This window comes from Hoplias malabaricus, chromosome 16, assembly GCF_029633855.1.
Source record: "Hoplias malabaricus isolate fHopMal1 chromosome 16, fHopMal1.hap1, whole genome shotgun sequence".
NCBI lineage: Eukaryota > Metazoa > Chordata > Actinopteri > Characiformes > Erythrinidae > Hoplias > Hoplias malabaricus.
Window position 1 is genome coordinate 5,466,032 of NC_089815.1, and position 121,896 is coordinate 5,587,927.

At 41.2% G+C, this 121,896-nt stretch overlaps 6 protein-coding genes across 8 annotated transcripts; 3 read left to right on the forward strand and 3 right to left on the reverse strand.

Annotated features, from left to right (window-relative positions):
- Window positions 1-32,308: 32,308 nt before the first annotated feature.
- LOC136672293 (uncharacterized) lies at window positions 32,309-38,500 on the reverse strand. The gene is made up of 19 exons (XM_066648284.1): window positions 38,123-38,500; window positions 37,852-37,955; window positions 36,628-36,678; window positions 36,429-36,542; window positions 36,226-36,324; window positions 36,094-36,138; window positions 35,930-36,010; window positions 35,660-35,809; window positions 35,529-35,572; window positions 35,323-35,392; window positions 35,122-35,208; window positions 34,930-35,028; window positions 34,764-34,847; window positions 34,419-34,523; window positions 33,476-34,229; window positions 33,253-33,370; window positions 33,056-33,103; window positions 32,878-32,945; window positions 32,309-32,778 (listed from the first exon to the last, which is right to left on the reverse strand). Exons 1-15 carry the CDS (start codon window positions 38,289-38,291, stop codon window positions 34,089-34,091), a joined length of 1,443 nt encoding a protein of 480 aa, XP_066504381.1. The 5' UTR covers window positions 38,292-38,500; the 3' UTR covers window positions 32,309-32,778; window positions 32,878-32,945; window positions 33,056-33,103; window positions 33,253-33,370; window positions 33,476-34,088.
- A 745-nt stretch (window positions 38,501-39,245) lies between these two features.
- On the forward strand, window positions 39,246-45,348 carry ist1 (IST1 factor associated with ESCRT-III). Of its 2 annotated transcripts, XM_066648125.1 has the most exons (10): window positions 39,247-39,396; window positions 40,615-40,715; window positions 40,800-40,980; window positions 41,063-41,150; window positions 41,253-41,336; window positions 41,428-41,538; window positions 41,635-41,814; window positions 42,093-42,203; window positions 43,395-43,443; window positions 43,549-45,348. In XM_066648125.1, the coding sequence occupies exons 2-10, from the start codon at window positions 40,628-40,630 to the stop codon at window positions 43,713-43,715; spliced, it is 1,059 nt and encodes a 352-aa protein (XP_066504222.1). In that variant the 5' UTR covers window positions 39,247-39,396; window positions 40,615-40,627; the 3' UTR covers window positions 43,716-45,348. The 2 variants fall into 2 exon arrangements, 1 of the variants encoding a protein (XP_066504222.1); XR_010795772.1 differs by having other exon boundaries at window positions 39,246-39,396; window positions 42,093-43,443; window positions 43,549-43,648.
- Window positions 45,349-48,099: 2,751 nt separating this feature from the next.
- On the reverse strand, window positions 48,100-59,514 carry LOC136672065 (polycystin-1-like protein 2). The gene is made up of 19 exons (XM_066648007.1): window positions 59,476-59,514; window positions 58,941-59,003; window positions 58,459-58,599; window positions 58,079-58,197; window positions 57,695-57,815; window positions 56,274-56,402; window positions 55,931-56,150; window positions 55,453-55,634; window positions 54,654-54,884; window positions 54,446-54,547; window positions 53,992-54,170; window positions 53,388-53,531; window positions 52,209-52,411; window positions 51,506-51,693; window positions 51,169-51,304; window positions 50,654-50,849; window positions 49,129-49,345; window positions 48,952-49,036; window positions 48,100-48,367 (listed from the first exon to the last, which is right to left on the reverse strand). Exons 1-19 carry the CDS (start codon window positions 59,512-59,514, stop codon window positions 48,321-48,323), a joined length of 2,742 nt encoding a protein of 913 aa, XP_066504104.1. The 3' UTR covers window positions 48,100-48,320.
- A 3,098-nt stretch (window positions 59,515-62,612) lies between these two features.
- dhodh (dihydroorotate dehydrogenase) lies at window positions 62,613-72,318 on the forward strand. Its single transcript, XM_066647878.1, has 9 exons — window positions 62,613-62,664; window positions 63,887-64,099; window positions 64,785-64,984; window positions 67,995-68,077; window positions 68,402-68,589; window positions 69,553-69,666; window positions 69,744-69,897; window positions 70,875-71,034; window positions 71,237-72,318. The coding sequence occupies exons 1-9, from the start codon at window positions 62,647-62,649 to the stop codon at window positions 71,343-71,345; spliced, it is 1,239 nt and encodes a 412-aa protein (XP_066503975.1). The 5' UTR covers window positions 62,613-62,646; the 3' UTR covers window positions 71,346-72,318.
- An 18,813-nt stretch (window positions 72,319-91,131) lies between these two features.
- On the reverse strand, window positions 91,132-104,856 carry LOC136672353 (adenosine receptor A3). 2 transcript variants are annotated; one of them, XM_066648364.1, is made up of 3 exons: window positions 104,729-104,856; window positions 92,857-93,206; window positions 91,132-92,680 (listed from the first exon to the last, which is right to left on the reverse strand). In XM_066648364.1, exons 2-3 carry the CDS (start codon window positions 93,110-93,112, stop codon window positions 91,803-91,805), a joined length of 1,134 nt encoding a protein of 377 aa, XP_066504461.1. In that variant the 5' UTR covers window positions 93,113-93,206; window positions 104,729-104,856; the 3' UTR covers window positions 91,132-91,802. The 2 variants fall into 2 exon arrangements, with proteins under 2 accessions (XP_066504461.1, XP_066504460.1); XM_066648363.1 differs by lacking the exon at window positions 104,729-104,856 and adding an exon at window positions 98,902-99,012.
- Window positions 104,857-113,213: 8,357 nt separating this feature from the next.
- Window positions 113,214-117,627, forward strand: hp (haptoglobin). The gene is made up of 4 exons (XM_066647700.1): window positions 113,214-113,289; window positions 113,990-114,075; window positions 115,813-116,084; window positions 117,018-117,627. The coding sequence occupies exons 1-4, from the start codon at window positions 113,282-113,284 to the stop codon at window positions 117,576-117,578; spliced, it is 927 nt and encodes a 308-aa protein (XP_066503797.1). The 5' UTR covers window positions 113,214-113,281; the 3' UTR covers window positions 117,579-117,627.
- Window positions 117,628-121,896: the final 4,269 nt, after the last annotated feature.

Here is a 121,896-nt window from a genome sequence, read left to right on the forward strand (position 1 = left end):
TCCCCTTGCTCTAAAACCAAATAAGATTCAAGATCCAGTGGTGGTCTCCATGAAATCTATAGAACGTTGGAGTAATGACAGATGTCCTCATACAAAGTATGAGAACAAGTGTTTCTTCGTCTCAGCCGTGGACATGCTGGTGCCTGCTGCAGACCAGTCCCCACGCTGGACTCTCCCAGCTCTGAGTCAAAGGCAGACACTTCAAATCATCCCCTTCTTTACTGACTCCTCCTGAGGAAAACAACAAACAGTATGATTAATATTCTTCATATTCTGAATATTATATATCTTCTTACATTTTGTATACAAATGAAAATAGGTTTATCTTACCTTGTCTGTAATGTTGCCAGTTGTAGGCTACTCCTTCAGCTGGTCTTGGTTTTCCAGAGCTTCTGAAGCTGAAGATAGAAAAGTAAAGAATCTGAATACTCAACTGTATCGAGATCCACATAGAGAAAATAAACATGGGGAACATGCAGGCAAAGAGTGTTAAAATACTGCAGGAGTTGTTACCATATCACACAGTGGCGCTCCCTGCTCTCTCTCTTGGTGTGGAGGCTCCTGTCAAACACACATAGAGAAAAATAGGAGGACAATGGTTAACACAGGATCACACATACTTAAAATATCTTTCACATCCATACAAATAACACTATATATAAAACAGCAGTCAACTACAGAAAAGTGATTAACTGGAATGTACGTACGGGGGGGATGTGGTGGGGTGCTGTGGGGCTAGAAGACGGTGGATGACATCATGGGAAAGGTCTCCTCATTTGATCCCCATTTCAGCGACTGGAACCTAAACACAGTGAGCGACATTCCCTGCAGACAGAGAGGAAGAGTCAAAGCCCAGGCTACTCATTAAGACGTGCTATATATTACTGACAATATTTACATCACTAAAACACAATCACATATTCAACCCACCTTGTGTCTCACAGCACGGTCAGGAACAGAGAGAAAAGAGAGAAACGAGGAACTTGGGTTAGCATTAGCATATATTTTAAAACTCATTACAAATACTAAAGCAGTGCGTGAAGAAAGAGAATGAGATTAGTCCTCAAGCCTGTCCAGGAGCTGCTGGGTGTGGTATTCAATATACTCCCACACTGCAGAATGCAGGGTCCCCGGATCCTCATACACACGCTCCTCCAGGGCAAAGACGTCATCCAGGAGCTGCAACAGCGTGCTCTGAGAGACGAAAAGAGAGAGGCCAAGTGAGGAATTATGTACAAACTGAATTTCACTCTGAAATAACAAAGAATTTACTTCATTTGACTGAATCAATGTGTGTGAGTGCAAAACAAGTCACTTAATGTTCATCTAAACTGATTAAAGACAATTCCACTAAAGCTCTCTCATGGTGGATAATGACTGTTACCTGGATGGTAAGCTGGAATTGGTCTGCCCTGGGATATCTCTGCTCAGTTGAGGAAAAGAGAGAGTGCAGCATGGCCATGAGGTAACTGAGAAATCCCCCTGGAGTCTGAAAGAGTTTGAGAGATAATGCAGATCAGAGTAATGTATTTGCTCTTGTAGAATGAATTTCTACAAGTGAAAAGTCCTGATCCTCCATCAGGGCTATAAGATATTCTATGTTGCAGGTTTTACTCAGTTCCAGTGCTGTGTTACTGGTTTAAACCCCCTGTTCTCACTACACGCTGTACAGCCTTTAAGATCTAACTCTATGTAGTCTCTACTGCCATAAGAAATCTCTCTTACTGGACAGTTCTGAGGCCTCATTCTTCCAAGAACTCCAAATAGCACCAATTCAAACACCACATCCATGAGGTTGTAGTGCATAATCTGAGAAAACAAGATAATCCGGTGTCAGAGTAAAATCAGTGTGGTACATTGTATTCTGATTTTGACTATAATCTAAACTCACCCCAATCTGCGCCAGCTCTGCTTCGATAGCTTCACGGTTGGAGGGATACTGAGCTACCGCCAGCAAGCTGTCAAACGCCACTTGGAAGTCAGTCAGATTCTGAAGGAAGGAGACAGATGATCAGAATATTTCAATTAACCCCTCAGTTTATAATGATTCAAGATGCATGTGTTTTAGGTCATGCTTTCTTACCTTGGCATTTAGACTGGCCAGCGCACCAAGGATCATCCTGCCAGCCACAGAGACGTGATTGCAGCAAAACTGGTCACTCATAATGGCCTACAAAGTGAAGGGGAGAAAAGAAGTCACAGATAAGTCAAGCCTGGAGAGACTTTATTACTTAAAAACAGTGAGAATTCATGTAAAAATACTTATCTTCTGAGAAACACTTACAGAAAAAGCATGGCGCAGGGCATCCAGTCTAAGAGGGAAGTTGGTAATACTCTTAGACAACATGTAGGTACTGTGAAAACAAAGGACATTCCATATGTACTCATGACCCAGATGAGAGAAAGGAGAAATGTACTCCACTCTGAGAACACAACTCAATGCTGTGGATGTATAAAGTACTCACAATAAAGCAGGCACTTCACAAGCCTCAGCACAGTCACCCTCAGCCTGCAGAACCAAATATACAGTGTTTGTTACAGCCATGTTGAAATTCTGAAGGTAATTACACCTTATATAGAGACATTTTAAATTTACCTCAGCTGAAGGCCTGGACTGTTCATATGGAGGGGAAGTGCACGTAGGCTGTGGCTCAGGTGGAGCATTTTCTGGCTCAGAGCAACAAGTAACAATCCAGATATCATCGAAGATGTACAGTTCCTGATAGGTCTGGAAAGGCTCTGTGACCTGCAGAACAACAGATATCCAATCTGCAGCACCTCTGGCTAAAATGCAGAACTGGGACCTTGCTTATGAGGGTATATGATACAAGCAGAAATGAGTTAGCATCAACTGGAACCTACTTACCTGCACACCATTCTCAGATGAAGTGCGGAGGTGCTTGGTCAAGCTGTAGGAGCCCACTTTAGCCAGCCGGCCATCAATGTGCTAAAGTACACAACATAAAACTCCTGTTAAGTGACACCTCACACCATTTATCATGTCTATCATACTTTAAGACAAGGTCATACCTCAGCAATGGTGATCCTGTGCACTGAGGCATAGTAACAGGGGCCCTGTGCGAGAAATTAAGAACTTTTGTGAATAATTACTGAAAACAATATAGGAACATTAGCATAACTACAAAAGAAGTGTAATTTCACCTCATCAGTGAACGTATAGAAATCGTTCGTGAGGATCCACCATGAGTGAGACACTGTCCCACGCACCTGCAGCACAAAGTGCCGCCTGATGTAAATGCTATGTAACATAGAAGTATATTAAAAACACTTCTAAATCAGTCACATTGTGCTGTTAAAAGCAACTGCTGTGTAGCTCTGAACAAAGGTGGAGGTGTGTAAGTTACCTGCGACTGTCCACAGAGCCAACGTTCGTGGGAAAGGTGCAGAGTCCTGTAAGATTTCTACATCTCACTGGAGAGAAAAGTAGGGACCAGCCTCTCCAGGAAAAGCTTCAGAAACTGCAAACAGTAAGAACCCTGTTGGACACAGTTCTGGAAGTCACAATCACCACATCACAATCACTACATCAGTGGTCACTGGGCAGATTGCAACCTGCCAATTCTGGTCAGCGATGTCCTGCCATCAGAGGAGAACAGAAAAGACATTCATGACAAAACATTCACAGATAAGGGACTTAAACTAGTGTAAATTAGAGATTATGCCAAACCACAGCAACCACATACCAACATCCTAGCAACCACCTGGAATAATATATGAACTTCTAAACACTACACCTAAACACCACAGCCAACGCAAAGAAACACATAACAATCACTTGAGATAACTGACACACACATCCTAGCAAATACACGAAACACACACAACTATCTAGATTCCATAGCAAGCGCTGAGTAACACACTATCAACTACATAGCAATGGTTTAAAATACTATAAACTGTTTAGATACTATTGCTGAGCTGCATAATTACACTTTACATTTAAAAAAAAAATCTTATATGCAAGCAAGCATCTATAACCACCTACACAGTACATTCAGCAGTGTTAAATCCACACTATTAGTGTTAAATTAAAAGTTAGTGTAATAATTTAACACTCTCAGTGTTAACACCTACAGTGTTGATTTAACACTGTTGAATTTACTGTGTAGCAACACCTTAACAACAACTACATGGGATAACACAGAAACTGCAATTACACACCAGCAACCAATTGAAAAATGAATGCAACTACCTAGTGTCGTGGGAAACAATTTTATTACTTTGTGTTTGTTGACAAATATCCTTAAATGATGATTAGTTAAATTAGCATTTATAACTACATACTCATTGTGTGAAATCCTGTACCTTATATGCATTTTTTTGAATGACTAACCAGCATTTACATTATGTATTACTTACACATGTAGTTAAACATTTTTGCTTGATCCTGCACTACTAACTCATATGATAATTACTCTTAAAGACATATTATAAGCTAACTTCACTATATGGCATGATATTTACACATTCTTAATTCTTAACGTCTAACCTTGAACAGATGTGCACTCCAGGCTTGTAAGACACTGACATCATAGTGTTGGTCACGGAGGCGCTGATCTGTAGCTTCTGTTTGTGGCCTTGAAGTGCATTTCTGACTCCCTAAATTTTAGTTTCTCGGGAAAAGAGGAATAGGAAGAGAGGCCCATTGTCAGCCTGGCCAGATAACGAATGTCTTCAGGGTCACAACAGGCACCTGAATTTTGCACGTGAAGAGCTGAGTACTAACACGTGAAATTATGCATATTAATATACGCTAATCAGCCAGAAAACGCCTCACCACCAGGCTATACGTCATCTGGGGTATAACTGTTGGAGTCAGATGGGGGAGAGGTCAGAGCTTTACTTGGGAGGGGTATCACACTGTTCTCAATGTGTTAGTTCTCCTGGATCCAGTATTGTTAAATAAATACTTTGATTTGCTTTGAACTTCACTCGTCTGGTGTCTGCGACTCTCTCGTAACGGACACGCCTTCCCCGAAGAGGGAGGGTGTATTTTGGACCTTTTTGTTATTTTCTCATAAGTTGGTAAATTTTAAATACTCTGAGAACGGTCCAAAGAGCATTTTTATCTTCAATTTGGTGACCCCAACGTGCGGGAGGTCCAGACGGCGGACGACTTCGGACTCCGTTCCACTCGCGGCCGCAACATACTGAGGTGGGTGCGCAGACCCTGTTTTATTCAAATTCTGCTTATTGAATTGTCTAAATTGGAGTGGTGCGGAGGCCCGACGGCGGTCCGGAGTGGGGTGTAGAGCATATCAATTTATTTTATATATTTTTATAATTTATTATCATCAGTTTATATATTTGGGGCTGCTGGTTTGAAAAAGAAAAAAAAAAAAAAAAAAGGGACTGGGAGCTGGCGTGCCCCCCTCGAACCCGACGAGGTGTCGAGATAATGGCCCGGTTGGAGTGGTCCGTCCGTAGGATTGGTCTCCCTTAAAGTATTATCTAGAAGCGGATTTTGTTCCCGCAATTTGGTGGATGCTGTTCCCACCAGGGGTTTGTTATGTATTTTAATGAAATTTGATTGTGTATTCATGTTTTATGTCTGTTCTGAGAGCCTGTGTTATTCTTAGAGGCTGTTTACATGACTGTTGTGTATGTTTTTGCTCGCTAGAAGGCGATAGAGGATTGCATAAACTGGTTGATTTATTTGAACAAGAGCGCCTGCTCAGACTTAAAAATTCTGTTTCTTTCTTTTTGGGGTTTATTTGCATATATTGGTGATTTAGACTTCTTGTGGATAAAAATAAGAATCTTATTTTTCCGGTTCAGTTTGCATTTTTTTGACTGTGGTAGTTTGTGTTAAAAATTTATTTTCTGCTTCGGTTTCAATTTTTCGTTCATCATAACATATTTTGTAACCTGCTTGCTATTTCAGTAGTTCTCAAAAATTTTGCTTTTACTTGTTATAATATAACTTGTAATTTGATTGCCTTTTTAACGGTGTGCTAATGATGTTCCTTCTGTTTGGCTGGAACTATTTCTCAACATATTAGGCATGTTTGTGGCTTGTTGACTGTTAAGTGTGTCCGGTAACTTGTTTTCGTTCCTAAAATATAGTCTTTGGTTTAATTCTGTGTTGTGAGATACTTGTCCTGCTTTTCTTGCTTTTTCCATTTATTATAAATTGTAGTTCGTATATTGGCGTGTTATTTGCTTCTGACTAATAAGCTTTTTCGGTCTATGGGCCGGTTTGATACTTAATGTAAATTAGGCTTAGCTTGCTTCTAAATTAAATACTGTGTTTGAAGACACGCGCTACGTTTCTTATCAGCCTGTGAAATTCTTCACAGGGCTGAGGTGATACTGCTTTTATTGGCTGAGCTTAAACTTGACTCTAAACTTGGACTTTTTCTTTTTGTTACATACCGCCCGGAGAGCGTTAAGTGCAGTGGCTGTGGGGGGAGACCCTGGGACACTGTTCTGTTCACTCTGAATTGTGGTGAAACCTTGCGGTGTTAACTGATCCGCGTTTGAGAGTGAAGTAGAACGAAGACCCATTCAGGTGAGATCCATATTTAATCAGCACCTTACAGACAACATGGCTAGTAGTAGAGATTTGCATAACGAATTAAACGCCATTTACGGCGTGGGGAATTGGGAATGGAAACCGTTTGTTCAGCAAATTGAAAAGATAGCTGAGGGAGTGAAAGAGGGTGTGGTAAATTAAAAAAAACGGGATATCGTGCACAAAAGTGTGCTTAAGAGATTTGATAAATGGGCTAAAACACACACAGGGGATAGTATATGTCTGATCAACTGCATTAACCAGATGAAGAGAGACCTGGAGGAAATATTAAGTCAGGCTGAAGCAGAGGTTAGTAGGGCTAGCCTTTTCAAAAGAGCTAAGGCAAAGAAAAGCTTGAACACAGCTAAGAAGGACATAGCGGAGCTTACAGCTATCACAACTGCATTTCTGAGTATGACTCCACAGCTTGTTACACTGAAAACACCAGGTCCGTCACAGCCGACGGCAGCTTCACCTACTGATGAGAAGGCGGAAGTGGAAAGTGAGTATACAAAACACAAGGGGGAGGGGCCTACAGCCCCGCCTCCGCCATACAACTTAGGCCACGTCCCACCACCTGACACCATCCTGCCTGTCTTCAGTGTACTGTTTCAAAAAAAAGGGGGAAGGTAGAGCAGTACTAATGTACTTAAGTGTCCCATTGGACCTTATAGAGAGGAGACAACCACAGTGGACAAGACATGTAGCAGGACTGACCAAATTAGTCCAGAAAACAGCACATCTGGTAGCAGGATACCCATTGCGCATTCTAACCACACACGGAGTAGTAACGTACATAAACTCACAGATGTTCACACTCACTCCATTGCGACAGAGACGCATTCACAAAGCATTGACTGCACCCAACATCACTTACACACACGAAGGAGTCAACATGGCAGATGGGATGCTGGAAGGCCCACCACATGAGTGTGAGGAACAGGTAGAAAGGCAAGGAAAAGTAAGACCAGACTTACAAGCCATACCCATTCCAGGGTCATGGAATTTATGGACAGATGGGTGTGGGTACAGGGCAGATACAGGTGAAGTCAGAGCAGGATACGCAGTAGTTCAGGAAGCAAAGGGGGAAACACATGAGTTTCAGACAGTCATAGCAGAGGAAGTGAAACAAAATCCATCAGCACAGAAGGCAGAACTGCTAGCAGTAATTTCAGCACTAGAAGTGGCAGAAGGAAGGAACGTCACTATTTATAGTGACTCAGCGTACGTAGTGACAGCCGCACATGTAGACATTCCACACTGGAAGCAGGCTGGATATGTCACAAGCACAGGGAAACCAGTCAAACACAAGACAGAACTGATGTGATTAGAAGCAGCTATACACAAACCAAACAAGGTAGCAATTGTGAAGTGTAAAGGACACCAAAAGGGAGACACAATAATAAACAGAGGGAATGAAGCTGCAGATGGGGCAGCAAAAAGAGCAGCAGGCTACACGGAACCCAACAACATGCTTGTGTTGGACTCCAGTGTACCCTGGGAACCGATTCCCACAGGACAAGAGCTTAGACACATACAGGATCAGGCAAGTCCAGAAGAAAAGTCAGTATGGCTAGCAAAGGGGGATAGCCCAAACAGTCAGGTGTGGACGTCACAAGAAGGACAAGTAGTTTTACCAATGTCACTAGCAGAAGCAGTTTTAGAAGAAGCACACACATTAGCACACGTAGGAAGACGACAGACACTGGAAAATCTAAAACAATGGTGGCACCCATACATGTCAGCATTTGTGGTTGATTACATCACTAAATTTCAGATTTGTAACACGCAGAACGTAGCAAAAGCATTTAAATTAGCTCCAGGAAGGTTTCCATTGCCAGATTCTCATGGACATGAGATTCAAATGGATTATACAGATATGATTGACCCCATTAGGAGATATAGATATCTCCTTGTCGTTGTAGATCGATTCTCGGGGTGGGTAGAGGCAGTCCCCACTCTGAGGGAAGATGCAAAATCAGTCTGTAAGTTTCTGATTAATTGTTGGATTCCGAACCATGGGTTTCCTAGAAAATTTTTTTCAGATAACGGGAGTCATTTCACGAGCAAAACACTACAGTGGGTGGAGCAGTCGCTGGGGCTGCGCCATAGCTATGATTGTGTGTATCATCCTGCCTCACAAGGTCAGGTGGAGAGGATGAATCAAAATTTGAAATCTAAATTAGCTAAGATTACACTGACCACGGGCATGAATTGGCTAGATGCCCTACCAATTGCCCTGATCAGTATTCGGAGTTCTATTAATAGAAGCACAGGCTTCTCCCAATTGAACTGGTCAGAGGCGTAGCATTCCCAGGCCCAAAAACAAGACTGAGTCCTGATGCGGGCTCGCCTGGGACGAACACAGATGAGTATCGTCAACTGTTTTTGAAACTAAAATCAGTGTGTGAGGAACTATCTGTGCAGGTACGGAGAAACAGAGGAGGAGACGAGGAGCATGAGATACCTCCCGAGGTGGCCGTGGCCCCATGGGTGTATCTGAGAGCCATTAAGCGAAAGTGGTCAGAGCCTCGCTGGACAGGCCCATTCCGGGTGACAGAGAGAACCAGCCACGCGGTACGACTCCAGGGTAAAGGCAGCTCATGGTACCACCTGTCTCAGTGCAAACCAGCATGGCCACCCGAGGAGCACCAGACGCAGAAGCAAGCATCTAATTAGCAACAAGTGCCAGCTGGACACTCTGCGAACGACTGGAGAGTTGTCTGAAGTTGTCTGAAGCTCTTGAAGATCCAGAACAATAAAACATTTTTTTCTTACAGGTTGCCTTGGACTGCATAAAATTGTAAAAAAAAAAACGCACATTGTAATTTTTAACACTTACACATATAGGGCTATAGACTCTTACTTACTAATTAGGGGGAGAACACATTATTATTTTCCTTACAGGTTGTCGTGGACTCTTCTTCTTTACAGGTTGCTTGGACTCTTAATTATTTTTTTTTATTTTTTCCTTCTTCTTTCCTTGCAGGTTGAACTTTCTAAACGAATTTGTAAAAATATATATACACCCTGTAACTTTAACACTTACACATATAGAGTTATAGATAATACTTTACTAAGTAGAAGGAAACTTAGTGGGGAAACACATTGATTGTTTAATGATGGCTGGTATGGTAAAAGGGGGTGTGACAGTACAAAATACAGACAGAATTACTGTTGTAAAACAATTAGTCTGGGAGATAACAAACAGGGAAATAATGTCATTTCCTCCCGTCGACATGGTTACAATTTTGGCCGCCTGGGGGCAGAAGGGGTCGTTAGAGAATTTTTCCTGTCAAAAAATTGGTTGGTTGGCTGCCCGACAGGTTTTCGCTCTCACAGGTTAAACACATGTCAAAAATATGTTTGTAGGATTTAGAGAGTGATGATGTGTCTTGGGGACACTTCATAAGGGGGAACTGTCGTGGGAAACAATTTTATTACTTTGTGTTTGTTGACAAATATCCTTAAATGATGATTAGTTAAATTAGCATACTCATTGTGTGAAATCCTGTACCCTATATGCATTTATATGAATGACTAACCAGCATTTACATTATGAATTACTTACACATGTAGTTAAACATTTTTGCTTGATCCTGCACTACTAATTCATATGATAATTACTCTTAAAGACATATTATAAGCTAACTTCACTATATGGCATGATAACTTGATATTTACACATTCTTAATTCTTAACGTCTAACCTTGAACAGATGTGCACTCCAAGCTTGTAACACACTGACATCATAGTGTTGGTCACGGAGGCGCTGATCTGTAGCTTCTGTTTGTGGCCTTGAAGTGCATTTCTGACTCCCTAAATTTTAGTCTTTTGGGAAAAGAGGACTGGGAAGAGAGGCCCATTGTCAGCCGGGCCAGATAACGAATGTCTTCGAGGTCACAACATGCACCTGAATCTTGCACTTGAAGAGCTGAGTACTAACACGTGAAATTATGCATATTAATATACGCTAATCAGCCAGAAAACGCCTCACCACCAGGCTATACGTCATCTGGGGTATAAGTGTTGGAGTCAGATCATGTGAGGTCGGAGCTTCACTTGGGAGGGGTATCACACTGTTCTCAATGTGTTAGTTCTCCTGGATCCAGTATTGTTAAATAAATACTTTGATTTGCTTTGAACTTCACTCGACTGGTTTCTGCGACTCTCTCGTAACGGACACGCCTCCCCCGAAGAGGGAGGGTGTATTTTGGACCTTTTTGTTATTTTCTCATGAGTTGGTAAATTTTAAATACTTTGAGAACGGTCCAAAGAACATTTTTATCTTCACAGAAGAGGAAGAAAGCCAAGAAATCTCTCCTCAGACAGCTGCAGGAGGAACTGCAAAAAGAGAGGGAGGCCCGGGAACGCCTGGAGGAACTGAAAAAGAAGGAAAAGAAGCGTTGGACCAAACGGTTCAATCAGCTGGAGGAAGCGCGGAAGAAGGAGAATGAGGTACACCAGGCCTCCCTCAAAGAAAACTCTGACCACAACCAGAAGGAAAAAGAGCTCAAGAGAGAGCTCCTGGAAGTGGCCAGAGAGGAAAGGGCCCAGCTGAGAGCTAAAGAGAGCTAAACAGACTAAAATATCAAATATAATAAATTAAAATATCAAAGACCACCTGCTTGGATTTAAGCTCACTGCCCAACCTGCCAGCCCCATTTCTCCACACATTCTACCGGCGCTAGCACCCTTAGCCCCGCCCCCAAGCTGGGGTGGGGGGGGGTGGGGGGGTTGGACTCCTGAATGTTCAGGAATGTTCAGGAGGGGTCAGAGTTCCGAGGTGATGTGATGTCACTGAGGGTATAAAAGAGGGTGCATCGGTGAACTGACTCCAGATTTGCTTTGACCATTGTGTGTACTTGGAGTGTTTGAACTGTATCGTCGGTGTAAGGATGGCGGGAGTGCTAGCCCTCATCTTGAGGTCCTTTTGGCAGAAGAGGAAGAAAGCCAAGAAATCTCTCCTCAAACAGCTGCAGGAGGAACTGCAAAAAGAGAGGGAGGCCCGGGAATGCCTGGAGGAACTGAAAAAGAAGGAAAAGAAGCGTTGGACCAAACGGTTCAATCAGCTGGAGGAAGCGCGGAAGAAGGAGAATGAGGTACACCAGGCCTCCCTCAAAGAAAACTCTGACCACAACCAGAAGGAAAAAGAGCTCCAGAGAGAGCTCCTGGAAGTGGCCAGAGAGGAAAGGGCCCAGCTGCAGGAGAAGGCGGAGAGTGCCGCGCTGGAGCTGGAGAGGGAGCGAGAGCGGTCGGCTGAGGCAGAAAAGGCGTGGGCAAGGACAGCAAAGAACTGGGCTCAGCAGCTCAACAAAGCTAAGAGCATCTTTCAAGCCACAAGGGAAGAGAAGGAGGAGCTGAAGAAGAAGGTGCACCAACTTGAAAAGGAGCTGGAGGCAATGAGGAAGGTGAAGGAAGAGCAGTGCTCTGAAATTGAGGGGCTCAGGGCTGAGGTAAAAAAAACTGAAAACAAGAAGCGAGCAGCTGCGACCTGCTTCAAACACCTACAGAGGAGGCGCAAGCAACTGGATGCTCAGCAGCAGTATCAAAACCAGCAGTTGAATGAAGCCTGGGCCCAGGTGTTTGAGGAGAAAGAGAAGCTGGAGGCAGAGAAGAAGAGGCTCCAGCTCCTGAAGGAGAATTAGAGGAGGGCAGAGATGGAGAGAGGTGCTCCTCATGTGGAAATAAATAAATACGTTGAATTACATTTCTGTCTTTGTTGATTTTATTATGGGATGTTGATTCCTGACACATTAATAAGCAGTTAATAAACTGTCAGAAGACACAAATAAGGTAAGTACTCAATGATATTCTAAATCTTAAAGGAGCTCATAGCTTTGGTTTATAACCAAAATGGAGGCATATTCTTTTCTCCAAGACCCTGAAAACTAGGGGAACTGAATGCGTGCCACGTCCTGATGCGAGGCGACACAGTGAGGCTTTAACCTACTGTCAAATCAAAAGTAGGTGGTGCTTGTTCTACTGAGGATATGCTCATCAAGTGCCACCATCGCTCTCTGAGTTCAGAACTGAAATGATGAAAATCTTCACACACTGAGCTAAAATCTAAGAGAATTAGAAATAAAACACTGAAACAGAGACATAGGAGGGTAACAGAGAGAAGAAGAATACTGATAAAGAGAACTAAAACACCTGAGACACCTGATTAATACTAACAGCAGTGAATAGGAACAGAAAAAGAAGTTTAAAATGGTAAACGAATACTGTCATAAGACACAAGCGAGGGATTACAAAAAAAGGGAAGAGAACACAAATCTTGACATTTATTTGAAGACCTCTGCTCTAGATAATGGACGTTAATGGACGACCTGCTGAGCCCAGAGTAGCACTGACATAGGCTCTGTTCTCTCTGTTACAGCTCAGTGGAGCATCCCAATGGTTTTGAAACTGTAATTTTAAGGTAAAAAGTATTACATAGTCTTTCTTCAAGTACTGTTTATATGACGGTACTCCACCACGTCTTGCACGGTTGTCAGAAGTGAGACTGTGTCAGGACTGAGCGGACTGACGGAGGCGGACGCACTCGCTAAAACACACTGACTTTTATTAAACAAAAGATAACAAAACAGAAAGACGTCAAAAGAAAGACAAGACACCAGGCGCTAACAGAAACATGGACAAAGGGAGCTAAGCAGACTAAACCTAAACACAGAGAGCTAAACAGACTAAGGCTAAACAGAATAAACCTAAACACGGAGAGCTAAACAGACTAAACCTAAACACGGAGTGCTAAACAGACTAAACAAACACAGAGAGCTAAACAGACGAAACTTAAACACGGAGTGCTAAACAGACTAAACCTAAACACGGAGAGCTAAACAGACTAAACCTAAACACGGAGTGCTAAACAAACTAAGGCTAAACAGATTAAACCTAAACACGGAGTGCTAAACAGACTAAGGCTAAACAGACTAAACCTAAACACAGAGTGCTAAACAGACTAAACCTAAACACGGAGAGCTAAACAGACTAAACCTAAACACGGAGAGCTAAACAGACTAGACCTAAACACGGAGTGCTAAACAAACTAAGGCTAAACAGATTAAACCTAAACACGGAGTGCTAAACAGACTAAGGCTAAACAGAATAAACCTAAACACGGAGTGCTAAACAGAGTAAACCTAAACACGAAGTGTTGAACAGACTAAACCTAAACACGGAGAGCTAAACAGACTAAACCTAAACACGGAGTGCTAAACAGACTAAACCTAAACACGGAGTGCTAAACAGACTAAACCTAAACACGGAGTGCTAAACAGACTAAACATAAACACGGAGTGCTAAACAGACTAAACTTAAACACGGAGAGCTAAACAGAATAAACCTAAACACAGAGAGATAAACAGACTAAGGCTAAACAGAATAAACCTAAACACGGAGTGCTAAACAGACTAAACCTAAACACGAGGTGTTGAACAGACTAAACCTAAACACGGAGAGCTAAACAGACTAAACCTAAACACGGAGTGCTAAACAGACTAAACCTAAACACGGAGTGCTAAACAGACTAAACATAAACACGGAGAGCTAAACAGAATAAACCTAAACACAGAGAGATAAACAGACTAAGGCTAAACAGAATAAACCTAAACACGGAGTGCTAAACAGACTAAACCTAAACACGGAGTGCTAAACAGACTAAACCTAAACACGGAGAGCTAAACAGACTAAACCTAAACACGGAGTGCTAAACCGACTAAACCTAAACACGGAGTGCTAAACCGACTAAACCTAAACACAGAGAGCTAAACAGACTAAACCTAAACACAGAGAGCTAAACAGAATAAACCTAAACACAGAGAGCTAAACAGAATAAACCTAAACACGGAGTGCTAAACAGACTAAGGCTAAACAGACTAAACCTAAACACGGAGTGCTAAACCGACTAAACCTAAACACAGAGAGCTAAACCGACTAAACCTAAACACAGAGAGCTAAACCGACTAAACCTAAACACAGAGAGCTAAACAGACTAAACCTAAACACAGAGAGCTAAACAGACTAAACCTAAACACAGAGAGCTAAACAGACTAAACCTAAACACAGAGAGCTAGACAGACTAAGGCTAAACAGACTAAACCTAAACACGGAGTGCTAAACAGACTAAACCTAAACACGGAGTGCTAAACAGAGTAAACCTAAACACGGAGTGTTAAACAGACTAAACCTAAACACGGAGTGTTAAACAGACTAAACCTAAACACGGAGTGCTAAACAGACTAAACCTAAACACGGAGTGCTAAACAGACTAAACCTAAACACGGAGTGCTAAACAGACTAAACCTAAACACGGAGAGCTAAACAGAATAAACCTAAACACGAAGTGCTAAACAGACTAAACATAAACACGGAGAGCTAAACAGAATAAACCTAAACACGGAGTGCTAAACAGACTAAACCTAAACACGGAGTGCTAAACAGAGTAAACCTAAACACGGAGTGCTAAACAGAGTAAACCTAAACACGGAGAGCTAAACAGACTAAACCTAAAAACGGAGAGCTAAACAGACTAAACCTAAACACAGAGAGCTAGACAGACTAAACCTAAACAGAATAAACCTAAACACGGAGTGCTAAACAGACTAAACCTAAACACGGAGAGCTAAACAGACTAAACCTAAACACGGAGTGCTAAACAGACTAAACCTAAACACGGAGTGTTAAACAGACTAAATCTAAACACGGAGTGTTAAACAGACTAAACCTAAACACGGAGAGCTAAACAGACTAAACCTAAACAAGGAGAGCTAAACAGACTAAACTTAAACACGGAGAGCTAAACAGACTAAACCTAGACACGGAGATCTAAACAGACTAAAGCTAAACACGGAGAGCTAAACCGACTAAAGCTAAACACGGAGTGCTAAACAGACTAAAGCTAAACACGGAGAGCTAAACCAACTAAACCTAAACACGGAGAGCTAAACCGACTAAACCTAAACAAGGAGAGCTAAACCGACTAAACCTAAACAAGGAGAGCTACACAGACTAAACCTAAACACGGAGAGCTAAACCGACTAAACCTAAACACGGAGAGCTAAACCGACTAAACCTAAACACGGAGAGCTAAACCGACTAAACCTAAACACGGAGAGGTAAACCGACTAAACCTAAACACAGAGAGCTAAACAAGCTAAACCTAAACACGGAGTGCTAAACCGACTAAACCTAAACACGGAGAGCTAAACCGACTAAACCTAAACACGGAGAGCTAAACCGACTAAACCTAAACACGGAGAGCTAAACCGACTAAACCTAAACACGGAGAGCTAAACAGACTAAAGCTAAACAGACTAAACCTAAACACGGAGAGCTAAACAGACTAAACCTAAACCTGGAGAGCTAAACAGACTAAAGCTAAACAGACTAAACCTAAACACGGAGAAGTAAACAAGCTAAACCTAAACACGGAGTGCTAAACCGACTAAACCTAAACACGGAGAGCTAAACCGACTAAACCTAAACACGGAGAGCTAAACAGACTAAACCTAAACACGGAGAGCTAAACAGACTAAAGCTAAACAGACTAAACCTAAACACGGAGAGCTAAACCGACTAAACCTAAACACGGAGAGCTAAACAGACTAAACCTAAACACGGAGAGCTAAACAGACTAAACCTAAACACGGAGAGCTAAACAGACTAAAGCTAAACAGACTAAACCTAAACACGGAGAGGTAAACCGACTAAACCTAAACACGGAGAGCTAAACAAGCTAAACCTAAACACGGAGTGCTAAACAGACTAAACCTAAACAAGGAGAGCTACACAGACTAAACCTAAACACGGAGAGCTAAATCGACTAAACCTAAACACGGAGAGCTAAATCGACTAAACCTAAACACGGAGAGCTAAATCGACTAAACCTAAACACGGAGAGCTAAACCGACTAAACCTAAACACAGAGAGGTAAACCGACTAAACCTAAACACGGAGAGCTAAACAAGCTAAACCTAAACACGGAGTGCTAAACCGACTAAACCTAAACACGGAGAGCTAAACCGACTAAACCTAAACACGGAGAGCTAAACCGACTAAACCTAAACACGGAGAGCTAAACAGACTAAACCTAAACACGGAGAGCTAAACAGACTAAACCTAAACACGGAGAGCTAAACAGACTAAAGCTAAACAGACTAAACCTAAACACGGAGAGCTAAACCGACTAAACCTAAACACGGAGAGCTAAACAGACTAAAGCTAAACAGACTAAACCTAAACACGGAGAGGTAAACCGACTAAACCTAAACACGGAGAGCTGAAAAAGCTAAACCTAAACACGGAGTGCTAAACAGACTAAACTTAAACACGGACAGCTAGACAGAATAAACCTAAACACGGAGAGGTAAACCGACTAAACCTAAACACGGAGAGCTAAACAAGCTAAACCTAAACACGGAGTGCTAAACAGACTAAACTTAAACACGGAGAGCTAGACAGACTAAACTTAAACACGGACAGCTAGACAGAATAAACCTAAACACGGAGTGCTAAACAGACTAAACCTAAACACGGAGTCCTAAACAGACTAAACCTAAACACGGAGAGCTAAACAGACTAAACCTAAACACGGAGAGCTAAACAGACTAAACTAAATCACAGAGAGCTATACAGGGCTAATGGGACAAACAGACTACAGAGCTAAACAGACTAACACTGGACAGAGAGCTAAACAGACTAAAGAGGGATACAGACAAACTAGAGATATGGAAAGACTGAAGGGAGCAAAACGACAATGACAGTGGAAATGAATGATAGCAGAGACAGACAGACTAGACCAAGCAACACGATGATTGAGAAATGATTATTGAGGCCACTCGCGGCCGCAATAAACTAAAGGTGGGTGCGCAGACCTTGTTTTATTCAAATTCTGCATATTGGATTTTTTTAAATTGGAGTGGTGCGGAGGCCCGATGGTGGTCCGGAGTGGGGTGTAGAGCATATCAATTTATTTTATATATTTTTATCATTTATTATCATCAGTTTATATATTTAGGGCTGCTGGTTTGAAAAAAAAAAAAATTTTTGAGGTGGATGCTGTTCCCACCCAGGGACTAGGAGCTGGCGTGACCCCCTCGGACCTGACGAGGTGTCGAGATAATGGCCCGGTCGGAGTGGTCCGTCCGTGGGATTGGTTCCCCCTAAAGAATAATCTAGAAGCGAATGTTGTTCCCGCAAGCGGATGCTGTTCCCGCCAGGGGTTTGTTATGTATTTTAATGATACTTGATTGTGTATTTTGTGTTTTATCTGTTTTAAGAGGCTGTGCCATTCTTAGAGGCTGTTAGCATGACTGTTGTGTACGTTTTTGCTCGCTAGAGGGCGATAGAGGAGTGTCTTGCTGTGTATGTGTATGTGTCAGCTGAGTGTGTGTGTCTCACCCCCTCACTTTTCCCATCTTATAACTTTGTCCATTAGTCTGTAACTATGTGTGTGTGTCAGCTGAAAGAATTTTTTGGGGAGAAAAAGGAGAAAGTGGGGGACTGATCAACCCCCTTTCTTCTGCGGTTGCCTTTGAGTGTGTGTGGGGAGAACTAATTTCTCCATGTGCTGTAAAGAGCCATGAATTTGTTGTGGGCGAATTTTTTAGAGAAAAGGGGGGAAAGGACACCTCTGCCTAGAGAGTGTCAGAGAGAGAGTGTGTTTAAAGAAAAAGGGGAAATGTGATAAAGAATGAGAGATTTAGAAATTAATAGGGAAAGATATTTGTAATGGTAAAAATTATGAGCTTCGTTCAAGGACAGTTATTTAAAGAATATGAACCTCAATAAAATGAGGGGTTTGTTTATTTATGACAATGAGCCTGAATGGAAGACGTTTTTAAAGTAAAATATATAAAGTAAAAATAAATGAGCTTTCTTGGAGACTATACATTAAGAAAATATAGACAATGAGCTCCAGAAAGACGTTTTTAGATGTTGAGAATAGGAGAAAGGAGAGCAAGGTGTAAAGCTGAGGAAATAATAGGGTACATTGGGGAAACTGTAAGGTTTAATCATGGGAATTAAAGGGAAAATTGTTAATTGAACACTTGCTCTAATTTTGAATCTGGTTTCTTTGTTATTGGGGTTAATTTAGACTTGTGATAGATAAATATATATTTGGTATTTTGTTTACTGCTTATTGTCCTAAGAATCTTATTTTTCCGGTTCAGTTTGCATTTTTTTTTTTGACTGTGGTAGTTTGTGTTAAAAATTTATTTTCTGCCTCGGTTTGAACTTTTCGTTCATCATAACATATTTTGTAACTTGCTTGCTATTTTAGTAGTTCTAAAAATGTTGTTTTCACTTTTTATAACTTATCTTGTAATTTGACTGCTTATCTAAACTATAGTGTTTGGTCTTTTCTGTTTATTACAAATTCTATTTCATATATTGGTGTCTTATTTGCGTCTGACTAAAGAGCTTTTTCGGTTCGTGGGTCGGTTTGATAATTAATGTAAATTAGGCTTGGTTTGATTCTAATTCAATACTGTGTCTGAAGACACGCCTATGTTTTTATATACCTGTGCAATTCTTCACAGGGCTGAGGTGGTTCTTGGCTGAGCTTGAAAACTTGACTTTAAAACTTTTCTTTTCTTTTTTATATAAACTGAGCCGGAAAGCGCCAAGTGTTGCGTGGGCGCTGTGTGGGGGAGACCCTGGGAAACTGTTTTGATTCACTCTGAATTGTGATGAAACCTAGCGGTGTTAATTGATTTGCAATTAAAGAGTGGACTAGAACAAAGACCCATTCAGGTGAGATCCAATTTTTTTTTTTTTGATCAGCTCCTTACAGACAACATGGCTACTACTAGAGATTTGCATAATAAATTAAACGCCATTTACGGCGTGGGGAATTGGGAATGGAAACCGTTTGTTAAACAAATTGAAATAACAACTGAGGGATTGGAACTGGGACTGATAGATTTGAAAAAGCGGGATATTGTGCACAAAAGTGTGCTCAAGAGATTTGATAACTGGGTTAAAACACACACAGGGGACACTATCTTTGATAACCTGCATTAATCAGTTGAAGAGAGAAAAGGAGCAAATATTAAGTCAGGCTGAAGCAGAGGTTAGTAGGGCTAGCCTTTTCAAAAGAGCTAAGGCAAAGAAAAGCTTGAACACAGCTAAGAAGGACATAGCGGAGCTTACAGCTATCACAATTGCATTTCTGAGCATGACTCCACAGCTTGTTACACTGAAAACACCAGGTCCGTCACAGCCGACGGCAGCTTCACCTACTGCCGAGAACGCGGAAGTGGAAAGTGAGTATACAAAACACAAGGGGGAGGGGCCTACTGCCCCACCTCCGCCATACAACTTAGGCCACGTCCCACCAGCTGACACCATCCTGCCTGTCTTCAGTGTAGACTCGGGCACAGTGAGTTTACAGATAGACACAGAAGGGAGGGGCTTTGCTTGTCAGCAGGCAGCACACAGAGACACACACACAAACGCACACACAGAAGATCCATTTGAATTGCGGAGGCCACATGAGTCAATTTACGCACACACAAATATTAACACCGACTGTTCTGACATTATAGATACCACGGGAAATTATATAGAACAGGATAAGCCGCGCCTTCACCATAAACAAACACTGAAAACACCATTTAAGAACCAGATGCCACAAAAAACTAAACAAAACATTAGGATTAAAGCAGATTTAGAGGGCCATGTCACAACTGATGATGACTCTGACCATGATGACGGACACATAGCAGATGATGAGGACAGTGCAAACGGACGACGTAGTGGTAGAAGGATGACTGATTTGAACTGTACATTGCGTACCGTGGAAAACCTTATACTAGAAGAAAAGAGACAATTGGAATTACAACAACAGACTTTAGAATGCGACATGCACACCTTAGACAGAACAGACATTTTGAGAAGAAGCACTAGACACCAACACCCGCCTGAGAGGTTTGGGACTGACACTAACGTCGGCACTATGCTTCCATTAATGGCCACTAGCACAGGAACATATAAATATGTACCATTATCACTGACTGATGCACAGACTTTGGCCGACCAGCTTCCGCCTCTATGTAGTGGAGCAGCTGCTTGGATTAGAAAGCTGGACAGTCTGACAGGTGGCATGACTCTAGCACTAGGGGATTTTAGAAACATTATTAAAAGGTCTACTACCTCAATGGAAGCAGCTGAAATAGAGAGACAGGCTCAGACATCTACTCAACCAAACTATGATCCTTTCCACGCTCACTCGCAGCGCCTCACTGACGCTATGAGAGAGATGTGGCCTACCAGAGCAGCATCCACAATCCCATCATATGCCTGGGATGAAAAAGTCAGCCCAGGGGACTATATGGGTAAAGCAGTTGAGGATTGGACTAACACTACAGGGGTTCACCCTGCTAGGGGGCAGCAGGTGGTTTGGTTTAGAACAGCAGTTTTGAAAGGCTTGCCAGCCCTCATAAAGGACAAATATGAAGTTCCAAGTTCCATAAAGTTCCATATGAACAAATATAAGGAAAAATTAGATAATAAAGACAAGGAGACAGTTAAGTTAGAAAGAGAACTACTAACTGCTCAACTAGCAGAAGCCAGGAAATCCATAAATGATAACAAAAAGCAAACAAAGTCTGACACCATGATGCCTATGACTGCAGTACCACAACCAAACATTCAATCACCTCAAACATACATGAACACACAAACATACATGCCAACCCAACCAGGGCCACCACAAAACCCACCATACAATTATGGACCAAGTCCATATTTCCCACACCAGCCCTACTCAGGGGGCAGGGGGCGGGGCAGTGGTAGGTGGAGGGGCAGGGTCCACCACCGAACCTGGGAATGCCTAAGATGTGGAGCCATGGGCCACTGGGCAGCACAATGTAGGGCACCACTTTTTACCGACACCAGCTATCCACACCAGGCACCACACCCACAGGCGGCACCAAAACCGGAGCCATCACATCTTCCTGCTGGCCAATACAGCATGGAGCCGTGGGGTGGACATTGACGGGGCCCAGAGGAGCACCAGGACAGCAGGGCCAGGGCAGAACCCATGCTGTCATTAACCGTGGGGGCCTCCAAAATCCCTTTTTTGGTAGACACGGGAGCCACATGGTCAGCCATCAACACAGTATTACCCGCACACCTGATGAGCGAACACACTGTGCAGGTAAGGGGCTTCTCGGGGAAACCTACATCACTGCCAAAAACAAGACATTTGCCAGTCAGCACTTGTACACAGACTGTGTCACATTCATTTTTAATTGCACCACAAGCACCCTTGAACATTTGTGGTAGAGACTTGTTGATGAAAATGGGAGTCACTATTTTATGCCAACCAGATGGGATTACACTTACGTGGTTGGACGGACACAAAACTGTGGCGGTGGTGGGGTACACTGATGGTATGTACCTGATGAGACCTCAACAGGATGAGTCGGTAGACATTTACTGGGGTTTAGTGACTGGACAGACGGACCCGTCACCACCACTAATTGACTTGTTCCAACAGTGGTCGCCTTGGATTACAGCCATGGCACCCTATGTCCCTCCGCCCGACCCATTCCATGTCACCCTGTTCTATGATGTAGGGGGAAATTTAACTTACTATGAAGCTTTTCAAACAGAATTAGAGGGCACACAGTGGTCGGTTGATACCACAGGGATTTATGTGGGTCCTGAAGGGGTGGCATCTCCTGTCTCACTAACACCACAACAACGTAATTGGTACAAACTGTCTGACACGGCGGCACCACACATTTCACTAGCTCTCCATCCGGGACACGAGGCCAAGCAGTTGGGCCCTATGGTAAAAAGAGCAAATGAGGTCACGGATTGGGTCCGGACCCAGCTGCCTGGCGTCATGTTTTCACAGTCAACACAGACATACCACATCACTGATAACTCACCCATCCAAGTCACATTACACCATCAATTGCTGCCTAGACACCATGGTTGTGAGGACTCTGATCATCCATAGACGGAGGCATTATTGGCATCACTGCCTGACACATTGTGGTCCACAGGCCCAGATGATGTACGATACACTAATCAGACACCCGTCTCTTTTTGTATGAATATTACACAACCAATTTGGATTCCCCAATATAAACACAAAACCAGAGACTGTGAAAGACATGTTAGCATTTTTAGGACTGACTGGTTACAGCAGACAATAGATTCTTGAGTTTGTCGAACGTACACAACCTCTTAGGGACATGGTGAAAATCTCTAGGGATGAGAAATTTGTCTGGTAAGCTCAATTGGACGGTGGAGTCAGAACAGGCGTTTATAGATGTTAAACAAGCCTTATCTGCTGCAGTTGACTTAGCCAGACCTGACTATTCACTACCTTTTTACATGGATGTTTCTGAAACAGACACTGTGATTAATGGTGTACTGTTTCAGAAAAAGGGGGAAGGTAGAGCAGTACTAATGTATTTAAGTGTCCCATTGGACCTTATAGAGAGGAGACAACCACAGTGCACAAGACATGTAGCAGGACTGACCAAATTAGTCCAGAAAACAGCACATCTGGTAGCAGGATACCCACTGCGCATTCTAACCACACACGGAGTAGTAGCGTACATAAACTCACAGATGTTCACACTCACTCCATTGCGACAGAGACGCATTCACAAAGCATTGACTGCACCCAACATCACTTACACACACGAAGGAGTCAACATGGCAGATGGGATGCTGGAAGGCCCACCACATGAGTGTGAGGAACAGGTAGAAAGGCAAGGAAAAGTAAGACCAGACTTACAAGCCATACCCATTCCAGGGTCATGGAATTTATGGACAGATGGGTGTGGGTACAGGGCAGATACAGGTGAAGTCAGAGCAGGATACGCAGTAGTTCAGGAAGCAAAGGGGGAAACACATGAGTTTCAGACAGTCATAGCAGAGGAAGTAAAACAAAATCCATCAGCACAGAAGGCAGAACTGCTAGCAGTAATTTCAGCACTAGAAGTGGCAGAAGGAAGGGACGTCACTATTTATAGTGACTCAGCGTACGTAGTGACAGCCGCACATGTAGACATTCCACACTGGAAGCAGGCTGGATATGTCACAAGCACAGGGAAACCAGTCAAACACAAGACAGAACTGATGCGATTAGAAGCAGCTATACACAAACCAAACAAGGTAGCAATTGTGAAGTGTAAAGGACACCAAAAGGGAGACACAATAATAAACAGAGGGAATGAAGCTGCGGATGGGGCAGCAAAAAGAGCAGCAGGCTACACGGAACCCAACAACATGCTTGTGTTGGACTCCAGTGTACCCTGGGAACCGATTCCCACAGGACAAGAGCTTAGACACATACAGGATCAGGCAAGTCCAGAAGAAAAGTCAGTATGGCTAGCAAAGAGGGATAGCCCAAACAGTCAGGTGTGGACGTCACAAGAAGGACAAGTAGTTTTACCAATGTCACTAGCAGAAGCAGTTTTAGAAGAAGCACACACATTAGCACACGTAGGAAGACGACAGACACTGGAAAATCTAAAACAATGGTGGCACCCATACATGTCAGCATTTGTGGTTGATTACATCACTAAATGTCAGATTTGTGTAGCGCCCCTATCCCTTTTAATTTATTATTTAAAGTTATTGCAAATAATGTGGATGGGGCCCTGGGTTCTACAAATATATTCTGCCGTCAATAGGATGTACTTGGTGGCAGGATTCAAGGGTTTTGCCCTATAATCAATATGGTGTCTCCAGTTAATAAACACAGCAAGTCAATATCAACAATAACACTTTCAAAAATTATCAAACTTAAAAGTACCTGTATTTAATAAAACAAATATTTATTGATGTAATAATTTTTGAGGTTAACTTGAAAACTCCACTATTCAATTTTCTTAACTGGTTAATTTCAAGTTATCTGTACACATCTCAGAAGTTTTCAATACACCAAGCTTCATGTGATCACCAGCTAATGATACAGCCGAAACCTATCCTTATACATTAAAGTAACTCTAGGTGCCTCCTGAACCTGCCCAACAAATACACTTGAATCAAGCAAAGAAATTATCATCAAATTTCTTTCTCAAAACAAAAAACCAATCTGGCTTGGTGAATTACAGATGTGAATTGAGCATCATAAACAGAGTAAATGATAATAAAAGAACTCAATCTATGCCGACAATAAACCCAATATTCTTAATCTTTGCCCTCGTTGCAGGCCTGTTTCGATGCTTGAGAACGGTGTGGCCAGAAAACAACAACACTCCGTCGAACACGCACGGGTGGCGTTGCGCTCTCTTTCGCCAAACACAGTCAAACTCTCAGGTGCAGTCACGCCGACTAAACCAGTCCACTTTCGGCACGGTAGTAGTCTCCCTCGTTAGCAAACGTTCTCCGTCGCCACGCAGTAGTCTCTCTACATATAAAGTGCTTTAACTCGTCTGACTTCTACAGCCAAAAAGTCTCTCAGGCAACAAACTCTGTTCATTCACTCCGAGCTCACTAACTCTCGAACTGAAAGCTAGGGTATTTACTCAAAGTACACTGCAAAGCTGTTACTACGAGACTTACAAGTCGTTCAACAGACACTTTCTGCAAATATTAAAACCATTTTACTCCAATAACCTTGAAATAAAACCACTGAACTACACCCGTGCTTCCGTCGTCTCTCCTCTCTTCGTGTCTCCCGCGTTCTTTCCCTCTTTCTTTTTTTCTCGTTTTCGTCCCCACCCCTTTCTCTAGGAGCTAATCACAAGAGCCAAGGAAACACAAAATCAAATCTATCCAATAAGGACGAACCCAAAAGAATTATTGATACCCACCTAAAGTTAGATTGCACCAGGCACATGTTGGTTCTGTACATCCCAAACAAACTTCATACTAAGTTTTTCAAAACTATATAATCATTTCAATTAACCCTTTGTTTGCTTCCTTCTGAAAATGCCTATCTTTCCTGTTACTTTATATTTACATTTACAACTAAAACACTTAAACTGTAAAACATAATCTTCCTCTTTTATTTCTTCCAAGGGCTACATTTGTAACACTCAGAACGTAGCAAAAGCATTTAAATTAGCTCCAGGAAGGTTTCCATTGCCAGATTCTCATGGACATGAGATTCAAATGGATTACACAGATATGATTGACCCCATTAGGAGATATAGATATCTCCTTGTCGTTGTAGATCGATTCTCGGGGTGGGTAGAGGCAGTCCCCACTCTGAGGGAAGATGCAAAATCAGTCTGTAAGTTTCTGATTAATTGTTGGATTCCGAACCTTGGGTTTCCTAGGAAAATTTTTTCAGATAACGGGAGTCATTTCACGAGCATAACACTACAGTGGGTGGAGCAGTCGCTGGGGCTGCGCCATAGCTATGGTTGTGTGTATCATCCTGCCTCACAAGGTCAGGTGGAGAGGATGAATCAAAATTTGAAATCTAAATTAGCTAAGATTACACTGACCACGGGCATGAATTGGCTAGATGCCCTACCAATTGCCCTGATCAGTATTCGGAGCTCTATTAATAGAAGCACAGGCTTCTCCCCATTTGAACTGGTCAGAGGCGTAGCATTCCCAGGCCCAAAAACAAGACTGAGTCCTGATGCGGGCTCGCCTGGGACGAACACAGATGAGTATCGTCAACTGTTTTTGAAACTAAAATCAGTGTGTGAGGAACTATCTGTGCAGGTACGAAGAAACAGAGGAGGAGACGAGGAGCATGAGATACCTCCCGAGGTGGCCGTGGCCCCATGGGTGTATCTGAGAGCCATCAAGCGAAAGTGGTCAGAGCCTCGCTGGACAGGCCCATTCCGGGTGACAGAGAGAACCAGCCACGCGGTACGACTCCAGGGTAAAGGCAGCTCATGGTACCACCTGTCTCAGTGCAAACCAGCACTGCCACCAGAGGAGCACCAGACGCAGAAGCAAACATCTAATTAGTAACAAGTGCCAGCTGGACACTCTGCGAACGACAGGCGTCACCGGAGAGCTGTCTGAAGCTCTTGAAGATCCAGAACACATTATTATTTTTTTACAGGTTGCTTGGACTCTTAATTTTTTTCCCCTTTTCCTTCCTTGCAGGTTGAACTTTCTAAACAAATTGTAAAAAAAAAAAAAAAAAAAAAAAAAAAAAAAAACGCACCCTGTAACTTCAACACTTACACATATAAGAGTATAGATAATATTTTATTAAGTATAAGGAAACTTAGTGGGGAAACACATTGATTGTTTAATAATGGCTTGGTATGGAAAAAAGGGGTGGGACAGGACAAAATACAGACACCATTACCAACCAGTACTTCCTCCAGATATTCCGATATGGCTCCAGGTAACCATAACCGTTACTCTATTGGGTATAATGATAATAACACTGGCCATGGTCTTCACACAGTAACAGTTAACAACGGTAGGGGGAACAGTTGTCAATATTTCAGCGATCGTACGCCCGGCAAACGCGACAATTAAAGACCCGACTTCACAGCTAAATAGAACTAAACGATCAACCATCTCTCAGCCTAAATTAAAATGCATCAGACGCTGGGGAGGTATAGAATTAGACTATTATTGGGGTGAGACAACCGCATGGACAGTGAACTTATGTGAAGTGGTTAAATGTGGTACAAATCAGCTGGGGCATAAGGGGGAGCCGGTGTATTTGTGTTGGTCTCGTGACGACAATATTAAATGTAATCAAAACACCGACCAAGCAGCTTATAAGGCTAGACCCTGTAATAAATGGGAAGATGTGATGAGGTCAACACATGTTAATTGGAATCCGACTACACGTTGGGCGACTCGTGAACGGGAGAAATGGGAAAAACTTAACATACAGAGGGATAATGGTCAAATAACCAATTTGATAACTATTGCATTGGAGTGGCAAGCCGACCCTAATGGGGAAAAGTCTTCAGCATTTTTCATAGGGGTCGGGGTAGATGTAAGTGGTAATGACCCTCTGGGATGGATTAAGGTCAGAGTTAGAAATAGACCAACAGCCGACACCGTGGAGGACACAAAAAACATGACAGACAGCAGTGGGGGGAATCAGTCTATATTGGGAACAGATTATTCTACATGGACAACCGAACAAATCGTAAAATTAAGCACAGGGTTTGAAGGGAGTAACTTATGGATTAGATGGATAAATGTGCAAGCCAGAGAAGCTAACATGGACGGGTGTATAGCATGTGATGCAGCCAGACCAACATTGTTTTTAGGTCCAGCCCCATTATTTCCGAGGGAAGACCCAATAGGGTTTAAGTGTATGATTAACTTAACACATATGGCTAATCCCGCTAATTGTACTGCCTTGGTGAACATTTTCCAGTCATAGCAAACAACACCGGCTCAGGGCCATTCAAGATTCCTGAATCAGGTAACTTCACTTGTTTTAACCATACAGCAGGTGACGAGACATGGAGTGCAAAACACTTAGGTAACATAAATCCTAAATGGTGCCACACTATATTCAATCATGACTCCGGTAACTCTATAGGGCCAAAAAAAAAAAGGGACTAAAGCCTTAATAGCCCTAAAATCCCTGTCTAGAGAGATGGCAGAAAACACGGGAGTAGACAATCCAATCACTAAGTGGTTAGAGAAAACTTTTGGACAATGGAAAGGCGTGTTCATATCTATGGCTTCAGCCGTAGCGGTATTCCGCTATTCTAGTCACGTGCGGATGCTGCTGTGTACCCTGTATTAGGTCCCTGATAGAGAGAACAATAACACGTATGATGGAGGGCAAAGATCCTCCACCACCATATATGTTACCCATGTTGGAATGTGCGGAAGAGCGGGAGGAATTACTGTTGTAGAACAAGTAGTATGGGAGATAACAAACAGGGAAATAATGTTACTTCTTCCTGTTGACATGGTTAAAATTTTGGCCGCCTGGGGGCAGAAGGGGCAAGTGAGAGAATTTTTCCTGTCAAAAAATTGGTTGGTTGGCTGCCCGACAGGTTTTCGCTCTCACAGGTTAAACACATGTCAAAAACATGTTTGGAGGACCTAGAGTGTGATGACGTGTCTTGGGACACGTCATAAGGGGGAATTGTTGTAGGAAACAATTTTATTACTTTATGTTTGTGGACAAATATCTTTAAATGATGATTAGAAACTATAACTACATATTCATTGTGTGAAAACTTGTATCTTATATGTACTCATACGAATGATTAACCAGTATTTACCCATGTATTTAAACAGTTTAGATCCTGCACGATTAACTGGCATGATGACTCACGTGATATTTACACCTTTTTAAATTCTTAAACGTCTAACCTTGAACAGATGTGCACTTAGGCTTTTACCAAGCTCACATTAATCACAAGTGTTAGCTTAGGAGGATCTTGGAGTCCATTAGGATTCCCCTAAATTTTGGTGACATGGAAGAGGAGGCATGGGAAAGAAAAGGTATATTGTCAGAAGGGCATGATGAATGTTTTTGGGGTCACGGGTGCGTGTGAAACTTGCACGCGAAAGAGCTGAATAATAACATGTGAAAATATGCATATTAATATATGCTAATCAGCCAGAAACGCCTCACCAGCAGGGGGATACGTCATATGGGGTATAACTGTGGAGTCAGATCTGGGAGAGGTCAGAGCTTTACTTGGAAAGGGCATTAGACTGTTTTCATGTATTGTTCTCCTGGATCCAGTATTGTTAAATAAATACTTTGATTTGCTTTGAACTTCACTCGACTGGTTTCTGCGACTCTTCCGGAACGAACATGTCTCCCCGAAGAGGGAGAGTGTATTTTGGACCTTTTTGATATTTTCTAAATTTTAATTACTTTGGGAACGGTCCAAAAGAACATTTTAATCTTCAGTACACAGACAGTGATGGCTTCTATATAGATTTACATTTTACATTAATCCTTTTTTTTGTTTGTTTTTCATGACAAAGCAGAAAAGAATCAGTCCTATCTTTGCAGACATGTTTAAGCCTGTGGCGGAAGAGCCCCGCACACACAGTTTAGCATTTTCTCAAAACACAGTAACTTATTGCTCATTACAAAAAAAAATGGCTAATCATAGTCGTAATAATATTCATAATATTAACAATAATAGTATCAATAATATCCATGAAATTCTCGCAGGAATTAATAGCATGGTGGTAAATTAAGAGCATAATCATAATATAAAAAGAGGACGTCAATGAAGGTGCTGGGGAAGGGAGTGTGAACTGATACTGTATACTTCCACAACACAAGGCTAGTAGTGGTAGACTACTACTGGTGACCTTTTTTTTATTGTTATTATCTAAAGACAGCGAGTATATACAGCAGGAGTGATAAGGTGTGACGTGAAGGTGGAGAAGAGAAAGGCAGGTGGGAGGGGCCTGAGCCCGGAGAGAGTCAAAGTGATTGGATGGAGTCACACTGGCAATAAACTCTACAGCACTTTCAAATGACAAGATACAATGAGGACCTCCAGGCAGGAGTGGGAATTAGGGTCCATACGCAGCACTTATCCAACGGCAGTCCCACTATAATCACTTTAAATTCAGATGTATCTACCTGAAATATTCATCCTTCTGCAGATATAGTACGGCCAGACTTTGGGGGTATGATGTGGCTTTAGATCTGTGGCCAATAACATTTTGGAATAACACACATTTTTAGAACTTGTTGATGCAGACCATTTTGGAGAGAAACAATGAGGGACACTATGGCCTGTATAATAACTTTCACACAATTAATTGTGAATAACAATGAGCTATTAGACCACAAACTGATTTTTATCATAGTAATTAGCTTTTTTATTATTATTATAAAAATAATTAACATGTAAGTCAATTTTGAAAGCTAGTGTAGTGTAATATGATGAATTTGTATTAATTTCTAATACGAAATGTGACTTTCTGAGATTGATTTTAAATACCCAAACTTTAGCTGGTTTCAGAGACATCTTCAAGCCACACAAGCCCAGATGGGAATTTCAGATAACACAGAGCAGGCTCAAAAACCACTCTCCAGGGACCTTTTTATGACCCAAGGCCCCACAGTGTCAAGATAAGAATCTTTTGGGAGACACTCCTGAGGATCAGTTTATGCTCTGTATAAAATTGCTTAATGAAGAATTTCTCAAACTATAGAATTAAACCTTAAATCCCATTGGTTTAAAACAATTTGAAGTTACATATGTGCACTACTGTTTGAAATTAATTCAATTTGGACAATCAAAATGGGTGGGATTAATTTACATGTGTTTAAAGTAATTTTTTATATGAACTTATGTAGAACCAAGGTAGCCACATACTATGTGTGTAGTTGGTTAATAATTATGTAAAAAATGGTTGTCTTAATGATATAACTTTGTGTTAACATATGATCTTTTATATTGCAAAGTATGATTCAGAATCCTGGGACATTCATTCAAAAAGGGATGGTCTTCAAGCCTTTGTCTGTTCAAGGGTCATAAATTTTATGTGATGTCACTACCAAGGTACAGGAAACAGCCAATCAGGAGCAAGAGAGGCTCCAATCCTCAATCTTTGAGATCCAATAAGATATTCAAGGTGGGTTTTCTAAATTCTGGTTAAAAAGCCCAGTGGCGCCAAATGAGATGACTTTAGGCTTCTTCTTTTCACACACCTTCACTTCACACTTTTTCTCTTTTAGCCTTTTTCAAGGCTAAAGAGGAAAATGACTCAGGTTTGAAATGACTCTGCAGGTGTCAGACTCTCATGGCTTTCTTAAACAGTCTTGGGCCCCTCAAGCATGGTCCAGATAGAACAGAAGTTCGATTTTAATTAAATCTCTTGTAGAAAACTCTTTAGGAAAAGCTATAGTTTAACTCCAGCAAAAATTCAATGCCACCCAGAGCATTAAGGAGACCTCAGACTCTCAAAGTAATAACCACAGCTTCAGGACCAGCGACAGAGAAGACGGCCACACACACCCTCAGAATGATCTTCTGAGATGAGGAGAAACCTGCCCAGGAGAGACCTGTATGGACGTGTCTTTCACAAGGCGACAGATCAGCGATAATGGAGAGTCCCCACAGAGAACTTCAGAATGCCACCAGCTCCGACGGAGGGGTCAGCGTGTCTGAAAAGGGGGAGAACAAGAACACCTGCGGCTGCAGCCTACAAGCCTGCAGTTCTCCAGGAAGCACCGCACGTCAGCGACATGCTCCCAGTCCATCTCCCGGGATGCGTAAGGTCACATGGTTTCATTTCTTTCATTGCTCAGTAGGTTTGTGCTGAATGCTTGCTGGGATAAACAATAGCCTTTCTAGAATTTACGATAATTATCATAGAGAAATTCCCTCATATATTAATCTCCCTGTTCCCTCAATATATATTCATTATTTGATATTACAATTAATAAACCAGTTGTGTGATGAAACCAATCCTTGGTTATTTGTTTGTGTGTGCACTTTTCTTGTATAGAATTATTCCTTCTAGTTCAGATTCAATTTCAGAGCCAAGAACCTACAGCATGAGCATAATTCATTTATAATAATTAATTCTAGCTAATTCTGCTAAATAATATGTAAAGTCATATAATATGATGACCTACTTGTCTAAGCTAAAATTGGACAGGTAAAGACACTACATTTCCACTATTATTTAATGGCTCCCAAACATGGAGTTTAACAAAATGAATTAATTATAGATAGTGCCTGTATCTATTTTTCCTCCACACATTTATGCAGGTTTCTATTCATCTGTAACTCTTCTGTCTATGTGTTCTTGTGGAGCCATCTGGTGGAATTTCTAACAAGAATCTGCACTGAAGGATGTCATTATTTTAGACTCTTTAAATAACAGACATACACAGATGATTAAGTCAGTTTTGTTTTATTGAGGCTTTTCATTTCAAACCCAGATTTTATAAAGAATTATTTATCATTCATTCAAACCTATGTTCCTTATAGATAAGGTATTCTATTTATAGATGATGTTTAATCCTTTTAGCTCCCAAAACATTGATTTTTCAGCTCATTCTGGCTTCAATTCAAGCATATACCACAACAAACGGAAGGCTTTTTTGCTTCTGGTTTTATGGGACAGTCATTACAGTCAGCAACCCTTCCCCTTGCTCTAAAACCAAATAAGATTCAAGATCCAGTGGTGGTCTCCATGAAATCTATAGAACGTGGGAGTAATGACAGATGTCCTCATACAAAGTATGAGAACAAGTGTTTCTTCGTCTCAGCCGTGGACATGCTGGTGCCTGCTGCAGACCAGTCCCCACGCTGGACTCTCCCAGCTCTGAGTCAAAGGCAGACACTTCAAATCATCCCCTTCTTTACTGACTCCTCCTGAGGAAAACAACAAACAGTATGATTAATATTCTTCATATTCTGAATGCTATATATATTCTTACATTTTGTATACAAATGAAAATAGGTTTATCTTACCTTGTCTGTAATGTTGCCAGTTGTAGGCTACTCCTTCAGCTGGTCTTGGTTTTCCAGAGCTTCTGAAGCTGAAGATAGGAAAGTAAAGAATCTGAATACTCAACTGTATCGAGATCCACATAGAGAAAATAAACATGGGGAACATGCAGGCAAAGAGTGTTACTGCAGGAGTTGTTACCATATCACACAGTGGCGCTCCCTGCTCTCTGTCTTGGTGTGGAGGCTCCTGTCAAACACACATAGAGAAAAATAGAAGGAGGACAATGGTTAACACAGGATCACACATACTTCAAATATCTTTCACATCCATACATATAACACTATATATAAAACAGCAGTCAACTACAGAAAAGTGATTAACTGGAATGTACATACGGGGGGGATGTGGTGGGGTGCTGTGGAGCTAGAAGACGGTGGATGACATCACGGGAAAGGTCTCCTCATTTGATCCCCATTTCAGTGACTGGAACCTAAACACAGTGAGCGACATTCCCTGCAGACAGAGAGGAAGAGTCAAAGCCCAGGCTACTCATTAAGACGTGCTATATATTACTGCCAATATTTACATCAATAAAACACAATCTCATATTCAACCCACCTTGCGTCTCACAGCACGCTCAGGAACAGAGAGAAAAGAGAGAAACGAGGAACTTGGGTTAGAATTAGCATTAGCATATATTTTCAAACTCATTACAAATACTAAAGCAGTGGGTGAAGAAAGAGAATGAGATTAAAAACAGCTTTACAGTGAATTCTTAACTTTCTATCAGTAAAAACAAATGCTTAATTATAAACTACATGCACAAACTAACAGATCAATAATAGCACAACTATAACACAGCAATAAAGGCATTAATATGTCATTGATATAGAATGTTTTTTTGTTTTTTTTATAAAAGAAGGTAAGGAAAGGACAGGGGTGGGGTGTAACTCAGTGTGTCTCAGTGCTTGTCCTGGGGTAGCCCTGTCCCACACATTTCTCTGCTCACACACACCAGATTCAAAACATCAGGTCTTTAAGGAGGCCTTCATACACTGAATACGGTGCACTGAGGAGGAGAGAACACCCAGCTGCTCAGAGAAGAGGAACTCTAGAGGAACTTTAGGACCAGGGCTGAGAAACACTGGACACACGGGCATAGGAAAGGATAAGGAAAAGGCAGTGAAGGGATGAGAGGGTGATCAGGTGCTAGATTAGAAATGAGGGTGTTCTAGAAGTCCTCAAGCCTGTCCAGGAGCTGCTGGGTGTGGTATTCAATATACTCCCACACTGCAGAATGCAGGGTCCCCGGATCCTCATACACACGCTCCTCCAGGGCAAAGACGTCATCCAGGAGCTGCAACAGCGTGCTCTGAGAGACGAAAAGAGAGAGGCCAAGTGAGGAATTATGTACAAACTGAATTTCACTCTGAAATAACAAAAATATTTACTTCATTTGACTGAATCAATGTGTGTGAGTGCAAAAAGTCACTTAATGTTCATCTAAACTGATTAAAGACAATTCCACTAAAGCTCTCTCATGGTGGATAATGACTGTTACCTGGATGGTAAGCTGGAATTGGTCTGCCCTGGGATATCTCTGCTCAGTTGAGGAAAAGAGAGAGTGCAGCATGGCCATGAGGTAACTGAGAAATCCCCCTGGAGTCTGAAAGAGTGTGAGAGATAATGCAGATCAGAGTAATGTCATATATTTGCTCTTGTAGAATGAATTTCTACAAGTGAAAAGTCCTGATTCTCCATCGGGGCTGTAAGATATTCTATGTTGCAGGTTTACTCAGTTCCAGTGCTGTGTTACTGGTTTAAACCCCCTGTTCTCACTACACGCTGTACAGCCTTTAAGATCTAACTCTATGTAGTCTCTACTGCCATAAGAAATCTCTCTTACTGGACAGTTCTGAGGCCTCATTCTTCCAAGAACTCCAAATAGCACCAATTCAAACACCACATCCATGAGGTTGTAGTGCATAATCTGAGAAAACAAGATAATCCGGTGTCAGAGTAAAATCAGTGTGGTACATTGTATTCTGATTTTGACTATAATCTAAACTCACCCCAATCTGCGCCAGCTCTGCTTCGATAGCTTCACGGTTGGAGGGATACTGAGCTACCGCCAGCAAGCTGTCAAACACCACTTGGAAGTCAGTCAGATTCTGAAGGAAGGAGACAGATGATCAGAATGTTTCAATTAACCCCTCAGTTTATAATGATTCAAGATGCATGTGTTTTAGGTCATGCTTTCTTACCTTGGCATTTAGACTGGCCAGCGCACCAAGGATCATCCTGCCAGCCACAGAGACGTGATTGCAGCAAAACTGGTCACTCATAATGGCCTACCAAGTGAAGGGGAGAAAAGAAGTCACAGATAAGTCAAGCCTGGTGAGACTTTATTACTTAAAAACAGTGAGAATTCATGTAAAAATACTTATCTTCTAAGAAACACTTACAGAAAAAGCATGGCGCAGGGCATCCAGTCTAAGAGGGAAGTTGGTAATACTCTTAGACAACATGTAGGTACTGTGAAAACAAAGGACATTCCATATGTACTCATGACCCAGATGAGATAGAGTAGAGTTTTAATCTTTGAGAGAAAGGAGAAATGTACTCCACTCTGAGAACACAACTCAATGCTGTGGATGTATAAAGTACTCACAATAAAGCAGGCACTTCACAAGCCTCAGCACAATCACCCTCAGCCTGCAGAACCAAATATACAGTGTTTGTTACAGCCATGTTGAAATTCTAAAGGTAATTACAACTTATATAGAGACATTTTAAATTTACCTCAGCTGAAGGCCTGGACTGTTCATATGGAGGGGAAGTGCACGTAGGCTGTGGCTCAGGTGGAGCATTTTCTGGCTCAGAGCAATAAGTAACCATCCAGCTATCATCGAAGATGTACAGTTCCTGATAGGTCTGGAAAGACTGTGTGACCTGCAGAACAACAGATATCCAATCTGTAGCACCTTTGGCTAAAATGCAGAACTGGGACCTTGCTTATGAGGGTATATGATACAAGCAGAAATGAGTTAGCATCAACTGGAACCTACTTACCTGCACACCATTCTCAGATGAAGTGCGGAGGTGCTTGGTCAAGCTGTAGGAGCCCACTTTAGCCAGCCGGCCATCAATGTGCTAAAGTACACAACATAAAACTCCTGTTAAGTGACACCTCACACCATTTATCATGTCTATCATACGTTAAGACAAGGTCATACCTCAGCAATGGTGATCCTGTGCACTGAGGCATAGTAACAGGGGCCCTGTGTGAGAAATTAAGAACTTTTGTGAATAATTACTGAAAACAATATAGGAACATTAGCATAACTACAAAAGAAGTGTAATTTCACCTCATCAGTGAACGTATAGAAATCGTTCGTGAGGATCCACCATGAGTGAGACACTGTCCCACGCACCTGCAGCACAAAGTGCCGCCTGATGTAAATGCTCTGTAACATAGAAAAATATTAAAAACACTTCTAAATCAGTCACATTGTGCTGTTAAAAGCAACTGCTGTGTAGCTCTGAACAAAGGGGGAGGTGTGTAAGTTACCTGCGACTGTCCACAGAGCCAACGTTCGTGGGAAAGGTGCAGAGTCCTGTTAGATTTCTGCATCTCACTGGAGAGAAAAGTAGGGACCAGCCTCTCCAGGAAAAGCTTCAGAAACTGCAAACAGGAAGAACACTGTTGGACACAGTTCTGGAAGTCACAATCACCGCATACCAAAAGTGTGGCCTGTCTTCACACTTACATCAGTGGTCACTGGGCAGAGTGCAACCTGCCAATTCTGGTCAGCGATGTCCTGCCATCAGAGGAGAACAGAAAAGACATTCGTGACAAAACATTGACAGATAAGGGACTTAAACTAGTGTAAATTACAGATTATGCCAAACCACAGCAACCACATACCAACACCTTAACAACCACCTGGAATAATATATGAACTGCTAAGCACTACACCTAGACACCACAGCCAACGCAAAGAAACACATAACAATCACTTGAGATAACTGCCACACACATCCTAGCAAATACACGAAACACACAGAACTATCTAGATTCCATAGCAAGCGCTGAGAAACACCCTATCAACAACATAGCAATGGTTTAAAATACTTTAAACTGTCTAGATACTATTGCTGCATAATCACACTTTACATTAAAAAACATCTTATATGCAAGCAAGCATCTATAACCACCTACACAGTACATTCAGCAGTGTTAAATCCACACTATTAGTGTTAAATTAACAGTTAGTGTAATAATTTAACACTCTCAGTGTTAACACCTATAGTGTTGATTTAACACTGTAGCAACACCTTAACAACAACTACACGGGATAACACAGAAACTGCAATTACACACCAGCAACCAATTGAAAAATGAATGCAACTACCTAGTAATGCCATATTAACCACCTGCTAAAGTTTCATTCATTATCTGTAACTGCTTATCTAATTCAGGGTTGCGGTGGGCCCAGAGCCTACCTGGAATCATTGGGTGCAAGGTGGGAATACACCCTGGAGGGGGCGCCAGTCGTTCACAGGGCAATTACAGACACGCACACACTTTTGAGTCCCCAATCCACCTACCAACGTGTGTTTTTGGACTGTGGGAGGAAACCGGAGCACCCAGAGGAAACCCACGCGGCACGGGGAGAACACACCAACACCTCACAGGCAGTCACCCGGAATCGAACCCACAACCTCCAGAGCTGTGTGACCGCGACACTACCTGCTGCGCCACCGTGCCACCCCCTCCTAAAGGTTAATCATAATACCATAGGAACGACAGGGCTTCTTAGCGAGCACTTTATACGTAGCAACTGCTATAAAAACCAACTGAAACACTTTAGCATCCAAACGCGTTTTGTTTGTTCGGTTGTTTATTTTCAAAAATACTTACTGTAAATTTACACATTAATATATTAAACTACAGCTGTGATTCATACAGATTAAACATTTAGAAAACTCACCTCAGCCTGGGCACTGGAGAGAGGTCCAACATCAGGCTCAGGAACAGCGGACAATACGCTGGGCTCCGCCTCGTGCAGCGCTGACTGCAGGGTCTCTACGGGGTCTGAAAACCAATGAATTAAACACGAATTAAAGAAAATCTTTTTGAATTTGTGTAAGTTTGAGAACAGGCTCGTGTTAGCTCCCGTTTCTCTGTTCCGTGCTACAGAATTTAAACAAGGGCACATTGTGCAGCTTTAAAAATGAATGGTTAAAATTTGATGACTGTACCCTCAGGTTCGGCCTGAACGTGGAGGTCCCCCGCTGTCGTGGGCCGATGCCGAGCTCTCCTGCGGGAGTAGAGGACGTAGAGTCCAGCAGCGGCGGAGACGGTGCCAGCCGCCAACAGCAGGTGGCGCAGCTTCAGGTGAGAGAAGCCGCGGGAACCGAAAAACTCCATTGAAACAGTGGAGAAAATCTCGGAAAAGTTAAAAGAAACTGTAGAAATCTGTAGAAAGCTGGAAAAAGGAAGAATAGAAAAGTCAGGAGCTCTGGAAAGTTCAGTTGATAGCTTTAGGTGTCCGTTAAGAACTGAAGCAAATCGCAGGTAGAAGCGCTTTACGTTCAAACCGCAACTTTAAACACAAACATGTTTACTTTTGTTTACAAACAAACAGTGTCCAACTTCTCCGGGGCGACGGGAGTGTAATCAATCTACGTCATCACTGATCACGGAAATGAATAGTTATTTAAATTAATTAATTAATTATGATGTTTTAATTAAAATGTAATAATTAATTAAATAGATCAATACTTCACCAGCATGGCATTTTAGTGTGGAATTTGTGTTTACAATTTTCTTCTTACAGCATGATGTTTGTAATAATGTCTACGTAACTATCTGCTAAGTGTCTTTATTTTTTTGCTAAATTGTTTAAAATGCCATTATCCTGGTTCCAGATTTCTTCCGGCTTTTTAAAAATTGCATTAATGGAAACACTAGCTACAAAACACTCAACAGCCCAATATCATGTCACTGAGGTCAGGGGGTTAAATGTGTGAAGAGATTAAAACAAATTAATATCAAGGAATACACTCTCTTTCTTCTTAGCTTTGATATTTTTGAAGAGTGTGCAGAGACAGATCACGTTCATTCTTGAAAGCAGGAAGTTTTGAAAGCCTTGAAAGGAAGGTTTTGTCCACTACATTTATTTTCATGTATATGGTATTTCTCATGAAATTGTTCCCTTCATTCACTTTCTCACATTTAAAGCTGTGGTTCACTGTTCACTTCAAGCCAGGCCTTATAGGGCCTTATAGGGCATAAGTGAAGGATTGGGACAGGGCCGCAGTCCTGGGGCTGGAGCGTGCGGAGAGAGTGGAGTTGATCGGTAGGTGCCGCTGGTTTCGGGGAGTTTCCCGCTGACGAATTGTTTCCATAAAGCAGCTCATGTGAGCAGCACGTCACCGCGGAGCTGCGCGTGCACCCAAACACGGAAGAGCTCCAGTTCCGTTCATTAGGAACAGCGACATAAACAGAGCTCGGTCAGCGCTCCCAGCCCCGGGTGAGTACCAAATTTACCGACTCTACCGAGGAGGTCATTTCTTTGCGAAGGCGAGCAGCTCCCCGTTTGTCCCCTGTCCTTGTTTTAGCGCTTCTTTCTCTCTCTTTTTTTTTTTTGACGTGGACTGCTCAGTTGACGTTAGTCGGTTAGCATTAGCCCTTCCTGGTTGTTGTCATGACTAAGTGAATGTTTATTGGTATTTTTACAAATAGGTAATCATTAAATAGTCATTAAATGTTAAATACTTAACCATTAGTGGTGCAGATGTATGTAATGGAGGTATTGTACTATTTTAGGTGGAAAAGAATATTCGAGTAAGAAACTAGACAAGGATTCTTTGTTTTGGCAAATATATATATATATATCCTTGTCTGTGTGTATTTATGGAAAATGAACGTTAGTTTACGAAGGCTGAAACTCAGATTGCTCCCTACACCCTACGTAGGTAAAGAATGAACGGCATCTTTCCCAAACAATGCCTAATACGTTGAATAGAAAGCCATGTTTATACTCACTACTCCCTGTACCAATGTCTGTGCTGTATTTTGGCTGTAGAAATATTCTGTTTTATAATGTGCTGTATGTAGGGAATATGGAGCCGTCTGAGACTAATCCCAAATTAACTCAGTTATCTAGCTGGCTAACTGGTTTTGTGACACTGATCATTGTACTTAATAAACATTTAATTTAGTTGTATCTATGTTTAAACACCAGGTTATATTTGTTGTCTATGTTGCTGGCATTACTAGGAGAAGCTAATTTTGAATGTGTTGTTTTAGTATGTTAGTTTAAAAGTAGGACGCCACAAATTAACAGAATCTTGTTTTGAGTTAATATGCTAATCAACTCTTTGACTGTAACACACACACACACACAAGAAGATTATCCAAAATGTGTTGATGATCTGCAGCTGAAGGAAATGCCATCAAGTGACATTGACCACACGGTCTCTTGAAGAGTCAGTCATGTTTGTGAACACCGATGTCCTGTATTAATTTAGCTGACACACATTTTGTCAAAATGCTTGGAGACCTTAAGCGAATTGAATGTGTTGCACTACATTGATTAATTATTATGTAATAAAGTAATAAAAAATGAATGCAACTATAGCGATACGTGTTTTAATGTTCTTTTGAAATCCCAAGTACCTCCTAAGGAAAGTGGGCAATCAATTTGAAAACATTTAGCTTATTTTTGTTGTCTAACTATTGTCCGCAGTGGTCTGTCCATCATGCTTGGTGGTGGATTTAAAGCAGAGAGACTCCGTGTCAATCTCAGACTTGTTATAAACCGCCTCAAGCTCCTTGAGAAGAAGAAAAGTGAGTGATATTTCTTATGCTTTTCTGAATATGCACTGTTTAAGTACATATATTAACTCTGTTTTCTCTTTTCTTTATCCACAGCTGAATTAGCTCAAAAGGCACGCAAGGAGATTGCAGACTACTTGTCAGCAGGGAAAGATGAGCGAGCACGGATCAGAGTGGAGCATATCATCAGAGAAGATTATCTGGTGGAAGCAATGGAGATCCTTGAATTATACTGTGACTTGCTGCTGGCTCGATTTGGCCTAATCCACTCTATGAAGTGAGTTTCATATGTGAGCAGCCAAGAGTAATTCCACTGTTAATTTCTTTACTGAAATGTTCCTTTTTCTTTAAACACACAGAGAGCTTGACCCTGGCCTTCAGGAAGCAGTGTCCACCCTCATTTGGGCTGCTCCACGACTACAGTCAGAAGTCTCAGAACTCAAAACCGTGAGTACCCTAAATCATGTGAAACCCAATGCCCTTGTGTTGTTACATTCCACTGAAACTGTTTTACATATGTTTGAGTTACGTATGTTTTTTCTTACATAGGTTTCAGACCAGCTGTGTGCCAAGTACAGCAAGGAGTATGGCAAGCTTTGTAGGACAAATCAAATTGGAACAGTGAATGACAGAGTATGATTCAAGCCTGTGTTGGTTACTGTTATTGTAATATAATCCTATAGTTTTTTTGTTCTTAATCCTTACCTCTATTGTATTTTTCCAGCTCATGCACAAACTGAGTGTGGAAGCCCCACCCAAAATTTTGGTGGAGCGTTACCTCATTGAGATTGCAAAAAACTACAATGTTCCATATGAACCCGATGCCATGGTTCGGGTAAGACGTTACAGGTTACAGTTCTGTTTCTTCTTCTTAGATGTCCATGTAAATGTTCAGAAACCCATTCTCCCTCCTATTATTCTGTATTTACAGCCAGAGGTGTGCCAAGGCGAGGAGGCTGATCTCATAGATGTGGACAGTGACTTCAAGAAGCCAGGTGGTGGAGGTGGAGGCGGTGGAGGATTCACTGCTCCTGCTGCTGCTATGCCCATGCCAATGCATATGCCTATGCCCATGCCTACAGCCTTTAACTACCCTCCACCAAAAGGAGCTGTAAGACAATCATTTATAGTTATTGTAATCACGTAAATATGGGGTAGCACTTGGTTAGGTTTACAGGTAATGCTTAGCCTTTGTGTCATTCCAACTATTATTGCTTGAGCTTTGCTGACTGACACCTTGGCATTGCCATATTTCCTGGTAATTTGCCAGAAGGTTATAGAAGAGCAGTAGTGGCTTAAACATAGCTTAAGGCTACGCTTGCCCTTGGATTTGGGTTCATTTCAATATGTTGCCTGCATTGTTGCTAAACTGTATGCTTCTGTCTGTAGGAGCCTTTTAATGGTCCCATTGGCACCTACGATGGGTTTAACAACTTCCAGCCTCCGGTGAGAGGAGGGCAACCCCCGCAGCTTCCCAGCTGCCCCCCCACCTATGAGTCTGTAAGTGCAAGTGCTCTCCGCCCCTTCCCAACCTTCCAGACAGACCAGGACGACCTATTCACCTTTCAGGGAAGAGGCGTTTATTATAGTTTAATACACTACTGCTTGGGTCTGTGGCATTGCTTTCCTGCAATTCTTTATTTTTTAACTTGGGGAGCAGGCAGAATTAAGCCAGGTTATGGATTAACCCCCAGAGGTGTGGCATGTTTGTCTCCTCTGTTTGAGGGGTTAATACTCGGCCTTAACACTACATATTATCAATTCCTTCAGGGACTGCATTATATATTTCATGTGCATCCTAACATGTGATTCATAACCACATGTTGTGGTCACCTTTTACCATTTTTAAAATTCAGGTTTAAGTGTTTTTCCCCCAGTTTGCCTATATGCAGGCAGCCTCCGGGGCCTTTCCAGAGCCTGGTTGCATATTTATCTTCACTGAGCAACTTTCCTGTGTCCGGAAACGTCTCGGTGGTTACGCTGCTGAAGCATGGGTCTGCTCTGGAATGAAAAACCACTGAAGCGTTTTTGCAGAGTGACATAACATACTAACATCAACACTGTCAATACGTTCTGTGTAGTAACACATAAATACTAGGGCTGGCCTGAATCATTTGAATATTTGTTAGTAATAAGCTTCCTGTTTAGTCTTCCAAGACTTTCAGGACATGTTTGATTAATTATTTAAGCACTGGAACACTAGTGCTGCCTTCACTGTGTGTGCAGAGACAGAAGAGCCATGGGTGCAAGTTACCTTTAGTGACACTGGCCTGTAAACACGCACCAAGAGCTGCGTTGCTCTGCGGCCTTCATACTCTGTCTCCTGAACCCAGCCTGCAATGGCTGTGCAGAAAACTCATAGGGATGCCCTCAGTGGTGCTTCTCTTGCTTTAGAAAATTATGATTTATCTGTTACATATGTAAATCAATACAAGACTATAAGTCTGTTTTAATTGAAAGACATGCTGTCACTGATTTTATTCTAGTGACGTATGGCACTTGTGCAGCTGGGCTTCAGCCTCTCAATTAATGTTCTTTTTCTAACTACTTTTGGAACCGCAGTAACAATTATTATTTATTGAGTATTTGTTTGGAAATACTGACATATATTCAAAGCCTTAAAAAATTTGGGCCAGCCCTAAAGAATATATATTGTAATTATTTTTAACATGTTTATATTTCTCCTAAAAGATCGATGACTTGGCGATTAAACCATCTGATTCTCCCCAGGTGGTCCCAGGTATGTTCAACTGATGTGTCCATCCAAGGCTCTAATTATTCACAGTTAATCAAGGTTGGAACATTATTGTGCTGTTTTTTTTAATGTGGTCTATTTTTACTCTAGGGCCTGGTCCATCTTCTCAGATCTATGATAACAATGCACTTCCTGAGCTGCCCTCTGTTCCTGACACACTCCCTGCCTCTTCCTTGGGTGGAAACACCACAGCCTCAGACGACATTGATTTTGATGACCTGTCGCGGCGCTTTGAGGAGCTGAAGAAGAAGACCTAATCCCTCAGATGCCCAACGTACCCGCTGTGTTTTCTTGTGGATGGAGCTTTCAGGAGATGGAATAAGCCCTGGTCAGATATCAACCCCCAAATTTTCATCTGCAGCAATGATTTCTAATCATTACAGACATCAGTTTAATCTTACCTCATTCAAAACCACAGTGGTGTCTTTCTGGTGTACTTCTGGTGGAGGTTTAATGTTTTAATCATTACTCTGAATGAAGGAAATGGTGGAGTTTTCAACATTTGTGACCTATTATTGGTAGAAATTTGTACACCATTATTCAAGACTTTTCACTACAAACAAACTATTGGTTTAAGACAAATGCAGAACCCTTTTTTTAAGCACTTTGCATATAAGGCCTTTTTGAGTACGAGTTGAAGTGAGTCATCTGTAGTGTAGTATTGAAGGCATTGCCACACACAGGTGGTATGACATGATTGTCATTCGACCTTGGAGCTTTGTTCAGCAGGTAGGAGTGCCATCAGCGAGGAATATTTTTACAGTATCGTTAAAATGTTTGATGAAAGCAGGAGTGGAAACCAAAAACTCAGTTTTGTGGCGTTGATCTCTTTGACGGGAAAGAGCTGTCTTTTCCGGTAGCTTTAAGGACAGACAAGCTGGTTTAACCTGTTTACGTTGATAACATTCAGTGTAGAGGTATGGCTGTTCTGTATGACATGTAATAACCCTGCCATCTACAGCATTCCTGATGGGACATTTTTGAATGACTTGCATTCAAAGTTTTTGGGATGAGAGCTATTTTAAACCTGACAGAAATTTGGCAGTTACTTGCTTCTAATGTATGTCTGTAGTCATTATTTACCAATAGTCCATTAGCAGAGCATGGTTGTTCAAATTAAAATTTTTTTTTTGTCAGTTTCACTTTTCATTTTATTGCGAAAATTGTGATTAAGACTTCTGTACACTTTAGGTGTGAAAATGAAAATCACCTAAGAGTTAAGTGAGATGCAGTCTGAATGATTTTGAAGTGTAATTTACTGATGAGGACTGAATGTAGGAGGTTGATTGTGGCGTACACTGTTTCTAGTACATTTTGAGTTTTTGCCTTGCTGCATTTACATTCACCTTTGTTCGGATCTCCTCATTTGTGGCCTTGCATTCCACTCCTCCACTCCTCATTCTGGGACGTTTCCATCTTGTAAGCTGGTGCGTTGAACGACATTCAGACCGCTAACTGTAGATTAGTCTTTTGTTTGGTGAAGGTTTTAATATCATTTTTTTTCCTGTTTGTTTATGTGAAGTCACTTTGCTTTTGAACTGTGTTAGTTATAGTTTTGTTATAAGAGGATTAGTTGATGCCGTTTTAACTGTATTTACTCTGCCTTTTGTTGTTTATTGCCCCATCTCCACTCCTAAACTCTTATTTATCCCCTCTGAAAACGAGGCCTGTAACACTACTGCACAGCAACCCCTGCAGTCAGCTAATGGAGCAATATGGGGGATATTAGGAATGCTTGGGTCTAATTTTAACATGTATAAGAAGCATATCAGACGATCGTATAATAAAGTATATTTGCTCATAACGTTTCTGACGCTACTCCTAAAGAATGATTTTAATAAAGGACTACTTTGAATCATGTGTTTGAGAATGTATATATTTTTAATGCATTAAAAACGATAATTGCAGAAAATTGATGTTTTTAAAACTTGTATTACGTGTGAATATGAAAACAGCCTATGCCCAAATGGTTGTAGATGTTCCTTTAAATTAGCTGTACTTGCCAATTTTAAAGTACACCAACTCTGGACATACATTCAGTTGTCTGTACCTCCACCTGCACATACCCCTTAAAGGAATACTATGTAATATTTAGAACTTAAAGTTACATCTGGCAGCACGGTGGCGCAGCAGGTAGTGTCGCAGTCACACAGCTCCAGGTCCGTAGGTGTGAGTGAATGTGTGTGTGTGTGTGTGTCTGTGTTGCCCTGTGAAGGACTGGCACCCCCTCCGGGGTGTATTCCCGCCTTGCGCCCATGATTGCAGGTAGGCTCTGGACCCACCGCGACCCTAAATTGGATAAGCGGTTACAGATAATGAATGAATGAATGAGTTACATCTTCAAAATCATGGTGGTACTGCAATAAGGAAGATAGAGCATCTGTCGTTGCTACTCTTGTGGAAACTGGAAACCACCCCTCCCCATTGGTTTTAATACAGTGCTGTAAAAAATGAAATAAACTAGGGGGAGCCTCAGGAGCAAAAACCCAAATCCTACCTAGGGTTACTTTAAGGCCAAAGTGCGCAATGGACCCTAGGACAGAGCTCAATCCTTCAAACCAATCTTTGGTGTGATTTGCAGTGGAGTTTGATCCAGAATAGATCACCTAACCTCTGAATCTGACCTCATTAATGTTCTTTTGACTGAATCCTAATGAATTGATTTTCATTATCTATTATAAAGCCTTCTCAGAAACTTTTACTGCAGCAAATGAAGACAAAATACAAACACCATTGGTTTCAAGTGCATTATTGTAAGGTCTCCAGTAAGTTTTGTCCACATAGTACATATAATAGACTAGGAAAATGAAGGCATAAGTGCACGTTCCTCGTAATAATCACTAGGGGGCGCCTCTGTCTCTTATACCAGCTCCACTGATCATAGCTGCACTTTGTAGTCCTACAATAACAGACAGAAATACATCTGTTGGTTTCCCTTTAGTTAGCCCCCTTTTCACCCTGATCTTTACTGCTGAGGGTGCCCACAGGACCACCACAGGTAGTGATGGGATTGGAGGCCATTTTGGAAGAAGACTTGGATAACAAACCTCATGCCTCAGTCGTTACCAAGGATTCATCTCACACACTTGCCACGTCTGTCACTCCCTCACCTCCGTATGTGACCACTGGGTCTTGAACTCCAGGGAGTGAAGATCTGTTGCTGAACATTTAAGTATTAGAATTTGAAGGAGCCCAGCTTGTATTTGCAGTGTGCTGTTAAGTAAATATACTAGGCGCATGATAAATGGTTGATCAATGTGATTCAATTTTCAAATTCTCTCTCTCCTAACGTGAAACTAATCCAAGCCTTACAAATGCAGCCTGTCCAGATCAGACTGTGATTTTAAGTACCACACATTTCCAAACATTTGCAAACACCATGTTCACTGTGGCCTAGAGGGGTGTCCAGACAGGACAAACATCCACAGTAATTTCTTTCCATCTTTACCTGAGAAGACAAACCAACTCAATGAATCTGAACAGATCTGAAGCTGTCATGAGCATGTTACTGATGGAAGTCAAGACAAAAAAAAAACCACACAACTAGGCTTCGGAGCATATGAATGTGAACTCAACACAGGGTACATGGGCTGGTGCAGCAATGGTGGCGGCTCTGAGTGCGATGACACATGCAGGACACAACAGGACATGGCAAGACAGCCAAGGAGAGCGGTGAGGGAGAGGGGCAATGTAAAATAAGCAAAGACATGGCCATCTAAATATGTGTGTGCTGGTTGAGGGTTGTGTTGCACTGTCAAACTCCATCAGCTTCCACTCTCTGACTCTTTATGAAAAGGTCTTCCACTGTCACACCCACTTATAACAACTATTTACAGTTTTAAAACATTTCACCTCTCATTAGCATCTCAAGGAACAGGGAGTGCATTATTACACAGTGCAGATCCAGCCAGAGACCCAATCGGCCATTACACTGTGAAACTGGTGTGTTTTAAATGTAATCACTGCCTTATATAGATTAATAGAACAGTAGGTATCTTACATTTTGTTAACATGTTATTTGACATATTCTCTGTATGGTTCCTCTGAAAACCATAGTGGAGTTCTGACACGTTTCTGGTCTCGTACTCTATCACTTTATGTTAATATGCGAAAAAGGCTATCAGAGACTGGCAGCACAGACAAGAACATCTAGTACTGTGATTACTGATAAAGTCCCCCAAGTCTGACTTGCCCCAAAGCAATGGTCTGATAAATGTTAAACTTGAGAGTGTGTTATCTCTGCAAGGATAGCATGGAGACAGAGATGGAGACTGCTTTTTCACTTTGATGTAAATGAGACATTTTAATCAGACTATTATTACGGAATTTTATCACCATGTGAAGACTGTTCCTGATCCTTGCAATATGAAAAACGAGGACACTGGATTGATGCACTTAAGCCCTAAAAGCTACATGAGTGGTAATAGCACCCCCTTGTGGTGAATGGTCTTCCTGCTTATTGTGAGTGTGTGAGTGTGGAAAAACTATGCTATTATAAATATCTCTACATATTCACCACACACTGTCCATTCTTTCAGCTCCACTGCCCATACAGGAGCACATATGTTAGATGAGCTTACATCAGGCTTACATTAAATGCACATGGTTTATAGATGTAGAAAATGTAAAAATATAGTACAAATACAGTATATCCCTCTGCAAAACTGCTAGTGACCTGTATGCATGCTGTGAATGTAAAGGGAAGTGCACACAAACAGAACATGCTTCATATACAAAAGACAGGACTCCCATCTACACTATTATCTACAATAAACTCTGAACTGCAGGATTTTCAACTTTGATTCTTCTTCACAACTTCAAGGAAGGTCGTCATCTTTGTTCTGGTCTTTATGCAGCATATTTCAGTACATTGGTCGTCCACAGTATAACTCACATTTTTCTCGTTGTTCTGAAAAAATGAACACAGTATTACTGTAAATAAACTGTTCTTTTGAAAGCAAGGTTATTTAAAACATTGATTTACTTAATCACACAGGCAGGATATGCCCCCCCTCCCCGTCTAATTACTGCAAATTCCACAATCCACCCTCTAACAGGTGTCACCCAATCACACAACCCCACTACACTGGGGTGGGGTGTGGGGGGTTTCTTATGAGACATGAAATAAAGAGGAGAACACTTACTGCACAGATACTTGTACTGGTTAGCGTTGTGTTATTGAGTCTTTCAGTATAGTCTATTGATGTATTATTACCCTAGTACAACATTATCCTCCAGTGCAAAAAACTAAAGAAGCAAACCTCTCTCTCTCTCTCTCTCTCTCTCTCTCTCTCTCTCTCTCTCTCCTTTTATAGGTAGAACCATTGCAGCCTGAAGCTTTTGAACTCATGGCCAGATCTGACATTAATACTTCATGTGAAAAGAAGGAAAACTCCTCATTTGGCTTGGGGTTTGATTAAAAATGCATGCTCTCTTTCTTATGCAATGCTTTAGTTATTGATCATCGTGGACGATGCTGTGTCCTGTTCTCACCTTGCAGCAGTAGCTGTACCTCCTCTCTCTCCTCCACAGCCACCGGTCTCAGGATGAGTGCAAAGAAGATGGCCAGACCTACCACCTGTGGTTTCAACACATGTCCATCAATCACACAAATTATCAGGGTTATGTCATTGTCACTCAGGGAGAGACAGAGTCTGCAAAGTGTCTCACCTTCAGGGGCTGGATGATGAAAATACTCTGGAAGAGCGACAATGTGAGCGTGATCACCCACCGGATGGAGGACTCCTTGCCGTACTGAAAGCCATAGAGCAGGGTGAAGAAGGTCGAGACACCACTTATGCCTAGAAGAAGAGTCCATGCCACGAAGACGAACCACCAAGGCAGCTTACATCCTGTATTTTCCTTTTTTGCTGGTTTAGACACAGGGCTGAGGCAAAGAGAGTGAAAAATAACTACTTAATATAAACACAGATCAGCCATAAGATAGATACCACTTCTTTTTTTCTCCTCTCACGGTCCATTCTCTCAGCTCTGCTGACCATTAAGGAACACCTTGTAGTCCTAAAAGTAGACACTATCATATTTATGTTGCTCTGCGGTGGAATTGAAATTGTGCACACAGAAAAGGACTGTGTGTACGTATGTATTGTGTGAATGTGTTCATTATTTCAGCCTGACGCAAGAACTTGTAGAAAAGAGCAAAGGCATGAACAGAGCTGAGGAATGTGGGCGAGGAACAGATCAAAAAGCAAGTTCTGATTCTGTATACAGAAGACATAAAATGAATAAATGATGTGAGAAAATGGTGGCGAGAGAGGAGATAAGAGGGAGACAGACACAGGGAGTGACAGGAACAGTTTTTATATGAAAGCAGTATCAAACAATTTCAGACAAGTGATGTGAGGGAGTGAGGATTAAACAATTCAAATCAATAATTGAGATATTTAAAGAAATTACAAATAGAAAGTGGCAAATAATATTTATGAAAGTGATTGTTTATTAATTACATTCATTTTTTCATAAAGTGTATCCCACGCTACATTTATTCATTATCTGTAACCCTTATCCAGTTCAGGGTCGCGGTGGCTCCAGAGCCTACCTGGAATCATTGGGCACAAGGCGGGAATACACCCTGGAGGGGGTGCCAGTCCTTCACAGGGCATCACACACTTACACACACACATTTTTGAGTCGCCAATCCACCTACCAATGTGTGTTTTTGGACTGTGGGAGGAAACTTGAGCACCCGGAGGAAACCCACGAGGACACGGGGAGAACACACCACACTCCTCACAGACAGTCACCCAGAGGAAACCCACACAGACACAGGGAGAACACACCACACTCCTCACAGACAGTCACCCGGAGGAAACCCACACAGACACAGGGAGAACACACCACACTCCTCACAGACAGTCACCCGGAGCAGGAATCGAACCCACAACCTCCAGATCCCTGAAGCTGTGTGACACCACCTGCTGCACCAACATGCCGCCCAATCCCACGCTACATGAAGAATCAAATTGCTTCATAATCTCTGAATGAAGCAGTTCATGCTCCATAGAGGAGGTCCAACATAACCAAGGAGGCCGTGTTTAAACTTAAAGATTCAGGGAAGATCTGATCTATCAGATCATAAGGTGTCAGTGCTGTTTTATAGCATAAAGAGTAAACATGGGAGAAATATTTACTATATTCCAATATACCCAAACAAATAAACAAACAGATTCCTGACCTCTGTACAGTGTTGCTGGTAAACACCACCTCAGCATTCTTCAGAATCAGGTGCACAGTGTTGATGGCCTGCTGCTGCTCCTCAGTGTTGGGGAAAGCCTTCTCTCCAGCATGCTCCAGCAGCAGAGAGAGATGGCACATGCAGTAAAACAGGAAGCGGCTGCATTGGACCCACAGTGGGTCAGGGTCACTCTCCCCTTATTGGACACAGAAGAGAGTTATTACTTGTAATAGTTAAAGTGTTTATGGCTGTGACATAACAAGCATGACAAATTAAAAATGGGGCATTTTTGTAGTTTAGCCTCCAAATGTGGACTTTAATGGTATATTTACAAACATTTGAACCACATTTTACATCATAGTACAAGCCGACTCATCATGATCTTTATCAAAAATAGACCAAATTCTTTTAGCATCTGTTTGTATTCTCTGGTGAAAATGTCAGTGCGTTCTGCTTTAAGATGTTAATACATCAGAGCATCGTGGAAGCCGAATGGCTGTTAGAGACAGAGGTACCTTGCATAATCTTAACAACTTCTTGCACTTCATTTAGAGCTGAGAAAAACTCTGCACTTGACTCAAGCTTCTGCTGCTTTACCACCACTTGACATTTGGGATTTTTGCTGAGCAGATTCATCATGTCTTCCGTGTCCTAAAGGACAGAAAATATAAAGCCTTGCATAAGACCTTGGTTGCTGAGAAGAAGTGGAGGTTTTCACAACTGCACACATATGGCTTTTAGAAATGTATTCCTGTAAAAGCCACTACGCAAGTGCCCAAGGTCATATTAGCAAAAGAATTTCTTCTTAAGAGAGTGAGGGTGCAACAATAACACAGTGGTGATGTAAAGGACCTTGAGAATCGTCTGCATGGAAACAGCCGGAGGTTTGCTGCTGTAGCTGGTCGTAGGCTTCTCCTGAACAGGAGGAATGCGAGGCTTGATGTTGCGGAATATGGTGACGATAAGGATGTTGATGGGGAACATGAGCAAAGCGCTCTCCACCGCCACCATGAGCTGTTGCCAAGTGAGAGAATAAGAGCCTGCGCAAAAGAAGAGATTGTTAAGAACTAATACTCATTTGCTTCATTTACATCTTATTTTAAATGTGAAGCAGATAATACAACTAGCTTGTGACTCATTCACTCACTCACATATAATAAAACGTTCTACAAAGGGCGCTATTCAGTGTTTTGACACTGTGTTGTTGTAAGGTTTGTACCTTCACATGTAACATTTTTGAAAACAAAAAGAGACGAGACATTTTATTACATTTTAAAGCACCATATTAAAGGGGTTCAATGCTGTGCTTATGCAATACTGCATTTGCAAAATGTTAGATACTCTCCATACAAGCTTGGGAAATATTACTGGGCTGAATCACAATTCAATTAGAAGCAAGGTGTCCCCATAATTCTGAAGAGAAATATATGTATACATTGTCAACTTCGCATGACTTGGAGCACCCTGATATTGCACAGTGGCATATGAAAGTCAAGGGTATGGGATTATGGGATAAGCACTTTGATGTTGACTGCTGCAGGACAGGCTCTCTGACCTATCTTGATGATGACGGGAGAATCCGTGTTAGTAGGAATATTCCAGAACATGATGTTGATGGCCATGGTGCACAGCAGCAGGGACATGCAGCAAGACACTCTCTGAACACGGGTGAAGGGGCTGTGCCTCGGTGGGTCCACGATTGACATCCAAATGTGCTCGTCTCGGAATCCAGTGGACGTCCGAGCTTGGAAAATATAGCTGTTGTGAATCACAGGAAAATTCAGTCAACAATTTTTAAGGTACCGAAGCAAACTGCAGTGTTAGCATTGAATGGAGTTCTCATGCTTTAGCTACTTGACAACGTTTTAGGTTACAGTAGTGATTGGTACAGGGTAGTGGCTAAAACTGCCTTTCAAAATGCAAGTTAGGGTTTGATTCCCAGCTCAGGCAGGAACAGCACCCTGTTGTAATGTTCTTAGTTTTGTGTTCTGTTCTGTATTGTTTCTTGTTTGTGCTCCCCTTGTCATGTGATTGTTCCCCCTGTCTTGTGTCAGCTTCCTGCTTGTTCCCCAGTCATGTGATACCCTTACCTTGTGTTTCTGGTGTCATGTGTCTTAATTAGTGTCCAGGTTTTTCTTGTTTGTGTTGTCTTTATGTAGTTCCTGTCAGTGTTTACTGGTTGTGGGTCATTGTATGTATGTTGATGTGGTTGTATGTATGCATTCTGTGCTTCATGTCTCTGTCTTGCCAAATTATATCTAGTTCTATGTTTATAACTTTGCCCTGTGTTTAGCCACTTTGTTCTGTTTAGTCCTTGTTTAGGGTTTAACCTTGTTTATTGTTTAGCCCTTGTGTTTAGCATTTAGCCTCTGTGTTTAGCGCTCGTGTTTAGCGTGTAGCCTCTGTGTTTAGCGCTTGTGTTTAGCGTTTAGCCTCTGTGTTTAGCGTTTAGCCTCTGTGTTTAGCTTCCCTCTGTCTAGTGTCCTTTTGGTTATTGTTAATAAAGTCTCCTGCACTTACCTTTTTCCCTCACTACTTGACCACTCCTACACAACCCAGATTGTTACACCTGTACTGTTAAAAATGGGCAAAATGCTTAACTCTGCACTGGCATATCTACATATGAGCAAAATCTGGACCTACATAAAATCATCCATATAATTAGGTGACTTTGTAACTTCTAAAAATGTAATTATATGGTCTGAACATCACGTTTAATTTCTAGGTTATTTACCCAAAACTGGCAATCTCGTTCTTCTTAGCTGGGTTGAAAGTCATTTTACAAGTGCCGTCACTTTTGGGTTTCAGCCAGGTGGAACATAAGAAGTGCCAGACTTTTCGAGACTGTAAGTCCTGCACTGTCACTCTCTTCAGATACCTGTTGGAATACACACACAAACACTTATGATTAGACTGCCCAACCAATCTCCTATGTGCAAAGAGAAGAGATAAGGAGAAAAAATAGGAAAAAATAGACTTATGGGCAATGATATAATTACAAATCAGTGGTTCTCTTTATATGCATAGAGTAGAAATGTATATATGAATTACTGATAACGTAACATATACTAATTAAATGTATGAGTATGATGTCGTATCCAAAAGTGTGTGAAAATATGCCTTTGTAAACATCTTTTATAATTGAGTGAGTTCTGCTCCATGGTCCTGGGGTTGTAGGTATCTGCCTCAGGTCACTGTCTGTGAGTTTGGTGTGTTCTCCCTGTGTCTGCGTGGGTTTCCTTTGAGTGGTCTGCTTTCTTTCCATAATCAATAAAAAAAGATTTTAAAAATAGTTACTTAATGTGAATACGTATTCAAAGGCATATTGAAACGCTGACCAGTCTGGGTGTCCCCCAGAGTTGTCGTGCCAGAGTTTTATGTTCTGCAGCTCTCCCAGACAGAATGGGGTGCTGAGCAGGAACAGGTCCACTCCTCCCTGCTCAAACACTGGCTTGTCTTGGTCAGACAGATGATGGGCCTCTGTTTGCCCGTCAGTGCCCTCTAGGGTTATCATAACCTGCCGAATATAAACAAAGAATATTTACAGTCATATGCAAAGTTTTGATTTGATCATCTATCATCAGTGTCTGAACTCACTAATGCACTCGTTGGTAAATGCAATCGAATCCTCACAGAAACATGCAAAATTCTAGTCTACAGACTTCATAGTGTTTTCTTATAAAGTGAAACATCATTAATCTAGTCAGAATATGTTATATTTCTCATTGCGAGATTATTCTAAATATGTTATAAGGTTTCATTCCAGTTCAAATTCTGTTCTGCTGGACTCACCTTGGCAGAAGTGCCTGCATCTCTGCGATGTCCAGTCTGTATGTTCAGCATGTAGTTGTAATGGGCACAGGGATGGTTGTCCTCTAGCAGGGTCATCTTCCTCTGTACCACAGATACATATCTGTATTCAGGGTATGTATGTGTGTTTATGGTGCAGCAGTATGGAGATGTTTATTGAGGATGTGCCTGTTGTGTTGGTGGTCTGTACCGTTCTGAGGGCTCTCCGGTCTGCATACCACGCCCACATCACGATGATCAGATACAGTAGATAGAAGACACTGAGAACAGCCACCACAACATAGTTCTGTTTGACTGTGGCAAAGAGGGCTGCAGTTTTGGACAGGTCCAGTTGATTAGGCATCACGAAGAAGGAGCTCCCATAGAAAGTGTTGTGGTTACATAAACATTGGGTCATGTTGGGAAGTGATTTTGGGCCAACCTGAATGACAGAGGATACAAACAAATCAAAATGCAGATACATCTTCAGAGATACACTTCATGGACAAAAGTATTGGGACACATACACATTACATCTACAGGAATATTATGTATCATCCCATTCTAAATCCATGGGCATAAATATGGATTTGGTCCTTCCTTTGCAGCTATAAAAGCTTCCAAATATCTGTGAAGAATTTCTACAAGACTTGTCTGTGAGAACGTTTGCTCGTTCATCCAGATGAGCATTTGTAATATCTGACACTGATGTTGGGGGGAGGACCTGTGTCACAGTCTCCATTCTAGTTCCTCCCAAAGGTGTTTGATGAGAGTAAAGTTAGGGCTCTGTGTGGGCCAGTCAAGTTCCTCCACACCAAACTGTCCAAAACATACCTTGCTTCGCGCACAGGGGCACAGTCATGTTGGAATATTTACATTTACATTGAACGAAACACTTGAATACAATGATTAAGTGGTGTATCCCAATATTTTTGTCCATATAGTGTTTTCTTCTGAGCATGACATGAGAAAGGCTGCCAGGCCACAGCTGATATGCTAAGATTGCTTACCGTGCAGCCTGCTATGCTCCATTGGTTTTGATCTGTGTCCCAATACACGCATTTGAAGTTCAGAAAGTAGACAGAGAGTGTGAGGGTTTGGCTTGAAGTGTAGTTAATAGGTGTTATGTTCACATACCAGGTCCCGTTAATGCCCCCCAACATCTCTGGTGTGACCAGCCAGCGGTAATCATCTGTTTCACAGGTTAACAACAGAACAAGGAAACAACATGTCAAAAACATTCCCATCCTGGGAATTTCACTCTTGGGCTAAACTGGTGTGTGCCAAATAGGTGAGTATATGGAAACATGCTAGTTTTTGTTGTAGCTCAAAAACAGCAAGTTAAAAACAAGCCATTTTACAGCTTGGTTTCCATATAAGGACTACAGTAACTCCACTGGAGTAAATGGTACATTTAGCACTTTTTATATTCTTTTGTTATTACTCTTTTATGTTTTACAATGATATTGACCCTTTAAAGTTCTTTACCATCGCCTGTGAGGATGGTGGTTTGCTGAGCACTGCTGGTGTTTGTCTGATAAGTCTGAGACAGCAGCAACTGGAGGGATATGTTCTGGTCAGGCCTTGCAGAAACGATGACAGTGGAGCTTACATCAGAGATATTGAAGGACGCGATGACAGCAAAGCCTTGGTTCAAGGACATATCCATCACTGTGGGATCTAGAGCTTCAGGACGAGGCAGAAATATCTGCAGAGAGAGAGAGAGAGAGAGAGAGAATTAAATGTACACACCATTCTCATGTATCCTCAGATTAACCCTTGCTGGGTTATAATATACAAATTCATAAGCTGTAATAAATGTGTGGCACACCTCGATGGGCTCTGAGAGATTTTTGAGCTTAATATCAGACGTATCATTCTTCAGTAACAGACTGCAAACACTTCCAGTGATGCTTTCATTTGACGAATCACTCAGTGGATTCACATTAAAGTCAAACAACTACGAGACAGAAAAAAGATATTAAATAAACTATATTAGCACTCATTTTATTTAGTGTCATGCCGTAACTTGCTCATACCCTTGAATTATTGGGTATTACACAGTCACACAGTCACTCACATACTCACACCAGTGGACAGTTTCACACAGCCAATCTAACACCTAACCCAATCCACCTAACACAATGTTTAAAGATTGTGAGGGAGTCCGGATAAATCGAAATGATTTGTTTTTGTTTATTTAATTGTTTCCCCTTTCCTCTATAAGTTTTAACATATTTCTGAACTATATTTAACATATTTTCCTTTGCCATTGTCCTTCTACGTGAAAGTGGATTATTGAATATCTGATCTCTACAATAACACCTCCTGAAAGTGAATATGCTGTTTAAAATCATTATTTGTGTCTTGAAATGAAATAAATGAAAGGTTATCTCTGACATTTGGACAGTTCTGTATCTGATAAGATGCCTAATGTGTGTAGATACCATGAAGTGTTTACAATAAACTGGCAAGGTAAGGGACCGTCTGCACCGTGGTCATCCCACCTCCAGAGGGAGACCACGCTCCAGGCCTCCTAGTAATTAGCCCAAGTGAGAACAGCTGGTGCTGATACTTCATAAGCCCTTCGCATTGCTTTCTCAGTGCGCGGCCTTGAGTTTATTCTGAATAAAACCACGCCGGTAATTTGGTGTTGCTTGCTAAAAGGAGTCCTTTTGCTTTTTCAAAACCTTGAGTTATTGGGAGTATTCTCCTGTTGGGAATTTTGTCTCACTGATTTGCTTTCTCCTTTTACTAGAAGAAAAAAAAATCCCGCCTTTGTTGGGTTCTCCTTCCTTTGTTCCCTTTGTTGTGAGGTCTCCAGTGGGGTTTTCAGCTGCTTGTCACATAATTCCTACTACGCGCGGGTGGCCGAATCCTGCACTAACCACTGTCTGGTTTTTGTTTATTCTTTACGTCTTTTCACTGAGTTTTCCCATTTTGTCTGTTTCTGTCCCATTCTAATTTCCCTTTTATTTCATTCCAATGATGTTTTAATTTTTGTCTGTCCCCCTCTCCCGGGATTAATAATTCTAGTCACAAGCACTACTTCCTCCTGCATAGTACAGTGGTTCTCGCACCTAAACAGCTCCGATACGATTCCCACTGTGCAAAGCATTCATATCCAACACTCGAGTCTTTCCTGTTAGTAAATTCTACCAGGACTGCTCTCAGACTCTCCCCTGTAGATAGAGGTCAGTTCAGATGCTCTGGAAAGATCACTTGTTAGAAACTGATAAAGCAATGTCACACCTGAATATTAATTGGGCCAGTGGACAGCTGTGACTTCATTGTAGTAAAAGATGGAAACCGGATATAAGGGCCATTATCCGTTGACCCAATGACCTCATTGTTGATATCTTTTGGTTCCTGTCTGTAGAAGAAAACAAAGGTTTAAATGATGAAGCCTCGAGGACAGCTTTTACAGAACAGTACTGTTTCACACAATGTCAATTCCTTCTAGCAGCTAATGGGTTAGAAAAGATTCCTGTAGTTTGTGTTTAATGTAAGACTCTGACCAGAACACAACATGATCTCAAGACATTTGAAACATAATGAAAGCTTGAATAAAAACAAACAAATCCATAATTAATCAGTTTTTTACTGTTTGAATTAATTGCATATGCCAGCACCTACTTGATAGCATAAAGTGTGCCAGTTGGAAGCTTCAAGACCAACATGTTTGTCACTAAATTCAACCTCAGGGAACTGATCTCCTGATAGATCTTGGATGCAATCATCAGCAGGTCCTCAAACTGTTTTTATCAGAGAACATATAACAGACGACAGCAGCAAGTACAGGCCGTGAGGGTATACTTTACTGAACTCTGCAAGTATTCTTGGGCATGTCATAGCACATTCCACAGATTAGCTAAGCTTTGGCTAGTGGGGTATAAAGATCTCCGGCACTGGATTGTGTAAAGCTATCTTTATTATGTCTTTCTATGTGTATTCAATGTATTTTCTTATTCCTACAAATGGCAATAAAGCAGAATTGAACTTAAATTTTTTCTTACTTGTTGAGGGGCATCACGTCGCTGGTCACACTGCTCCAGAGCGTACAGCAGCATTCCCCCAGTGCAGTTAACAATGAAGTCCAGGGTACTGTTAGTAAAACCCACTTTTATCCCATTATACAGGCTTTTGAGGTACTGGAGCTACCAGGTAAAGTGGAAAAGAGAACATCTGCATGTGTTAATCCAAAAATACGATCTGGTTCAACTCAAACATTAAAATGAATTAGTGTTGCTAGCTGCTGTTTATTTAAAAAAATTACAACCTATTGATGTTGTCATTTATTTGTCAAGTAATTTTAGCTGTTTGCACAATGTTAGTGTTCTTGTGAACTTCTATTTGATTTCTTAGCTTTGAAAATGGGAGAACTGTGAAGCCACTGCACTGCCCAGATACAACTATGTAATTGCTTTAATTGTATAATTTCTAAATGAACATTTGATAGTAAACGCTCCAAAAATAAGAATGCATTAACATGGGTCACCATTCCATCATGTGAGATCTGCAAAGGTTGAGTTTCCAGCATGGTCAAAGTTTGCTGTGCAACCTGAGAAATAAACCATAACATTAAATGAGCAGTGGGAAAAAGATTAAGTAACTTATAGCAAAATATTGGGACAGTGAAAATGTAAACAGAAATCAGTTGTAAATCCAGTCTGTATTGAAACAAAACAGTGCACAGACAAAGTTTGTATGTAAATATAAAATTATTCTGGATGTTTTTCCACACCACAAACCTGAATTGGAAAAGCGTTTGCAGACAATGAATGTTCCAAAAAAGCCAGGAAAGGGTCAGTTTTAGACTAAAAACATTACTGAATTTCTTAATAAACATCTTAAATCTGGCATGGAAGTCTCTGCAGTGCATAATATCATCAGAATATTCTAATGTCTATTTGTAAATTAACAGAATGCATTAAAACCTGCAGTATGTGTTTACCAGCTGTTTAACACACTGACCCAAGCCTTTTGGAGGTGAGGCTTGTATAATACCATTTCAAAAATCCCACATATCTCACCTGGAGAAGACCATTTATATTTGGTATTTTGTTTTCCATATTAGTTAGGAGATTAGTTACTGCAAAGGAGAGAGAGAGAGAGAGAGAGAGAGAGAGAGAGAGAGAGAGAGAGAGAGATGAATGTCTCAGTAGTGAGTATATGGTATGTAATCCTACTGTATCATATAATTCTGACTCACTTTCTTGGTCCTGATCTATGCTCCTCCGGTCTCTGGAACTTGCAGAAATATTTATTTGTATTTCCAGATCTGAGAGTAAATCAGTGTTTAAACTGATAGTTACACACATATGCACACTACACATGCGATATACAGTACAATACTATAGGCAAGGTGTTTGCCCTGTCCCACAAAGGTGTGCAAGGTCACATCATTTGTAAAAAAGGCACATCTTCTGTTTATTTGGTAAATGTAACATAGCAGTGAAAAAATAAGTGTACGCTAGCAAAAAAACTCACTGATTCTACACTCACTGTCCACTGTATGTGCACTTTGTAGTTCTATATTGAAAGGGGGCAATCAAAGTATGCAGAACAGATGGACCTCAGTCTGCAATTGTACAACTACAAAGTGCTCATATATGGTCAGTGTAGCTGAGAGAATGAACAGTGAGTGTAGAAATGAGGAGGTTGTATTAATGTTGTTTGTCGCTCATAGGAATATTATAAACTGTTAGCTGTTTTTTATGCAAACTAATTTCTGACATTTGAAGAAAAAATATAAAATAACTCAATTAAGTTGCAATGTCAAAATTGAGATTAAGTCATAATTATGAGAGGACAATCATTTAATTATGATTTTGCATCTCATAATTGACTGTGCCCTTTTTTTATTATTATTATTTAATGACAGAAATTGGCTTCCATAGGTTTGTAGATAACTCCTCTCACAGGAGAATTCATCATCTTTAACGTGTACACTAATAGAGAAAATTACAGAATCTCAGAAGATACTTTGGACAAGTGTCCAAAATTTTTAGCTATATTGTCTTTATTTTGTAGACAACTGAACACGGACTCTAAATTCAGATTAAGAAAATGTATTTATTTATTTACCTAGTGTGCACAGGTAACCCAATGCCAGGTCGCAATTGGGTGTGGTCACCAGCTGGAATGGGTCCAGAATTAAATAGGTGCAAAACAGGGGATTAATAGTTGTGTTCTCATCAGCTTTGTTCTCATTACTGCTACTAAGGGATAAACCTGTGTATTTACAACATAAAAAAATCACAACATAATTACCTGCAGGCAAAAACATTGGCTACATATTTGCATTCAGTGAGGTTTTTTGAAACCCAACAGTGCAGCAGTGGTTAAGGAAACAGATATGCTTTTACTTGCACAGCCCACAAACTCCACTCTGTCCCAGTACCATTTATTTTTATTTATTTATTTTTACACAATTGTATGTATGAATCTGAACTACACTATAAATAATTGTTAACAACAATTGTTGACTCCCTCACTACTTTTTTCAAAATAACTTGTAAACCAATGTGTACTTTTAGAGTATTTTTATATAATGCTGATAATGGAATATAAACGTTAACTTGAGTACAAATAAATCACTTGTATTGATTTCAACAATTTGTTCAAATTTGTTCTCTGGAATTTTAGAGAACATAGGGCCAAATTGCTTTGATTAATTTAGTTATGCATATTCAAGATAGTTGACATTAGCTGGTCACTCGTTCTTTGTTTTTAAAGATAACCCCTAGGCATGCAAACTGTTCTATTTAATAGGGTAATGAATTACCTTCAATATAGCATCTTTAAAAAGAGATAATGTGTGTTAGAGGGATGATACCATTCCCTACTTAAATGGTTATGAATATTATAAATGAAAGTATTACATGATTTTTGTGGCAAAAAAGAGAAACCCAAAAAAATACATCTACATTTCTGAGGCAGTCTCAGTAGATCCAGACATGGCTTTTATATTTCAAATGGGTACTTTTTGAATGTATAACACTATCTAGCTGATGAACACAGGAGAAGCAAGAAAGGAAGGTTCGAGAACTTATTTTCTACTCACCACTAAAAGGATTTGTATTGTACAGTCCCATCAACCCCTCGCCAACCCACCATCCTTGAAACGCAGGTTGGACTTCTGCAGTTAAATTCAGCAAAAACTCCTTAATTTTGCAGTTCACAGATGTGAGAAGTTGGCCACCTCGCTGTCCACACGCATCCTTTGCCTGGGACCAAGTCGTTGGCTCTTCTGCCAGTTCATAGCACTTATTACCCAGATAGCATTTGGCCTGATCTCTGAAATCATATGTTTGGCCCTCACTGTTTTTGCTGCAAGGTTCAGCGTATGCCAGCAGTAGAAAAGCCCCTGAAATCCAGCAATAAATGCATATTTGCCTTAAGAAAGCCATGGTCGAAAAAGTTGAAATGTAAACCTCACATTCAGGGAAGACTCTGGGGTCAGGGAAACAGGCAGTCTCTGTCCATCTTAGGCAAATTCAGCAACACTCTGTGAAAACAGTGAATGTGAGCTAACTTCATTAGGAAAATAAAAGCAGAAACTCAAACTACATGCAAAGTCTTGACTTTAGTTTCAGCTGTAGAAACAGAAGGATAGGGGCAATTATTTTAGCTTGTTCTAAATAAGGCACACTTTGGTATTTTACAGATTCAGTGACGTTTTGTCTGAGAAATTATTTATCACCATAGTCTAGTGGTCAGCATATAAGGAATTTAACCATAACACACATGTCCATGGCTGTTGCTTTACCGGTTCATCAAAACCCTTTTACTTAAAAACAATTTAACATGATAGTGTAACAGAGTATTTATAACTTAGTACAAATTAACTCAACTAAACGTACTCTTTATTTGTAATACTATTAATACTATTTATGTATACACTCTGCCAGTTCATAATGTTTTAGTACTTTTAAGGCACTTTTGCCTAATACTACTGTTTTTTCTTGTTGTTTTGTTATACTCTTAAATCATAAAGATGTAATGAAGAACTAAAGTGATGCAAAACGGTATGAATGCCACCTTTTAACGGATTTGTTGATATACAAACCATTCAGTCGCACACATTGTGTGACTATGATCTATAGATCGGCAAAACGGTAATCGCGAGATTTGTATCGCGAGATTTGTAAGTGACACGAGGTTCTCAGGAAGTGTTTGCAGCGCTTATAGCGGGAAAGAGCATGGCGACGCAGCTGAAGGTAACTTAAACAGTGCTGGGTATTTTTTCACAGAAATATTCGTTCATGTGTTTCATTCACACTTAAGTAACAGCCGTTTTAAAAGCCATTGTTACTCGGCGGTAATTAGCAAGTATCGAAGTAGTTTGAAATGTTTAACCATATCTCAGACCCTATGTAGAGCACTATCTATATTGTTTGTGAAATAAGATGTTATGTACTTAATTAGTGCATGGTATGGACAATGGAAAGCTGTTTATGAAGGGAACCATATTTGATTTAGCCTCAGGATATATAATTTTTCATTCATCTATTCAATTATATATATAAAAGCAATATTATAACGTATAATAATGACTTCAGCATCAACCAGCAGAGGAGCATTGTTCCAGGTGCTGTTTTTTCCCTCTGTTTGGATATTTTCAATCAAAAGTTCAATAAGAAAGTGATGAGTAAACAAATGGCAACATAAATACTCCCACAATCACCAAAATCACACAACTCAAATGAAATAAATAGCTTAAATATGAGTTAACTAAATATGAATGTGTAAAATACCAGACAACATGTAGTTGAGTAACAGTCACTAAGTCAGTATCTCATGCAGCTGGTCAATATTCTTCTCTGATGTATTGGTCAGCAGTTGCAGACCAGCACCAGAGCTTTGTGAGCAAGAAGAGATAATGAAAGATCCATACACTACTGACCTATGGATGTTGAAATGGAGATTTTTTTTCTGTGTGAAGGAATGGTCCAGGATTCTCCCTGTCGTCTTGTCTTTAAAGGAAAAAACATACGGAGCCCTGCTCATCCAACATTTCTTTTGAAATTAAGCATGTTATCAGGGAGATTACTCTCATATGCTAGAGTAACATCCTTTACTGTTCAAGGAAGGGACATGTGTGTTGTGAGAGTTTGATAGCATTCAGCTCCAAGAGCATTAGCATTGTGTGTGTCAGGAAGTGATGTTGGATTATAAGTTCTAGATAAGAGGTGCAGGAATGCATTTTGGTGTTCTCCTTCAAGCACATTGAGTTGCTAGCAGCAATTTAAAAAAAGAGAGTAACTATTGATACAGAAAAAGCCTGTGATAGACTCCCCCTTCCCAGAGTTGTGAAAGTGGGTAAAAATGTTGTTCCAAACTTTCACCGATTTGGAATGTGAAATATTTGAGATTAAGATGGACAGACCTGGAACACTTGCAGTGCATTTAGTCTGAATCACCCTGCTCTTCCTCACACAGGCACGTCTGAAAGACGCGGTGAAGGTGTTGGGCTTTGGAAGTGGTGTGTTCCTGGGTTACCTCACTGCATCTGGAGATGAACGTTTCTATGCCAGCGCTCTCATGCCTGTTCTGAGGAATCTGGTGGGAGCAGAGTTGGCTCACGTAATGTCTGTGCGTCTCCTCAGTCTTGGCATTGTGCCCTGGAACCGCTACCAGGATCCTGCCTCACTGGTCAGTGTCCAGTAAATTTAATTTATACCGTTTATTTCCATTTTTACTTGGATCACTGTGTTCTCTTTAAATTGGGTTTGATTGGTAAATGAAGTTAGTACTTCAATGGTATCAGGTGTTTTGGAGAAAGTTGAAATATGCTTTAATCACTGCACAACAGCACTGAGGAATTTAGATTCTTTATTTAACCCCTCTGTGACAGTGGTGTCTCTCACTCTCAACCATACTAGTGATGGGGCAGCAAACACACACACCAAGAGAAGTGGGCATCCACCTCTGTGTTCAGGGCTATGTTGGCGTTTGGGTGCCTCACTCAAGGACACTTTGGGTATTGTTGATGGAGGAGTAAGCTCTGTTTCTTCACTACCCCACCCCCATTTTTCCTCAGGATCAAACCACCGTATTTTTGGTAGTTCCAAACCTGCTTTTTTGGCATGTCTGTCCCACACTGTTTGATTTGAGTGATATGTGTTTGGAATAGAGGTGATTAGGTTGTTTAACAGTAAGCTATTTTTCAGAAAATTGCATAATTCAGCCATTGCAGAGTTATATTGCCAGGGAATCACTTTACTGCAATATATTAAATATGCGTTGGAGCAAAGTGATATTACATAAAGGCCTAACATTTAAATATATGGCACCCTGTATCTGTTAAAGAATCCACTGACTCTTTTAATTTTACCAGGAGGTGAAAGTGATGGGTCAGAGATTCACAAACCCTGTTGGGATGGCAGCAGGCTTCGATAAAGATGGCGAGGCAGTGGATGCTCTCTATCGGCTGGGCTTTGGCTTTGTGGAGGTGGGCACGATCACTCCTAAACCACAGGAGGGAAACCCCAAGCCTCGTGTGTTCAGACTTGTAGCTGACCAGGCTGTCATTAATAGGTATGCTGATATTTAACATTTCATAGATATGATATGGTGAAGTTTTATTTTATTTATTTTCTGGAGGTTCTTTCATCTGATTCTCTGCTTGTTTTTAAATTGAGAATCTGATTTTGCAAAGTGGGTGACAGGGTAGCGCTAGAGGTAGGGGCTCTGTTATACAGCTCCAGGGTCTCTGGGTACTGTTTATCCTTGCCCCTTGTCATTGTCTGTCTGGAGTTGAGTGTGTCCGCGTGAGTTTCCTCTGGATGCTGGTGTCCTCCCACAATCCAAAAATACGTGTCAAATTGCTCATCGGTGTGAGTGCATGATGACTTGTGATGGACTGGCACCCTGTGCAGGATGTAGTTCATACTATGTGTCAAAGAATTCCAGGTCGGTTCTTGATCCACCATGACCCAGATCTGGATGAAGTGGTTACAGAAATTAATTAAATAATTTGGCAGACAATCATGGTGCGAATTCAAAGCTGTTGATGTGTAGATCCTAGCTGTGACAGGCCTTTTATATGAATGTAATTGGTATTGTAGTATTTTTGGCCATGTTTGTCTGCTGAAGCTCAAAGCTGTAAAATGAACTAACAGTGGACAATACATGCAATCAGTTTTCTTCTGTTTCCACTATTTTCGTAAGCCAAATGAGGGTACAACTTATGTAAATTAGATGCAAGCTCTGAATAGTTCTGTGATGTTTAGAAATTGGCCAGTGGGTTTTACTAATGTCTGATCCAGGCACTTTTTGACAGACAAATGAATAGCAAAACACAGACTTTATTGCTGCAGTCTGTGGCTTGCATTAAAATTCAAAACTGTGACGTTCTTTGATTCTCTCTACAAATCACTATCGGCCAATAGAGTGAATCTCGAGTAGCAATCCTTAAAAATGAGCTCTCTCCACTTGAAAGTAAATGAGTGCTGTGTGTGAATGCTCAAGGTTTTGAATGTCAAATTCTTTTTTGAATATGCATCATGCATAGCATTTGAAAGTCATCCTGTCTTTCACCCTGTCAAACTCTCTCTCGCTTGCTCTCGCTCTCTCTCTGTAGATTCTTATAGCTCTTATAGACAGTGCCATGCAAAAGGGACAGAACACCCATTTATTTATTTTTTATGGCGGTGTAAAAATTTTATTCATTCATTCATTATCTGTAACCCTTATCCAGTTCAGGGTCACGGTGGGTCCAGTGGAATCATTGGGCCCCAGGTGGCAGTGCACCCTGGAGGGGGCGCCAGTCCTTCACAGGGCAACACACATTCACTCACACACTCACGGACACTTTTGAGTCGCCAATCCACCTACCAATGTGTGTTTTCGGACTGTGGGAGGAAACCGGAGCACCCGGAGGAAACCCACGCAGACACAGGGAGAACACACCACACTCCTCACAGACAGTCACCCGGAGCGGGAATCGAACCCACAACCTCCAGGTCCCTGGAGCTGTGTGACTGCGACACTACCTGCTGCATCACTGTGCCGCCCAAAAAATTGTATTTTAAAATTAAAATTTTGTTAGTGCTTTTTACCACTGGTGCTGTCATAAAAAAGATTTGAGTCCTAGTACAAGTTAGTAAGATGAGGCAACACATGCTCACACATTAGTGATTAGGGGCAGTGAACACTCACTCACACCCTCTACGCCTGGGCAGCATTTTGGGGATTAGTTGCTTTGCCAGTTGTGGGGATTGAACCAGCAACCTTCTCTAAACATTAGGCTGTAGCTCTGCTCAGTGAAAGAAAACTTGAGGGGAACCAGCCCATCATCAACTGATAATTTTTTGCAAACTGACACCTGTCTCCCAGAAGGAACTGAAGCTTGCAAATACAGGGCCAAGAGTGCCATTTTTATGTATTTATGCCACAACATTAAAATGAAATCTTTTTTTTCAGGGTCTATAACGTAAGACAACGGATGCCACACCAGTGTAGATTTTTAATGCCTGAAAATTGTCGCTGTCCAAATAAAAACATCATAACTTTACAGGAGCTGGGAAAAAAACATAACTTTCAATGGTCAAAAGTCAATTTAAAAAGATTTTCCAAGCGATTTTGGAGCATTTCTGTTGTTCTGTTCATCATGAAACATTCACACAATATGAAGGACGGCTGCTGTGTTGACGTAGATATATAAAAATCCACATTAATTGGGGAAAGGCGTATAACTACAGACCCAGTCCCCTCTGCTAACCTAAAAAAAAAAGAAAAGAAAAATAGCAGTAATCACTACCCTGTTTCCCTTGATTGAACCAGGAGAAAAATGTGGAGAATAATGTTATATAAATAATTGGCCCCTACCTCTACATTTCCTTTTAAACAACTAAATAAATAGACATGCATTTAAAATGAGATGAGGCTACAGCGTACATAATAAAGTTGAACAAACAAATCGCAACAGCCAGCTGAATTATGACTTTTTTTTTTTTTACATCAGCACATCAGCATCCTGTCTGATATTAAAGTGATTTTTTTTTTCCCATTTAATTACTGCGCCCTGTGAAGGACCCTCCAGGGTGTATTCCCGCCTTGCGCCCAATGATTCCAGGTAGGCTCTGGACCCCCCGCGACCCTGAACTGGATAAGCGCTTACAGATAATGAATGAATGAATGAATTTAATTACTGCTTTCTCCCACAATTTAACAGCAAACAAAATATTGTTAAATAGATGTCAGTTCGATTACTCATTAATAGGAATCTTGGAGTGACTTGTATGCTCCTAAATCACACGCACAAAACCATGTGAGAAACGTGAGTCGAACTCAGTCAGACACGAGACACACACGAGATCAAAGGGAAAAAAAGACTGCACTTATTACATCCTGCTTTTCATGAACAGAGATGTTTACCTTGGGAAACTTAGATGGGCATTAGATACATTCAGAGGGAGATGGTCAACAAAATAGTAATGAGTAACGTAGGACCAAACTGAGGTATTGATCTGCATTTCCATGTGGTAATGTTGATCTTTGTCAACTGGTATATTAATTACTGATATTGACACTAACACTGTTTCAGATATGGATTCAACAGCTGTGGCCTGTTGGCTGTTCAGGAGAGATTAAAAGCCAGAGCAGGCGTTCAGTCGGAACTCACAAGAGGTAAAATTTTCTGTCCTCCTGCTTTGCTTGTGTTACTCTGGCTCTAATGGCTGTCTTGGCTTGTGCAGGATGAAATTGCAATCAAGGATGTTTAGTTGCTGTAAACACCACAAGCTTTGACTTGGAATGGAGCCACATCAGTCACTCTACTTCATTTCTCCTGTTAAATTAGCATCAGTGAGAAAAACAAGCTTTCTCCCTCTCTGCTAAGCACCTGTTATAATTCCTTTTGCTCTGTTTTTCTTCCCAGTCATTTGAATGAGCCCCTGTCTGTCTTACAGCACCATGTGACTCCTCTGTAATGGCACTATTGTGTTTTCTCAGCCGGCAAAGTGCTCGGCATCAACCTCGGGAAAAACAAGCTCTCCCCTGATGCCGTAGCTGATTACCTGGAGGGCGTGCGGACTCTTGGGCCTCTCGCAGATTACTTGGTGGTCAATGTCAGTAGCCCCAACACCCCTGGCCTCAGGAACCTCCAGGGCAAGGAAGAACTGCGCCATCTCCTGGAGAAGGTAGAACACAGTCTTGGTCCTCAGTACCAGAACACAGCTGGCAATTACTCTGTGTGGCAGCTGGAGGTTGCGTTGCTTGTTTCTTGTCACGCAGCATGTTGTATAAAGCATAATTTTTTTCCTCCTTGTGATGTAACTGAACAACTGTGGTTGTGCATGCATTTTCTGGCATGTGCGAAGTTCTCAGGAGTGCTTTGTAAAGTGGAAGAAAATGAGTGGAAATGGGTTTACACAAGAATAAGCATTATGTAAAAGGGGACATATGAAAAAAGTCACTTTTACAGTACATGTGTACATTAAGTACGGATCTGGAGTGTGTACCCAATCACATAATGCAAAATAAAACCACCCCGTCTATTTTGTCCCTTTCTGACACCAAGTGCAGAGACTTTAGGGCTGTACCACCTACCCGTGTTTTTAATCACCTGTGACTTCACCTGGGTTGTTTATATGAGAGCACAAACACAGCATTAAACCATGTAATACACACAATGTGAGGGGAGAAGTGAGATGAGATCAGATATAAGAACACCAAGCAAAAGCAGCTTAAATAAGAGTATTTTGTCTGTAAATGGCTTGTCCTTTAAAGAAGCAGGTGCTGAAATAGGCCGTTCTGAACTGGGATGTTTAGACGGGAGAATGGGGCTTCGTTGTTGATATTTTGACCAGAGCATGTCTGGAGAATTTCATTAAGACCCAAGAAATGTGTGGAGAACAGGTAGAATATGTCCCCTTCACAGGTTTCTCACTGTATTTATTGGTACCAATCTGCCAAGTTCGAATTAAGATAACTGAAGGCTCTTGGTTTGAAAGGACAAGTCTAAATTGCCACATTGACCATGAGAAGTAGAAAATATCATTCTTTGACTAAAATGATCTCTGTCTATTTCTTTGAAACACTAAAGCATGGTTGCTCTATGCTTGTGTGTGTGTGTTAATGTTTGTATGTGGATATGTACAAAGGTCCTGAAAGAACGTGACTCTTTGGAAGAAAAGAACCGGCCACCAGTTATGGTGAAAATCGCCCCGGACCTCTCAGAACAGGACAAACAGGATATTGCTGAGGTCATAACTGAGGTCAGTCATGGTTTAAGGAATGGTACTATAATTTAATAAAGAAAATGTATTACATATGATTGTTTTTTTTTTTTAAGCTTGGTGTGGATGGCTTAATAGTCTCCAACACTACCATATCCAGACCTGAGACGCTACAGGACCCCAACAGGAATGAGATTGGAGGGCTCAGTGGTCAGCCTCTCAAAGAGATGTCCACTCAGGTGGTGCGGGAGATGTACTCTTTGACAAAAGGTAAGAGCCAGAGCATTCTTAAGGTGATTGTAGCCATAAGATTGATGTGTTTTAATCTGATATGGATTACTTGAATGATTCTGGGGTAAGTGGCCTTTTGAGATGGACTTAACTCAGAGCTTCCTCTGAAATGGTAGTTCTAAAACAATGTTGAACTTACAACAAAGCAATGTAATGAATGCAGCGAACCTACAACAAGAACCCTGGCTTTAAAATGGCGCACAGCTCGACACGGCCCCTTTTGGTGAGTCATATTAAGTATGTCAATGAAATGTCGGTGTATAATTTTTTAATGTTAGTTGGGGTTTGGGTAATCTGAATAATGGAAGTCCAACCTTTTTTTCTAGTTATTTATTTATATATTTTTTTCTCCTCGCATTGGTAAGACTTTAGGCTAGTCCTTATATATTCCCGTGCCATATATTTTGTAAATGTTATGCTACTTTTCGTTTAATACTGGTATAAGTATTTTTGCTTCCTTTAACTCCACTGGTAAAAAGTTGGGGTTAATTTGGCTTAAGCTGAAAATGTTTATTTTTATATGTTTTATATTTACGTTTATATATTGTTATATTTTATGAGGTGGCGCAGCAGGTAGTTTCGCAGTCACACAGCTCCAGGGACCTGGGGTTGAGGGTTTGAATTTGATGTGTCTGAGTGGGTTTCCCACAGGTGCTCCGGTTTTCCACCCACTGCCCAAAAATATGGCCTTTTAAAATGACCTGGAACATGAGGAACAAGGAGACTAGTCTGTCTGGTTCACCCTGAAATTTTAAACATGGCTAAATACAAGAGAAGGGCCCTCCCTGTGCAATAGGACCTGGTTCTTACAGGGACTACCAAAATATTTGATTGGATTTTATTGAAAAGAATAAATATTGGTTGCTACAGTTGATAGTAAAAAAAAAGATGCTTCATGAGCCAGCTCCAGTTATGAATCAGTGAGAACTGCAGCTTGTGTTTTTCCTTGGGTGTAGGGAAGGTGCCCATTATTGGAGTGGGCGGAGTAGCCAGTGGTCAAGATGCTTTGGATAAGATCCGTGCTGGAGCCTCGCTGGTTCAGCTGTACACAGCGCTGGTGTACCAGGGACCTCCTGTCGTCAGCAAGATCAAGAGGGAACTACATGAGCTTTTAACGTGAGTACACCCTGTCTATCTGTGTCCCTTATCAGTATGAGCTTCTGGTCTGAAATCTGTGGGAGTCAGTAAATGTGTACACTTCCAACTCACAGTCATTTCTGCTTTGATTCAGACAGAAAACCTATTAATTTAGGGATTGATATCTCATATCATTGCATATGAAATATTGCATTTATCTATTTTCTTTTTCTTTTTGCAGGGCACAAGGATTCAGTAACGTATCGGAAGCCGTGGGTGCGGACCACAGGACTTTGAAAGGTGTGGCACAATTGCCAACTGCTCAGAAAAACCAGCCCTCAAGAGTGTAAATCCTCACCAGTGGCAGGGAATTAGGCCTTACAGCACTGCCAGTCTGGTGCACAATGTACAACATTTACTGGAAACCTTTTGAAGGAGCATTCCTGGCCAGCAGCAGAGTGAAGGACCTGGGTTAGACACATTTCTCCTGAGGTGATTAGATCTGTGGATGCACCAGTCACGTGTTCCTGACTCTATAGAAAAGATTTGCTAAGAGGAATTGATCGCTGCATAGACTTCAGGGAAAACATCAGCTCAATATTTAATGTGGGGGGGAAATGTTTTGATCTGATGTGACTGCCTGTCTAAACAAAGCCTTCTTGTGAGTTTTGTGAGGAATTTCAGAAAAACACAAGAAAAGAGACAAGGTTTAAGAACCTTATCTCCCAGAAAATTGAACAAATTATTATTATTATTATTATTTTTCCCTAAACGGTGTTGTCTTGTCTGTTGTGCATTCTTTATCATCTGAAATAATGAAAATGTGGCTTTTTGCTTCATTTTTGGATAGTCACCATGGTTTGTAATGTGACGTTCACTTGCCCACACTATGTCCATACGTTTGTTGACATCCCTTCAAATTAGTGATTTGAAGGTGGACTCATTGACGGGGCGATTTCTCGCCATGGTAGAGTATTGCCAACAGAATTGGGCACCAAATATTGATTAGACTTGTATAAGAGCTCCAGGATTGAATTGTGGAGTGTTGATGCACCTTCTATTGCCTCTGGGTCCAGTGTGTGTTATGTGACTGAATACACTAAAGGCCCTAAAGCAGTATTTCTGTATTTATATTCTTAGAAGACTAGTGTTTTTTCTGACAATTGCACTCAATTATTACTGGACGCATTTATGCACTCTTATCTCTGTAATGAGACTAATTTATAGCTGTGTTAATTTGAATGCAGCAGCAATGAAATCCTCATATTTTAAAGAGCACATCATCGCTTTTTCTCTCTTGAACGTGTCGATAATAAAGTTATGTAATCCACGTTGGCTTCAGACACCCTTTACATCAAGTCAATTACTGTAAATCCTCTTTCAGCCCTGCTTATGCAGATCTGAAAGCAATTTCCAGAGTTGCGTCCCATCTCTTCCACAGTGATTGGTCTTTTACAGACTGAGAAAATAGTGTTATTTATAAGATTTCACACTGTCTGTTTTTTTTAGTGAGGCAGGAAGACCACCTCCCAACCTGCTTCCTTCGTTTTCTTTCTGGAGATGCACGTAGCTGTTTTCACAAATAGCCCACTGTAACTGAAAAACTTCAGCAGGCGTTTCTCTGAAGGACACGCCATTGTCCATTTCTACGCCTCTAAATCCTGATTGTTACTGGTTTCCAGGGGGTCGGCGGGTCACTAAAGCCCATGGAGAGTGGACACAGGCCATTAAATACCTCTCTGCCTCAAGCAAGTTTTGATGGATTGGGTCTCAAAGGTGGACAGACACTAGCTTTGTACACTGAGCTGTGATTGGTCATTTATTATGTAATTACTAAATAATACATAATTATATAAGAACAGAGGGGATGACCTCAGGAGATTGCCTTCCAACGCTTTGTTAGCTTTTTAAGTGTAACCTTACTGCAGTAATGTGCTGCTGTTACATATTTTGAAAAGCACAACTTACATTCCTCCCAAATGTCTAGGCATGTCTTCAAATCATTATTATGATGGAGGAAATGATTGACAGAAATGGCTCCTCGTGAAAGAAGGGAAAACTAAAAACCACAGTTAGCATCTATTAGTTAACTACATTGTCTCCTTATAAAAGTACTGACATCGGCTCCTTTAAAAGCTACGATAGCTTTTCAATTTGTGCATCTGGAGCCTGTTAACCCAACAAATGTGAAATAAGACAACTCATTTTTTTCTAGGCTGCCTATATCAGAAAAATGTATATGAGAGATTCTGATTTAGTGCTGTATTTTATGCCAGTTGCAGGGTGTAGTATTGTCCCGCCTCCTCTACTGAATATCTTCAATCACGGTACTGGACCCATGTTTATGTGAGAGTACAAAGCTGAGGTTAAACTGTACCAAATAAGCACATCAAGCACAGAGAAATAACAGAACAGTACTGATTAAAAAGTGAAAAATAAAAATAGAAGAAAGAGAACAAGTGATAATGGCTAAAATGCTGAGCCTCTCCTAGCTCTTCACTGCTGTGTGCTCGGGTTAGGGTGAACAGCCGGTCTTTCTCATTTAAAGAAACAGGTACTGAAACCAGTCATTCTGAACATGGCTGATTAGACAGAGGAGAAATGTGCTGTGGTGTTTGATCCTTGTGGTATTTTAACCAAATACATGTCAGATGTTTGATTAAGACCCCTGACAGTCAGTAGTTAGCACTGGTCATCCACAGCCTACGCCAAGTTAAAATTAGCTTGGACATTGCCAAGCAATGATGACTGTCTGTGTGCTGTTGGAATTTGAATCAACACCAAAATAGACATCCTGAGTAGTTGTGAAAGCAGCCTGGGTGATTTTTTCTTTTTTTCTTTTCTTTAAGCCTGTCCTGTCTTCAGATTACCTCTCACTTCTCCAGAAGCTTCAAATCTCTAAAGCTTCTAAAGCAAAGAAAAGTCTTAAGGAATATATCCCGAAATATTTAATCAGCATATATTATCATTGTCCAATAAACAAAACATGTATCTTTTAAGAACAGTAATTTTACAGCAGAAGTGGAAAAAAAACTTACATTTCAATGGAAGTGACTGTTAAAAAAAATCCAAGCAATTTTGGAGCATTTTTATTGGTTCATTCATCATGAAATTTTCACACAATGTGAAGGACAGCTGCTGTGTTCAAATGAAGTAGTAAACAAAAATATCCTCAAAAATGGAGATCATTTTCATTGGCCAGATTATCATTGTTTACATTGCAGCAAAGTTAGCTGGGCAGAGGAAGTGGGTGGGGCCAGAGGACCAGCGATCAGCTGCTGGAAAGCTGTGGCCCTGTGTCTTTGTGGGTAATTGGACATGATCTTCGGTGTGCTTGCATACTGACACATTTCCTGGAGGGCTTTCCATGTCTCTGGCCCTTGCTGCCTCTGACCAGGGGGCAGACATAGACGCTCTCCAAATAAACCCCAGCGTGCATCAGCTGTCCAGCTCCAGCACTGGCCCCAGGCTCAGACGCTCTGTAACCAAGCAGAGTTCTCAGAATGAGAAGTGTGTCAATCTGACGGCTGCCTCTGTTGACAGCAGCTCAAAGTAGACCAAATGACCACAGCCCAGGCCATCTATCCTTTATCAAGTTGAAGACAAAAATCCCATGTGCTGTGACTGTCAGTGTTGATTATATTAGGACTTGATTATTCTATCAAAAACTTTGCCCCTGAATTATATTATGCTAATTATCAAACTAGGCGTCACGGTGGTGCAGCAGGTTAGTGTCGCAGTCACACAGCTCCAGGGACCTGGAGGTTGTGGGTTCGGTTCCCGCTCCGGGTGACTGTGAGGAGTTGGTGTGTTCTCCCTGTGTCTGCGTGGGTTTCCTCCGGGTGCTCCGGTTTCCTCCCACAGTCCAAAAACACACGTTGGTAGGTGGATTGGCGACTCAAAATGTCCGTAGGTGTGAGTGTGTGTGTCTGTGTTGCCCTGTGAAGGACTGGCGCCCCCTCCAGGGTGTATTCCCGCCTTGCGCCCAATGATTCCAGGTAGGCTCTGGACCCACCGCGACCCTGAATTGGATAAGCGGTTATAGATAATGAATGAATAATTATCAAACTAGTTTTTAAAACGTTTTGTCATGTAATATTCAAAGCATTGCAGTGTGACAAAAATGCTTTTTGTCAATTTATGTTTTCATTTTTTGATATAGGACTACAATTCCCAGCATCCATTCCATAAACCCATTGCACCCTTTTTTTCAGTGATGATTCATCATGTTATGAAACAAACACCGCACAGACACCTAGTGGCTAGAATGTATTTGAGAAATTCTGTCCGTTTAAACCTGGTCGCCCTCATTTAGGGGACCCATTCTGTGGAGCATAAATTGATTTATTTAAGGACAACAAAGCAGTTGAGCAGCGCACTATGAAACGTGACACAAAATTTGCTTTCATCATCATTGCACAGCATTCATCCATTGTCTGTAAGCGCTTATCCAGTTCAGGGTCGTGGTGGGTCCGGAGCCTAACCGGAATTACTGGGCGCAAGGTGAAGTCACATCCTGGAGTCCGTCACAGGGTGACACATTCACATGTATGGACACTTGAGTCACCAATCCCCCTACCAAAGTGTGTTTTTGGACTGTGGGAGGAAACCCACGCGGACACAGGGAGAACACGCTAAACTCCTCGCCAACAGTCACCCGAAGCAGGACTTGAACTCACAAACTCCAGGTCCCCGGGGCTGATTATTGCATAGCAGTATAATCAAATATGAAATCAAATTTGGCCAGTGGTTACCCACATACTCTTGAGTGGCAGGCAGCTGCCTTAAAGCCTTGTTTAGTTGAGGGTTAAATGCCTTGCTCGTGCACTTTATCCATGAATGTTGAGGGAGTAGAATGTGTTGTTCTTTCTCTCCTTTGCCTCCTTTTTTCTATTAGTCCAGGACACCTTCTGAAACTATGCCCATTTTCCTTATGGATAGGTATTACATAATCACTTTTTAGTCATTATTAATAGCTCACTGCTCATTCATTAAGGTCAGTTGTAATCAAACCTATTTATATACAGGGTCATTGTGTATAATCAGGTAATTGGAACAACTCCATTGGCAGACCTGAATTAGTTTTGCAATGGGTCTGAGCTGTGCCTGGACCTGTTTGGCACTTCTGCTCTCCCCCCACTTCCCTCGGTCCACTCCTGCTCATCATCATCTTTCTGCAGCTGAGATGGAAAACACAAACAGCTTGGGCTTGTCTCCCTCAAACCCAGCAGATGCTCGCAGCCTGACAGCCGGAGCAGAAATAATGAAAGCCTATATATTTAAACATATTTATATTACTAGTGAAGAAGGAAGCAGATTGCTCCTGTTGGACTCTCCTCAAATCCTCGCCTGTGCCCGTTTTCCCCGGTAAGGGCACGGCTGAGCTAAAACTGGCATTTAGGTTTGCCTTTGATCCTACTCAGCAAGACACCTCTGCCCATCTTATCTCCACTTGATGAAATTTATGAAAATACTGCCCTGGAGTAGATATATTTACACACACACACACAATCGCACAAAATGTTCCAGTCAGTGTAAAGCCACTCAATAAACTCTGACGTGGCCCTTTGTTTATACTCTTTGTAAGAGCACTGCAGGACCATTAAGTGTCCCCAAACAGTGGTCAAGCAATCTCAGTCAGTCCCAATGAGAAAATAATGATGCACCACTCACTTTGTAAGAATTACAAAAGGAGATGTTCATTCATTCATTCATCATCTGTAAGTGCTTATCCAATTCAGGGTCGCGGTGGGTCCAGAGCCTACCTGGAATCATTGGGCGCAAGGCGGGAATACACCCTGGAGGGGGCGCCAGTCCTTCACAGGGCAACACACACATTCACTCACACCTACGGACACTTTTGCGTCGCCAATCCACCTGCAATGTGTGTTTTTTTTGGACTGTGGGAGGAAACCGGAGCACCTGGAGGAAACCCACGCGGACACAGGGAGAACACGTCAACTCTTCACAGACAGTCACCCGGAGCAGGAATCGAACCCACAACTTCCAGGCCCCCTGGAGCTGTGTGACTGCGACACTACCCGCTGCGCCACCGTGCCGCCCTCCAAAAGGAGACGTCACTATGCAAATTAGTGAACACTAGGGTTCAGGTAGAAGTGCCGACTTTTGGCCACTGTTTTTAGTAGAACTTCCCAACAGTTCTAATATGCAACGTCTTTAAGGAGGGTCAAGGTGTGTTAAAGGAGTGTGGTAAAGGCAGGTATATGAATTTTGCAATGGACAGAGCTTGGCTTCCGGCTCCACACACACACATACTCTCATGGATGAAATGTGCACTGGCCTTGTTTGACTAGACACTGTGACATAATCAGGGCCTTATTTAGACATTCAGTCATATGTTAACAGCACTCTCTATCAATGTCTTTTACGGTAAGGAACGTTGTAATAAACGTACAGAAAAACAAATATTCCAGAGTGTCCGATCCTATTGGTGATGCTTTTTTATGGTGGATATACAAGCTGTGTGTCCACAATTTGTGTGCATGAATTCTTGTACATCCATCATTTCAAGATTCATCTACAAAAGATTGAGATTCACATGATGGACCATGTGCTGAACCTCACACTCTCACTTATTACAGTGAGTTGAGGTCTGCATGGTTGGAGATGCCTCAGATCTGCCTCAGCTGGAGCTTAGAGACACAGCCTGGGGGGCCTGTGTGTGTTTGTGTGTATGAGGCAGGTGCATTTGACTCCACTGTGGCCATTCCCCTCCACCAACCACATTATACCCCTCTCATTTCACTAAACACAAGTCACAAAATAGTCTAAGCCCACATTTATGAATTTGATATGTTGTCAGAACAAGTACGTTAACTATGAATCATTCATTAAAAACAACAACTTCAAAACAGGAGGTGAAACAAAAACTAAAGAAAATGTAACAGAATCTGTGTAAGACTGAACTTTGGAGGTATGATAAGTTAGTTCTGCTTTACTCTGATTTACTACGTTACAGTTTTGTTGACAGCTCCACCTCCTTTCAGACCCATAATGCTGAGGTGTCTTGCAGCAGAGGGTTAAACAGAAATACCAGACTTGATAGAAGATTAGAATCTGATTGTCTTTACTCTCAAAGATTGTAGTTTTAAAGGGAACACACTCTATCCCTGTTCACAAGTGAGTTCTGAGGTCTGTGCCATGCTTTGGTCAAAATACCCCAAGGATCAAACACCACAGGAGTGTTCCCCCCAAGTCTAAACAGCCTTAGTTTAGCACCTGTGCTTTTAAATGAGAATGAGCCACACACAGTGAGAAGCCCCTGCATGAAGTGAGGCACATCAAAAGCTGCTTTTGTCTTCCTTCTCTGTATATTTTCCCTGTTTTTTTGCCCAGGCATTTGAGGTTTTGTTGGTCAGTGTGTTTCTAGTTCCAGTCCCAAACCTGTGTAGAATGCAAGGGGTGGATCAGGAAGGGCATCAGGTGTAAAACATATGGTGACCACCTTATGGGAACAGCCAGAAATGGAACAACAACAACTACTACTACTACTTATTTCTCCCAGCCAGTGTGGATGACGTGTTTTCCCCTTTAGAGTGAGAGAGCCAGGGCTGTTACTAACTCATGACAGTTAAAGCGTGAAGACTATCTGTCTGAAACCAAGCACAAAAATCCAATGAATATTGCTCACAGTGAAATGCGCAGGGCAAAGGCAGAAATGCGAATGGATTTTTAGGTCCCTAATACATTAGTTGAACAAAAGAAATATAGTGACACGCCATGCACCCAACCTATTTAACTCCTTGGTTTATTATAGAGGATTTGACAGTGTTAGCGTAAGAAGGCAGTGACAGAAGGTTCTTCTGGAGCGATAATGTAATTAGAATTGCTGCTGATGCAATGTGTGCTTAATTGAAAAGCTTTTAACCTAATGTCTTCTCTGCTTTTAAAGATGTCAGTTCTATCAGGGTTCATTTGGCAGCTTCTTTGAGAAACTTAAAGCCTTAAAACTAGAATGAAAAGCATGTTGTTCCAGGAGTTATGTTCCAGAATCTAGTCCGTGTCTGGGAATATAGGCCAGAAAGCCGAGGACAAATGCTCATCCAGAATAATTTATGTCATTAAGTGTATCAGTTGTTGAGTTTGTCACCTATTGCTGCTTCTACTCTTCTGAAAAAGGTTAAGACTAAGGGTTGGAACATTAGTAAGGTCAGGTACTGAGGTTGGATGCTTAGTATTGGCTACAAAGAATTTGGATATGTTTATTGTTATTGTTCAGAGTAAGTCGTACAGTGTTTTAAACCACTTCAGCAAATCTGCTTCATTTTAATGAGGAGTCGTGTGATTTGAATGAATTGGAAGAAACTGTGGTTGTGTGTTTACAGAATAGATTCTGTCTATTGACTTGTAGCTGGGTCATTCTTTAAAGGAACGGTAGGTGGTATTTTGTTTACCTTTAAATATAACTGAAGTGGTCAAAATCTGATTTAAACCACATATATATATATATATATATATATATATATATATATATATATATATATATATATATATATATATATAGGGTGGGCCACTTATATGGTTACACCTTAATAAAATGGGAATGGTTGGTGATATTAACTTCCTGTTTGTGGAGGGGGAAAACTTTTCAAGATGGGTGGTGACCATGGCAGCCATTTTTAAGTTGGCCATTTTGGATCCAACTTCAATGGGAAGAGAGTCATGTGACACATCAAACTTATTGGAAATTTCACAAGTTGATTTTAACGTAACTTTTATTCTTTCATGAATTATTTACAAGTTTCTGACCACTTATAAAATGTGTTCAAAGTGCTGCCCATTGTGTTGGATTGTCAATGCAACTGTCTTCCCCCACTCTTCACACACTGATAGCAACACCGCAGGAGAAATGCTAGCACAGGCTTCCAGTATCCGTAGTTCAGGAAAGTCATCTAAATGTTAGCGCCCTGTAAAGGACTGGCGCCCCCTCCAGGGTGTATTCCTGCCTTGCACCCAGTGATTCTCTGGACCCACCGTGACCCTGAACTGGATAAGCGCTTACAGATAATGAATGAATGAATCAAAATGTTAGTGACTATAAACTGAAGAGTTCATATGTCCCAAGACTTTTTTTATTTTTTAGTGTCCCTTTAAAGGGAGGCAACCTCCCTCACACCCCTTCCTGTATTTAATTGGCCTCAGTGGGGGGAAAGGCAGCCAGTAAAAGAATTCTAAGCTTTGAAAACATTTTTATTGACATGATTACTGTTTGTGGAGCTTGTGGCTGCCAGATAAAACAGTTTCAGTCGTCTCTCGCGGTGTCTGGGTCTGTGAGGCGCTGAAAACGTATGTATTTCTCTGAAATATTGGTCTGTGTTTGTCCCTCTTCCTTTTTGGACAGTACTCTTGACACGAACACTAGGATTGCTCATGACCGGTTTGACGGAAATTTGGTCTCGTTTTAAAGGGGATAACCTAAGGTATGCTTTGTTTGTGTGTGAGTCGTGTATGGATTTTTCATACTTTGAGACGCCGCAGTTTTGTTTTTTGCTGAGGAATATATCGGAAGTTTGGAATATATTTTCAATCGCTTTAATTTGTTAGTCACACATTTTGCTTATAACCTCGTAATCCCAAGAGTTTTGGTTCGGTTGATATATAATATGTACCCATTGACTCTGGAATTTAGAGACTTTAAGCTTTATGTTGGTACTTTGACCCGTCGACTTTGGACCAGTAATACTTGAGATCAGTGGCGGATGCTGGTCTTTCAAGGAGGGGAAGCTCAATTTCGGCCTACATCATAAAATGTGTCTGTTTATTTATACGTAAATTCTACCCTCCATTCCTTTTCAAGAAAATGATCTGTGACCCTGTCGTACCAACAAGGCGTCTTTTCCAGGGACTTGACTAGTGTCCTCTCAATGGCCAGCAGAGCTAGGCTGCTTAAACGGCCTTGGCCCATGTGAAGTGTGTCCGCCTGTGAGTGCTTTGTGACGGTGGAGGGGCTCAGCAGCACCCGCTGGACAGAAACTGCGATAGAATTCAGAAAGACTGATAGAAGTCAGTCTCCAAACACAAGCAGCTACAAAAAAACCCACCAAAAATAGAAGCTCGATTTGTCGCTAGTCGTTTTTGTAACAAAGAAAATGCTGCTAAGAGGATTAAGAAAGTCTCCGGTTCAACTCAGAACAGAATGAAAATTTAATGCTCCCACGGATTTTTACACCAAAGGATCGCTGATTGGCTCATTTCGCTGTCAATCAAAAAGGGAATCAGCCTCAGACAGATCATCCAATCATCATGCAGAAGCTGAGCGTCTGGGCCAGCCGAGGCCAGCCCACTGCCCCATAGACTGTCTGTGTCCGATGGGTGGGACAAAGCTCAGCATTTATCCAATCAATCGTCTCGTTTCGCTGCTTCGCTATCGAGCGTCCACACTGTTTAAAGCACTGTGAAGCTGCGGGAATGTTTGAGAGGAAAGCCGCGTCTTTACCAGTGATAAGAAGCTGATTCTGAACAAAAGTTGAGCGTGTTGTAGTGCATATTTATTCAATGACATGTACACACAACAGTATATATTTGATCACTTATTTTTTGACATTTTAGGGGAAGCTGAGCTTTCCTTGCAGTCTTAGAGCAATCGCCTCTGCTTGAGATGTACTGATGGATATAAACAACAGGTTTTTTTTGCTGCTGTTTCTTCGATGCACCCATAAGCACATACACACTCAATGGAGTATGACCTAGTTTATTTAGAGAGAAAAAGCAATTTCTATAGAAAAAGATGTATAAGAAATCTGTATATAATCATATTCACAGATATTGTTTACTATTTTTTGCTTTTGAAACTATTGATTGTACCTTTAAGCTTGACTCTAGGTAGACATCTCTTGTACTGTCCAAAGAGAAACATGTAGCCACATGCCATTGATGGAGACATCCCCTGTGTGTACTTTCCCCTCACTCTCAGTCCCAGTCTTGTTCTCTCTCGTTCCGCAGCTCTTGGCTGGGGTCTTCTGACATGTTCTAGACTTTGTCAATTCTGCTGATAATGAAACAACTGCAGGAAGGACAGAGAAGCTGTGAAGAGCCAAACACCCACCAGACAGGAGAGGAGAGAGGAGCCATGTGAGGTTTATTCTACATTTCTGCGCAGGCTTTTTATCATAGTACTTGTACTAATTTCATAAGAGCATATGGGCTCATGGATGTGGGAGTAATTTATGCGTATGAGGCATGTGTACAGAGAGGCAGCAAAGATGCTTGCTTTGTTCTGCATTCTCAGGGGACACTCTGTCCTCACACGATTAGTGACCAAACATCGAGCCCTCCCCACGGGAACAATACCCATCTCTCACACCCTTCTCTCTCTCACACACACACAGCCCTCTGGAGGACCTCTTAATTGGTCACATTGATTAAATGTTCATGAGTCTAAGAAGAGGTCTTTCTTTCCGTGCTTTTTCAATGTTCTTCAAACGATCGTATATTGCTAAATGAAGGGGTCAGACGCAGGCTAGTTCAATTAAGCTGCTTTTCTTAAAGTAGTCGTCTGTCAGTCATGTCTCGTGTGCAGAGTGTGCAGACTAACGGATAACAGGGAACAGATAATAATCCATAATGAATGTCAGGGCTTTTTTTATTATTTTATGAAGAATAGCTTGTCCTTTTGCTACACAGAGATCCAGATTTGGGTCAGGGACAAAAAAATTGCCTGCTGGTTCATTTATAGACACATTTAATATGAACCTGCTCAGGAGTAGGCTGTCAGAGGTAATTATTCTTGTCTGCTGTGAGTTTAGCATTAAGCTAAGATGCAATGAAGTAACCCACTTATGTCTATTAAGTGCTGAAGAATTTATGTTGAATGCTGTCTCTCATAAAGCGAATGCTGTTCGTTGTGTTATGTAACTGTGTCTTTGCCATCCTCTCTATATTATGTACAGTCTCTATAATAAAACTGTTTCTTAAAGTGTAGTTATCAAATCTGTCGTCAGGATCCTCCCTCAGTTCACATTTCTGTGCTAGTCCGTCTTCTGATATGCAAACACCAGCATATGACAGATATTTTTTTGGGCGGAGGATTATTCTCACAGACATTGTGGTGGCAGGTTAGTGAGTGTTGCACAGGTACCAGTTTTTAAATGCTGCCCACTCACTAGCCTCTCTTTTAGACACACCTTCCTCATCTACTCTGCTCCTCTACTGCGGTACAAATTGTATAATTCATCCTCTAGTCCTTCACTGGTGGGCACTGCTACTGAGGTGTTTGAAACCTCCAGTAGCACTGCTGTGTCTGATCCACTTGTACTAGCACCACCCACACTAACACAACACCAAAACAAAATATAGAGTGTTTGAGAACAAGGTAGACAGAACGACATGGACAACAATCTGTAATTGTAGCATTACAAAGTTCTCCTGTATGGTCAGTAGAGCTGATAAGAGTGCATGAGGGTAACAATTACAAACAAGGGGGTGACTTTAATGTAAAGGTTATTAGATATCTGTATATTAGGCAGTGGCACTAAAAAGAACACTCAGATAGGGATTAGAAAGCATTTATGTATTTTTGTTATTTATGTTTTTTTAATAGGAATCATGTTAAATAAGAAATGTCCTATTGTTAAATAATAGGTTTTTGAGGTGCGCTATTAAACTGCTTTTGCTACAAGTGTATAAAACCACTGTTGTCATGCACGCAGGTTGTGTTCATTTATTTCCTTGCAAGGTGCATCTCTCCTGTTGTTCTGCATTGTCCCTGTGCTATGAGTAAGTGGAGGCTCTGTCTGCTTCTATTCATTTGAAGCGTGACATGCCTGAACCCAATTACTCCAGCCCTTGGGTAATTTAAACTGTTTATTTTGGTCGTCCTGACAAGAGCACCCCTCATCGGCAAACGAGTGGGAGTGAGTGTCCAGCCCTCAGCCAGAGAGTGACGTTGCAGCTGTCACCCGCAAGCTCCAGCCGTTCAAGGCCACAGGTGGCCTGCGTTCAATTGTTTCAACACACACACACACACAAACCTTCAAACACATACACACACATACCCTCAAACACACAGTGTCTTCCCTTAAGAGAGCTTAGGAATTATTAAAAATTAACCTGGGCTAAAAAAAGGCAAAGACAAGGAAGGGAAAAAAAAGCTCTGACTGTCTGAATGGTGCTGGCCGCATCTCCACCCAACTTTGTCTGTCTCCTTGCCAACGGCATCCTTTCCAAAGAGCTGATTTCCATATTTGCCTATGAAATGACTCAACACAGACAAGAGCGCGGGTCATCAAAGCACATGGTTGTGACCTGTGCACATTAAATTGTAGCCCTGACCTTGCGACCTTAGCCTACTCGACAGCATGTTGATTACAGAGGGATTAATGTAGCCAGGTTTGTTGCATAATTGTGGTTATCAGATTACATACAACCATATATGATGTATCAAGGCTGGATAATTTGCCTCAATCAGGATTAAGCACATCAGTAGGATGCATAATGTACCACTTATAGAGAAGTGGCCTAATGTCATGATGCTTCCACCACCGTACTTCACTGTGGCCATGGTGTATGAGCAAAGCTGGCTTCCTTCTTACCTTCCTTGTGGTTGGTATTATATACATTACCACTCCCTTTACAAACGAGTCTCTTTTTTTAATTATTATTTATATTATTATTATTTATTCATGTGTGCATTGATGTAACACTGGGGAGAAAAGTGAATAACCATCTCCACCCCTTGCCCTCACTTTTTGAGGACAGAGCTAGTGTGGAATTGCCCAGTTTTTATTTATTTGGACTAGATCAAGGTACATTGTCTCTTACTGTTTGTGCATTTCCTAATTCTTTCTGAGTTAGAGCCCTTGTGAAATTAATAAGTCATTGCTAGTTAAACAAAACCTTGTATCTCATTACTATACTTGGAAACTTAGAAAAAAAAAATTCTATGAGTAATGATTAAAAAAAATAGAAATAATTTGAAATAACATGGAATATTCTTCTTCTTTTGATCTGAACTAGCATTTAGTGATTTTTTGTCATTGTGACATCTATCACACTCCTGCATACACATCTGGAAGGTGTATTTCAACACTCTTTGGTCCGTTTCACCCTAGAAAGTGTAGTGACTACTGACCCTTGTTGGAATAAACCTTCACAGATGTTCAGCTGGGTTGTTTTGACATGTTTGTGCCTTTAGCCTTTTAAATGATGACTATTCCTTTTCTTTTAAAACAAACAATCTGGACACGGGCAACACTCTGGACAAGGTTTTTAATCCTGTGATAGAACATACATGTGATGTAGAGGCTCTGTGACGTGTATCACAGCAAGCTCCAGCTGATCCCTGACCACCTTCTTTCTGTTCTTTCCTCTGAGTGGTCATTGATGGTGTCTGGTGGTAATGTCCTGGTCACTGTTAATATTAAGGTAAAGCCATTGAGGCTCAGTAAAGGGGAAGCTCCCTTTCACGTGTCCTTGAAAATCTTAGATTTCTTTTATAGGAGGCATTTCTGTGATTTTAATACCCTCCAAACAGGCAATATCTGCATATGTTTCCCCTCAGGCTGAATGACCTATTGCTGTTCACCAAACTCCGTGGTACTCTGGTGATTTTAATCCCATCTGGATACACAGCTTCCTCACATATTAAATTCTTTCCAAGGCCTGAAATGATTCATTTGAAGGCTTAATTCTAAGAGCTAAGGTCATCACTGATTTAAATGCAGCATGTGTAACAGCATTTGACACACAGTGAGTTGGAAAATGTAAGTTCCATGCTGTGATAACCTCAGCAAAAGGCGATTTATCTCAGCAGAAGCTGAATGTGAAATTAATAAAAGGGGAAGGGGTAATGGCAGCAAAATGTGCCTCCTCCATACATGTCTGGGTGTGTCAGTGTATGATTAGATGAAGGTGATATGCTGACAGGAGCCAGGGGCAAATCTGGCAATGTGAGGACTTCATGTCATGCATATATTCAACAACAATTTCAGTTTGTACCCTTCACAGTTATCAATGATAAGAAAAACTGACATTTTCCACAACATCTGGAGCACAGCCTATAATTTCAGTTCCTTTAAGACTGCACCCACTGTGAGCACAGATGTTCAACAGCTTGTATAATATCCATAGGACATCGTTGACCAATAGTGTACATCATGGTGGAGCAGCTGCTCTATGCCATGAGTTTGTCAGAGGAGTAAACAACCCTTCACATACTAGGTTATGTAGTGGAATGACGGAGCTCCATCTTATACATTTGGAATGATTTTAAAAAGCCACATGAGGCATCATGCTCAGTTCCAAGCCCTGCCTAGAGATTTATAAAGCCCCTCCACCCAGCAATGGAATTCCATTACTACAGTTCAGATGTGTTCGAGTGCTGATTATGCTCTGGAACTAATCATTCAACACTGCAGTAATGTTCCAACATCTAGTGTCAAGATTTGACCAAAAAGTAGATGCTCTTCCTACAGCGAAAAAAAGGGGGCTCCATATATCTGCATGTGCTTATAGAAAGTTAACTAAACTTATACTGAAATGCTAATCACTTTTTTCTATTATGGTGGTGCCAGTCGACACTTGGCTCCTTTGAGAGACTGGAGTCACAGACAGTATACTGATATTGCATTAGCTCTAAGGATATTTTTAACAGCATATATCCATCCTGGCTCTTCTCCAGCACAGCGTCAGTGTCACTGTTCAAAGAGGTGTGTTTCTGTTCTGTGGTGTGTGTTTTCTGTGTGAAGGTAGGATTCGTTTTGTTTTTATGTGTTTGCAGCTATGTTTCTGTTGTTTGTAATTGGTTTCTCAGATTTGGTTGTTGCAATTGGAGCTTTGGATTTTTTTGGGTGTTATCTCCACGACTGTATACTGAATTGTATTAATAAGGCTTTTAATTAGATGTCAGAGCACTGCTGTGAGGATCTGATGGCATTTAGCCCTCAGAAATTTAATTAGGTTAATTACTGATGATGGACAATATGTTGTGGGTCACAAACACCACTCCAGCGTATCCCAAATGGACTCAATATTGTGCCATCACACCAGAGAACCCAGGTACAGTTCTGCACAGCCCAGTGCTGCCAGCCCGCTAGCATGCACTTGTCAAAGAGCTGGAGAACTCAAGCTAATCTTAAAGAATCACATTTTGTTTCATGCTTTCTTATGGAGGAGGTGGCTTGGAGGTGGACTAGTGGTGGTCTAAATCATAAGCCCGGTGATTCTGGCTCGGCTGTGGACCCTGAACTGGATAAGCAGTTAGACAATGAATGATTTTTGCATGTAATGTGAAACTTTGTGTGTTTGAGACTGACCACCATTATTAAACTGGTCACGTTTTAAGTGGCTCTCTAGCACCCACCCCCAAGCCACAGCCAGAAAGTAATGTGCATATTTTGGATGTAGTCACACTTATAATTATGTAATTACACTGATTGTGTACACTCTTGACGTATAAGAGCTGGATGGAATACACAAGTCTGGTTTTCTGTGAACAGCTACTAATAATAGCAGCGATTATATAAGACGCATAACTGCCCGAGCAAGATGATCTTTCTGCATGAGATTCACACGGTTATTACAAGCCCAGGATGATGATTACTGAGGTTAGAGACACATTGGACACCTGCTTGTCCAGTCTCTCTTCTGAAAGTGTATTCATTGATAATTGGTTGCCTTTTGCTGCAGGAGAAACATTGCTTTAAAGATCTGATGGCATTCAATGATGAAAGAATAGTGATGTTGAATGACTGCACAACTCATAACGAATGCTCTGGAAGGAGCGCTATTACTTCAGAGAACACAGCTCCTCTACTGAACTGCTTAATGCTGGAGGCTTTACACCCCTCTGGTCAACACATGGCATTTAGTGTGATTAAAACTGAGTGCCCTATTTCATTACAAGTTTTCTATGGAGATTACACAAGCTGTGCAGTTGCATCATTCATTAATTTAATAATAATTAACTGTAACCGTAATCTGAACAGGGATGGCTCCGGTTCTGTAATCAGTGGACAGCAACACACCCTGGAGAGGCCATCAGTCCATCCCAAGACATCCCACACTCACCCAGTCACTCACAAGTCTGGTCATTTTGCACAGCCAGTCAACACACCAACATGTGTTTTTGGATTGTGGGAGGAAACCAGAGCACCTGGAGGAAACCCATTCAGACACATGGAGAACACACCAAGCCCCTCACACACAAGGTTGTGATTGAACCCAGGACCCCGTTATCTCCATGCTGCCCCCTGCAGCTTTATTCTATATGATGTAACCACGTGTTTATGCCCACACGTGTTTATGCCTACACTCTGACTTATCACACCTTTCTTTCCGTCCATCACCTCAGCTACAAAGAGCTCTGTTCTTTTATATGCACACAGTGCCATAACAGTGTGTTTATGTGTGTTTCACAGTATTGGAACCCATTGCTTATCATCTCCAGCAGTCTTTCATTATCACTGCTCCTCCTTGCCCACATCCTCTGCCTCTGCTTCTGTTTCTCAAGGCTGCTGTCGTTATCAGCCACTCTGAGAGTTATCCAGCTCTGAGACAAGACTCGCAGCTGTCTGAGAACATCAGTACTTATGCTCTGGATGCATATGTTTATGGACACTTGTCACCACTTGTCCAATGACATATGTGCTGCCCCCCCTAATAAACAACATGCTCAAAAATTGGTGGACACCTGCTCAACTAATAGTTCTAACAATTCCTCAATATATTTTTATTAATAATAATAATAATAATAATAATAATAGGGCGGTACGGTGGTGCAGCAGGTAGTGTCGAAGTCACACAGCTCCAGGAACCTGGAGGTTGTCGGTTCGATTCCCGCTCCGGGTGGCTGTCTGTGAGGAGTGTCATGTGTTCTCCCTGTGTTTGCGTGGGTTTCCTCCGGGTGACTGTCTGTGAGGAGTGTGGTGTGTTCTCCCTGTGTCTGCGTGGGTTTCCTCCGGGTGGATTGGCGACTCAAGTGTCCATGTGTGTGAGGGAATGTGTCGTCCTGTGATGGACTGGCGCCCCCTCCAGGGTGTGTTCCCACCTTATGCCCAGTGATTCCGGGTAGGCTCCGAACCCACCATGACCCCTGAATTGGATAAGCGGTTTCAGACAATGAATGAATAATAATAATAATAATAATAATAATAATAATAATAATAATAATTAACATTGGTAAATGGTAAACTACAGAAAATCTAAATATGCTATTTCAACATTTTCAGTTTCAGTTGTAAAAACGCACCGTTTGTTGTGTTTAAAGCACTTTTCAAGTCTTGAGGTGGTCAGTAGTAAGGTAGTTGTACTGGGAGATGGCTGTGGACAATGAGCTGATGGCAAAGAGAGAGGGATGGCACACGGAGAAAAAAAAACCAAAACAGGTTTGAAATGTTTATTTTTATTTAAAAAAATTGAATTTATCATCCTATGAAGGATGCAACACTGATGAAGTACATTACAGTGTTCAGAGTGTGGACACAGCCAATAACCACAACATTAACCAAACCTCTGAGTCCTGCAGAGAACATCAACCAACCTGCAGCTGGATGTGGGGTCAGCTATGTGTAAAAATTGTGTGACCAACATTGCCTTTACCAGTGTTACTTTAGAGTGTTTCACCACCACCACAGAACACAGTTTTGCAGTTTGACATTCAGACATTTAGGAATATACATAATGATAGGATCACAGCTACGTACACTGTATGTCCAAACATTTCTCCTGAAATCATGGCTATTAATAGATAATTAGCCTCCCCTCATCACTGCTGCAACAGCGTCTGCTCTCCTGGAAAGGCCTTACCCAAACACTGAAACATTGTTTTGAGGATCTGATGGCATTCAGCCATGTTAGCTTTAACCAAGTTGGGTTCTGAAGTTGGATGATTAGTACTGGATTTCAAACACTGCTCCAAGGGTCCTGAGCACTATTTATACCATTCTAGCCAACACTATGGAGATACCACAAGTTGTGTACAAGCTACATAACTAAACTAATCAGTTATAATGGGTGCATTAAACAAATGACTAACAAATAGATCTAGACGGTCAGTGTGAGAGAGCTGACAAAGATGGAATGTATCAATCCTGCACCACTTTTCCACTGAATATTCTGGCCTTTTATTTTCTTTTAATTTTTAGTTGAACGCTTTTGTTTCTGACGATAATCTCCTGAAGGAAACTGCTTTGCGTGAGAACAGCTGACTGTAGAACAATGACAAATTGAAGACCTGGGACACTCATTTACAGGAAAGTGGTTTGGTTGTGCTGGTGGTGACTATTCAAGGACCTATTTTGTAATAAGGCAGCTTCATATTTTTCCCTCCTGACTACAGCACCGTGAGAAGTGCTGCTGTTTATTCAGGATCAGAAAAGACTGGTTAATCTCTATAGACATTTTGCAATGAATAAAAATAATAATCTCACGAGGACAATTCATAAAAGTGATTGTACAGAGAATACACTCAACGAAACCTTCAAATACAGATGAATAATATAAAATGACCCCCAGCTGTTCAAGGATGTGGTTTTCCTGGCAGAGTTATGAAGCAGTCATGGCCTAATGCTTTGGGAAAGCAACAGTTCTCAACCAGCAAAATTGTCCATCTCCTTCACTCAACATCCAAGGCTGAGATGCTCTTGAGCAAGGCAAGGGTCTTTTATCTGTATTAAGCAGCATTGGTTTAAAAAGAGCATACGTCTATGTTTGTGCAAAAGAAACAAGAGGAGGTAGGATTCACTTTTTGAAGAGTAACAAAGAGTGCTGCTGTGTCTGAAACCCTGCACTAACCCGCTACGTCAACACTGAGGAAATGAAAAGCTGACTTATCTGCTTTGGCTTGTGTTTGAGGTTTACTTTTGGCTTTAATATATTTAGTAAAACCTCTTTTCTAGATGTAAATCAAATCACTCTGGCACTCAGCCCCTTTCTCTCTGTTCCTCAATGGGCAGGACCCCAACAGAACCACCACAGAACAGGCATTATTTGGATAGTGGCTCAGACACAGCATTGATGCAGTGAATGTAGAAATATAAGCTGTTGATGCTGTACTTAGGTTAGTGGACGACCCAAAGTTAAACTAATTACAGTTTAGGAGAAGCTTTCTGTTAGATTTAAAGCAACAGTTAAAAAAATACTTGACTTAAACCGTGCCCTGAAAACCACCCCTTAATATCAGGATAAAGTGCATCACATAATCATCTTCAAAATATGGAGGCAGTGTGATATTCTATGAGGCATTTCCCAGCAGCTGTGTTGCAGTTGCTTGTTTTACCAAATTAGATTTGTTTGATCTTCCAATGTCAGGCTTGTAAATCAAATATTAGTTGTACTGACTTTGCAGAATTGTTCATAGGCGTGATAGTGTGAGTTCCTGGGTCAGTGTGTGCTGCCCTGTGATGGCCTGAAGCCCTTTCAGGAGTGTGCTCCTGCTAAATTCCCTGTTTAAAAACATAGCCGTTTATTTGCAGCCTATTGTTGGATAAAGAATCAAAGCAGGATGTTGAAATCTTGTTGAAAACTCCTGAAATCTTTAACCATCCTGCTGCTTTGAGATTTTAAATTCTCTCACAAGTTTCAAGAGTGTTTACAGTGAAGCCTCTGAAATAAACAGATATTCCAGTTCACACAGATGACATGACAGCTTTGAAGAATAAATAAATAATAACACAAATATCTGGATTTTTTCACAATCCCTGGGGGTTGATTTTAGATTTTTTGGTCCCTGAAGTGCAAGCCCCCATATGGAGGAAATTCCTGAAGACAACAGCGTGATCAGAAGGTGTCCAAAACAGAGTCCGAAACAGAGGCTTAGGGGCTTGGCTTTGATTCCAAGCCCCGGGGCTCTTTTAGCTCTTTTCAGAGTGTGGGGGTGAGCGGTCCTTGTGGAAAAGGAGCATCACACCTTTCCTGAAACGTTGGTCCCTCACACTGTAGATGATGACGTTGCAGCAGCTGTTCCCTGTCAGGATCCAGAAGGCCAGGAAGGAGAAGTTGCACCAGGTGTAGCCCACCACATTTCCCAGCACAAAGACGGCGATTGGTGAGAAGGAGGCGGTAAAGGCAAAGGTCAGGATGCCAATGGTCTTGGCTGCTTTGATGTCCGAGAAAGAGGGTCTATGGGGGCAGCCGCCAGACCCTCCGGCCTCCAGGCCCAGGCTGCCCTCTGAGAGAAGCTTGCGTTTGCGGGTGTAGCGCCGGATGCTGGTGAAGGACATGATGTTGACAGCCAGGGTGCCTCCGAGCAGAGTGAAATCGAAGGCAGGGAAGAGCAGCATGATGTGGGAGTCAGCTGGCAGCTGGAGGCCCACCAGGAGAGGGGCGTAGTTGCACATGCGGCTGCACTCGTTGTACTCCAGGGTGAAGCTCTTGCTCAGTATCAGAGGAGCCATGGCCAGCAAGAAGCTCCCTGTCCAGGACACAAAGATCAGCAGCAGTGTCCTTCTCCGTGTGACCAGAGTGTCCTTGTGAAGAGGCCGTAAGATGGCCACACTACGCTCCACCGTCATCAGAAAGATGGTGCTGATGGAGACGAAGGTGCAGCCAGCAAACACAGGGCCGATCAGCATGCACGGCTGCCAGGAGCTGTTACTAACCCCAGGAGAGACTTCTGAACCCACCTGATACCACACTGGAGGAACACTGGTCACCATCAATGATATCTCTGTGTAGACTGAAAATGGCACCACCAACACCCCCACCATCATGTCAGCAACAGCCAAAGACACTGTGGAAAAAAGACACAAAAATAATAAATAAATTAAATAATAATAGGGTTTCACTAATATTGGCTCAAAATGTGAAACCAGTTGTGCACAAATATACAAGACACCGCCCTCTACTGGACACCAAGCTGAACCTGTTTTAAATTCTATGTAAGCATTAAACGCAGATGTAGGATACCTTTGAGGTAGCCCTGTGGTGTGCGGGACTGGCGGGTTTGCATGAAGACGGTGAGGGTGACAACATTGCCCACGACTATGGCGAAAGCCAGACTGACCATGAAGACCACGGCCAGTGTGCGGTTGAGCAGTCCACAGCAACACACGGTGCAGAGAGGTGCAAGGGAGCCGGTGACTGTCTGATTAGGAGTGTCTGTGAAGCCCATTATCACCCCTGTCCCCCAGGGGATGCTCAGATTGGCCACCACTGCAGCCATGCCACAATGCTGACCCCTGCAACAGGAAGCAAGGTGCTGAAAGGTCCTAAGTAAATCTGTTGCTGGGGGCTGTTGCCTCTGATTTATGGTAACCCTGTGAGCGAGAGAGAGAGAGAGAGAGAGAGAGTGAGAGAGAGAGAGAGATGCACATTGAGCCACCACAAAGACAAATATCTATGGGTTATATGTTGTATGTAATGACTTAATGATGGCTTGGTGAAATGGTTTCACACATAGACCAACATGAAAAAGTCAGAAATCGCACTTCGTAGATCATCAAATAAACAATACTGAACCTCTCTGTCTCTGTCTATATATCAGCCTTGGTAAAAGCTGAATTAAAACCAGAATAACTTTATTATTCATCAGCTAATGTACAGCTAAGTAAAGAAATATCATTATTTGAGAATTGTCAAAGCAGAAAAATATAGGACCTGAGTCCTTAACGATGCTTTTTATATCTCATGACCATGACCATGCAAATGTTCCCTAAGGCAGAGAAATAATGTCACGGTTGTGAATAAGGTGGAATTTTCAAGGAGGATTTAAATGATTATGCGTGTGTTCATTCTCCTGACACAGAACGGTGTTCCTCCGCCTGAGCCCACTTTCTGTAATCTCCCAGTAACCTGGGCCTAAAGAGAATTCTCATTCAAATATAGTTACAAAGTCAATCCATTATATTCACCAGCCTTTTAATTCATATCTGACTTTACCCAGAGTGACTCACAGGTCCTTAGCCATAGTAACACAGGACCTTTTTGTTATGCAGGACATTAAGAAATACATGGCCTTGTGTAACACAGAATGGGTCGCAACAAAAGACCCATAGTCACTCAGGTCCCTAAGCAACACAGGAACCGACACTCTTTGTGACATAGGGGCAAAGGTGATTAGCTCTTGTGCACAACAATGTATACTTCATAATATATTTACATCCAGATGTTTTCCCATTTGGATTTTGGAGGGACAGCTTTAGAGTATATATATGTGAATACCTTGAATACCGTGAATAAATATGTTCTGTACCTGTGGAGAGAATGTTGCTGATCCCTCTGGGTACATAATAAAAATAAGCCTTTTCTCCACACTTTGAATATGAAATGACTGTTTAACACATTGCACTATGGACACATCGTTCAAACACCTTCAATCGATCAATCTTCTGATTTTGTCTAAATTTTGTCTGACTTTGTACGTGTGAGACACAGAGCTAAGAGAAGCTGTTTCAACTGCGGCACTTGCACAAATCAAGTGATTATAGCAAACATGTGAAGTATAAGAAGCTATATCCTGTATCGTAGGATTGTATCAGCCCTAGAAATGAAGTTGGATTTGTAATATATATAATTCATGCCTGAACTTCCTTTCTGGTTCTCAGACTTTAGCCGTGCTAGCATTCTAAAACCAGCTAGCATGGGCTAATTAGAGCTTATCAAAGTAGCACTGACAGGAACATGGGGAAAGCCTTTAATTATGGTGTGGGCGCGTGAGTAAGAGTCAAACAACTATCACAAATGTTTGCTGTGGCCTAATGAGTGTGTGTGTCAGTGTGTGTTGACCTGTGTAGAGAATATGAGCTGTTTTCACTTCCCCCACCAGCTACTCATTAGTTCAGCTGCCGCTTCTGACATTACTTCACTGTCAGTGTGTTTAAACACAGTGGTACAATACAACAATACTGACACGTGCTGGGATAATTTAATCATGTACAAACACAGAAAATCACGGCAATACAACTGTAGTGTACACACCATATCTCCACTGAGTATTTTCTGGTAGATAATCCAGCTTATATCAGTGTATTGTCTATTATTTTAAGCTTGTCTTTCCCATGTTAATTTTTGTAATGGCCATCATGCATTGTATCTTGGTGTGTGTTTCATCTCTTTTATGATGATGGAAAAAAATGTAAATGTTTAAAATAAAAAAAATTTGGGTTTACATCACACATTTTTGGAAATCTGAATTTAATTCTGTAAATTAAAAAAATGAACATTAAGTTTAAAATTATTCACTATTGTTGTTTTTGATACACTTAAAATGATAAAGGATTTGGCACAAATTTTAGAACATTTGTAAAATATATTAGAAGATTTTTATGTAGCTTTATCAGTGCTTCATTATTTTAATTATTGCTATGTCCCTCAATATAAAGCTACTATTTGTAAACATCCACACTCTAGCCCTTTCTGCGCTAACGCTAACTTAGACATAGCATGCCTAATATTACATGCAGGGCTGCTTGCTAGTTATGACAGCAGCTCAGCAGGACATCTACTTACACCTTGAAATTTACTGAATGCTCTCAGACTTAAACACACACACACACACACACACACACACACAGGCCCACTCAATCTCTCTCTCCATCTAAAAGGTCTACATATTTCATTACACATACGTTTAGCAGAAAGTACGCCGCTTTTTTAATGAAGTCTGAAGGGACGTGGTGTATGCAGAATCTACTTCATTATGAATCAGGTCTGTGTCATTATAATCGTCTCATTACAGACGTGACTTTCCTCCAAAGAGCGCCGTAGTGGTTTGTACAGACAGACTCTTTTTTTTATGAAACAATTTATTTCAATTCATTACTAAGTGCTTGTCCCAAATGAATGAGCTTGGGGGGCTATATTCTTTCATTAGAGTTTCTTATGGTATTTTCAGAACAATCAAGACAGATCATTATGAAAGGTGAGCACATATTTAGCACAATGAGCAAAAAGGATGAAAAAGCTATGGTGCTGTGCAAGTCAGAGACCACCCCTGATTTATGTAATTTCTAAACAAAACAGACATTAAGTGGAAGTTTTTCAGTGAAACAATTATTTTCCCAAAATCGAAAGAGAATCCCTGTATCTCAGTATTTCGTGTCCATTCTTTACCTTTATAACAGCTTTGGTTCTCTTCAGGACACCTGCTTTTAGTTTTTCAAGAAAACATGAACAAATATTTACACACTTTTGATCAGTGCTCAATGCTGTAGTTTCAGCATTGAGTTGTTTTGTAAGAAATATCTCCTCAATATGAATGATTTGTACTTAATGGCCATTTTAACTCAAATTAAATCAATGAAGATCATTTTGCACAGAAGTGCACATATATTAGGATATATATTATATTAAGGCTAATAGAACTATTTTGTGGGAGGCACGATGGTGCAGTAGGTAGTGTCGCAGTCACACAGCTCCAGGGACCTGGAGGTTGTGGGTTTGAGTCCCACTCCGGGTGAATGTCTGTGAGGAGTGTGGTGTGTTCTCCCTGTGTCTGCATGGGTTTCCTCCGAGTGTCTATGTGTGAGGAGTGGTGTGTTCTCCCCGTGTCTGCGAGGAGTGGTGTGTTCTCTCTGTGTCTGCCTGGGTTTTCTCCGGGTGCTCCGGTTTCCTCCCACGGTCCAAAAACACAAGTTGGTAGGTGGTTTGGCGACTCAAAAGTGTCCGTAGGTGTGAATGTGTGCATTGCCCTGTGAAGCCTCCAGGGTGTATTCCCGCCTTGTGCCCAATGATTCCAGGTTGGCTCTGGACCCACCCCTGAACTGGATAAGCGCTTATAGATAATGAATGAATGAACAATTTTGTACCTTGTACTTCCAGAAATGGCTTATAATTTATGCCCAAGCTATTCCCCATACTCTGCATAATCCTTGTGTGCAGAACGAAGATGTTTAAAAACAAACAAGACAAAAAAATTGCTTCCTGTTATGACGCGCTCACTTTCAAAACTGGGCCAAAACCGAGATCAGAGTCAGTGTGCAAATCTGAGCTGAGTGCATAGGCAATGTTCTGAGTGGCTGTGGAGGGGCTTCAGTGGAGAGGGACCACTCTAAAGCTGTGTAGAGCAGAGAGTGTGGGGTCAGTGCGCTGAGGGTGAGGTCAAGACTCTGTGGCCAGGCTATGCTACAGCAGACATTCATGTGGAATAATGCAGAAACCTTGGCCGCGGCCCCTGTAGCCGGGGGAGCCATCACTCTCCTGACCTCTACGTGACAGGAGTAGCCTGAATCTCTCTGTTATCCATCCTCCATCTTCTTCAGCTGAACCCTGTGTCTTTTGTCTGGCTCCTAACAGTTTAGTGCCTCCTTAGTGTTAAAAGTAAAGATGCCAGAATAGGTTCTTTGAATTTAGGGAGGGTTTTTTAGTTCCTTATAAAACAGGAGTCTGAAAATGTATCATGAATTTGTAATAACACAATGCAGAAATGTGACAACATGCATCATGGAGAAGTGGCAGACTATTAGTCATGGTCAGGGGGCTTTTGTGTGGCACTGTTTTCCCTACCATAAGGCGTCTGTTACAGAAGTGAGAAGTGTTCTCCTCCAAACATGTAGAGGGTCAATGATGAAATTGTGATTGACCTATCAAAAGGGCAGAATTTGCAATTACAAAATTGGGGAGAATATGGAGTAAATAAATAAATAAAGGGCGGCACAGTGGCGCAGCAGGTAGTGTCGCAGTCACACAGCTCCAGGGGGTTCGATTCCCGGTCCGGGTGACTGTCTGTGAGGAGTTTGGTGTGTTCTCCCTGTGTCTGCGTGGGTTTCCTCCGGGTGCTCCGGTTTCCTCCCACAGTCCAAAAACACACATTGGTAGTGTGTGAGTGAATGTGTGTGTTGCCCTGTGAAGGACTGGCGCCCCCTCCAGGGTGTATTCCCGCCAGGTATTCCAGGTTGGCTCTGGACCCACTGCAACCCTGAACTGGATAAGCGGTTACAGATAATGAATGAATGAATGAATGAATAAATAAATAAATTACATTAATATATTAGACATCACTGAGTATACAATTGTCGAGCAGGTAGTGTCGCAGTCACACAGCTCCAGGGATCTGGAGGTTGTGGGTTCGAGTCCCGCACCGGGTGACTTTCTGTGAGGAATGTGGTGTGTTTTCTCTGTGTCCACATGGGTTTCCTCCTGATGCTCCAGTTTCCTCACACAGTCCAAAAACACACGTTGGTAGGTGGATGGCCAAACTCAAAAGTGTCCCTACGTGTGCGTGTGTGTCACCCTGTGAAGTGCCCCAGTGATTCACAGTGGGTACCTACCTAAAGCCTAGAGAATATTACCTAGTACCTGAAGATTATGTACTACAAAAACTGACGTCAAAACAATTACAAACAAATGAGCGAGCAAAACAGTGAGAATAACTCTGATAAGCAAACGCTGACCGCTAAAGAACATTGCTGTCCGGCTTGCTAAACGCTAACGTTCCCCATTACCGGGGGAATATTTCTGTGACAATTTCATGTCATTCAGCAACAAGGGCATCAGTGAGGTCAGGTGCTTATGTTGGAAGATCGGTTTCTGGATCACACACACCAGTCTGACTCATTCTCCATCACTCCGGTTCCCCTGCTCCACAGCCCAGCGCTGGGGACTGGACACTGAGCAAATGTCGCTGCTTCTAATAGTCCAACTTTTAGCTATTTTTTTTTTGGTGGAGTTTATACATGTGTCCAGAATGAGTGCTGAAATCACCAGTTATAAAGGGTGTCTATAAAATTTTGGATACAAACTGTATCTTCTTAAGAAAACTAACACTGGGATGCACTTTATCCCATTACCATTTGAATACCATATTCAGAAATTGATTAATATGTTTGTGTGCATATCTCTGTTTGGAACAAAATATTGCATGTCCAATAAGGTAACTTCACAAATAAGGGAAAACACTCTTTATATTTAATGGTTGTTAATGCAAACAGCTTTGTTTCCAAGCCATTTTGGAGATTTGTATCGGTCTGACCTACTGTTTATACATAATGAAATACACAGAAGCATTCTCTTTACCTGCATATCTTGGCTGGAAGGTATCCTCTTAGTCTCCTTAGTTCCCAACATTTGGAAGCGCACACTAGTGTCCAGTGGTCAGTGAGGTGTCTGAGTGAGCAGAGTCCAGTTGAGGTGTGCAGATAGGTCCAGGTTTAGCTTTGGCATAACACACAGCATCCGGTGAGAATACACACATCACTTGCTGGTGGACAGATGACACACTTCAGCACATATGCAGCATTTACAACTTCAGCATCGCTCTGGCTCTCCGCACAGATTTCCCCTCCCTCCCTCTTTCTTTCTCTCTCTCTCTCTCTCTATTCAATCACCCACTCACTCTTGCTCTTTCGCCACCATACTCCACCCCCTAAGTGTACCTTCGTTATGATTTCATCTCTTGCTCTCTCCTCTCCTCTTTGTTCACCTTAAGCCTTTCTGATTGTCTCCCATCCCCTCTCTCTCTCTCTCTCTCTCTCTCTCTCTCTCTACCACACTCCACTGCTAGTCTTCCTTCTATACTCTTTCATCATTTGCTCTCTTTGCTCCCCTTTCTTCGTTCACCTTAAGCCACTCTGATTATCTCCCCTTCACCCTGACTCTCTTGCTCTCTGTCCATCTCCATCTCCTCTCTCCTTTTCTTCTCATCCACTTCTTTTTCTACCCCTCTTCTCCTACATCCTTTCACCATTTCCCTCCCTCCTCTTTTTCTTCTCCCCTCCTCCTCATCATAATTTATTTCTTCCCCTTCCTCTTCTTCCTCATACTCCTCTTCCTTCTCCTTTTTTTTAATGTGTTTACTGCCCTCTCCTCTCCCCTGTGGGGGCTCCTACAGCAGGGGATATTCTTCCTCTTGTCGTCCGAGCTCTCTCCAGCTGTCTACAGCATGATGCACCCCCCCCCCCCCAAAAAAAAAAATCTGTCACTTTGCTTTGCGTCTGCTCTTAGCTCTCACTGCTGATTCCAAATCCCATTTCCTACAGCAATCATGCCCCCCCCTCTCTGCATTCGCTCTCTTCACTCATTTAATCGCCCTTTTACTCTGATTTTCTTTTTACCCATTTTTGCCTTTCCCTGACTTTCTTTCCCTGTACTCCCTCATTCTTTATGACTAACTATATTAACTCATTTATTTTCTCTCTCTGTCACTGTCCTGTTTTCCTCTCTCTCTCTCTCTTTGATGTATTTCACCTCCACTCCATTCTCCTACCATTCTCCTGTCACTCTGTCCGTCTTTTGATTTCTATTCCTTTCTCCCTTTATCTCAGCATTCTCACTATTTTAATTTCACATTCCCTTCTCTCTCTCTCTCTCTCTCTCTCTCTCTCTCTCACACACACACACACACACACACACTGCATTTGTTGCTCTGTGAGGTATTTCTAAAGCTGTTTCCCTTCTAGATATATAGGTTGATAGATAGATGTGTATATATACATATATTAGCCCATGTGCTGAATGTAAATGAGCCCACAATGACTCGTCTTATCTTATCAGTCCTGTGGCATATCGTCCCCTCAGAGAATTAAATACATTATCATACACACAGATACACACATTAATTTCATATTACTCTCTGCCCTGTGCCCACGTGGAGTTGGCCAGGGGATGGTCAGCACGAGCACTGAGATGCAGGCTCCTTAAACTGCTCCTGAACAGTTCTTACTTCAGATGCTGTTTCCCTGATCCAAAGTTTGTGGATGATTGGTCATTCCACATTTCTACAAAAATCAGGTGTGCCGTTCTTCTAAAACACTGTAAAACATATTAGAACATTTCTGTCCCAAACAACTCTTCAGCACATCCAAAAGGTATTAGATGAGGCTCCATGCCTCCAGAGAGGTACAGAGAGCGTCTTCATCCCACATTAGCTGATACTTGGTGTGGACCTTAATCTGTGCAGCTGCTCCTCTGTGTTCCATTTGGTTCCATTCATTTCTATGGAGATATACAAGATGGGTGTGCACCTCTGGATGTCCCGTGTCCACAGTGGATTTTTGGATATATTGTGTACATTGAAATTATTAAACTAATGTCACCTTTCATTTTGCATGCTGTAAACAGCCATTTCTCACACAAAGCTGCAGAAGTGTGTAGCAGATATCTACTTCCTATATTATCTTAAATTTGATATATTATGCAAAATGTTTATAATTTTCATATTTATAATTATGACTATGTCATTCCGGATGAATACACCTCACAGATCAAGCTGATGAACTAGAGTGACATGATTTCCTGCCCTTTTCCTGTTCCCATTTGTACCACTAACTCTGAAGCTGGAAAATACCTTGAAATCTAGTGTATGCTGTTAAAGGTATACTCTGTGTAATTTTTTAAATAAAGCCCTTAGAGCATTAGCCCCACCCACTGTGAAATAATGAATCATTGCATTCTTAAACCCCCAGGCGTAAATGTTATTCTTGTTCCTCTGGGCTGAAAATATACATGTGCAAAGTCTTCTGAACAAATTAAAAAAATCCAACTATTTGTCCCAGTTTGATGTAAAATGGTGCCTGTGCCTTAATAGTGGGTATATATATCAGAGGCGATTGCTCTAAGACATCTAAAAATGTCAAAAAATAGGTGATCAAATATATACTGTTGTGTGTACATGTCATTGAATAAATATGCACTACAACTAACTTTTCTTAACTTTTCTTCAGAATCAGCTTCTTATCACTGGTAAAGACGCGGCTTTCCTCTCAGTCATTCCCGCAGTTTCACAGTGCCATAAACAGTGAGGACGCTGAGCATCCACAGAGTTCAATAGCGAAGCAGCGAAGTGCAGCGAAACGAGACGAGTCATTGGATAAATGCTGAGCTTTGTCCCGCCCATCGGACGCTCAGCGTCTCTGGGGGTCTATGGGGCAGTGGGCTGGCCTCGGCTGGCCCGGACGCTCAGCTTCTGCATGATGATTGGGTGATCTGTCTGAGGCTGAATCCCTTTTTGATTGACAGCGAAATGAGCGAATCAGCGATCCTTTGGTGTAAAGATCCGTGGGAGCGTTACGTTTTCATTCTGTTCTGAGTTGAACCGGAGACTTTCTTAAACCTCTTAGCGGCATTTTCTTTGTTAAAAACGACTAGTGACAAATCGAGCTTCTATTTATGGTGGGGTTTTTGTAGCTGCTTGTGTTTGGAGACTGACTTCTATCAGTCTTTCTGACTTTTATCGCAGATATTCCTATGAATACCTAAATACCTGGGCCGTTCTTTTTAACAATATATCTTTATGTCTTAGCCTTTATATCTGTGATCCCATAACCTTAAACCAAGCTGTGTTTTTTGTTTATGTAATGCTCTCCCAAAATGATTATAGTACTGTTTCTGTAGCTCTTGGCTCATGTTCAGCTGCTCCTGAGCATCCCATTGGATTTTGATGCTTTTCTATGGACTTTGTGAAACTCAAAATCACTCAATATACATTGTGCCTAGAAACTTCGCGGATCTAGGTCATATTTGCAGATGCATAAATAGTTTTTGCAGTGGGTCTTTGCTAAGAAGCGTCTTCATTAAGCACATATACTAGGAAGATATACAAGTACATCTTGCCTTGTTTACCGAGGAGACTGTCTGGTGCCTTCTGAAAAAGCCTTGTTTAGTCAGACTGAATTATTTGCAGTGGGGGCTCTGTGTTATAGTATCAACATGGTGCAGAGGGGATACAGAGCTCTGTTCTTAACAAACTCCTAATTTGAAATGTGGCAATTTTCAAATAACAGACGTCATGCTAAACACTTTTTACACAGCTTCTTTAATGTTCACTCTGTGTTGTGTCATGTCTCTGGGAAATGTGTATTTGCCTGATAATTTGCTCATATATTAGTCACCTGCTACTGAATTTGTATGCACTGTGTACTGCCAGTGTTTACCAGAATCTCTTTGCTTGCTGTATGTGACATGTTGTATATTAATGTACATGATGTATATTCTGGGAGAGCTATCACTATGGTTATAAATCAATGCCAAATGTCAGCTACAAATGTACAAAACTGCCTAGTTTTGGGCTGTGGAGCACTGGGACAGTAATCACTGGTCTGATGAAGCACCATCAAATCTCTGGTAGGAGCTGGAGCAATCCAAATCTGACTGTCCATCATTACTGGCTGACCTGTAATCGTGGCTGTGTGCCATCAAATTCTAGCAGAAAAATGTTGATGTCTTCCCAGAAGACTAGAAGCTGTAAGTGCAGCAAAATGAACTAAATTATTAATTATTGAATGCCAGAACATATGCTGGATGACAAGATGTCCACAAATTTCTGGCCATATAACACACCACGAATACTGAACGAATGGTGCTGAATAATGAAAATTAGCCTAGAGCTGAAGTCTAAAGCAATGCTGATGCATACCTTCCCATGTTAAATAAAGTCTTGTGCTGCCTGAGGCTGCACTGAATTCAAGACCCGTCCTAGTCAATAGAGATGTAAGAGTGATCAGGATTAATGTCTTTTTACTGTGCACATCTATCAAAGATACTTATAATTTTAAGAGCCAGTTTATAGCATTATACAGAAGCAGGACGAGCAAAAACAGTAGTTAACAACTGCTAATACCAATTAGCCTACTACATAAATACATAAACAAAAAGCTATTCAAAGACATTAAAATAAACAAAAACACGCAACGAGTGTGAAACTGAACAATAGTATTATAAAAGGATAAAGCTGTAGTTTAAATGTAAAAACACTGTCTGATGTGCCAGTCAGTCTGGATACATTGTATTCACACACAGTCGAGGACGGCTAATTCCCAGCAACTGTGATAAGCTTTGCACATTCTCAGTTAGGCGTCAATGAGCTTATCTTCGCCACACTGATAATGATAAATACTCACTGCAATAGGATCTGGTTTTCTGAGCATAAATGCTAATCAAACACTTAATCCACAGCTGATTGTGTTAGCTGCATTAATTTCTATTGCAAACGTTTTTACAGCTAAATATAAATGCCCAGATTAAAAAAATAGTGTAAGACAAACATCTGTTATATGTATTCAAAGTGAACGAATTGACTTGCACAGGTGAGGATAGAGAATGAAATAAAATATGTTTGAATGATGTTTACATTAATATACAATGTTTGTATTTTCATAGTCACCCTTATATTCTCGATTTAATTTAGAAGTATTGTTTTTATTTATTTATTTATTTATTTATTGAATAAATGAATGAATGAATGAATGAAATTTGAAATTAAGATGGTTGTGGGCCCAGAAACGAGGAGAGAAATACCACAGAACAGTGTTCGGTACATAGGTGCAGAAAAAAAGAGAGGATCGTATCATTATGTGCTGTTATTTTATTTTATTTCGCAATTAGCTAATGATACATAATAAATGTCTTGGACCATATTTTTTTAAACACTGTGGTAAGTTTGTATTAGTTTGGGTGGAGCCCAACTTCTCAAAGAACTGTCAAGGGGGCCCTCTAGAGGTGAAAGTTGGAATAACTCTGCTCTGTGTTGTAAGCTGTGTCTGTCAGGGGTCCTAACACTAAGCCTACACACAAATTTGAGCAACTAGCAAATCACTAGCACATCCATAAGACATTTGTAAATTAAAATTATATAAAACAAATAAGCACCTGGTTCACCAACTCATTTCCTTGGTCAGTGATAATTCTTTTCAACACTCCAACATGGAGTTGTTTCACAAATGCAGTTGCCAATTCTGCTGTGTTTTGTTTCCAACATAAGGCTTTAGGGACAAAGGAGGACAAAGTAATGTTTATAAAAAAAAGCAAGCATATTAATATCTGCTCATATTTTGGCCTTCTGCGTGGATAGAAATAAATGATTTAATACACAGAATGCATTCAGTAAATTATGGACTGGTTTGCGTACCTTATTGATAGTAACGAGTAAAAGGTGCTTTTTAATCAGGCATCACGTCAGCTGCCCGAGGGTCCTTTTGGAGGGGAATCAGGATGGGGGTGTGCTATCGGCACAACACCTACCCAGCGCTGTGCCTCTTCTGAGTGTTACACCTGTGGCTGGTTCTCATGCTCATTATAGCACGGCTTCAAATGATTATCACAGAGACTTTGTGCGACACCTTGCACTTCCCTCTGTTCTTGTCTTGTGGCCATCCTCTCCTTGCCTTGATAATCTTGTCTACAATGTTTTAGTTTGCTATTAGCATTAGTTTTAGCAATTTTGTATTATTGTTCTTCCTTGTGGATTTAGTAATTAGCTGTAGCTTTAACATTAGCGTAGGCTAGGGGTTTCTTTGTCTTCTTATTTACTTTTAGTATATCTAATTCATAGTTGTTGCTGTAATTTGTGCGTTTTATGGTTTATTTATTTATGACTCACAAGTCTGGTTCCTGATAACTGTGCTTTGACCATTTCTACAGAAAAATGACACCACATGAAAAACAATCTGGGAGCTAAAAGAGGCGGGAAAGTACCCACCTTTAGTGAAATCCTTTTAGTTGCTTCTTCCCGAGCAGATGCCTTGCAGTTTCACTTAAGTGGAACTGTTATCACACTGTATATCCAAATATTTGTGGAAACCCCAGTAAATTGAGTGTATTCAGCAACTTTAAGTTGTATCTACTGTGGACACAGGTGTCCAGTTCTGCACACAGTTTGTATAATCCACAGAAAAGTATAAAATGGGCTGCTGTAAAACACCTGCATTTGAGCCTAAGGTCACCATGAATTATGCGAAGTTGGATTAGTGTTTATAATCCATAAAAACATCAGTGAACACAAGCTCAGTTACTATATTTTGTTGTTGTGGTTTTGTTTAAGAAAAACAGACCCAGGCTTGGTTTCCAAATCCTTTGTTCTACACTAGATTTAGTACAGTCTGGTTGTTGTTTTTTTTCCTCCACAGAATGTATTCATTAATTTTCTGTGACTGACTCATCTTGATCAGGGTTGCGGTGGGTGGGGAGTCTACCCAGAATTATAGGGTGCAAAGCAGGAACGCATCCAATGTGATTTTTTTAGATTGTAGGTGGAAACTGGAGCACCTGGAGGAAACCCACACAGACACAGGGAGAACACAGCAAACTCCTCACAGACAGTAACCCCTTGTTATGATTGAACCCAGGACCCCAGCCCCCTGGAGCTGTCTGGCAGCAACACCGTCTGTTGCAACGCCATGCCGCTCTGTTTTAGATTTGTAACTAAACAAATTTAAGTTTCCCATTGGTTCAGGGCTCCAAATGTTTCCTGCACCTTCAGTAAGCGCAGGCTACCAAATTCAATTTAAGGTAATGGCAAGAGTACCAGGCTAATGAGACTGAGTGATGAGTGTTCAGGTCTCCACAGCAGAAGAACGTCAAGGATGAATATTCAGCTAATCGCCATTCTGTTCACCAGCGTTCATGTTTACAAGTAAAACAGATGGGCTTTGATATGGGGCCGTGTTCCAGTCTGTTAGGCACTGAGGTAGGGAGACAGTGTGACCTGATTTTCACCAACAGCTGGAGGACTCGGAAGCATCATTTAAGCATAACATAAGTTGCATAGCTGCTGGGAATCTGCCCCTACTGCTCCATATTCTGATTAGCAGCTTGACAGCAGATCTCTTCGTAAAAATAGTCTTTCATCTTCATGCTTTCAAAAGGCCTCTACTGGATAAGTGTGTGTCCATTGCACGCAACGGTTTCATTCAATGTGTATGAACTAGAGTACACCCTCATAGGATATGTACAATATATAATATGCCCTCATACAATGAGTATGAAATAAAATTTGCCCTCACAGTTAGTATGAAATCTTCTATGGCTATTCTATGAATATTCGAACTATTCTGTATTTTACGTGGTCATGAAATGTGTTCCAAATAATAGTTTGCCTTCATACAATGTGTGTGAAATGTAGTTCACCCTTTGAAGAGGTACATGTGAATTTCAGATGCCTAAGAAATTTGAGAAATAAATATTATCCCTCCTTCTTCAAATTTACATTGGCATTGGGCTGAAATATGAATGGAAAAAATGTGCATTCATTCTTGAAGTAAAGAATTTACTCAGGAAAGTACAAATGTATTTGAACGTGTATTTGAAAAGTCTGCCCACTGCTGGAAATAGCATGTTTTAAAATTAAATCAGAAAAACTGCAGAATAAATAATAGCGGCAGCATCATTCCCCGATAGCGAGGTCGTGTTCAGAGTATTGCTGCAGGACACATGACCCACTTCCATCTTTAATTCACCTGTGGGCCCTAACAGCGCAGCCTCGTCATTAGCGCTTTATTAAGAGCCCGTGCAGGCTGACAGTATGAATCGCTCTGATTGCTATGCTAATGGCCCCGTGCAGTCGCTTCTTGTCTGAGCAATTACCCACTTAGTCTACACACAGCTGATGTAAACACAAGTGAAATAAATCCGTCTAATGACAGCTGGCGAGCCCTTAGCTTGTTATTCAGTTATTAACCACCCTTCACTTATTTTATTTCAAGTCGATGTGGCCATTAAATACTAGTTCTACATTTAGTTCTTCAGGACATATTTTGGGCATTGGTTCTTCTACTGCAAAACAGCAGTAGAAGAACAGGATTCCTAACAACTGTACACGATCTGATAAACCAGAAAATGAGACAGGAGAAATGTCAAATGTCACTCTCACTTTAGATCTCAAAGAAATGTGAGAGATGTTTTTCACCCGTCAGTGAATTTCCCACACTGCATACAATAGCAACACACTGCTTCTTTTGAACTGTTGCTGATGCAGTACCACTAAACAGCTTAACATACTGGAGGAGAATGCAAACTGCCCAGATGCGTTATATCAGCTGAGCTTGCTAGCTGCACCTTGAGCGCAGAGGTAGTGGGAGAAGCTAAGTCACCCAGTTTTAGTTGTGTTACGTTAACAGCAAGTGGAAATGACGATGTATCTGGCTTCAAATGTCAATGGAAGCATGTTCTCGCCATTCCTTGCACTGCTTGGTACCACAGATTTATTTAGGGAGAGCTAGCAAATGGGGGAAGTTTCAGGGACTTAAAATAGAAGACTAAGTAACCTTGCAATTTGTCTTTGTGGATCTAAAAGAGACATGTTTTCAAAGTGATGTATGTCAAAACTGATCCTACTAGGCAATGACATGATGTTGCACTTAAAGTTGTTGCTCTGTTCTCAGTTGAACCAGTCCAGAAATGCTGAAAATGAGAAATTATTTGCAAGTTTACCAGGCTTCCTCCTGATTGTTCCCCACATCCCCACATCTCATTTTACTTGTCGTACTGAACCGAGTGCCTGATGGAAAGGGACTCTTTAACCCATGTGTGTACACATATGGCATTAAAGCTGAGTGGCCCGAGGTTGTGTTTCAGTGGAAGCGTGACACAAAATGTGCAGGATAGAGCTACACAGATGTAACACTTTTCTGCACAAGGAGCATTACGCAGTCCACCAATCCCCCCACCTCAACATTCTGAGCATTCTGTCAAACCCACCCTCCTGCATTCTGGAGAACAAGCTGTGAATGTGATCTCACAGGCACTTAGAGAGGCTTGTTTTGGAGTGGCAGTATGTTCATTTTGATATAAACATGCTCCATATGTTGGTGTGAACAGGTGGAATCAGAAATAATAATAATAATACAATTTTAAAAAGTGGTAGATTCACATATTATGACTGGTATTTTTGGAAGGCTTTTAACTAGTTGGAACATTTCTGTGAGGATTTGATTGTTGAGCCAAACAGCTCCTTCCTCTATCTTCCCTCTGTAGATGGGAAACAACTTTCCATACCCTCTAATGCCAAACAAAACAGGTGTTGAATGATGATTTATCTTAGCTCCATCCTTGAAACAAAGAAAGCATTAATATCTCACATGTTGACATCAACTGTAGTTGCATATACCCTTCACCTTAAGATACGCAGAACTGAGCCAACTGGCTTTGATCAGTTGTAAGCAATTACTGTGTTTATCAAGTAACAGAGATTTTCCAGTAATAGGTCCTTCTGTATTAGGGAGATTCCTGCCCGCATAAATAAAGTCTTATGTTGAACAGACCTCTGTGGAAAATAATCCAATCATGTTAGCACTCGTTCCAAAGTTATTCCATCTGAATTGCAACATCCATTAAATAAGATTTTTGTTTTCTGGACAGTGGGCCAAGAATTGTCAAAGCTGTGTTTGGAGACAGCCCTTCTAAGCCATTGAGCAGCTTGTGTCTTTAGCAGAGTGCAGTGGAGACATCAGATTATATAGTACTATAGGTCTTTTCAAAGAAATTGGATTAGTATAGAGTTCCTACCCGGCCTGAGAAATAAACACCTGCAATTCTGTCTCCAAAAGCGTCCTTATAAGCAGTTTAATAAGATTCGATATCTGTTAACATACTGTAGGAAATAGGGAGAAAATAGTTCACTGGGTATTTAGACACACCCAGACATCCATTACTGAGAATTCTGAATCAGAATCACCACTCCACCTCTTCCCAGAACTATGTCATTTGGCTCTATCACTTTAGACCAGGGGTGTCAAACCAAATCCATGGAGGGCCGTGTAGGTGCAGGTGTTCTTTTCAACCACGCAAAAGCCACCACACTACTGAAAGTCAAGATCTACTGATTAGATTCAATGATTAAAAACAGGTGGAATGAGGTGTGGCTTCTGCGTAGTTGGAAAGAAAACCTGCACCCACACGGCCCTCCGTGGATCTGGTTTGACACCCCTGCTTTAGACAATGCAGTTCTACTTTTTCAGAGCTCAATGTTGGGGGTTTATACCCCGCTTTGACACTTGCATGGAGAACATGTTCATGGGCCTCTGCTCCAGATAATCTAATTAAATTTCATGAAGCTCTGTGGTGTCCAGTTCACAACTGGTTAGCTTTAAACTGGCTGAATTCCCCAAACTTTTGAAAATATGGTGTACCAGACCTTGACCTTTTTGTTGACAGTGACAGTTAATGCCATTCACCTCATCAGTGAGTGTTCTTAATGTTCTGGCTCATCTATCATAGTCCATATATTTACAGTTATCTACGCACTTTATGAGAAAGATGCCCAAGAAGAACTTGAAAAACCCAGATAGTTCTTTAGACAGCCAGTTTATTAAATGAGATGTGAATGTCAAAAACCTTTAGAATGTCAGCCAACATCTGCATAATATCAAGGTTCTAGGAAGAACTCACCCCTTTGGTAAAAACATTTCGGCCATGTGAAGTTTCTTTGGGGCTTTACAAGGTTCTTCACACACACACAAAATGCTTATTCTAATGTTTCACTCACAGAACACATTTCATTGACACTCTTATCTAAACCGATGTACAGTCCTAACCGTGCTACCAATTCAGAACCAGAATCAGGGTCTTTTTTTTTTTTGAGTAGACATGGTTTTCTTTGTGTTATTACTTTATAATGGAGCATCAGAAACCTTTGTCTGTATAATAGTAAATCATTTATTGGACTGTGGTGTATGTGTTTAGGGAAAGTCCGTCATTTACAGAGCTCTGTGAGTAATGTCTATTAGGAAATGATGGGTGGATGGACTTTGCCCTAGAACATTTCCACCAAAACGGCAAAGACCTGAATGTAGTTGTTGACACCCGAACACAGGCTCCGTGACTAATATCACATAGGTTTAAAGCCTTCCCCCTGGGCCATTGTGGTCTAAGCAAACATGGACATGTAAAGGTTGTGGTATGTTGCCAAACCGTTGCTAGTAAATGCCAGCCATGTTCATTTATTTACACTCTCAGAAAAAATACAGTGTAGTGTTACTTTTACGGGTACATATTCAGTTGTGTTGATTTCATATACCCCACGTCATCTCTAGGACTTATATAAGTCCTGGAGTCTATAATAATTTATATGTTCTATAATGAACATTTACACAAATTCAGCTCTGCTTGTGGAGAAGACAATTTAATGCATTTTTAGGGAACACAACTACACCTTAAAACCACTGTTGTACATTTAAATGTACATTTACACTGTTTGTACCTTTAGTGACAATAATGTACCTGTATGGTACCTTTTTCTGAGAGTATAGTGCACCATCCTGCATCCTGCACCATCCATTCATTATATTCAGTCATTCAATTTCTGCGACCGCTTCTTCTAGATCACTGTGTTCATAATTCACCCCTCAAAGGGCAACATAAACTAAACCAGTTATTCACACACGCACCAGTAGGCAGCTAGTCCACTTACTGTTATCTTACTTACTGTTTGGATTGTGGGAGGAAACCAGAGCACAAGGAGGAAACCCATGCAAACAAAGGGAGAACACACACCATTCTAAACAATTTAATAATACACTTATCAACACTGTCAAAAATAAATCAGTAGAATTAAATATAAACATGAAATATCTTTATCACACATGCAATACAGCTTTATTACAGGTTCCCTTCTTTTCAGGAGACTTGTGTTCAGTTTGTAACAGAGGTCAGTGGGGACATTTTCCCACACTTTTAAGGCTCAGTCTTGGTGTTGGTTGTGTTACCTTCCTCTGATGATACGACTAATCCCAAACGTATCCAGATGATAGGTTTACTGAATAAATGAAAGGATGGTCTCAAAACTTTGCACAAAACTTTCCTCTCCATTTTCCATATGTGCACTTTGTTCTACAATCAGCTTGAAGTCAGTATGTTGCTTTGCATATTTATTTTAGCCCCCTTTCACCCTGCACTGTGAGGACAACTGTCGCTGTGGTGGTTCTCTGTGATTGGACCCTCATCTGTACATCATAGTACATTTTATTCAGAACATTTTAATTGCAGAGTTACACTGATTCATAAATCCACTTTCAGCGACTTGATTTTATTTTAGGGAATGTCCGGTCTGGACAATACTGGTAATAAACTGGACTTTAAGACCACAGTGGCACTTTTAAAGGGGTATGTACACATATAGCAAAAAATAAAATAAACTTGTAGAGAATAGTATTTTCTGATATTTTTTCTGTTTGTGTCAGTGATCAGGAGAACCATGAGAACACCACAGAGCAGTATTTCGGTGGTGGCTTGTCCTTAGCTCTACAGCAACATTTGACATTGTTATTTATTAATTTATTAATGTGTGTTGTGCTGCTATGAATGAATTAAGCATCGTATTTTAATGTTATGGCTATACACTCACTTGCAAAATCAAGGCCAAAACATAAGGTTTTCACTGGTCAATCTTAATGTGGGGATATGGACCCTACAAACCCTGTGGTCTGCCTCCATTCTGATTTTTTGAACTATGTCTTACATAGATGTATAGACCGTTTAGAGAGATCCCACCTCCTTATCTGAATCTCTCCAATTACAATGCTCAACCTGGGTTTACATCATAGGGCAAATCCAAGATTAAGCGTACTCATTAAATATGGAGAAATTGGGAAAAGAGGAGGCAGAAAACAACAAAATTGACTAAAAACCAGAGCTTCTGCTCCTCGCTACTCAGCCCTGTGCTCTCTTGTTGAAATGAACTGTGGCTCATTCTCATTTAAAGAAACAGGTGCAGAATTCTGCTGTTTGGATCAGGGCTGTTTAGACAGGGGGAGACACTCTGCTGTGGGTTTTTATCCTTGTGGTATTTTAACCAAAGCATGTGACAGACATTTCATTAAGACCCAAGAACTGTGTTTACTTGTGGAAAAGCTGTAAGATCTGTCTACTTTAAAAACAAACCATTAGTGAGTTGTGACTAGATGCACACGACTTCTAAATTTAAAGTAACCGTAATCATTGGGATTAGTGTTAACAAATTGACCATCTGCATTGTACTGGATGCTGTTCTAAATTTAGGTATATTGTGTTAGCTACTGTTATGCTTTTTTCACAATAAGGCCATTACCCATCTGTCTGCACTTTTGAGCTCTGAGTGCTCTTTGTGCCACTCGCAGGGATTGATTGAGCCACAGGGAGGGTGTACAAATACCCTTCTCTCTCTCTCTCTCTCTCTCTCTCTCTCTCTCTCTCTCTCTCTCTCTCTTATAATGTGGGACACTGTAATTGTGAGGCTTTTGACAGAATTCTGTATTACAGTAGTCTAATAATAGTATTACCCCTAACTCTAATTTCAGGGAAACATTTTATCACAGATTTACATTCATACAGCTACATAGCACCTCCATAAGCCCTTCAGTGCAACTGCTATTTAAGGCCAGCAATAATGTCTTAATTTGGACCAAATTTCACGGCCTAACATGTAAGGTCCCCACATGTTTAGCAAAAAAATTCCACCACTATGTGTGTATGTGAAAACTGATTTTTCTGCTTATTTGGCCCTGTTCCCTGGAGTGGCTCAGGCCCAAAGACCTCTGTGTTCCCCAGGAGCTTCCCAGATTGTGAAACCTGGGCCTCGACGGAATGTGCATTCACACCGAATCAAAGTTCACCATTAGGTATAAATATGTAAAGCAGCAGCCTCCAAGATCACAAGTCTACAAACGTCCACCTCTGCGACTTTCTGCAAACACATCTGAGAAGCATCATCATGAAGTGGTAGGTTTCTCACTTGTTCTTCTTTAGTTTTATTGCACTTATAGGGTGCATTTGCTAGACCTGAGGATCTAGGTCAACAGTTGTTACTATCGGGGTTAAGATGTATGTGTTGTGTAGACTTATGCTGTCGTTCAGAAAAGTGCTACCCCTCCTTCTGTATGATTTACCTTTCAGAAATCTGGGGCTGGCTTCATAAAGGACATAAAACTACTTGTTACAAAGTTATTAAAACAAGCAACTGAAAATAAAGGCAACTGATGATTGCTTTAATGCAGAAATTTACACTAGACACCTGGGAAACCAGACCCTGAGATTTCTGTTCTAACAGAGACTAATTAATTATAAAATATAATAATAATAACAGTGGATTGGCAGCTCAGTTATAGTTCTATGAAAAGACATTATGTCAAAAATGCAGTGTGCTGTGAAAGGGGTTTTAGAGCCAAACTGAAAAAGCTCACCTTGCTAGAGGTCAGCTAGGATTAGTGTCTACTTTACAAGCTTACCATGGCTGGGAAGGAAGTTTGAATGATTCAAAAGCATTGCAAATGGACTCCTGTGAACTCCAGTCATACAATAGATATTTCAGCCTGGAGAACAGCATCTCTGGCCTTTAATAAACCAGAGCCTCTGTTGTGTGCTTTCTGTGCTGTGTCTGCATCTTGTAGGTGGACTGCTAGTGTGTTTTTGTTCTTGGCAGGCTCTCTTTGGCTCTCTTGGTCTTGGGCTCAATGATCTGCCTATCAGAGGCTCTCTCCATGGACAGGATCAAAGAGCACTTTCCAGGTAACAGATTACCCCCATGTAGCAGTGTAAAGAAAAAATGTTTTGCTGCCATTTCCCCAGCAGGTGATAACTTTGAAAAGTGCAAACAAAAAGAAACACTGCTTAGAGTTCAAACAAGGACCAGTGTGTTCATGTTTTAAAGCAACACTAGGTAGTATTTTCATCTTAAAATTACAGCTTCAAAATCAAAATGTAATGTTCTCTGAGCTGTAATAGGGACAACAGAGCCTCTGGTGCTAATCTGGGCTCAGAACTGCAGAAACTGCACTAAATAACATTTGGAGGGTGAATTTTCAAACCTTTTGGAGCTTACACTTAGTCTTAGATTTAGGATTAGAGTTTAAGATTATGGCTATGTTTAGGATTAGGGTTTAGGTTTACAATGTGTGGGTGATTTTTCATCCTAACTGACTGGACTCTAGCTGCTCAAATGAGTATATGTCAGAAATTCACGTCTACATCTGTGAAGGGCAGACTGTATTTTGTAGATATTGTACAGCTGCCAGATATATATCACTGGGAATCCTGGAAATGGTCCTTTAGTAACGTATGTATGATTAGGCTGAAAAATAAATACAGGCTTAAGCTACGGAATGTCACCCAAGATGAAAGCCAAGGTGTTTCTAAAACACCAGATCTCTGCAACAATATAAAACATGTAATTAGACAGGATGGTTTAGGCCTGTAATTCTCATAAAGGTCACAATGGCAGCTCTGACAAATATTCAGTAAAAATGGGCACTCAGGTATCTGCACAAGAGTCTAAGGGCACCATGCCAAGTGTTGACTGGAGGGGTGTTAAGTCCAGAAATGCAGAGGAGTAGTAGCTGTTACTCCCGTAAAAAACACCATATTTAAATTGTTATTCTTAGTTTTTAATGCAGTTTATTTATTATAATTGTTTAAAAAATTAATAAATTGAAAATTTGGTTATATCCACTGGCATATAAGGTATATAAGGTAAGTATACAGTCAGTGGACAGTGAGTGTACAACAAGGAGGTGTTAGTAATGAGGATTTATTTATTGATCAGAATCACTGCCAGATTTCATTTGGTTTTGAAGTCACAGTAATTTGTAGGTGAAATTGGGTTGTTGCTGGTTCACGTGGACATCACACAGATTTTTTGCTCAGATTGTCCAGCGTCAGCAGACAGCGCTGAAGGTAGAACAGTCTCTGTAATGCAGTAAGATTACCACAAACAGCAGGAAGACTTTAAATTATTACCAGCAGAGATGACCAGAGGAGATTGTAGGTGTCAGATTTGGCAGTAATTTGCCTTGTAGTCGTCATACGTCTTCATTCAAGATGCACGCTGTCACATGTAATCAAAATTACATACACATAATCTTCCTGGATAAGACCTTCTCCCACTATCCCCATGCTGCACACATGCACATTCACTTATTTCAGGGTCCATATGATGTAAATATATTTGCATATTCATTCCATGCCTCCTCTTCAGATGTACGTACTGTATTCACACACATTAATACTTGGTTGATGGGTGTAAATATTGTCATCTACATGAAACTGGATCATTTCCATGAATCCATTCGTGATGGGATTTTGTCATAAGTTCGGTGGCAAAATATTAAAAATAGAGATAAAAGGTTTTGCCCTGGCAGCTGTTTATATAAATGTACTCTGTGTATTTATTTATATTGACCCATGCACCAGGAGAAATTCCTTACAAATCAGGTTTCAGATTTGGGATTAATCCAATCATTTACCTAGGACCCAGGAGAAGGCGGATGGTGGGAGGAATTATGGCCACTACTCCTGTCCCCTGGCAGGCCATGGTGTTCCTCAGCGATAATATTCTGGATGGAGGCTTTGCTGGAGGAGCTCTGATCGCCCCTCGCTGGGTTCTGACTGCGGGCCGGAACCTCTTTGTCAGGAAGTTTCAGGAACACACCAAGGGAAAAGAGCCCCTCATCCCGAAAGTTTACCTTGGGATATTCAGACGAGCTGACGCTAGTAACGCTACTGAAGTGGCAGTGGAGAAGGTAAAAACAACAAGAGCAGTCAAACTTTCAAAGAACACACAGTTGAAAAATAGCAAACAATATTTATCAAAGTGATGCAAATCCCTTTGTAGACCCTGAATGAAAAAAAATTGCTGACACACCCAGGCCACTAGTTGTCAGCATAATGGCTGTTTCATAATGTGAAAAAGAAACAATGGAAGAAATGGCTGCTTTGAGTCACCAGAGACAAAAGCATGAGCTCATTTCTCCCTAGTTCAAATCACACTCTAGTGTTTTTAAGTAAAATACGACATGTTTCTTTATTCATTCAATATTATTTGTTGTTACTGATTTGGTAAAAAAAATGTTAATAGTGTCTGTAGGTTCCTTATTTGCAGGTCATGGTGAAGGTCAATGGTTGACATTGAAACTTAGAGAAATTGCCAAATCTAAAAGTCAAATTAATGAAAATCTTTTCATGCTACAATGTAATGTCTAACAGAATAGAAAAACAATGATGGTAACTGGACTTTGCATAGTGTCTTGCATGTAATTGGCTTATTTGTGATTGGCTGAGGTTTGTTTCCCCATTGGAGTACACCAGCAAATGAGTCCTTAGCTACCACACACTTGGTAAGGATGGTAGGCCAAATCTATCAGTGTAACTGAGTTTGGCCATAGGTGTTTTTCTTTGAACTTGAAATGTGTATTTTATTCTATTTTTTTTAATGCCTTACATTTACTTCTCTTTACAATTCTGCCACATTCAAAAGTGGTGTTTTTGCTGAAAATATTCAGTCATTAAATGATATTTGAATATATTTTCATTCATCCACAAAGCAAACGTTACCTTCTTCATTCCAAAAATGTTTTTGGCTGAAAGTATTCAGCAGTGACACATACTTTTTATGAAGGTCCTGCATTCATGCCTCGAATTCTTTCAGAAGGCTGTTTTTTTTTCATCTTTTACAGGTATTTCTGCACCCAGGCTTCCAGAACACTTCAGACTGGGACAATGACCTCGCCCTGATTCAGCTGAAGGAGCCAGTGACCTTCAGTGACAGTGTTTTCCCAATCCCACTGCCTGAGCGGGATGAGAACATGGCCGAAAGAGCGGGAGAGTGGGGGATCATCTCAGGATGGGGCTGGGGTGCACTTTTCACTCAGGCCGAGACGCTTAAGTTCCTCTACTTGCGTGTGGTCGAGTGTCAGGGACAGTACTCATCCAAATTCACGAGAAACACTCCATACGTAGACAACAATATGTTCTGCACTGAACCCGGCCATTCAGTGGAGAATGTTTGCTCTGGTGATGCAGGAGGAGCTCTGGCCTTCCTTGACCATAAAAGCAAGAGGGTCTATGCAGGTGGTATCCTGTCCTTTGACAAGGCGTGTAACGTGATGGACAAGGCTGTGTACATGAAGGTCTCGGCCTATCTGCCCTGGATCCACAGCGTCATGAGGGGCGACACTGACAAGTTCTCTTCTCTGCGTACTTCAGTCATGACTGAAATGTTTTCTAGATATGTGTAGATGAATTATAGAGTTTTTTGTATTCCTCTGAAGTGAATAAATTGTTAAATTTGAAAAGAGTGCACTAGTCTTGGTCTTTCACAAATGAAATATAGAATGCACAATCATATGGGAGTAGGACTGTTGTTCCCCTTTACGGCAGTAGCAACCATCATGGAAGTCAGTAGCTGTAGGAACACTTCTGTGGGAATTTGACAGCATTCACTCATACGACCACTAGTGAGGTCAGGTGCTGATGTTGCATGGTTAGTTTTGGAGCTCACACTTCATTCCTTCTCATCCCAGTGGTAATACATACTGCTCTATCACACTGGAACATTTTGTGCATTTAAATGAAAAGCCTCCCTGCAAAAAACAGGACATTGCAGATGTCCTACAGATGTCCTACAACTGCAAGCATGCTTCAGTTGAAACATTACATGTAAATGGCAAAGCATTATAAATAATTGATTATTGTACTTTCACAAGTCACTTTATTAGAAACACCTACCCTGTACTTTTACCCACTGGACAATTCTAAGCTCCATGTACCTTATGTCTCCGCTATATACAATTAGACTGCAGCTCATCTGTTGTCATGTACAGTTTGTCATAAGATTTGCCCACAGTGTAGACAAAGAGAGGGGGTGCTGTAAAACCATTGTATATATAGCATTTAATTATGAATAGAACAAGGCTGTATTTCGTTTCTGTCTAAAGAACTCTATTCATGTCCAATTTTCTCAACTTCCATTTTCCACATCACTTAAACACATTCACTGCATGGATGAGAGTGTCTTGAGAGGTGGACTAATAAAAAGGCCAATATCCGTTGTTGCTCCATTGCTCAATGTCTGGGGGCTTTATATTCCTAGCATGTAGAAATATAATGAGCCTTAGACTCATGTGCAGCTGCATTGTTCATATTGGCCTTTGGTGGGGCAAGTCATATTTCAACAATGGCAACAATGCAGCCATGCCCTGGTCAACTGGTCTCTTATTAAATGGCAGAGATGGGTCCAGACTTGGACTGAGGGACGGTTCTACCTGATTCCAATGGGAATATTATTTATTTCACAGTGGCCATGATATGCAGGTATTACGGCAATAGCTTCTCCCAGTTAGGCCAATCAAACCGATTATATACTTTGCATAGCCGGTTCACTAGAGAGAGCTAGAGGGATGTGAGAGTCAGGCCTGTAGGTTTTGTTACACTTTTAAAGAGCAATGAATATAGCAGTTTATGGCTGTTATTCTTGCAGCAGGTTCTAAACCAGTATGTCTATCAGGTACAGAAAGGATGTCATCACTGTAAAGCGCCACTATGAGATGAAGCACAAATTAATTATGAGGTCTGAACCTTTGCTCGGAGCAATCTAAACAAATTTAATTGAATACCACTGTTCTATAGCATCATCAAAATAAAAAAAGTACTACTGGTCAGTGAGTTTGTTTCTGTACTGTCTCTCCAAGGACCAGCAGCTCTGTGGCTCTAGGTGATTCTCACACAATTATGTGAATGAAATCGTAAACAGCCAGAGATAGAAAATGAAATTCCATTCTTATCGTCTACTGAGTGATGGCTGGAAGGATGTTGCTCTTATTGGTCACATGCCAGCTTGCCTTAAAAGTCCAATGCAAGGTTAACCAAAGAAATTTTTATATCTTTCATTTCAATGTCTCTTCGCATCAAAACCAGACATATGTCCTTCAGCACGTTGTTAGTTCTGAATGGTGTTATAAGGAAACTTCTGAATTTCCTTGCTTTCTGTAGAACTCTCAGTGAATAAACTTTTAAAATGAACTAATTTACAGGGCTTTGGTTATATCTCTGTTTATCTCTTAACTTAAAAGAGGACATATATATATATATATATATATATATATATATATATATATATATATATATATATATATATATATATATATATATATGGGTCCAGAGCCTACCTGGGGTGTCTGGGCACAAGGCAGGAACAGTCAGGACAGGGTGCAGGTTCATTACTGGTGTTATTGGACTGAGGATGGAAACTGATGCAGACACAGGGAGAACATGCTAAAAACAGAGATCTAAAGTGATGTTGAACCTAGGACCCCAGGACCATGGAGCTGTGTGGCAGTGAACACTACCTGTCATAGCAACTAGCTGCTAATGGGGGAAATGGTCTGTGACTAAAATTGTCGGAAATATGGGCCAAATATATAAAAGCTTCAATGTCCTAGTTTTGCAACAAGAATCATGAAATAAAATAGTTATTTATTTGGTTTAATAGAAGGCAGTCCTGTCACAAACATTGTCTTCTTGAAGGTAATTCAGTTACTCTGAAATAAGCTAGCGCACGTTTCGCGCAATAGATCTAGCCATGATCTGATCCCAGAATAACTGGCCTGTTCTGTGCTTTGAATTATTGAAAGAATGCCTCACCAAGCCTTGAACAAAAAGAAAATGCAGCTTCTTTGAATACTTATCTGATCATGAAAGAGCTCATTAATGTAGACGTTACCCAACATGTCTTTTAATGGATCTGTTATTATTATGGGTATTTTGGGACTTTTACCCAATATTCTCCCCAGATTTTAGGCACACATTCACATGATGCCACTGAGCTGGGAGGCTAGCACAGGCTTATTTTAATAGACATGAAGCTAAAATATGAGACATAACACTTCTTTAAGAACTTCTTTGTAGGCTATGCTTAATTTGAGTTGAATCCGCTAGAATAATTTCATATTCTCATATTTGGAGCGCACGTATTCCAGAACCTATTTAAAGGGATCCAGTAACTCTGTGATTATATATACAATAGTACTGTCCCAAGTAATCCCCAACACCCCCCATATATTGCCATAGTAATTTTTGGACTCATGAAAATTGATGGCTGGGCTAATCCACAGATATTTATGCCACTCTGGATTTCTGCATGACTGCTTTTAAGGAATTTGATAGGGATTAGATAAAAGGAGTTCAAAGGAACAACAATTACACTCTCTTGCATCCCCTCTTTGTAATTTGTGAGATCCTCCAGGTAAACCCATTTCTCCTTTGATACCGGGGCACTCTGGAATGGTGGACTTTACTTTTTTCCATTTTAATTTAAGCTGATAATTCACAGGCTTGCACCACTTTAGTGCGTAAAATATTCATAGCTGTGTCACAGCTTGTTTCTGTCCAGCGTGTCTCAGCACTCTCTGGGCTGTGGCAGCACTTTCCTGTGGATAATTGCATGGATGGAGCAAGAAGGATTACATAAACAACCAGACCTCCATCCACACAAACACTCCTATGTCCTATGTATGGATTTCACAATTTCCTGGAAGCCCCTGGACCACTTTCCCTGCATTAGTGACTGAAACTGCAGACGTGCTACTTCCATATTAATGCTGCAAGAGTGGTCGGGGCCTCACATTTAAATGAGTTCTGTATTTGTTTTGTTATTCCATATTGTGTAGCACAGACTTGTATCTCTCAGGTTCCCCAGATTTAATGTTTATAGCGTCTTCATGTTCATACCCAGAAAACGTAACACAAATGTCCTGGAATCATTGCAATTGTGAGGATAATAAAAGTACAAACTGGTGTACTTCAGTCCACTCCACTAAACAGCCATGCACTGGGTAAAAAAGCCTTAAGATCAAGTGAAATTCCTTTTAAACAAATCTCCTAAACAAACCTAGTTCTTTATGGAACCAAACATGGTTCTTCTATGGCACTCAATCACAACGGGCCAAACGATTACCAAATTTAAATCACAAACTGGAACCGTTCAGCTTCCTCTTTGGTGGAAAAGCGCTACCAAAGAACCTTTTGTAGCACCTTGAGTTTTAAGAGTGTGTGTTAGGCCTGAAGTTTGTAACAGACATGTAAACAGTAAACAGCTCACAAGCAGGAAGTGACTACTTTGTTTATAATCAAGGCCTTTATAAAGAAGAGCAACCAAACTTATCAGCACCATCTGTTATTGTAACGCTCTAATCCCAGCTCAAGGAAACAATCACATGTTTATCATCTTAATCACCTTATTATCTGATTGTGTCATTTCTAGTTTAGTATGATGTCAATGCCTTGTGATTAACCTTTGTATGTTCTCCACCCAGTATTTAACATTGCTTCTTTTAATTTAACTCTTGTTGATGCTAATTTTAAACAGCTCAATATGATTAAAGCAGGCTTCATATGTTAACACAATTAAATATATTATTTTTCTCTCAGTATCCAAAAACAAATGTGGTTAGTGGATTGAATCTCTGAAATAATCCAAATTTGTGAGTGATTAGGTGAATATGTGATGCCCTGCGATAGACTAAAGAAGAATATATGACTCAGTTAGTTCAAAAGTAA

Excerpts from the sequence above, each read along its gene's own strand:
- LOC136672293 (XM_066648284.1), bottom strand. The coding sequence starts at position 38,291 with ATGGAGTTTTTCGGTTCCCGCGGCTTCTCTCACCTGAAGCTGCGCCAC. Across the intron at positions 36,679-37,851 it reads TCTCCAGTGCCCAGGCTGAG|GACATCGCTGACCAGAATTG; the intron begins GTGAGTTTTCTA and ends CTCTGATGGCAG. Across the intron at positions 34,848-34,929 it reads CAGAGCTGGCGCAGATTGGG|ATTATGCACTACAACCTCAT; the intron begins GTGAGTTTAGAT and ends TTGTTTTCTCAG.
- ist1 (XM_066648125.1), top strand. The coding sequence starts at position 40,628 with ATGCTTGGTGGTGGATTTAAAGCAGAGAGACTCCGTGTCAATCTCAGA. Across the intron at positions 40,716-40,799 it reads GCTCCTTGAGAAGAAGAAAA|CTGAATTAGCTCAAAAGGCA; the intron begins GTGAGTGATATT and ends CTTTATCCACAG. Across the intron at positions 41,337-41,427 it reads TTGGAACAGTGAATGACAGA|CTCATGCACAAACTGAGTGT; the intron begins GTATGATTCAAG and ends GTATTTTTCCAG.
- LOC136672065 (XM_066648007.1), bottom strand. The coding sequence starts at position 59,514 with ATGGAAAACAAAATACCAAATATAAATGGTCTTCTCCAG. Across the intron at positions 58,600-58,940 it reads AGATCTCACATGATGGAATG|CTCCAGTACCTCAAAAGCCT; the intron begins GTGACCCATGTT and ends TTTACCTGGTAG. Across the intron at positions 51,305-51,505 it reads CCATGCAGACGATTCTCAAG|GACACGGAAGACATGATGAA; the intron begins GTCCTTTACATC and ends TCTGTCCTTTAG.
- dhodh (XM_066647878.1), top strand. Across the intron at positions 68,078-68,401 it reads TCAGTCGGAACTCACAAGAG|CCGGCAAAGTGCTCGGCATC; the intron begins GTAAAATTTTCT and ends GTGTTTTCTCAG. Across the intron at positions 69,898-70,874 it reads GATGTACTCTTTGACAAAAG|GGAAGGTGCCCATTATTGGA; the intron begins GTAAGAGCCAGA and ends CCTTGGGTGTAG.
- LOC136672353 (XM_066648364.1), bottom strand. The coding sequence starts at position 93,112 with ATGGCTGCAGTGGTGGCCAATCTGAGCATCCCCTGGGGGACAGGGGTG. Across the intron at positions 92,681-92,856 it reads ACCACAGGGCTACCTCAAAG|TGTCTTTGGCTGTTGCTGAC; the intron begins GTATCCTACATC and ends TTTTTTCCACAG.
- hp (XM_066647700.1), top strand. Across the intron at positions 114,076-115,812 it reads GATCAAAGAGCACTTTCCAG|GACCCAGGAGAAGGCGGATG; the intron begins GTAACAGATTAC and ends TCATTTACCTAG. Across the intron at positions 116,085-117,017 it reads CTGAAGTGGCAGTGGAGAAG|GTATTTCTGCACCCAGGCTT; the intron begins GTAAAAACAACA and ends CATCTTTTACAG.